At 31.7% G+C, this 144,179-nt stretch overlaps 7 protein-coding genes, 1 long non-coding RNA gene and 1 other non-coding gene across 11 annotated transcripts; 7 read left to right on the top strand and 2 right to left on the bottom strand.

Annotated features, from left to right (window-relative positions):
• The first annotated feature begins 17,474 nt into the window (after positions 1-17,474).
• LOC114178438 (polygalacturonase non-catalytic subunit AroGP2-like) lies at positions 17,475-19,767 on the top strand. Its single transcript, XM_028064342.2, has 2 exons — positions 17,475-17,658; positions 17,752-19,767. The coding sequence occupies exons 1-2, from the start codon at positions 17,617-17,619 to the stop codon at positions 19,567-19,569; spliced, it is 1,860 nt and encodes a 619-aa protein (XP_027920143.1). The 5' UTR covers positions 17,475-17,616; the 3' UTR covers positions 19,570-19,767.
• A 21,502-nt stretch (positions 19,768-41,269) lies between these two features.
• Positions 41,270-43,586, top strand: LOC114178532 (polygalacturonase non-catalytic subunit AroGP2-like). Its single transcript, XM_028064501.2, has 2 exons — positions 41,270-41,462; positions 41,552-43,586. Exons 1-2 carry the CDS (start codon positions 41,397-41,399, stop codon positions 43,370-43,372), a joined length of 1,887 nt encoding a protein of 628 aa, XP_027920302.2. The 5' UTR covers positions 41,270-41,396; the 3' UTR covers positions 43,373-43,586.
• A 4,445-nt stretch (positions 43,587-48,031) lies between these two features.
• LOC114175372 (Radical SAM superfamily protein) lies at positions 48,032-58,207 on the top strand. Its single transcript, XM_028060147.2, has 9 exons — positions 48,032-48,257; positions 48,371-48,447; positions 49,528-49,630; positions 49,842-49,939; positions 50,132-50,262; positions 50,349-50,457; positions 56,683-56,874; positions 56,994-57,130; positions 57,714-58,207. Exons 1-9 carry the CDS (start codon positions 48,086-48,088, stop codon positions 58,000-58,002), a joined length of 1,308 nt encoding a protein of 435 aa, XP_027915948.1. The 5' UTR covers positions 48,032-48,085; the 3' UTR covers positions 58,003-58,207.
• Positions 58,208-60,522: 2,315 nt separating this feature from the next.
• Positions 60,523-78,682, bottom strand: OTS2 (Cysteine proteinases superfamily protein). Of its 3 annotated transcripts, none has more exons than XM_028064471.2 (14): positions 78,220-78,682; positions 77,988-78,051; positions 74,885-74,979; positions 74,470-74,795; positions 73,590-73,668; positions 73,370-73,452; positions 73,232-73,264; positions 73,039-73,134; positions 69,538-69,628; positions 64,947-65,044; positions 62,374-62,496; positions 61,476-61,590; positions 61,102-61,209; positions 60,523-61,020 (listed from the first exon to the last, which is right to left on the bottom strand). In XM_028064471.2, the coding sequence occupies exons 1-14, from the start codon at positions 78,511-78,513 to the stop codon at positions 60,838-60,840; spliced, it is 1,788 nt and encodes a 595-aa protein (XP_027920272.1). In that variant the 5' UTR covers positions 78,514-78,682; the 3' UTR covers positions 60,523-60,837. The 3 variants fall into 3 exon arrangements, with proteins under 3 accessions (XP_027920272.1, XP_027920273.1, XP_027920274.1); XM_028064472.2 differs by having other exon boundaries at positions 73,590-73,638; XM_028064473.2 differs by having other exon boundaries at positions 77,988-78,056; positions 78,220-78,335.
• Positions 78,683-87,529: 8,847 nt separating this feature from the next.
• On the top strand, positions 87,530-90,856 carry LOC114179941 (putative receptor-like protein kinase At5g59700). Its single transcript, XM_085670323.1, has 8 exons — positions 87,530-88,241; positions 88,639-88,689; positions 88,785-88,889; positions 88,976-89,071; positions 89,501-89,719; positions 89,803-89,918; positions 90,008-90,268; positions 90,523-90,856. Exons 1-8 carry the CDS (start codon positions 87,581-87,583, stop codon positions 90,709-90,711), a joined length of 1,698 nt encoding a protein of 565 aa, XP_085526449.1. The 5' UTR covers positions 87,530-87,580; the 3' UTR covers positions 90,712-90,856.
• A 7,556-nt stretch (positions 90,857-98,412) lies between these two features.
• Positions 98,413-100,021, top strand: XTH33 (xyloglucan:xyloglucosyl transferase 33). Its single transcript, XM_028061302.2, has 4 exons — positions 98,413-98,689; positions 98,789-98,889; positions 99,040-99,248; positions 99,373-100,021. Exons 1-4 carry the CDS (start codon positions 98,461-98,463, stop codon positions 99,767-99,769), a joined length of 936 nt encoding a protein of 311 aa, XP_027917103.2. The 5' UTR covers positions 98,413-98,460; the 3' UTR covers positions 99,770-100,021.
• A 25,265-nt stretch (positions 100,022-125,286) lies between these two features.
• LOC146887861 (uncharacterized) lies at positions 125,287-128,145 on the bottom strand. Its single transcript, XM_085670440.1, has one exon. It carries the CDS (start codon positions 128,143-128,145, stop codon positions 125,287-125,289), a length of 2,859 nt encoding a protein of 952 aa, XP_085526566.1.
• LOC114170896 (small nucleolar RNA R71) lies at positions 127,508-127,614 on the top strand. Its single transcript, XR_003601251.2, has one exon. It is a non-coding gene; the product is annotated as a small nucleolar RNA R71 (small nucleolar RNA).
• Positions 128,146-136,610: 8,465 nt separating the features above from the next.
• LOC114181759 (uncharacterized) lies at positions 136,611-141,341 on the top strand. The gene is made up of 8 exons (XR_014993664.1): positions 136,611-136,784; positions 136,879-137,014; positions 139,452-139,563; positions 139,670-139,762; positions 139,845-139,947; positions 140,030-140,248; positions 140,956-141,066; positions 141,148-141,341. It is a non-coding gene; the product is annotated as an uncharacterized LOC114181759 (long non-coding RNA).
• The last annotated feature ends 2,838 nt before the right edge of the window (positions 141,342-144,179 follow it).

The following is a 144,179-nucleotide window of genomic DNA, read 5'->3' as shown; positions in this document are numbered from 1 at the left end:
CAATTCATAATAAAAACTATTTTAATTATCAAATTAGAGATCAATTATAATTTTTTGGAATTATTTTAGTTGCCAATAATTTTTAGTTTTTAAATTGATACCTCAATTTGTCACAAAATAATGACTAATTATTTTTTGTTACTAAAATTAATCATTATTCAAAGATTTTCTTGTAATGTACTACAACTTTATAAATTAGATAATTCACTAATAAGTATCGATCAAGTATTCTAAGGTATCAAACCCATATACATGTCGGACACATATACGTTACCCAAATTAAATATGCATCATAAATTATATAAATACAAACTTATTTATTGTCACAATAAAATTTATAATGAAAGAGAATTGTCTCCATAAACTTCATAGCTAATCTTTGATTAGTTGAACTTAAAGTTATTATTGGAATAAGAATTATATGAAAATTTTCATTTCGAATGAAAATATAACATTAAATAATAATTAACATGAATTTTCCATCTCCTCACACTAGTTTTAGTTCTCCATTGCATAGACTATCGATTTATTAATATTATGTAGTAGTATTATAGGAGGAGCTCCTAATGTGAATACAATCTTAAGCCGTTGATTGAATGAAACATTTAACATAAAACAAGTTGATGTGGATACAATCTTAAACCATTGATTGAAGGAAACATTTCAACATAAAATTACATTTATATCAACCACAAAATATCCCTCTCATGTATACAGAGAATTTAAATTTAAATATATTTTTTTATAATTTATTTATGTTATGATATATTTGTTTTTGTTTTTCTAATAAGAGGACTTGAATACACAATATATCTTACTCTACATTCTAAATTCACCAAAACAATCTTACATCTCCAAATTGTTAGGAGTGAGATCAAACCTACGTAACATATCAAACGATCAAACTCAGAACCTTTTTATCTCTCCTATTTTATCTAATCACCAAGTCATTTTATCTTCATGATATATTTATTTATTCATAAATCAATATCTGAAGTAAGAGTTAAAATGATTTTTTTTCGTTAAAATAAAAGAATATTGATCAAGTTTTAAACAATATTAAAATAGTTATTAATAAGCGGGATTAAAAGTTAATTCTTTTGCATGACAAATCAATTAAGGAATTAACATCGGCAAGTAATTTTTTAAACTTCTAACAGAATTCTTCTGTTTTATTTACATTTCTTAAGATTGCTCAAGCAAAATTTAAAAATCTAAAAGGTTAATCGAAAAGAATAAAAAAATGAAAAAAAAAATCATTTAAAAGACAACTTGAAGTCCATATAACATGTTGTTTGAAAAAAAAATAGAAAACAACAATGCGTTAACAAAAGAATCAGTGATGTATCTCATGAATTACATTAATAAATTCTCTATGATCATAAATGATTTTATTAATATCTTAAAAATTCTACACCAATAAATTCTCTATCCTCATAAATCATATTAAAAAAATATTTATCATCCCACAATAAAAACTGCGTTATTATTGAAAATTCTAACAAATCTAAAAGTAATAAGTGATAGTCTTTATTATTATGACAAAAACATGAAATACTCTACCAATAGAAAAAAAATATTGTTTCTAAGGTTGCTGATAACTCTACTGAAAATGATTGTTTGACAAATATTTTGTTGATAAAATTATTAAATAGAATAATTTCTTTTATTTTTTTATAGAAATTATATAAATAAAGTAATAAAGTTTTAGGATTTTTTTTTTACCAAAAAAGATTGTTTGTCAAAATTTGTTAAACAAAACTTTTTCAAAACATCAATTTTCTTCTTAACTCTACGTGTTTAACATTAATTTATTTTAGATAAATGGTGTAAACATTTTTAAAATAACATATAAAAAATATTAAAATGAATATTAATATTTCATACCTCTAAAATAAAATGGATCAATTAAGTTGTCTTCTAACAGAATAATCAAATATATTTTGAGATATTAGGAATAGACTTATTTTTATGGATATATTTAAATTCATCTCTATTTTAACATAATTTTTGTATTAATCGGATATGGATATAAATATTTATTATTTGATCTTTTTAACTTGAATCAATATTTATTTTTTTTTATTATTAATTAGTGTAAACATAGGTGTAAAGTGTTATTATGTTTGTCACGTCTGTGTACGTATTTTTTTAAATATATAAAATAAAATTATATTTATTAAAAATAAAGTAAAATATATAAAAAAAATGAAAAAAATAATGATTGATAAGAAAAATAGAAATAAATAATTTTATAGAAATTTATAAAAATAACGGTTAACTTTTAAAAATATAAAATAATTATATTTTAAAAGATAAAATTAAAATTTTAAAATGTAAAAAAAAAAGAAATTCTTCTTTGTATATAATTAATATATAAATAAACGAATGACATTTGGGATCTCATCTCATCTCGTATGGTTGAAATTACCAAATATTCATAAATAAGTCTTCAAGTCAATCGTGTATCAGATAAGAAAATCAATCAAATAGTTATAAACATATTCAAAACTGGGAAGTAGAGAATATGATAAGGAAAATTCAACTTCATCAGTAATAGTTGAAAAATAGAAATAGTGGACTAAAAATTAGAAGTTAAGCCTAAAGTAAAAATGACATTAACAAAAATACGTTAACAAAGTCTGATAACAAAATGATAAGTTTAAAAAAAAAATCTTAAAATCAAGAATTGGATTCTGCAATCATTTCTTTTTTCATGTTTGATAATCTTCCTAATATATGTCCACATCTTAACATCTTTTCACAGGTGATTTTAATATCTAAACAAAAAGTAAAGGAATGGTCTCATTATCCATAGCAGCAACTCGTGAATTTAGATCATATCACTCAATTATCAACATACTCCTATTTAGAGATAAGAAAATTCCCCTAAGAATATTCAATATTATCTATAAACATGTTTTTTTTCTGCAAAGATATTTTAAAATGTTAATTTTTTTTATCATGAATTATTATTATAAAATGATTTAGTATGAGAAATATGAAAGAATAGTATTTTTAACAATCTTGATCACATCATTTAATTTAAAAAAAAAATGAGTCAGGAGTGATAAATTAGGAGCACCAAAACAACCTACATGAAATAAGTAATATATTATGAAAACATGATAATTCATCTGCGAAGAAATTTATATAAAAACGTGATAATTTTAAACCACTATGACGTGATTTTTTTTTTTAAAGTACTTAATTAAAAATTCGTTTAATTCAAATTTACAACAATATATTTATAGTCTTTCTATTATGTTAAAATTTCCAATTCACCATTAAATATCTAACATACTATTTATTTGGCATTTTAAATATTAACAATATTAAAAAAAAAAAAAACTTTGGCATGTGTTGCTAGGTTTTCCGAAGACAATACAGATACCGGCAAGATTCCCTTCAACGAACAAAACAACTAAAACATGTTTATAAGTTTTTCTATTTATATGAGATTTATATTAATTTTAGATTTCTTCCAATTTTTACCTCAAGTGTAGGTTGTACTCTTCACCGAGATGAAGTGCACAATTATAATAGCATCCTTAGATTCTTCAAAAGAAGACACTCAGGTCATACACCAATAAGTAATGAATAAATTCATAAAAAATTAAATTATTATCTTTAATCCAAAATTTTAAAACAATAAATTTATAATATTATAAAAAAACTCTTAAATAATAATCAATTTTATTGATAAAAAGTTATTAGTCACTATAGTGACTAATTTAGATGCCAATTTATAAAATAAAAAATTATTAGTTACTAAAATAATCATTATTATGAATAAAAAATTATAATTAGAGGCTAAATTGGTCATATAGAGACTAGATTCATAAACTAATTTCTTTGGTAGCGAATGTTTAGTATCAATTTATAAACTAATTCATTCAGTAACCAAAACCTTATTAATTGCTAAATTTTATAAACCAATTATAATATTTTATTTATAATAGTTACTATTTTAGTGTAATCGATTATTTTTTGTTTTGTAATTTGGCATCTAAATTGATCGCTATAATAACCAACAATTTTTATAACTAAAATTTGTTGTTAATGAGATTTTCTAGTGGTGTAAGTACTTGTACTTACTTTTCTAAAGTGTCCTTTTACAATATTATATTATAATTTCATATTTATGAAAAACTAAATTGCTATTATTTATCAAGCATCAATATTCATTATATTATATTTTTGCAAGATTTATTTATACATAATTTTTCAAATAAGGTTATGTTAGAGATTACTATAAAGGTTGACATTTAAGTTATGTTGACACTCTAAAGCTCATCAATTATTTGTCATCATATAAAAATTTAAAAAAAAAATTGAAAAATACAAATCATAAAGGGACCACACCAAACTCATGATAAAAAGTATACTTCACAAAACATAGGCAAACTATTATACCTATTATGAAAAAAAAATCTAACTAAATACATGTAGGTAAAATATTAAATCATTTATATTGTTCTCTATGAATAAAACCTAAATTAGTTAACTTATCAACACAATAATTTTTTTCACGATAAAGATGGGAAACTTTGAATTGCATATGCGTACAAAATTGTAAGCATCAGCGCCACTCCATCTAAGACTCCAAGGAATTGCTCGTTGATCCATGAAATGATTACAAACTAAAGAAGAATCACTTTTCGACCAAAGCCTTTGAAAACCCTCATTTCCAAGCATGCTCCAACGCATAAATTGCTCCCATAAATTCAGTATAAATAAAAGTTTGTACCCCTGATAACGTCAATTTTAACCTATTTTGTATGTGTCTATTATCATGAATAAATCAACTCTTTCCTAACTTTAATCTTGTTTTATACTTAAGTTTAATATGTTTTTTATTAGTTTGCTTTTATTTACTTTATGCTTGTTTTACCTTTAATCTCTTTGTTTAAGTGTGTGAAATAAATGAATAGGGAGCAATTATAATGGAGCAAAACAAGCAAGAACTCAAAGGAGCATGTTTTGGACCAGAAAATATCAATTTAAAGAAAATACTCGCGTTGGGCACCACTAGGATCACACACATTGCTTTAATCACAAGATGTTGCCAAACTATTTGGGGCTGAGCATCGTATTTGTGGGGCTAAGCGCCTCAAGCCCCTACTTAGGTATCATTGAGTGGTGGAAAAGTGGCGTTGAGCACCAATTAGTACTAAAAACCCAAAAAGATCAATTTCTTTATATTTTTGTTATCATTGTGTCTAATTGAGTTGTGAATTGCAAGAGTTGTCATGTGTTGCACAAGTCCATGTGAAGAGAACAATATTTATTGCTTGCTATGTGCGACCGATGAATTTGTTGTTTTTCACTAACAACCCCTAAAAAAAACTGAAAAACTACCCATATATTCATCCCAACTTCCTCTAAATATATCAGCACATGAAGTCAAACCAGAACAACCCATAGTTGCACCATCACCTCAATCCAATTACCAGATGGAACTTTCCATGCTACGTTTCATATATGAAATCACCCTACCATCCCTAGTTTGAATATTGAAAAATGCCTTGACCAAAAAGTAAGAGACAATATTACTCATATGCTTCTTAGATTTATTCTCTGTCATACGCACTGACTCCTTAGTTTAAAAAGTAGCAGAAGAAAACATAATTGCATCTTGAAATCTACTATGAATTCTCATCCTACAAATCATCTAAATAATTGTAGTAATGACAATCACTTTAATCACTTTAAGTAGAGGACTACAAGGAGGCTTCATAAACTGAAAAATCAAATTCAAAGAAGAAAACTACAAATCATGAAAATTTTCTTTTAACCATTACCATAATCATATGACAATATAATAATGAAAGAACAAATGAGACACAAATTCAAAATTATTATCACACAAAGCATAAAACCACTTTTTTTAACCTCTGAATTAATAGGTAAACGAGCACACAATAATTTCCAAAGAACCAAAGTTTTAGCTAGTGACACCTCATTCAACCAAATCAAATTCTCCTAATTCACACATTCCATACTAGAAGAATAAAACTTTTTCACTACTTTTTGAGAAATGACATTAGTATCATCCAAAGTATAATTAGGCACATTCTCATCCTCATTAATCATTAAAGAAGAAAAATCACATAAAGTATCAACAAAAGAAGCAAAATGAGTACTTGTCTAGGCCGAACTTGTAACATCTCAAAATTTATATCAAAATGTTTTCAGTATGCTAACACCTAAAAAAAATATAATATATTGCTTTTATGTATGTTGTATCTAATCGAATAAACTATGAATATATAAATATAAAAATTATAAAAATTTATAGGATAAAAAAAATTTGGTTAAATAATTATAATAAGTTTGTTTCAGTTATAAGAATATATAAATTATATATATATATATATATATATATATATATATATATATATATATATATATATATATATCACTACAAGAATGTAGGTTTTTTTCGTCGGCCAAAATCGGACGTCACTAGTGCAAAACCGACGAAAAAATGATGATCTCGTCGGTCCAGCGACGGCAAGATGGACCACGCCCTTTTGCTGGATGCAAAGCTCATTTGCGTCGGCCAAATGGTGACGAACATTTGCTGCTTATTTATCGTCGGCTCAACCGAAGAAAACACATAAAAAATATAATAATAAGTTCGTATGCGTGGGTCAAGCCCACGAACACTTGAAAATTTTTCAAAATTTTGCGTGGGTTAAGCCCACGAATGATTCCCTATGCGTAGGCCAAGCCCACAAATGATTGAAATAAAATATCTAAAATAGAGGGTTTTGCGTGGGTTTAGCCGACGCAAACAATTTTCCTTATAATTGTTGGCGTGGGCTTAGCCCACGCAAATGTTTATTTCCAGGCACATCGCAAAATCTGCATCCAACAATACCAAAACCTGCATCCAGACACATTTCAAACAATAATTCAGGATATCATTTGATTCATTTAGAAGCGAAATTGCAAACACAAAATTAAGTAAATTGTGACTTTAATTAGATCAAATTACAGTCGCACAAAAATCTACAAGTCTAAAATCCACAGAAGACAGGTCCACCTAAAAAGCTTATTCTAAAAACCTAATTTGGATCTCATAACCAAAAAATTACTCAATCAATAGGAATTCAATCAACAATGTAGTGAAGTTCAATCAATAGGAGTACAATCACTAACCTGGATGCTTCAAAAATCTGTTGGGTTCGAACAAAAATCCCTAAACCGCGCTTACGAAAATCCCTAAATCTGCGAGGAAGCTCGTCAGCGCCCCTTTCTCGACCAAGCCTCCACGCTCGTCACGACATTCATCTTGCGAGAGCAGCTCGCAGCAGGTGGCGTCTTTGAAGAAGCTAGCCTCATTGGAGTATTGTTCTTGTCGCCCACTTGCCTCGATGGAGTTTCGCCACTCATGGAAGAAAACGCACGCGACAGAGAAGGAGGGAAATGTCGAGGCTGGCTCGAGGGAATGGGAAAGCGGAAGGGGGAAAAAGTGAAATCTGAAGTTTTCCCCCTATACTTTAACCTAAAGTTTATTTTTTTTATCTCAGCGGTGTATGCGTGGGCCAGCCGACGCAAACAATTTAATTTGTTATGCGTGGGCCATCCGACGCAACTTATTGGTTGATTTGCGTCGGCCAAACCGACGAGAATCTAAAATTAATATTTTTTTTCATTTTTACGAATAGATAATTTTTGTTTCTAAATAACATTTTGGTTACCGTCGGTTTTGCGTGGGTCTGGCCGTCGTATTTTACGTCCTACACTGATCCGACGCCATAATTTGGACGCTAAAACCGTGCATTCTTGTAGTGTGTATATATATATATATATATATATATATATATATATATATATATAAATGAATATGTGTTATGATACATATACGAGTTAGTTAATAATTAAATTAAATAAAAATAATATAAAATAACTATAAAATATATGTATATAATGAATATATGTTAATGGTGGAATCTCAAACGGATAACTATATTAATTATAGCAATCTGGATGATGTACTTAGATACATCTAAACCATTATTATTCTAAAATAATAATAATAATAATAATAATAATAATAATAATAATAACACATGATGTCAAAGATAAATTACTAAAGTGATAAGAGAAGATAAAATATCTTCTAAAAATAATCTATAACTAACGTAACTAGGAATTACACCATTAAATGTTTAGTCTAATTGAAACTAATAGCCATCATGACACCACCACTATAAATAGAAAAAAAAAAGATGTTGGAAGGCAGGAAGTGGAAAAGAGATAGGGGTCAAGGTGCAGTGAACAAAAAAGAGAAGAGAGGAAGACAAAAGAGAGTGAGAGCGTAGTAGCAAAGGAAAAAAAAAGCAAATTTACATATCACCTTGGTGCATTTTTTCACAATAATTAAGGTAAGGGAAGGAGACATTTATCATTCTATTTTTGACTTTTATCTTTCCTTTCTCTTCATAATTATTTTTATTTCTATATTTACTTTTAAGTGAGGTGTCCCTAACCTCATTCTAAATTATATTTAGTTATCATTCTCATTTATTTATTTATATTCATCTCTAGTTGTGCACTGGTCCTATTTACTCAATTTATATTTACTCTCATTTACTTATTTATATTTATCTCCAGTTACGTACTGGTCCTTTTTATTTATTTATATTTATTTTAATTATTCATTGATCCTATCTATTTATTTATTTATATAATTATATGGTTTAATATTGAAATAAAATTTATGATAAGTAAAGATTTGATTATTGTAGTTGGAGGTATGAACTTGGAAATTTAAACGAGTTAGTATTACTCAAGATGAGATGTCCTTAAGTTACTTTGTTGGCTATGAGCTCATTTATCCTAACTAGTCACTACAAAATTAATCAATGCCTTTATAAAGCATAATAAAATTCAGTTTTATGGATTTGGAGAGAATTTTCATTTCATTTTATCTTATTATGATATGATGTATTTTTTTTATGTGATATTTGTCTCACTTCCCTATTTTATGATTGTGAGTGAAAAACAAAATTTTATAACATTATCATAGATGGCTGCTTCCTAATATGCCTGATCCCTTCTTCGCTGACATTGTGACTGTTTTCCCAGGAAATGCATGGCAAACCAATGTAGTGAATAATTATGTAACATTTCGAGAAATGGGAAACTCTACTATTACTTTTCTCTCTGTTCCAAACGCGTCGATTGTCATCGAAGGACAAATCGGAATTACCTTCTATTTACCCCCAACAGTCCAAGTGAACCTTATCCATACCTTTTCCCTCCACCTGTTTGAAAACCAGTATATGAGGGGGAAACTGTAAATAAATAACACTTCTTCCTCTTCTAGTGTAGGAAATATAAGATGTAGTAAACGATGTAGATATAAGATGCATATTATATTGTAAATGTATATATATATATATATATATATATATATATATATATATATATATATATATATATATGTGTGTGTGTGTGTGTGTGTGTGTGTGTGTGTGTGTGTGTGAATCTTTTAAGTATAATTTTGCCTTTAAATTTTATAAGTATATTGTAGGAAATAATAATAATAATTAAATAAATAGAAAAAAAATTTATCATCACAAAACTAACAACATAGTATAATCTTACTCTGTCAAGATAAGGAAATTCTAGCAAATTTAGATATATAAATATCAAAACACCAATGATCATTCCAAAGATTAATACAATCATCCTTACCTAGTGTCCAAAAAGTATTTTCCAAAACAACATTATATGTATCCTTAAGAAATCGAACACACATGAGTTTAGTCCAAGTCATTTTGCCATAAGCATACTCCTAAGCAAAATGTGTAGATTGACTTTATTCTCCAATTGAATATTAGTAACCGACAAACCACAATTCAACTTAGAACCACACTAGATGGACCATTTAACAATGTGCAGTCCCCATTTCTCTGTATCTCCAATCCAAAATAAATTTTGAATCCATTGTTCCATCTCAAGAAGTTTTATAGGTCATTTGTAAATCTGGATGCTATAAGACAATAAGCCAAACAATTACCAAATTTATTAGTTGAATTCTTCCCATCATACCAAGCAACCATAGGAAGCATAAGCTTCTTAGAAATAAGGTCTGAAATGCCCTTACTTAAAACCTCCTCAGGAAACAAAACAACAAATGAGAGATAGGATACTATTGTCTAACCCTTCTACCACAAGTGAAATAATCAACCAAACCACCATTAAATCGAATAGAAAGATTAGCAGATTGCAAGATATGAAGAATCCACATTAAAAAGCCTTCGTGAAAACCAAAACAATGTAACACTTGATTTAAAAAATGCCAATTGATGGTATCAAAAGTCTTGGTTATGTCAATCTTGATGGCTACATTACCACTTTTGACCTTCTTAGATAGAGATTAATAGCTTCAAAAGCAATACAAATATAATCTTCCCCTCTCTTTAATCAAAGCATTTTGATTAGGAGAAATAATCATACTAGCAATCATCGTAAGTTTATCAGCTAAAATTTTTGTAATGATTTTGAAACAAAAATTAACTATTGTTATTGGACAAAAATCAGTTATACGTTCTATCTCGTAAACTTTAGGAATAGGAGAAACAACATTTGAATTCATACCAGGAAGAATCCAATCCTGTCGAAAGAATTGTTGGACAACTTTACAAACATCAATACCAACAATATCCCAAAAGGAGTGATAAAAACATCCACCAAAGCAATTTGGACCAGGGGCATTATCGCCATTAAGAGAAAAAAATTGTATGCTTCACCTCATCAAGATCAAGGCATTTAATCAAAAAATTATTTTCATCATCAATAACCAGAGAAGGAATATAAAAAGCAACAAATGACTACATAGAAGTAACAACAATAGCTTGATTATTAGGAGCAACACATAAATTAGTACAAAAAGACACAACAGAATCTTCAATCATTTAAGGATAAGAAATAACTTGATCATCATTATGCAACTTAAATATACTCGCCGCATTATGCCTCTTGCGAATCACAACATGAAAAAAATGCAGGATTCATATCTCCATCTTTAAACCAATTCATTTTAGCATTTCCCTTCTAATAAACAACTTGATAATCTAAAGCAAAATTTAAATAATCTTTTATCTTGATCTCATGAATTAGTAATACATCCAAATCGAATTGACAAACATTAAAAATTTGTTGTTGAATATTATAAAGAAGACCCTAATTATCCATCACCAACTTATATATATTCAAAGATATTTTTATTCCACTATTTTCGGACAACTTTAAGACGTTGCAATTTTTCCTGCAAAATCAACATGAACAACTAGAAGTAAGAGAATAAAGAATTATTGACGAGAAATGATAATCCATTCGAGACATCCATGTCTTTAAAAGCTTATCACTCGTATAGGAAGTCTTTCATATTATTGGCATCACACCAAACGTGGAATCATGCTTGATGTCGAATAACGTCGAAAGTGACTATCCTCGTATAAAGTTACATTTACTAGTTTTTTTCAATAATAAAAAAATAGCATTAGGAAATGTTTCATCAAACCTTACAGTAAGTTCATAAATATTTCAGTCAAAAATACATTGATTTTATGTTTAAGTTTTCTACTTAGAACATTCAGAATTTAATTTTTCTACTTTAAGATCAAATTTTATTTATTTTTTATCAACAAAAGAATAAAAACATATTTCTAAAAGAAAATGACTATAAAATATCACACCCTCGACCTTTGTTACATTTTCGAGGTAAAGTCTCCCAAAATCACATAGAAAACTCAATAAACTTACAAGGTATACACCCAGACAAATTTTAATGGATTCACAAAAAATCTCAACCTATAAACCCAGCCACACATAAAAAAAACTAGCATAGCATAATTATGCTTGTTGGAATCAATACCTAATCTACAGATATTATTTGATAAAAAAAAATTGTGTGTATGTGATTCATATTATAATGAAATTACGATTTGAATCACAAATTCCTTTTGTTGCGACGTGAGAAAGAAATAAAGTAGAATGCATACATTTGGATTTTAAATGTGAAAGATGAACGTGAAATGAATATCACAAAGTCTTGATTATTTATATATTAATGAAATAAAAAGTACTTTACTTACACGTGATTCAACTTGCAAAACAAATATATCCATTGTTCACTTAGAATAAAAAAGTGAAAGTGCTAATTATGGTTGATAGCATGTATAAGTATTACATTTGTTTACAATTAAATGTATGATAAATTTGTTGTCACATGTTTATTTAATTTTAAAATAATGATAATTTATGTCAAAGGACCTTAAAATAAAAGATGGTATATTATATATTTTTCATTTATAAGTTTATTGAGATTCATTATTACGAGGTTTTTGTAGATTACCTAAAGGTAAATTATTTGTTTTTATAATTAATAAATATAATTGTAGATACCACAATTAGTTTTATATATATACATGCAGGTAGCAATGAAAAAGCAAATTCACTATAAAACTTTGATAAGATAAAACAAATCCAAATTAATGGTCATAAAGATGATTCTCTCAAAACAGAAAGTGTGAGAGTATATAGATTTTGTAGGAGAACAGTTTAAAATAATGGAAGATACATTTACAACCATGTAGTTTGATTGATCATGTCTTATGTATGAACATGTTATTGAAATGAGAAATATTGCAATAAAACTTAAGACCTTTGAGAATGAATGTCAATGAAAACTTCTTTTTATAGTTTTTTATGTCGTTTGAGTATGACCCATTTCAAATTACCTATAATAACATGAATGATAAATTGTAAGTGCATCAATTGCGCACTAGTACGAGACTTATTATTTAGTCTTCATATTGAACATCATTTAGATTTATTATAAACTCTTTATGTACTAGTTTATCTAGGAATTTGATTTTATATTGTCTAAACTTAATATCATTGGATAATCTTATTTTAATTTTGGTGATGAATATTTCAGTTTGTTTGAGAACAATCATCTTATTGATGGTATTATTATTTGTGATAGTTTATATAAAATGAATTCAGGTGATTTATACATTGAAATACTTATGACTCTATATAAGGAATAACAATGGATCAGGACGGGAACAAGTTTATGTATCCTATACTTATTATTTGAATAAAAAATCATCCTCATCCCTATATCTAAACTTAATGGTTATCAAGTTTTTGTATTCTCATTCCCACCGGATAACAGGTATATAGTCGTACCTGTACGTTTTTTTACTATTTCAATACCAATTAATTAATTTCTATAAAATAATAAAAAATTATGGTAAACGAAATATAATATTATTAAATATTTAATATTAAAAGGAATGTTGTTTCTTCAATATCAAATATTTAGAAATAAATTAATTATAATTATATACATTTCAAATTAAAATACCAAATAAAATTTCATGAGAACTAAAACATTTATTAAATTTGCAAACATTAATGAAACCTAATAGATAAAATTTAAAAATATTTAAAAAATATATAAAAGGAAAATAAATATTTAAATTAAAAATTATTTTAAATGTCCATTTACTTCAATTTTTTAAATTCTAATGAAATATATTTTTTATATACTAATAAAAATTATATTACATCACGTAATTAAAATTATACAAAGAACAAAGATTAAACTAATAATAATATAATTTGTACCATAGATCTGTCACCTTTTGAACTTCAATATATGTTGGATGGTGATAAAAAAGATTCATGGGGATTACATTAAATTATTATATTATTGTAATTAAAATTTATTTATAAAATTATAGTGATAAAATTATACATATGATAATGAGTTAGAAAATAAAAATAATTATATAAAAAAATCAAAATAGTATTCTACATTATAAAAATAAACAACAAATAAAAAAAATTTAAAAATTATAATTGTGTGTCTTAGAAACAATTTGAGAGGTCATTGAATGAAATCACACAAAGAAAAACAAATATATATATATATATATATATATATATATATATATATATATATATATATATATATATATATATAATTAAGAGTATGATAAGATGAAAAATGCCTTAGTGATCTAAGAAAACTTTTCAAATATCAACTTAGTCGATGATTGATATATAACTAGGGATGTCAAAAAAATCCATACTCGTGGGTATTCGCTGATAAAACCCGCAACGGGTAGGAAATGAATATTGGAAATGGATATCCGCGAGTAACATCTACGAGTATTTTATTTAAACCTGCATGTTGACGGGACGGGTACGGGTATCATAGTATCCATACTCGTGGATACCCGTACCTATTATACTCTAATTTAAATTAAAAAAAATATTAAAACATTATCACATTGATTTTGATGGATTATGTTTTATCAATTGGTTTTAAAAAATCTTCATTTATTTTGTAAACTATCATACACCACTATTTAAATGAATTATTTTCACTTTGTTTAAAATTTATAAAAGTTATGCATTGTATTTGAATTTGAATTTATGGTTAAATTTTTTTTATTAAATATTAAATATTTATTTTATAAATATCTGCGCGTACCCGTGGATATCCATGGATATTAAAAAAATATGTGAGTATCCGCATAACGGATACCTGCATGGATATGGGTACGGGTAGGGGTACGGGGTGAATATTTATCCAACAGGTAGGGTACGGGAGAGCTACTACCCATACCCTACGCACCCCGTTGACATCCCTATAGATAACGAAAATGATTTTAGCGAAATAAAAGAGTTCTTCAAATGAAAAAAAAAATTAAAAATAATATTAAACATTCTCATGTGAAAAGAAAATATACAATAAATAAAAATATTAAAAAATAGTAAAAATATTCAAATGTGATACAAAAAATATTTAATTGACATATATCATTTGAACATAATTGCATAAAAGTTGGAATAATTCGAGAAATTTATTGGGGATAAGAATGAATTTCATCACAAACCAAATAATAAGAAGAAATAAAAAATGGATATAAGGTTAGTTAGTAAACAATGAGTATTTTAATAATTTAAACATGAACAGAGATATGGTGGGGACCGGTATTATGGCGGGTATAGGGACGGGGCAGATATATGTACATCTTTATCCTTATCTACATATTTATACCCAATTGAAAAAGTCAGATATTCTCCATATCCATACCCATACCTATACTCAGTCAATGTAGAGAATCTCCATCAAAATGAGGATGGGTTTGAGCAATACTTAGGGACATGTTTATTTGTCATCTATGGTTTACATCATTATGATCAATAAAGAATTCTTCCAGATATAGATTTTATTAATATAAATATTTGTGTGGATTGTATAAAAGAAAAACAAACAAAAACACGTAAAGAAATGAGCTACAAGAAGAAGTAATCAACTTCTTGAATGTGTGTACACTAACATTTGTGAGCCTTTTAATGTTTAATTCTTTTAGAAAAAGAAGGCATTGTTTCATCTTTATTGATGATTATTTAGGTTACTATTATATCTATTTATTGCATAAAAAATCTCAAGTAGTGGATACCTTAAAAAATTACTTTAATAATAGTCTCCGACACTATAAGAAAATGTCTCATTATAATAACTAATTTTAATGACCATAAGTTGTTAGTCACTATAATGACTAATTAAGATACCAATTTACAAAATAAAAAAATTATTGATTACTAAAATAATAATATTATAAATAAAAATATATAATTTGTCTCTAAATTGGTTTCTAAAATTTAGCTACCAATGTTTTAGCTATCAAAGGAAATTGGTCATTAAACATACCAAGGTTTTTGCTAAAAGGAATTTGTTTCTAAATTAGTGTCTAATTAATTAATGACCAATTTAGTCACCAATCATAATTTTTTATTTTAGTAACCAATAATTTTTTATTTTGTAAATTGATATCTAAATTGATCACTATAATGACTAACAATTTTTTGTCACTAAAGTTTGATTGTTAGTGAGACATTTTCTTCCACTACAAAATTTATCTCAGGAAAGGATTCTTGTAAAAATAGCCTACAACTAGTAACCTATTATGACTTGAAACTATATTAAAGGGATGTACAAATTATCTTTCTTAATTGGAGATAAATAGATGTCTCTTACTTTTAGGACTCTATGGTAATTCAATTTACAAATGAGTTCAAATATGAGATGAAAGTATGCATTCAGTAGAAATACAAAAGTTGAATGACATATAAGAAAATAAAGAATCACAAATGTTGAGCCTTAAGATTTTATGTTAGAAGTAGTGTCAAATATCTTATACGAACAAATCATACCTTAGAGGTAGTTAATCTTCCTAGTCTATCACAGGTAAAATTTTTAACAATGGTATCGAAGTTAATGATTTGTCCTAGTGTTCATCTTAAGCAGAGACTAATATGTCTCGTTGTGGTAAGACCTAACCGCACTTGAAATATGTGAAATATGTTGAAATAAATGGGTGGGATAAATGAAGATAACTCACACTTGTGGTAAAAACAATTAAGAATACAAGTATAAGTTGAAAATTCAACATTGAATAGAAAAAAAAAAGTTAAGTTATGGATAAAAAAAACAATGAACATAAATTTTGAGCCTTTAACCTTTTATGTTAAAGATAATATCAAATCTTTTACATGTACAATTCATATCTCATTGATAATGAATTTTCTCAATCTATTCAAATAAAAAGTTCCAATATTCCTTCTAAGTAAATATCATAAATATGAATGATTTTGGAAAAAAATTATCCAAACTCCACTTCTGTATTGATAGTTGCTTTACCTCTTAAATACCGAGCAATATATAATCCATTTTTCTTTAAATGTACGTTCTTTGAACTTCATAGAGTAGCAAAATATTAGATTTAGTTTCAATAATCATAAATATTAGGAAAGGTGAGGTTATCCAAATATCCCAACGTGTACAGTTATAAATCTATACGTTTCTAGGAAGTGTCATAAATAATAGTACCATATTGTAGTATCGAGATTTTTTTTTTCTATTTCAAATGTGTCCAATAAACGGGTCACATGTACCCATCATGGTGATCAATAAATTTTTGTCATTGATTTAAAATATTTAATTACATTTCTTGTGTTTCTTCTATTGTCCTAAAAAATATCTGTTTCCTTCTTTTATTCATTTTTATTTTAAAATTAAAAAGTTCAAAAACGATTATTTTATTTTAGAATCTCATATTTTGACAACTTCTTCAAATTATACCATCTTCTAACAACTCTATAATAACATCTTCTAACATCCTCACATTTGCCAAATAATTTTATTTACAATACTTGGTGTCAAAATTTTTATTCAAACTAACATACGTCACAAAACATAAGTTTCAAGTTATACACATCAAATATTTTCATCCAAAACCATTTTACTGTATCATGGTTTTTTTAATTAAAAAAAATTATGAAAAGATTATTTTATGATATAATTTTCCCTCCTTGAAGTACTATAGCATTAAACATGGCATCAACGGCATAATCAAAGCAACGATGGAAGGCCCAACCCCATCATCATACATGTTTTCCACGTTCAACACATTCTCGCTCTCTTCATCTAGCTCATAGCAGCTCCACACTCACTACTATATATATTTCTGCAAAAACCCCTTCTCTCTCGCGCTTCAACCACTGAGAAGAACCATGAGTACCCTCTTTCTCGTTTTACTTCTCTCACTACTCACTGTAATCACACTTTCCCTTAACTCTCATCGCTTCAAAACAATTTTTCCTCTTCTATTATGCTATCATGCTTACGTATAACATATGTGCCTGCAGGTTGGTTCCGGTGGTCGCCACATAGCCGATAAAAACCCCTTTACTCCAAAGGCTTCAGTGGCACGTTACTGGGACAAACACGTTCGCAACACCTTGCCAAGGCCTTCATTCCTCCTTTCCAAGGCCTCCCCAATGACCGCCGCCCAAGCCGCCTCTTTCACAAAGCTTGCCGACACCAACACCCTCTCTACACGGTTGCCGGAGTTCTGCTCCGCCGCGCACCTTCTCTGCTTCCCGGAGGTACGTCCAAGCCTCCAGAAACACACCAAAGATGAGAATTTTCAAACCTACATCGACGGCCAGAACTTCACCAACTACGGAGACGGTAGAGTAAACGGAATCGACACCTTCAAGAACTACTCCAACGACATCTTCAGCACTCCGGTTAACGCTTTCCGTGGATACAGCCGCGGATCCATTGACCACAAAGAAAGCTTCACCGGCTATGCCAGCGGCACCAACGTCGCCGACCAGAGCTTCAACACCTACGGCTCCAAGAGCGGCGGAGAAGGCTCCGGCGACTTCAAAAATTACTCCAGCAATTCGAACGTCGCTGAACTGCGATTCGCCACCTACTCCGACAACACCGTCAATAGGAAGCAGTCGTTCTCCAGCTACAATGAGGACTCAAACGCAGGCGATCAGTCATTCCAGAGCTATGGCAAGAACTCCTTTGCAGCGAAAAACGAATTCACAGGCTATGGAACAGAGTCCAACGTCGCCTCCTCTGGCTTCACCAACTACGGCAAGAAAGGCACAGGTGGCAATAGTACGTTCACCAACTACGGCGTTAACATGAACGATCCCCAAGAGAAATTCCAAAGCTATGGCGATGGAACCGTTGGTGCGACGCACAGCTTTGCCAACTATAGGGACCAAGCTAATGTAGGAGACGATTCGTTCCAATCCTACGAGAAGAACACGTTTGGGTCCACAGTGAATTTCAAAAACTACGGCAACTCCGCCAACCCTGGTTCCGACACTTTCAAAGGTTACGCTAAAGGAGCAGAACGTAACACGGTTGGCTTCACCGGCTACAGCGCTAACACCAACGCAACCTTTAAGGATTACGCCAAAGAGGGTGTTTCCTTCGCTTCTTACAACACCTCTTCCTCTTCTTCCACTGTTGGTGTTAGTTTGGTGAAAAGGTGGGTCGAACCGGGTAAGTTCTTTCGCGAGAGCATGCTGAAGGAAGGAAGCGTGATGGCCATGCCTGACATAAGAGATAAAATGCCCCAAAGATCATTTCTGCCTCGCTCTATTCTGGTGAAATTGCCCTTCTCTTCTTCAAAGATTGAGGAGCTGAAGAGCGTGTTCAAGGTGTCTGATAACTCCTCCATGGAAAAGATGATGATGGATTCTTTGGGTGAGTGCGAGAGAGCACCCAGCGTCGGAGAGATCAAACGTTGTGTGGGCTCTGTCGAGGACATGATTGATTTTGCAACCTCTGTTTTGGGCCGTAATGTCGGGGTTTGGACAACTGAGAACGTAAACGGGTTCAGTAAGAATGTAATTGTGGGTCGGGTCAAAGGGATGAACGGTGGCAAGGTAACCAAATCCGTTTCCTGTCACCAGAGCTGGTTCCCTTATCTGCTTTACTACTGTCACTCGGTTCCTAAGGTTCGGGTCTACGAAGCGGATCTCTTGGATTCGGAAACGAAGGCGAAGATTAACCACGGTGTTGCCATATGTCACTTGGACACCAGTGCATGGAGCCCCACCCACGGCGCATTCGTGGCTCTTGGGTCGGGTCCGGGTCGGATTGAAGTATGCCATTGGATCTTCGAGAATGACATGACTTGGACCGTTGCAGATTGATTGAGGAAAGAAGTGATAGTGATTAGAGTCGGTTTGCGCCAGCTAGCTGCTAATAAAAGTGAACGCTGTCTCCACCGCATGTTAATGTGTTTTTTCATTTTTAGTTTGTTATTTAAAATAACTAAATGGTTTCTGGAAGAATCCTCGTGTTTATGTAACCTGTCAATTAATTTAAATGTTTGCGACTGTTTGTAATTATATATGTTGTATCATATGGCTTCCTTCCTTTTATGATTTAAATGTCTGGAAATTTTATTTACCTTACATTACAAAACTTTAAACTCATTTAATCGAAATCACACTAAAAATATATTTTATTAATAATAAATTTCAATATCTCATTAGTGATTAATTTTAATATTTAAAAAGTTAATACTCATTATAATAAAAATTGGTTACTAAATATTAGTTATCAAAATTTTTATTATTAAATAAATTAATTTCTAAATTAGTCTCAAATTAATTAGTAATCAATTTAGCGACCACACAATTAAAAATTTGGTTAAATTATTCTATTAGTCTTCATTTTCGTAGGAAAATATTAAGTAGGTCCTTTTTTTTATCTCAATTAGCTTCTTATTTTGAAAAATATGTTTTAATTATGTCATTTTCGTTAGTATATTAATGTTAACTATATGCCACGTGTTATTAACACATTATTTTTTTAAATTTTCTTTTTAATTTTAATTTTTTCTTTTTATAATTTTAAAAATAGTAATAATTGTTACATGTTAAACTGATGTTGTGCCATGTAGTAGAGGCAGTGTGATTTGAAAGTGGTAGTGCCCTGTGTGAAAATTCTCAATTTAGTTCATGTATTTGTTATTTTGTTTCAATTTGGTCCTAATTTCGTCCTAATTTTTTTAAAACGGAAACAATTTCATCCCTATTGCGATTCAAACAAAATTTAACCTTTATATAAATGTCACAATGATATTTCTAACAAGATTATGTTTTTATTCTACATTGTACTTTATATTTGAATTTATAAAGTTGTTATTAAAGTAGCTTTAACATTTATCTATAAATTATAGATGTATAAATATTTTAAAAAAATTATAAAGTTCAATGAAAAATATACATTTAAATAAACTTAATTTTGTTAAAAATATCAATTATAATGAAAATACCATTGCAAAAATTTTATAAAAATTAAATTTGGTATTGGGATGAAATTGATTTAGTTTTAAAGAAATTGGACCAAATTGAGACAAATAACAAATACAAGGACTACACTTAGACTTTTCCCATCTAATAGTGACAAGTGCCACTATCACTGTCACAACACACTGTGACTAGGGATGTCAAAAAAATCCGTACCCGCGGATATCCGCGGATAAAACCCGCAACGGATAGAAAATGGATATTAAAAATGGATACCCGCTACCCGCGAGTACGGGTATTTTTGATACCCACATGTTAACGAGGCGGGTATGGGTATCATAGTATCCGTACCCGTGGATACCCGTACCCGCTAAACTTACACCCCTTGACATTTTTCTTTTTTCTTTCTTTGAAATTGGGCATATACATCAAACCTTATATAGACAATGACGTTTATGGTATGCTTGTTGCCAAATGATGAAATCAAAATAAGAATACTTGACACGTGACAATTGAGGTTTATTATTTGTTTATTTTTTAGAATCAATCAGAGAGAGTGGATTTGTTGATCAAAACATTAATTAAAGAATTTCCATTGTGTTGAACATCATTTTATATTTACTTCTACAATTATTTGGACTTGTATCAAATTGAGTTTATCTGAACTTTATTTAAAATTTATGGCAATGATGTATTTTATTTTATTTTATTTGAATTTATGATTAAATATTTATTTTTAAATAATTTTGCAAACACCCGCGGGTACCCGTGGATACCCGCCCGCGGATATGAAAAAAATAGGCGGATACCTGCATAACGGATACCCGACGGATATGGGTACGGGTACGAGGCAGATATTTATCCAGCGCGTAGGGTACGGAGGAGCTACTACCCGTACCCTACCTTTGACATCCCTAACTGTGACACAACGTCAACTTAACATGTGACAATTTTATTTTTATTTTTTTTTAAATTAAAAAAATCAAAAAACCACGTGCTGACATGTGACACATCGTTAACACCGTTAGTATACTACTAAGGAAAAGTACCTAATTGCAATGAATTTTCCAAAATAGAGATCTAATTGAGTCAAAAAAAAACGGGACCTATTTCAGATTTTTCTAAGAAAATAGGGACCAATGGAATGATTTAACTTAAAAATTCTCGTATTACATGAGATTTTTCTTACAAATTTGTTAAAAAAAATTACAAGAGTTTTTTCTTTGCCATTTTTTCTATGAATTTTAATTAACAGGTAATTTTTTCATAAATAATTATTTCTCAAAAAAATTATTAAATTCACAAGTCTTTCCTACAAAATCATTTTGCGAAAAGTGTTTTATACAAAATATTTTGCAAAAAAGTTGACAGCAATTTTTTACAATTTTTTTTAATAACAAAATTTGTAAATATTTTTTATTAAAAAAATTTCAAAACAAAATTAATAAGAAATATGAATTTTTTAATAATATTAATTATAATTTTTATTATTTTAATAATTAGTAACTATTTATTTTATAAATTTATATAAATTCATCGTCATTATTCAGTGACGAACATTTTTATTCCTTAAAATTGGTTGAATTTAATTTTCATGTAATGTCAAGTCAATAATTAGACAATGAAACCAATACGTAATTTAGATAAATGTTTACCTCAAGGTAATATTTAAACAATAACCATTGCCTATTCTTAAAGCAACTAATAACTGATAATAAAGTTTAAGAACAATTTTGTATTAATAATGATTATTACTTTAGTAAAATTTCATTGTATATTTTTAAACAACAACCATTTTTAGGTTAGTCAATATAATTTTTAAATTTAAGTAAAGTATTTAAATTTATTAGAGACTAAATTAAAAATACAATAAATTTTCCACTAAATAACAAAATAATGACTTAAAATAACCTTTATTTTTTGTTGAAAATAAAAAAGGTATATGACCAAATACATTGTAACATCCACACTTAATCTTGAAATAGGAGTGTCAAGCAAATGTGGAATATATCATGAAGGTAACACATGAAAGTATATGATGTAAAGATGGCGAGAAAAAATTTCTTTGACTTAATATGAACATTTTAGAATGCAACTAAAAGAAATAATTTTAAATGTGAAAAAAAAAGATACAAATATCACAAATCATTTGTTGTGCTTGATAAAACTTTTGAGAAGGAGTTGAATGTAAGAAATATAAATGCTTTGATAGATCTCAACAACCAAAGGTTACTCCAATATCTTAATCAAAAGATTTTTTTTTCACTATATATGTGTCTTGGATCTTTGTTTGACGAGTTATAAGAGATTATGAATTAGAAATTAATAGACTACCTAAGTGAGAATTCAATGATAAAAAGAAGAAAGGGTGGACATTGAAAGTAATAATACAACAAGAACAATAAAGTGAAAATTAACTAATGGAAGAGAGTGATGTAAAAAATATCACTAGTGCAACAAAAGCTTTTATTATTGGTTCAAAAAGGGCTTTTTATGTCATTTCTGGAATAGATAAAGATACAATCAACATAGAAAGTTCAATTCTATGTTAGTTTTAGACACAACCGACATATAAAGTTACTGAGAGCAAGAATGTATTGACCCTTATTTCTTCCATCACTCATGCGTGGCTAACACTTTCTTCCATAAACCTTCACCTAACCTTTCATTACTAGTATTAGGCCATTGTAGTGCCACCATTGATGTAGTTTGTCGTTGCACCACTTCGTTAGAGTCGGTGCCACCAATGTTTTTCATCTTCCTCTCCGTCCAAGGGTTTCTACTTCTCCTCCCACATTAATACCCTAAATCACAAGAACATCAGCTCTCGACCTCTAGCAAACCTCCAAGTGTCACCATTGTCACAAAGTTGACCAGAATTGAAAAATGTCACCGCTTGCGATCGGAGCAACCGTTCTCCTCCTCGTGTGAGGATTCTTTCTACCAAATCTAGTATTGGTACCCCTACAACCGTTCTCCTCCTCGTGTGAGGGTTTATACTTCTCCTCCCATATTCTCTCCCCAAATCACAAGACCACCATGTTCTTAACCTCCGACAAACCTCCAAGCGCCACCACCGTTGCAAAGACTGTGATCGAAATCGAAAATGTCACTACTTGCGACCGAAGCAACCCTTCCTCCTCCTTGTGTGCTCCCTCTTATTTTGGGTGTTTTGAAAGTTGTTTGTGCAAATTTTGGATGTTCTGAAAACCATTTATGCAAAGTGCGGGAGGGTGAATTGTAGAGAAGTGAAAAAAGTAAATATGATTAGGGTGAAGTGAAGGATTAGAGTGAAATACAGTTGAAGTGCATTGAGTGTGAATTGAATGTTGCACGAAGGAGGGAAGAGAAAAAAGTTAAGATATTATGTCGGTTATAGTTTAGTAAGAAAACCAAAGGAGAGGAAAGGTATCGGTATGGGTGTGAAAGTGGGAAAGAGATTCGTGAGTTTAATAATTTCATAGATAAGACTAATGTTAAGGACATACCAGTAGTAGGGCGAAAGTACACTTGATATAGGCCTAACAAAACTGTAAAAAGTCGGCTTGATAGAATCTTAGTAACAGATGAGTGGTTAGAGCAGTGGCCAAGAAGTAAACAACACATTTTAGATAGGGTGATATTTGTTCACTGTGCACTCGTACTTAAACGGGAATAAATTGACTAGGTCCACAAACCTTTTAGAAGTCTAAACGTTTGGCATAATGTTAATGGTTTTAAAAAGTATGTGGAAACAAAGTGGGGAACCTATAATGTGTATAGTGATGATCTATTTGAACTAAAAGAGAAATTCAAGGAAATGAAAAGGGATCTCAAGTTATGGAATAGAGATGTGTTTGGATATGTTAATCTACAAAAGAAAAACATTGTCAATAAAATACGGGAGTTGGACAAGTTGGATGATGAGAGCACTTTAGAGGATGACCAAAGAGTAGAGAGAAGGGAGCTTTTCAATGAACTTAGTGTAATGAGTCATAAGCAAGAAGCGGTTTGTAAACAAAAGTCAAGAGCCAAATGGATAGGAAAAGGCGATTCTAATTTTAAGTATTTTCACTCTATAATGAAGTGGAGAAGAAAGAAAAATGAGATCAAAGACATGGATATCCTAGGGCAATGGTGTGAGAAACCAGATGTGGTAAAAGTGATTGTAAATGATTACTTTAAACAAAGGCTTATAGATTCAACATTATTACAAATTAGGTTGGAAAAAATGGAGTTTCATACTATAACATAGCAGGATAATGAAAAGCTAACTAGGATGATTACAAAGGATGAAATTACTCTATGGTAGTGTGATGACACTACGAGTCCTGAACCAGATGGGTTTAATCTTGGATTTATTAAAAAGCATTGGGAAATTGTAATAAGGGATGTTGAATAAGTTATAACTGAATTTCAGGTAAATAATTTCATACAAAAAGGGTGCAATGTTTCTTTCATATCCTTGGTGGGCTGCTTATATAAAATAATAGCTAAAATCTTATCTAATAGACTTGATCTTGTTTTGCCGAGTATAATCTATAGAAATCAATTCGCTTTTATTGAGGGCAAGGGTTTATTGGATAGTGTTATTGTGGCTAATGAAGTAATTGAGGAAGCACGCAATAATAGGAAGCAATGCTTGATAGTAAAGTTGGATTTTGAAAAGCCATATGACTTAGTTTGTTGGGATTTCTTATACTTTATGTTGGGCATATTGGGGTTTGGAACTAAATGGGTAAGTTGGATAAAGGCATGCCTTGAGTCATCCACAATTTTTGTCCTTGTGAATGATAGCCCAACTCAAGAGTTCACTCCAACAAAAGGACTAAGGCAAGGGGACCTTCTAGCACCTCTCTTATTCCTCTTAAAGGTTGTCGGCCTTAGTTAGACAAGTCGATAACATGAATTTGCTTGAAGGCATAAGGGTAGGGAGAAACAAGCTTAAAGTTAATATGTTGCAATTTGTAGATGATGCTTTGTTCTTTTGCAAGCGAAGTACTAATGATCTAGTGGTTATTAAAAATAAATAAAAAATCAACTTGATGGAAAGGAAGGTTCTTACCTTTTGTAGGGAGAGTGTGCTTACTTAAATCGATTTTGACATTTGTACCATTGTATTATATGTCCTTATTCAAAATACTGATTGTTGTTAGCGAGGATATACGAAGAATAAAAAGAAAATTCTTATGGGGTTGGGGTGCAAAATGGAGAAAAATAGCATGGGTGAAGTGGACAACATTATGTAAACCAAAGAGGAAGGGTGGTCTAGGTATCAAAAATATAAAACTATTCAATGAAGCTCTCTTGGCTAAGTGGAAGTGGAGATTAGGTATTGATGAAAAAGGTTTATGAAAATATGTGTGGCTGGTTAGTCTAAATGGAGTGCCAACAATGATTAACTTAAAGCATAGAAGGGTCTTTTAAAACAATGTTAGTTGTGTTATGTGCGGTGAGTAGGACGAAACCATAAGTCATCTTTTGTTTACTTGTAAAGTGGTTACCAAAATATGGAATATGTGTAACAAATGGACTAGGAACTTGAGGGTAAGCCATAACCAAATTCAAGCACATTTTGATCATTTTCATCTATTAGAGCTAAACCTCAAAGGTAATATGATATGGAAGGGGGTGTGGATTGCTATAGTGTGAACTTTATGGAATCATAGGAACAATATTGTCTCTAGGAAGGGTGTACTAGACCCAAAAGAGATTTTTAGTTTGGCCCAAGTGAGGGTATGAGCATGGTTGAAAAATAAAATGACAAATGTAAATTTTTCATTTTCTGATTGGTGCCTATGTTCTATATTGTGTTTAAGGTCCATAGCTTAGAAACTCATTATCCTTTTTGCGTTACTGTGCTAGGGGCAGTAATAGGCTACCTTATAGCCTATACTTTACAGTCTAGAGTGCTTGTTTTTTCCTTGCAAGTGTGGTCTTCAACTTTATATCTATGAAATAATCACTCTATATTATGCTTTGATGAACTCTTTATAAAGTAGGTGTAGGGAGATGTTTACTTGGGAATTAATTGGAACCACTTTCTCTACATGCATGTTCAATATGCAAGAGGAGTGTTTGTAACTTATGACAGGTTGATATAATGTGCTTGATGGCTGAAAAGAACATGAATGAGTAAAAAAATACGGATAGAGGACTATTCTTGGAGTTCATATAAGAAGAACTTGAAGATGAATCTTTACAATTCAAAGGACCTATGACAAGGGCAAGAAGCAAGATATTGGAAGATCAAATCTATTCAAGGATCTTAATGCTATAAGCAATTGGAAATTCAAAGGATTTGAAGATCATGACTTTTAGCACATTTGAAGGATAGTTTTTAGGAAAATGAGTTTATGTTTTTGGACTTTGAATTTTCTTTTAGAAATTAGTTATGTTTCTATGTTTTTGGGCTTTGGATTTTCTTTTATAAATTAATTTATGTTTTTATGTTTTTGGGCTCGACCCTTCTTGTAGGGTTCTCAGGGTTTCTTAAACTTATGTGCTTATATATAGAGGCACCAAAAACTAATATAGACACTTTTGAGTCATATTATATGCATTTTTATTATTTGAGAGATGATTGTCTTATTTCTTAGATTATAACTCTGATTCTTATTAAAGATTAACATCTTTGTGGCGAATCTTCACTTGACTTATCAATTTGTGGTGCCCTCCATCTTTGTCTTATTTTGTGTTCTTCTCTGATTTAATTTTATTGTGCCTTTGGAAGATTCAAATTCAGAAAAGATCAGACTCTTTCTCGGATACGATCGTATCATCTGGTATCTAGAGTAAGGTTTTGATTTGAATTTTAGTTCTATCTTATTTTTTTTCATAAAAAAAAACAACTAAAATTTTTGAATGTTTGTGTGTTTTGTGTTTTGTTTTGAAATTTTGTTTGTTTCATTATTCTTAAAATTTTGTAAGGAGTAAAACTCCTAAGGTTTTTTCCAATTCGGTTGAGTTTTTCTTTTTTCTATTCTCCGTTTAAATTGTATATTTTTACATTTGATTCGTGGAAATTATTTGTTTGTGTTTAGGGGTTTGCAAGTGCAATTACATTGATTAACATGAATTTAGGGATTTTAAGGATAATTTCCTTCGTTTGTTTGTGTGTTGAACAACAAAATTTAAAAAAAAAATATGGATCAAAGTCAAAAGGAAACAAATATATATTCAAAGAAAAAAAAAGGAGTTCAACATAAATTTTTGTTGCAATTTTATTTATGGTTTATTGATATATTTAGTTAGAATGGGTCTTTTTCTTATAGTCTTTGTGTTGTCTCCTTTAGCTCTCTTTAGTACTTTTCTAATTTTGTTGTTTTGTGTTTTTCAAATTCCTTGAAGTTTTGTCTAGAGTAGGGATGTCAACGGGGCGGGTAGGGTACGGGTAGTAGCTCCCCCATACCCTACCCGCTAGATAAATATATGCCCCGTACCCGTATCCATATCCGTCGGGTATCCGCCTATTTTTTTCATATCCGCGGGTATCCACGGATACCCGCGGGTATTTACAAAATTATTTAAAAAATAAATATTTAATCATAAATTTAAATAAAATAAAATACATCACTGTCATAAATTTTAAATAAAGTTCAAATAAACTCAAGTTCATACAAGTCCAAATAATTATAAAAGCAAACATAAAATGACGTTCAACAAAATGAAAATTCTTTAATTAGTGTTTACATAAAAAAGTCCAATTTTTCCAATTGATTCCTAAAAAATAAACAAAATAAACAAATAATAAACCTCATTTACCACGTGCTAAGTATTCTTATTTTGATTCCATCATTTGACAACAAGCATACCATAAATGTCATTGTCCATTGTCTATATTGGATTTGATGTATATGCCCCATTTCAAATAAAGGAAAGAGAAGAATGTCAAGGGTGTACTTGGAAAAAGACAACCTACCAATACTTAGAAAAATGAAGACAAAATACTTTTTACTAATATATATATATATATATATATATATATATATATATATATATAAATAAGGGTACTTTTGTGAATTAAAGTTTAGCGAGTACGGGTATCCACGGGTACGGATACTATGATACCCGTACCCGCCCCGTTAACATGCGGGTATCAAAAATACTCGTACCCACGGGTAGCGGGTATCCATTTTTAATATCCATTTCCTATTCGTTGCGGGTTTTATCTGCGGATACCCGCGGGTACGGATTTTTTGACATCTCTAGTCTAGAGTTTTGTATTTTCTTTGACCTCTTAAGTCAAGATTTAGATCTCGCAACGCTTTTCACATTGTTTGTTCACTTTTTGCTTAAGCTATTGCAATCTTTGCCAAACCCTAAAGAGGGGATTTTAGTGGTAAAAGGCAAGAAAGCACATTCAAGAAAGAACCTATAAGTGAGATACACGAGTGAAAAATTGAGTGAAACACTTAGAAGAGTGATGAGGTCCAAAAAAAATTATTATTACTAACATTTTCTTGTAGGACCTAGCTTCTTCCTAGAATAATGGTCCTCCATCACTTAAGATTGCAACAATTATGTTGCACTTGATAAGCTCACATTACAAATGAATCAAATGCAACAACACAATCAACAACAGTTCGAAAGGCTCCAAAAATCTAATGAAGATGTGAGTGTGAGATTATAGGGGGTGGAGAGAAGAAGAAGGAGACATGATTATTTAGATCATTCTTAGAGGAGCCACATTTTTAGACCAAGTAGTAGAGGTCAAAGACGATAGGCGTTTGGGAACCACACGCCTAGGAGGGATAATGATCTCTTTCCTGGATAGGATCGTATCAAATACCCTCATGTATTCACTTTACTTGTGTGTATAGGATAATATACATAACTCTGTGAAAATTTATAGGAAGATAAAAAATGATCTTGGTAGTTGATAAACTAGTTTTTTCTCTGTAAAAGGGTTAAAGCACTCCAAGTGCTTTATCACTAATATATCTTTCATTTACCGATAAAAAAATCACAATGTTATAAGATAAAATCGAGCACTCTTCCTTTGTGGGGTTTACTAATGTCTAAAGTGAGCTGGAAGAAAAAGACCAAACTATTAAAGCGAGTATTCAAGATTTATAACTTAGACATGTTTTGCATGCATCAATATTTATGGACAGTTCAGAACAAATATAACAACAAATCACAATGCTATAAGATAAAATCGAGCACTCTTCCTATGTGGGGTTTACTAATGTATAAAGTGAGCTGGAAGAAAAAGACCAAACTATTAAAGCAGGTATTCAAGATTTATAACTTAAACATGTTTTGCATTCATCAATATTTATGGACAGTTCAGAACAAATATAACAAAAAATCACAATGTTATAAGATAAAATCGAACGCTCTTCTTATGTGGGGTTTACAAATGTTTAAAGTGAGCTGGAAGAAAAAGAACAAACTATTAAAGCGAGTATTCAAGATTTATAACTTAAATATGTTTATGCATCAATATTTATGGACAGTTCAGAATAAATATAACAAAAAATCATAACATTATAAAATAAAATCGAATTATAAAATAAAATAGAGTACTCTTCCTATTAGAATTTACTAATGTCTAAACTAAATCGAAAGAAAAAAACTAAATTATTAAAATAAATATTCAAGATTTATAACTTAAATATTGATGGACTTGTCAGAACAAATATAACGTTGATCAATTTGAAACAAATAATAAAGTATGTGGGGACTACAAAATGTAGAACCGCTTTTCAACAGGTGAAATGTAATAACTCATTAAGTGAAAAAGTTATTTCACCAAAAAAATAAGTATATATTATAAAAAATGATGGTATCAGCATTAATGTGAAATTGCATACATTTGGGACCACAAAAAATTGGTGGTATCAAAACATTAAAGTTATTGACATCCGTTACTAATATTTTGACAATCCTTCATGGTCTTAGCAAAAAAGTAAATTTTTATACTTTAAAAAAAAAGAAAAAAAATAGTAAAAAATTATGCCAAATAGATGAAAAAAATTTGGTTCTAAAGTTACATTGTCCAAAATTATGATATCAAAGTCAGGTCCACAATTGCGCTTGAGAATAGTCCTTTTGTGTTTCCTTTGGGTGGAACCTATAAAGGGTAATTGACCACAATTTCAGTGCTCTTTTCCATCTATTAATGTTTCATCTATTATCATGCATTTTAAAATAATTATGGTACCTGTCTTGTATGTCCCATCGGTCTATCGGCCAGGGCCAGTCCTCAGGTCCATCGGACAAGGCTGGAAAAGCTAATGTATAAAACATATCCACCGGTCGAACGACCTCACGAATGAACTGTATAAGACCATCGGTCAATCGGTTCTACAAATAAATCACGTATTTACGTCGTAAGAAAACATCAGTCGATCGGTCTCGCAATCGAACCATGTTAAGGGCCATCGGTCCATCGATAACACAAACGAGTGACATTCTGAGACGGTCGATCGACCTGCATATCAATCACGCTTTAATCTGCGACGGGACACCGATCCCTCGGTCCTACACGAACAACACCTTAACTTAATAAAGGACAATCATTTGATCAATTGTCCATCGGTCGGTCAATCTCCTGAGGATCGTGTAGCGCTTTATATACGTCCATCGGTCGATCGGCTATAAACGAATTATTCACTTGTTAAAATCAGGATATAACTAGCCTAGTCAGGCGGCCATCGGTCGCACGGCCAAACAACACCAGTCGATCAGATTAATTAACATTAAACAAGTCAGTAATTTTGATTAAAGGATCATTGGGCCGTGATTAAGGAACCCTGATCACAGGCCCACACCGGAAACTATAAATAGGGCCCAAAGGTAGGTTGGTGAGGATCTTTAATTCGCATTTATTACGGCAGTTACACTGATACACCGATCGGCCCTTTAACTGACTTAAGCATCGGAGCCTTTTAGACAGGTACCCCCGATCGTCAGCCCTGCCGATCGAGCGAAGGAGTGGATTTCTTGGAGAAGAAGTTATTGCAGTAGTGAGAAAAGGAGATTTGGAGAGAAGGAGTAAGATCGAAGAGGCTTTTAGTAGACTCTTGGTCCCTATACCCGAAACAGTACCAAACCTATAAATGTTGAATATTTGTTTATGTTCATACCCGTTATAGAGATAATTACCAATTTACAAACTACTTGTGTATTGACTTCTAAGCACATTTATAATGGTGATACCTTAAGTGGGTATCTTACACAATAATATTATAAACAGTTTTTTTCGTTTCCACAATACTCATATAAAAGTTTTCTGTCAAGAAACTTGCATTTTTAACTAGAAACTGTATCATATCTTGTTATTGATGGCGGTATGGTTGTTAAGAAACTTCATTAATACATATCTAATGCATAATTCTTTAATGATAGGGCTACTTGTTTTGTTAAGAGACAACAATAATAAAATTTATCTATAAAGAATTGACATCATTTTTACCTAAAAATCTTAAAATAATAGATTTATGATCTTTATTATTGAAAAACACTCCCAAAATCACTTTATTAATATAGAAATAAAATAAACACAAAGAAACACATACACAACACACCATGCTCTTTGGTTCCAAGTACATCCATACTCTCCAAAGTAGTAATTTAACCAAAAGCTCACAACGCTTTTATTACAAGAGTATTAAAAAATAAGAAGAGTCAAATATAAGCTTGAAGTATCTTTGACTCAGGACAAAAAACATCATAGACTTAGAGTCCATTATATAGTCACTAACAATCATTTCCTTAATTGTCCTAGGATATGTGAGACTTTTCAAAACATTATTTTCATCGGCCCAACATTATATAAATGTTAACATTCTTATTTTTATTGAACATGAGACTAAGACTCATTCTTCAATTTTCAAAAGAGTTGAAATTAAAAAAACAGTTGGAGATTCTGAACTATGTTAACTTAGTTAATTGAGGGAAGTTTCCCTCGTTCAAAAATCATTAGTTTATGGAGGATAAGAAGGATTGTTGGAATGCCATGAGATGCTACTTTTAGCAAAGTTTATATTTAAAAACTTATAAAAAGTCTGAAAAAAATAAAGTTTGTCCTTGGATAAAGCTATATATATTATGGATAAAGGTGAAATTTGGAATGAGTTTTCATGCTTACGTTGTATAGAAAACACATATTTAATAAATCACAGTCCCGTTTCTGAATTGGATGTAACTAAAGAAGAAATTATTAGTACGTATAGTAGTAAAGAAAAAGCAGAGAGTGTGATAAAAGAGAGAAAAGGAAAAGTACGTACAGTTTCTATAACCCAATCTTTTGTCATAGAAGAGCTCCAAAATTTTTTGTGCTCTTTCATTGAGCAACACCAGAAACAGAAAGCTGTTATATATAGTCAATTTTGTGAGAATTTTTACTTTGGTGTCAGCTTTGACTAAAGTTGCAGCTACCTCATGCCATAATCATTAATTACTATGTAACTATTTCTATAAACAAAAAGAAGTATATTAATGTTGAGTATGAGAAATATTCAGCTCAAAGGTAACAACTATAAACTCAAAACACAACTAACCAAACCCTTCACATTTATTTTCTTACATGCAAAACAACATATCTGGTTGGGGAATTCTAGTATGGGGACAGTCACAATTTCTCCATTACAACCATAGAATAACCTTAAAAAAACTTAAGTGTTTAAATCTAATAATTATATATATATATATATATATATATATATATATATATATATATATATATATATATATATATATATTTCAAGTGAGAAAGAAGAAGGAAGGAAAATGAAAATAAGAGAGGGACACAGACGTTGACATAAACGTGTAAACACGTGGACAAACACATCAAACAATATTTAATACCATTTGTTGATAAAGAATAAATTTATTTTTATTTTTAAAGTTTAAAAATCAAACTAATTCAGAGTTTAAAACAGAGAAAAAATTTAATTAACTTTTGCGTGATAGTTTAAGTACAGAAAACAGAATTTATTATCATTCTTCTGTTATTGTAATGATTTCATCTTAATTATTCCAAAAGACTAAATTATTAAAAGAATATATCACACTAAATTATTATATTAATGTAATTTTTTATAGAATTTATGTTAAACATTAATTAGTATGAACTTATGACACTGAAGTTAAACTAATATTCCAATTCAACAAAATCATTAATTTAGTTTTCAAAAACCGAATTATTTTTAAATAATTTAAGAAGACTATCTAAATCATTATATAGTTTAATTTTTAATTATTTAAAATCAATAAAATTTAATTCAATTTATTTTCTCCATCAATAACTGACATATATCTAGCGTCATGTCCATCAAATTCAAATCTAAGTTGTGGAATTTAATTAGTTATATTGTTACAATGAGTAACAGAAGCTAAAAAGTCAACTCCACACATAGACAAGTGTTTTCGAAAAAAACATTCTGTAGTGATAGCTTTTAATTAATTACCAATAGATATAATTATTATTAAAATAATTAATAATATATATATATATATATATATATATATATATATATATATATATATACACTAAACATGTTATAATTAATAACATGGGAGCCTCCACTACATGGTTCTCAACAATATCATCATCACCATGCTGAGTCCAAGAACAAATCATAACTCAAACATTTGCACATACTTTTTACTACCAAGTGGCTTCATGAATCACAGATCAGTGGAACATGGGGTGGCTATGATGTCATGCATATACATATTGTCTTTGTTTAAGTCACACTCAACTCCCATAATCATGTATTGGATTAGTTAATTATGCTTTAAACACATAATTACGATATTTATTGTAAAGTGAATTTTGTAAGCGAAAGTAAAGTGAAAAGAGAGAATTACATATTTGAAAAAGAGAGGTTCAAAGATTACTATTGATAAACGTCGTCAGAATTATTATACGTATTAAAAGTTGGTATAGTGTCGGTGAGATATTGTTATTAGAACTTAGAATTGGTATAACTTTCTTAAAGTTCGCAACTTTTTATGCTTCATTAATTAGTGACAAACAGGATAAAACATAAGTAGTTTTACTATTTATGGCTTAGATCTAACATCGAATGCTGTGGAACTCACTAGGACCGACAAATAATGAAAAAGCTTTTAAATTTAAGAGGTTTTCTTGTTCATTTTGATTTTTATTTTAAATCTAATTAATGTTTTGTAGTGATGATATATATAATAATAACGTAAAGAGAAATTGTATTTTTTTATTTAATGTTTTATTTATAATTTTGAAACTTATAATAAAATTAGCTGAGAACAAAAGAATGTATTTTAAGGAAATATGATTAAGTGTGTTAAATAATCCTAATGCAAAAGCCAGGATTTCTCCTAACGAAAATCCATATTTAACTCTGAGTGCAATTTTTCTACTGAATTTTTAATTATTTTGTTGAATTTTGTTGTATTATTTTCTGTTGAGTATTAAAAACATATTTTTTTTATACTTTAAAGATAATTTTAATATATTTTAAAATTTTAAAATCATGATCATCGATGTGTATTTTAAAGAGACATAAGAAAAACAACAGAAAAAAATTAATAGAAAATTCAAACTCATTTATCTCCCGGCTATCAAGCTAAATTGAAGATTAATTCTTCGTGAATGTCTTTTAGACTACTTAGAAAAAGAAAATAAAAAACGAATTAATAAATTCAATTTTGTTTGTAATGAAAATATAAAACTCTCCCCTTTAACCGATTCAAGAGTTTGTTTTTAGGTTATAATAAGATAACTTTAATTTGTTGAAGAAACTTAATTTCTTTTCTTTTCTTGGAATGCTTATTGAAATATTTATCAACATATAGATAACACATAGTTACCACAAAATTTATTAACTAGTTACTCATACTGATATAAGTGCTTATGAAACGAATCTGCATTCATATAACTAGCTATTTATTCAAATAAACAATTATATAATTTGTGGTTTGAATACTCCAAATATTCTACTTTCAATGATTTTTTTTTTTTGCTAATTAAACCAGAAAATATGCTACAGTTTTATATCAGTATTTTTCATTATGCATCACTGCAGTACTATATAATTAAGGGAAGATATAACTTGTTATTATGAAATCATAAGTTTTACAATATATATACAAATTAAAATACAGAATATTTTAACCAGCATATCAAATATTAAGTAACAAAGCAGGGAGTAAATAACCCTCCTCGTCTCTATCCACTTTTTCTTTTTCTTTCTTTTCTTTTCCTTTTTCTTTTTCTTTTTGAAATGGTCACTCATCAATTATGTTTATCGTGCTTGAATTAGTACCCGCGAGATCATGATGCATCTACTTTATGAGTGGAGCATGAAATTTTCTTTTTGTTTTCTCTATTATCCTTATAAATGTGAATGTTAATTTTACCACTAAATTTGACCAATAAAAGAACTTTTAAATCATCTAATAAAGATTTTTAATGACCATTAGCTCAAAGTTATTTTTTTAATAACATTTATTTATTTTGAACATCGGAGACGAATATAATGCTAAAGCTCTGAATTTACCGTGATTCACGAAGTATAGAGGAGTCTAAAAATGGTTCAATTGCTATTTTCATGTAATATTTAGAAAGTGCTTACTTATAAACCAATTAATTAAATAATTAATTATTAAACGAATACATAACTAAAAGCACTATTTTGGATGACTTTTGTACAAAACTAGATTCAAAATATTTTAATATCTCCGATCAAGCAGTTTTTTCTATATTATGTGACTTCATTCTTAAGATTTTCTTTTACAACATTTATTCAAATACAAGAATTTTGTAATACTCACGTCATTAATATTTTATTTAGTTATTGGCAGAAACATATATTTTTAAGATAAAAAATAATTATTTATTTATTTTTATAATCTGACTTTGAACCTTATTTTTGTATATTATGTTAGCATGTTCCAATTAAAAAGGTATCGTAAGACTCACATCTTAATGTCATTACTATTATATATATCTTTTGCCATATAGATGCTGAAAAGTTGTTAGTATGAAAACCCTAGTACCAAAAGATTTAGTCTCAAATCTCTACACCTACTAAATCAAGACAAAAGAAGCATTTGTGGTTTATACTTCTAATGTCAGTATTTTAAAGATTATGTTGTGATAAAAACAAATGAAAATCAAGTTTAAAGAATATATTTATTCTTACACCTTTCTTTTACGTGCAAGACACTACCAGCTACTATTCCAGTATGCTTGTAACGGAAAAAGAAAAATATTAAAAGTATAAAATGGTAGTAGATTTTTATTTTTTTATTGACAAAAATATTAGTTATTAGTATGTGAATTAAAACTATAACTTTTCTCGCCCTTATTTTTAAATTTAACAAATCAACTTTATAATTCTTGAATGTTAGTAACCTCCTCTTTCATCTTTCCTTCAATTTTTTTTTTATGTGATCTGTTTTCGAAATACACGTGCGAATTCTTATATTTCAAAATATATTAAAAATTTTATTATATTAAAATTAAGTATTGTGAAAATATAAAATCAACAAGAGACCCTGAATTGAGAATTGAGTGTACAGTATTTCTGCTTTCATTCGATGAAATAATTATTTGAATTTTTTTTTCTCTGATGCCATATTTCAATTTCTTCCCGTCACTGAAAACATAAAAGGAGTGATAAATAATGTGAAAGAAATAACTGCACATTTGATAGTTAAAAATAGATCTATGATCAACATAGAAGTTACTTTTCAGTAAGGGATAAATCATTTGATTCCTATTATTCCCCACCTCTGCCATGCCACGTTCATACAAATAACAGGTGTTTCTTCATAATTTAGTTTCTACTGATATCTTATTATTATTTAGAACTAAATCAACTCGATGCAAATTTTTTCTTAATGTAAATTTTTTTATTTTAGTGGACGATTGTTTTTCGATCTAACTATAGTATCTTGTGTTTAAGTGTCGACGAAAAAAAATTAATTTAATGTAAAAATTAATAATTTCCTGAACTAATCTCATCCACACACACAACGAATTCGATATTTTTTTACTTGGACCTTAATGAGAATTTCTTGCACAATACAATCTATATTTTTATTTCTTTTTTGTTTTTTGGTAAAATGGAAATGGGAACATACTAACAATGGATGAAGTGTAATGTAAAGATAGTAAAATCTAAAATGGTATGTGTGGTGGTATGAGGAGAATTACACAAGTTGCAATCAAATGGAAAGAACAACAAAATAAATTGTCAAGGAAAGTAAAGAAATGAGAGTAGTGACCCAAATTACAACGACCAACATTGAATTATTCCACAATTTGTCACTTTTGTAAAATACAAAATAAATCTATTTATATTTTCTAGCATTTATCAGACAGTTACAAAATTTTGAATTTGAAATTTAAAAAAGTTACATACCAACTCTTTCTATAATTATCCTATAAACTACCATTAAGGGTTTGAAGTCCACATATCTTAACGGTTAGTACCCATCACACTTGCATAACGGTTGTTGTTTTGCTCTCATTCTAAATTTGCTTCGACCCTTTATTTCTATTATTTTTTTCTCGGTCGATGTTTTAATAGGGGTAAATAATCTGCTTAGATCACCTGATCGAGGTTAAATAGTCGGTTTCTAACGAGTCACAGGTGTCTTATGGCATTATTCACTTACACTATTTCAGTAAAATATTATGCATTGTGATTCTTTTTCATAAAATTTGGCTTTCGATCGATTGAACGACATAAAACTTGACGAATGATCTGCAAAACATACTTCTATTAGCACTCAATCCCACATCGACTCTCGATATTTTCAATAATTTTTCTTACTTCTCTAGTCCTCAACCATAGACAAATAAACTTGATTTTTATTTGCAAATTTGCTTGGTTAGTAATAAGTTAAAAAAATGATATTAACTTAACCTTACAAAATTAATTAACAAGAAAATATTTACACTATTAGTGAAAGTGATAATGCAACATTGGATCAGAAAAGTTGATAGAAACTGGTTGTGTTGAATTTTAACCAAAAGAATAACATATGCATGTGCAGCAGATGAAGACGTACTGCTTCATCATAGCCAAAAGAAAAGGCCAAGAAAGGTTAGAAAACAACCAATCCTTCCAAAGAGTATCCCTTTTGTTTCCTCTAATCGATCATTACTTAGGGAACTAAATTCATCACTCTATGCTATGCAGCCATGTTATGTGGTCCAACGCACTATCATGCAAAATCCTTTGCCATTGCGTTATGACAAAACAAAGTTTTCTTTCTCGTCGGGTTTTCTACTCTAAACTGGAGGGAAGGAATTTTTGATGGAGGAGGTAAGTTGCATAAACCTTCATCTTTTTCTTTCATCAGGAAAACACAAACGCATTCATCTGCATCGTAACTTTATTTTACCCTAACTTCTTTGTCTGGATGCATGCATCGTCATAATTTCATAATCAAAAATGCCATAATTGAAGAGAGACGTAGCAGAAAATGCTGAGAAAATACATAACAGTGGGGAGCATTTTCTGACCTCACTTCCAACCAGATACTCATATTTAAGGTTGTTTCTAAGCTAAATGGGGACCTTCCATTTATTTAATATGAATTCAATTTTTATGATACGGATATTTATCGTGCTTAACTGTTGAGAGTACGTTCTCCTATTATGTCCTGCGCATGCGAATAATTTTCTGCTCCAAAGCATATTGGGGACCTTGCACTCATGGCTTGCTTTTAATTAGCTCAAATTTAAGAGGTACACTCAATAAAACTTTTTATTTAAATACATATAAAAGTATATTTTTTAATACATTTCATATATTATATAAGTGAGTCTTAATTAATAGTACAAGAAAAGTAGATCATGAAAATGAAAATAAGTGATACTAGTAGGACTCACCTAATTTCCTCAATCTTACCTAATTCACTCCCGCATCATTAATAGGTCAATCGATCTTTAATGTGAATGCATGCATAAGGGTTATATGATATTTGATCTAACATCCGGACAAGATATATCTTAATGTGATCTGATAATAAATTGGAATTGTAGGGTGATGCGATTTGGATTGGACGAACCGTTTACTTACAAGACATTTTTTTGATTAATTGAGTGATGTTTCTTGGTTCTTTTATGATATTTTGAAAGATTAAGAAACAATTAATGATCTATACTCTTTTGTAGAGACTGAATATCACTCTATGAGGATGAATACATAAGTTAAAATGGCTCAAATAATTATTTAGTGATTTGAGGTTATTGATTTTAAAGGAATATGATTGTATTGTAATAGTTAATCAATATATAAATATATAAAACTCAAAATCTTATTTTTCATAAAAGATTTGAAATTGATTGTTATTTTAACGTAATGATATAACAACTGACATCATTTATCCCTTGTACGTCCCTACCATATATAATACAACTAAGAGATATTTTTACAAAGGCTCTGGGAAAAACAATTCGAATTTTTTATTTACAAATTAAGCATAGATTTTTATGTTCGAGTTTCTTATTATTGATTAAGGGATATATTATCAACCTATTTATGAGTATAGCTATGATCATGTTTATGGAGATTAGTTGAGAGACAATTTTTGTAGTTCTAATTTTGCCTTATTTTGGGTAACAAAGTCCTATATTATAGCTTCTGCAAAAATTATGAATTTTTTTCTGTAAAACTTACCGGATGATTTAAGAACAACTATATTATTACACTGCACTAAAAAATCGTATAAACATTGTTTTATGTAGTTTCAAGAATGTTTGTTAATAAACTTGGTTTTATTGTTGAAAATAAATCATGTTTTATAATTTTATTTTAGTTGTTAAGAGCTGAAGAAACAACCCTAAAATTTTCCCAGGACAAAGATTACAGACAATGAGTGAGGTTGTGAAAGCCTCAAACCAATGAAAGATAAAAGAAAAAGATAGAGAAATTAATCTAATATCATACTATTACTGAAAAATTAAAATGTTGTATATTATTCTTCAATAAATTATTTAAGTATAAACAAGAATTTATCTAGTAAAAAAAAACTTATCAAACTAAATTTATATAACAAAATAACTAATTTTATTTACTAATAAAAGAGGTACTCTTTGCTGAAAAAGTAAACACATCTAAAATTAATTCCTGGATAAATAATAAGTGAAATTCAGGTTAATATTGTTAAAATACTTAATAATAATAGTTTTACTATAATTATTTTGCTGTTTTTTGTCCACTGAGGACAATTTGGATTCTCAGGATTAACCGTGTCGAACGGAATGTTTCAGTTCTCCACATTGAATTGAACGTGCAATGGAATAACGTTTGCATTATTTGTCATGTATCTCTGTAGCCCCACAGGGGACTTTTGGTTGCTGCACTCAGAGTTTAAGAAACTTCACCAAAATAATTAAGGTTATCCAAATATTCTTACAACACCAATCACAAAATCTTATTGTGCTCAGTAAAGTTGGCTACGTAATAAAACTGCCTTAAAAATCAAATCACTTTTAAAGTCCAAATCTCACCACAAAATTCTTACAATAAATAAATAAAGGTAATATTCTCCTTGTTGTTCCCGTTAAAGCTAGTAGGATGGGCTGGGCCGTTAGGCGCTCCTAGTTTTCTCGGCCCATCCAAAATAATAAAAGACAGTTTTCAGAGCCTATAAATCGTAAAGAAAACCGCTTTGTTCATGCAGAAGCAAGCATTGACGACAAATTGGTCGGGTGAGAATGTGATAGCATTAATCTTCACATCTTTCTTCCTTCTTCATTCAACTGTATCCTTCAAATTGTAGCAACGATTATGAAGAAGAAGCAGAGTGATAACATGAGTACTCTCTTTCTCTTCATCCTCCTTTCAACGCTCACTGTAAGAATATATACTTCTCCTTCACTCTCACTGCTTCATCCCATCACCATCATGATCATCATCTTTAACGTCTAACACCGCAAATGCAGGTTGCTTATGGTGGGGGGAACTCAGCAGATCAAAACCCCTTCACGCCAAAGGCTTACGTCTCACGTTATTGGGACAGACACGTTCGCAACACCCTCCCAAAACCATCCTTCCTTCTCTCCAAAGCCTCTCCACTCACCGCCACCGACACTGCCTCCTTCACCAACCTCGCCGCCACCAACACCCTCTCCACTCGCTTGCCGGACTTCTGCTCCGCCGCGCACCTTCTCTGCTTCCCGGAGGTCCGTCCAAGCCTCGAGAAACACACCAAAGACGAGAATTTTCAAACTTACGACGACGGCCAGAATTTCACTAACTACGGAACGAATAGAGCAGGTGGAATCGACACGTTCAAAAACTACTCCAACGATCTCTTCAGCACTCCGGTCAACGATTTCCGCCGATACAGCCGCGGAGCCGCTGGCCGCCAAGAAACCTTCACCGCCTACGCCAGTGGCACCAACGTCGCCGACCAGAGCTTCAGCACGTACGGCACCAGCACCGCCGGAGGCTCCGGCGAGTTCAAAAATTACTCCAGCAATTCAAACGTCCCCAACCTGCGATTCACCACCTACTCCGACTTCACCGCTGGGAGGACACAGTCGTTCTCTAGATACAGCGAAGACGGAAACACGGGCGGGCAGACATTCCAGAGCTATGGCAAGAATTCCGCCGGCGCTGGGAACGACTTTACTGGCTACGGAACAAACTCCAACACTGCCTCGTCTGGTTTCACGAACTACGGCAAGGGAGGCGCCATTCCCAACGACACCTTCACCAACTATGGCGTGGATATGAACGTCCCTGAAATAACCTTCAAGAGTTATGCAGACGGAACGCACGGTGGCAGTGAGAGTTTTGCCAACTACAGGGACCAGTCCAACGTTGGTGATGACTCCTTCCAATCCTATGCTAAGAACACCAAAGAAGGGACCCAAGTGGACTTCAAAAACTACGGCAACTCCGCCAACCCAGGTTCCGACACTTTCAAAGGCTACGCCAAAGGAGCAGAAGGCGATCACAAGGTTGGCTTCACCGGCTACGGCGTTAACACCAACGCTACGTTTAAGGATTACGCCAAAGAGGGTGTTTCCTTCGCTTCTTACAACACCTCTTCCTCTCCTTCCACTGTTGGTGGCAGTTTGGTGAAAAGGTGGGTTGAACCGGGTAAGTTCTTTCGCGAGAGCATGCTGAAGGAAGGAACCGTAATGGCCATGCCAGACATAAGAGATAAAATGCCCCAAAGGTCATTTCTTCCCCGTTCTATTCTGGTGAAATTGCCCTTCTCTTCTTCAAAGATTGAGGAGCTGAAGAGCGTGTTCAAGGTGTCTGATAACTCCTCCATGGAGAAGATGATGATGGATTCTTTGGGTGAGTGCGAGAGAGCACCCAGCGTCGGAGAGATCAAACGTTGTGTGGGCTCTGTCGAGGATATGATTGATTTTGCAACCTCTGTTTTGGGCCATAATGTCGGGGTTTGGACCACTCAGAACGTAAACGGGTTCAGTAAGAATGTAATGGTGGGTCGGGTCAAAGGAATGAACGGTGGCAAGGTAACCAAATCCGTCTCCTGTCACCAGAGCTTGTTCCCTTATCTACTTTACTACTGTCACTCCGTTCCTAAGGTTCGGGTCTACGAAGCGGATCTCTTGGATCCGGAATCGAAGGCGAAAATTAACCACGGTGTTGCTATATGTCACCTGGACACCAGTGCATGGAGCCCCACCCACGGTGCATTCACGGCTCTTGGGTCGGGTCCGGGTCAGATTGAAGTATGTCACTGGATCTTTGAGAATGACATGACTTGGACCATTGCTGACTGATTGGGAAAAGTTGTGTTAGTTAGCAGCGGTGGGCAATGGATATAAAAGTCATTAAGTTTGTATTTAATAATTAATAATCACTAAGGAGCTTGTGTTTGTTTGTAACGGTAAATTATGGCTTCCGAGTACAAGCCAAAGTGTTATTTTATTTAAAAAAACAAGTATTGTGATGGCTGCATAATCCATTTATTTATATGACTACGAGTGTTTTCCACCTGGTCGTGCATTGCAACTTCAATCATTTGAAAAATAATACCGTGGCTTTCCTCTAAACAAATACATTCACAACCCATTCTAATATATAATAATATATATTGAAATTTCAAGTTAAAAGTAAAATAAATGTAACTAAAATATCTTTATTTTGAATTATTAAGGAGTTATTTTATATTTGGTGGGTATTTAAATATCATCGCTCTTACAATTTTATTTTCCTGGATTTTAGGATTTGCCTATTTTATGTGTCTAATCTAGTTTGTTAATATTGTTGTAAATTATATTAATTATTCCGTATCAAAGATCAAGTGAGTTAAGTCATTATTAAATCGTGACGTTTGAATTGTTATATTCTTAAATAAAAAAAGTTGTATCCCGACTAATAACTATAACTTTTAAATTAGTAATAAGCGTTATCATAACAATTGACGTCAGAGTCAAAATCATGAATTTAAATTTTAATGGACAATTATGAGGAGATTATTGCGATAGGATCCTAAAAAATAATACTATCATTTGGAAAAAAGAAAAAGTTTTAAACATTATAAAACAATGTGCTGGAAGAGGATATTATTATTATTATAGCTAGTTCATTTCATCTCTTTATTTACTTTAATGATTGTTGTTATTAAATTTGTTAAAACGTATAGAGTGCTAAATAATGTTATTTATTAAAATTGATGTATTCTTTGATTTATCTTCAACATTGGGGATTAAGATATAATTAATGTTTTAACATTAGTTAGTCCAAAGAAGAAAATTACAAAGAAAAGATAGTGGTTAACATACTTTACTATATGAATTGTCATTATTTTTCGAGAAGCAAGATATTGACACTCCAGGTTGTTTAGACAGTTGGTTAGTACAGGTGTAAAAGAAATAAAAAGAAATATAATATCTTTGTATTGCTTTTATGTTAAGTACATAACCTTTTATTGACTGTAAGTTGATGTTTCTTTTCAGATATATAATAATTTGATTTTGTTTTTATCACTAAGAATAAATAGAATTTATTATTAAATATTAAATATTCGAATCAATTAATATATGAATATTTAATACATGACCTCGAGGTTGAATATAAACATAGTTAAACATAGAAGAAATTATATTTCATAATAAACTTGTGTAGCTCAAAAATAATTATTTGATGTTGTTGGTTTCCACTTTACTTCTCCTCAAGGTCTGCAACTTGACCTTCTTGTTCTTGTCTCCATCTCCATACGTTTTCACTAAAATCTCCTACCATTCCTTTGCAATTGTAGCTTTCGAAATTTTGTTCAAGATTTTCGACCCAAGACATTGATAGATGAGGAATTTGGCTCTGCTGTCCAGTTTTTGCATGTTCTTGAAATTTTTCTTGCCTTCAATAGTAGCTTTGCTTCCAAAAAATCACTACATTACCAATTATTTTCAAATTTCTACAACTCACACATATTGTTTTTATCGTAATTAAAATTTTGAGCTTTTAAATTAGTTTTATTTTTCAGGGTTATCCTATTAATTAATCACGTACAAGCCGTTTTGTTCAATGGAGAAAGTTATAATAGTTTGAGGTCACTCTCTCAAAATGGTTCCTTTTTTTTTTTTTTAAATTTACTTATTAACAATAAACAAAGATTTTAAATTGTTTTAGGACTGTCCATTTAACTTTTATTTAATTCTCTTTCACTCTTTCTATCTAACGCAAATCCTATCTAATTAAAATTATATTTGCTACTGATATTCCTAAATCTAAATTTAGTAGCTATTTGTAGTTATTCTAAAATACTATGTAATCAACTTTTGATATTTATAATCTAAATGAATCATTTATGCATAATTGCACAAGTATAATACTCAACGTTATTAAAATGCGACCATGAATTCTCTAAGTATGAAAACAGTACATTACAAAAAAAATCTTAATTAATAATCTGTAGTGACAAAAAATAAGTATTATATTGTTTAATTTAGATATCAATTTATTAACTAAAAGTAAAATTATTGGTAACTAAAATAATTGTAAGAAATTATAATTAATTTCTAAATCGGTAACTGTCACGTCCCATCTAAATAGAATAAATCTACTCAATAAAACATCACATAATTATAATAATAAAAGAGCAACTAGATGAATAGTATACATATAAGGATCCACTATTACAGTCATCCATAAATACACTTAGAAAGGAAACTTAGACATACCACAATGCCATAAACAAAACATAAATAAAGAATTTTCACAATTTTGCAAAAGAGATGCTCCTACAACCAAGAATTACATAGGTCTAGGGGCCTTACGATTGCTCATAAGAGCCACAACTAATAGATCCAAACTAAGCAGCTGCATCACCACCATCAGATCTATCATCAGGAATTCTCCCATCTGCTCCCACCATTAAGGTGATCATCGCAAAAGAGAAACCAAAGCCCGGAAACAGACAAAAAGGAAAGGGTAAGCCAGTATAAAATAATTTTCAACATGTTATAGCAAATAGGTACTTAAAACAGTTCTCAAGCATACAAGGTAGGCACAAAATCATGTTATAGCAAACAAGCACGACACTATGACTCAATCATCTCGGATACATATAATAAGATCGAATTCATTGGATGCTTGCACTTGTGGTGGCCTCTACTACTCTGCAGAGCCATTGCCAATGGGTTTCACCCTACCACACACAAGGTTAGCCTTCAAGCATCTAAGGCCATTATCCTGCCAAAGACTAGGGTCTCCCGCTACTCTCACCACTTGGATCAGTTTGCTCTACGTGAGACAAACTGATCCTTTAGAGTTTCGGGATGCGATCTTTACTTGAATCCTTTTCTTAATTATATACACTACACACCATCATGAGATCTCCCCACGAGACTCATGGAATTACATCTATCTCATACCAAATTCATGTTCCTCATATCATAACCACAACTTTTATCTCAAACATCCAATTCTCGTGCCAAAACACCACCAACCAACAATTCCATCCCTCAATTCATTCCAAGCATACCAATTTTAGTTCTCACCAACCAAATAACACATGCATATTCATATACTTCACGCATTTTCAAGATAAACAACCAGCCACAATTTAATTGAGAAAGTAAACCACAAAATTTGCACTGTTTTTGCTTAGGCTAGAAGTCTTCACCCAAGCGACAAGGACTGTCTCGCTTAAGCTAGGCTCTCTCGCTAGAGCGAGCGTGTTACAGTGGCACTCTATGAGCTCTCTCTTGGGCGAGACCTTCTTGCCTATGCGAGATTGTCACTCGCCCAAAACTAAAGTCCCTCGCCTGAACAAGGATTCGCGCAGAGGACGCAACTGGTTTCCTCAAGTGCTAGCAGAGCCGTTCTCGCCTGATCGAGATGATGCATCGCTCAAAACAAAAACTCTCCGCCTAAGTAAGATGCTTGAGCAAAACCAGGGCGAGCTTCTATTACTCTCGCCTAGGCGAAATGAGCTCGCTTGGACGAGAATATCAATTCACGCCACTATTCTCACGTGCAGGGCAGAAACACAACTCAAAGCAACATCCAAAATGCAAGCAAGCTAGTTTCACACGATCAAAAATATTATTCAAGCACCAAAGACATAGAACAGACCGAAAACATGCAGAAATAACTTTAAAACGTTAAAACCTAGCTTCCCTTACCTGGAAAATGCTAGCAAATAGAATGGTAACCCAAGGAAGAGCAACAGGGCATTGAAGCAAGCTAAGGAACTGAAAGCAAACACACAGAGTCGAGAATGAGGTACTAGGGAGAACCAAGACAAAATTAGAGCCTCTGAACCGGAAAAGAGTGCGAGGGAGAGGAACAATTCTGGAAAAGAGCATAATGAAAAGGTTTGGGGCGGGAAAGGGGATATTAGGGGTCCCCTAATGGGCTGGCATTGAGCTCAAGAAAAAGGCCAGGTCCAAACACTTATAAGCTAAAAAATGGGACTTACAATCACTAAAATAGTTTCAATTATAAATTGATTTTTAAATTAGTCACTAATATTAGCTATCTATGTTTTAAATTCAAAAGATATTGGTCTCTAAATTATTCTCTAATTAATAAATTAGTTATTTGATAGTTTTTTTTAGTGATACTAATTTTGATGTGGTGAACATATTTTTTTTTAGAAATTTATCCTTACTGTTTTTTAATACTCTTTTATCCTTACATATATATGCAATAGCACTTATATTTCATTAGTTATGACGTTAGTATTTTGAATTTTTCATATTTATTAGCCTTTGCAAAAAGTCTTATATTTTAATAATAATCAATGTTATTATCAGCAAAATTATAATTTTATCTTATGCAATTTAAATAATTCCCGGGGTAACAAAATTGAAACTAGCTAAACTGATAATATAAAATTGGTCTGAACCAATTATTTTTTAAAAATATATTTTATTTTAATTTTTGAAAATGATTTCAAAATAATTTTCAGTAAAATAGTACTGAAAGAACAAATAACTAAGAGGGAAAGATTGTATTGGAGGAGGAGTTTGAGCGTGAGGTGCGTGATGGCTATAGGAGCAGTTGCAAATTCCACTCTTCTCCTATCTTCTAAACCCAATCACTTCTCCTTCTCCCTCACCAAAACGTCGCCGTTTCTTTCTCTTCTCTCTCCTCGCCTACGCCGCTTCCTTTCTGTTTCTTCTCTAACCGCCGACCACCACAACCTCTCTGATTTCGGTCACTACTCTTTCCCTAATTTTAAATAAATGCATAAATCCTTCTCTTGCTTTGTGTACTTTATTTTTTTTTTTCTTTTTGTCTCTTTAGTTCATTACGTGTGTTTGATGCAGGAGATGGTGATGGCGTTGGAATTTCAAGTCAAGGTTCGAAGACCCTTCTCAAAGGGATGACTTACCCTGATCTTGAAGTATGTTTTTCTTTTTAACTATTTAAAAAGTCTGTGCATGTTTATAGCGTAAATGGTAATGAAATTTAAAATGTAATTTAGTATGTCATTTACCTCTGCGTCTGCATCACCACGTTTGTTCTCTTTTGGTTCTGAAATTTAACCTTTCTACATTCATTTTAATTTGTCATTTTAGTCTCTAGTTCCAACTGTCATTTGAGTGACTTAATTAAAAATTCAGAGGTACTGTTGTACACTAAAACATCTGGAAGTAAGTTGTTGAGTTCAGAGACTAAAATAACAGTAGGTCCTTAAATTCAAGGATCAAAGTAATAAAAAAATATGTGATATAGACACACATATTAACTTTAAGGAAGATTTTCTAGCGGCAAGACTAAAGTGACACACAAATTACACTTCCTGAAAGCATTTTAATTTTAGTACTCTCAGCCAGCCCAGTGAGGTTAAATTACACACTAAAATGACTGTTCTCCCTTAATATTATGATACAATACATGTATGTATATAATCGTTACTAAATCATGATGTTGATAAAATTCCAGCAGTTAATTTTCTAATCAGTCTTCAGATTTAGCTTTTATCTCTCAAAGTGTACTTTATTTTAGAGGATTTAAATTATTTTACTTTTGGTTTCTCTTATGTTTGTGACAGGATAAGTAACATTGAATACGTTTTACTAATTATTTTTAAAAATTCTACATTATGTCTATGCTACACGTTGAAAAATGTTGTGCTCTTTAACATCTGAATAAAATGTGATAAATATGATGTTTATTGCTATGGATGTGTATTAGGTTAGAGATGAGAGTGGAAGCGGAGTAAATATTTGTATGCAACATTTAACTAAAATAACGTTTAATCATTCATATATGATTAAGATTAACTCTTACTTCTCACGTTCTAACTAGATACACCCGCAATTAGTTATTTCTTACGGAAGTCACCAGGATTTGAACTTGTTTTAGTTCCCTTGTCGGATTCCCTGTTTTTGGTTCATCAGTTTCATTCTGAATAGCTCATGAACAAAAAGTTTCCGCATGTGACTCCAAATTTTATGGCTAATGGTTTATCATTGGACAGAAATGGGTTTACTCACATGGATACAGGCCTGGGCAGGCCATGATGTTATGGAAGCGAATGTATGGAAACAACATTTGGGCCCAACATGTTGATGAGTTGGAAGGTTATTTCTTCTTCATTTAATGCTGTATGTATTTGGGAGGGGGTTAAAAACTATTGTTTTATAATGTTTGTACTTGGTACGTCAGAAAATAATGTTTGTAAGCATAGTTCTTCAGACCCTCCTGGTGAAAAGTGAAGTTTTGCTTATGAATTTTGAGTTGAATAATTTGAATTGACTAGTAATTCTAGTAACTTTATTATATCTTATTCAGGATTGAATAAAGATTTCAAGAAAATGTTGAATGAAAATGCCGCGTTCAAGGCACTTGCTCTGAAAGAAATTCACACAGCATCTGATGGAACAAGAAAGGTTAAATTGATCTTTCTCTGTTTTATTTTCATAATTTTCATCATTCAATCAATCTAGCTAGAAAATGATATGAAACCTGGATGCTATTTATGTTTATGTTTATAGCTTCATAGTTACTTGCATACCTTGCTTATATCTGGTTGTGTTTCTGTAGAGTATTCTTGTTGACTTTAAACTCACAGGATATTGCAGATTTTATTCACATTGGATGATGGGCTGGTCATAGAAACAGTTGTCATACCTTGTGACCGAGGTAGGACTACTGTATGTGTTTCAAGTCAAGTTGGGTGTGCCATGAATTGTCAGTTTTGCTATACTGGAAGGTAAGTCTTATTTTTCCCTGAAGATGGCTATTTGATGGTTATGGTTTACTTTTCATGCACTTTATTATGCTTTATTATTTTTGCAGAATGGGTCTTAGGAGACATCTTACTGCTGCAGAAATAGCAGAGCAGGCTGTTTCTGCCAGACGCTTGCTCACAGATGAAGTTGGCTCCATCACAAATGTTGTCTTTATGGTAGGTCTGTCAGATCTTTGACCGCATTTAATGTGCATTTTGTTTATTGCCATGCTGACAACTCAGTATAACGATACCTATGTCTCTTATCCTTGAAATTAAAGCATGGTTTCTATTTCAATGTGCAAGTGGACTTTTTTTATATATTCATGTTATAGTGCAAGCAATGTGCTCCTTTCTTTTTTAATTGTCTTTGCGTATCCATAATAATGTTGTAGATAGGCCTTCACTTTTCCAAATGGTTTCCAAAGTACTTCTGTGTATGGTTTCTTATGTGTCAGCAATATAGAGCATGTTAGTGAACCTGTTTGTATTATTGTAAATGGATGTTCATAGGTCCATTACATGAAATGGAGAGGTAAGAATTTGTTTCTGGTGTTTAAACATGGATTTAAAAGTCTGGATAACCAAACATGCTCTTAGCTGTACTATTCTAATCTTCTAGTTAAAAGTTTGGATACCCTTCTTCAGATTCTTTATGAAACTGGTACCTAGAAAATAAGAGAATTCACGCAGTATGCAGAGAGGTAGAGATAGAAAGAGAATTTCTGTGTTGTCATATTGAGATTTCGAGTCTCAGCACCCAACACTATATTGAGTTTCCAGAAACTGCTTCTGAAGTATTGATAAGAACCTTGGGTGTATCACACAACAAGAGCTGGCAAGACTGGTTGGAGAACCCAAGACCTTATGATTTCCACACTGAAATTCTGCACTTCTAATATAAGACAAAATTCTCATTCCTAGCAATTGGATATTAACATGCACCACACGTTGCACCCTTGGCACTCATGCAGGATGGCTGTGTGCACTAGTCTGCAGTGAACATTGCAATTTTGGTGTCACCACCTATACTGTTCTTTTGCAGCTAAGAGATAAATGGAATGCTCTAGTACCAGTTTCTATCTCTATGAATTTCCGAAAAACTGACTGTCTTATTGATAAGTCCAGACTAAGACAGATATGTACAATCCCTGTATGATCTTATTATGGCTATTGTTCTTTCACTTGAACAAGAACAGTAACAACAAACGTTTACAACTTTAAAGGTCTTTCGAGAGGACCCCCTTCTCTCCTAATCTCCCACACTCCAAAACAATTCAAAAACTCCCCACCAATCCTAAAACACAGACTATTTATATTAGTCTTGTCTGCAGGAGGTTATAACTGCAGGAGGTTATAACTGCCCCTCTGCTTTATTTCTCCCAGTGTAGACCTTGCCACTAAACCTATCAGTACCCCCTCCATGAAGATTCACCTTGTCCTCAAGGTGAAATTCAGGGAACTCCTTGATGATGGTTGCTGCTGTTTCCCAACTATTTTCACTGTTTGGAAGATGCTACCATTGGATTAAAACTTCCATGTCGCCTTGGCTATTAATTCGTGTATCCAACAGTGTTGTAGGGTAAACTTCTAATATCAACTCTTTTGTAAGCGCTGTGGGTAATGCCTGGACATGACTGGCCGGTTGGACCGCGCGTTTGAGCAAGGAGACATGAAAATCTGGGTGGATTCTGCTGTGATCAGGTAAAGCTAGCTTGTATGCAACCGTCCCCATGCGTTCAACAATTTGGAAAGGTCCGTAGAACCTAGGACTGAGCTTTTCATTTGGTCTGCGTGCTAAAGATTTCAATCTATAAGGCTGCAGTTTAAGATAAACCCAATCACCTATTTGATAATCCACATCACGTCTATGTTTGTTAGCCTGCACCCGATTTTGCTCTTGAGCTTTGCATAGGTTCCTTTTTAACTCCTGTAATAGGTCATCACGTTCTTGTTGGAGTTGATTAATACTTTCGATTTTAGATGGAATGGTGGTGCCCTTTAAAAGTAACGGAGGGTCTCGTCCATACAGAGCTTTGAAAGGAGACATTTTTGTAGAGGCACTGTAATTTGTATTAAACCAAAATTCAGCCCAGGGCAACCATTGTGGCCACTTCCGTGGTTGAGAACCTGTCATACAACGGAGGTAGGTCTCTAAACAGCGATTAACAACCTCTGTTTGGCCATCGGATTGGGGATGGTAAATTGTACTGTATTTAAGTTTGGTGCCTGCGTGTCTAAACAATTCTTGCCAGAAATTACTCAAGAATAATTTGTCTCGATCGGAAACTATGGTGGAAGGAAATCCATGTAGTTTGACAACTTCGTTAATGAATAATTGAGCTACCTCAACTGCTGTGAAAGGGTGAGCCAAGGCAAAGAAATGAGCATATTTGGTGAATCTGTCCACCACCACCAGAATAGTATCTTTGTGCTGGACTTTGGGTAACCCTCCAATAAAGTCCATAGAGATGTCAGACCAAACTTGGGTGGGAATTGGTAATGGCTGTAAAAGTCCAGCTGGCGCTAATGTTTCTGTTTTGTTGCGTTGACATATCTCACATTGCATTACAAACTCCTTAATGTCTCTTCTCATCCCTTCCCAATAGACTACACCTGCTATCCTCTTAAAAGTGCGAAAGTACCCGCTGTGGGCCCCTAAAGGAGATTCATGCAGCTCCTTAATGAGGCAAGGTATGCGAGAATACTTCTTAGGTAGCACCAATTTCCCCTGATAGAATAATCTCCCTTTCCTTAACTCATAACCTTCCTGAGCTTTAGAATTCACCAACAATTCTTGGATTAAAGAAATCAACTTAACGTCCTGCTGAATTTCTTCCTCCCAAGTCTCCCATTCATCAGTTTGGAACATAGACACAACCCTAAAATATTCTCTTCTAGATAATGCATCAGCCACTTGATTTTCTTTGCTTGGTCGGAAACGAATTTCGAAATCACACCCAATGAGTTTGGAAGCCCATTTAAACTGTTCTTCTGTCAATAACCTCTGCTCAGTGAGAAACTTTAAACTTTTTTGGTCTGTAATGATAATAAAATGGCTACCCATTAGGTAGTGTTTCCATTTTTGGACTGCTTGAACTATTTCCATCAACTCCCTTTCATACACAGACTTTCGTTGACCTTTGTATGACAAAGCTTGGCTCCAAAAAGCAAGGGGTCTACCCTCCTGTAACAACACAGCCCCCAAACCTTTGCTAGAGGCATCTGTCTCCAAGGTGAAGGATTTAGAAAAATCCGGTACTGCCAATACGGGCAACTGGGAAACCGCACCTTTAAGACTGTTAAACGCCTGTTGAGCTGTTGCAGACCATAGAAATCACTCCTTAGTCAATAATTGTGTAAGAGGTTTGGCAGTCTTACCATACCCTTGCTCAAATCTTCTATAATAGCCGGTTAACCCCAAAAATCCTCTCAAAGCCTTAGCATCCTTAGGAACAGGCCAATTCCACATAGCTTCAACCTTCTTTGGATCTGCAGCCACACCTTCCTTGGAAATTATATGGCCTAGATATTCCAAACTCTGCTGTCCAAAACTGCACTTCTTTTGGTTGAGTTTCAATTTATGCTGCTGCAATACTTGTAGGATTTCCTGTAAATGTTCCACATGCTTGGCCATAGTAGGGCTGTATATCAAAATGTCATCAAAGAAGACGAGCACAAACATCCTTAAAAATGGTTTAAGGATATGGTTCATTAAGGACTGAAAGGTGGCTGGAGCGTTAGTTAGCCCAAAGGGCATGACTAGAAACTCATAATGGCTATCATGAGTGCGAAAGGCCGTCTTCTCAATGTCACCTTTTCGCATGAGAATTTGATGATATCCGGATTTTAAATCCAATTTGGAGAAAGTAGTTGCCCCAGCCAATTCATCTAGCAATTCTTCTATAACAGGAATAGGGAATTTGTTTGGAATAGTGATTTTATTGAGAGCCCTATAGTCCACACAAAACCTCCACCCTCCATCTTTCTTCTTGACCAATATGATTGGGCTTGAATAAGGACTGATACTGGGTCTGATGATTCCAGCTTGCAACATCTGTTGCACTAGTCTCTCGATCTCATTCTTTTGGTGGTGCGAGGACTTGTAGGGCCTGAGGTTAGGAATAGAACCACCTTCTTGAATATGGATGGCATGATCATAGGTGCGGCTAGGAGGTAGGCCAACTGGATCATGGAAAACTTCTTCATTCCCTTTCAATATTTCCACTATTTCTGTAGGAACCTTGATGCTTGATGCCTCTTGGGCCTAGTCCCATGTAATGAAATAACATGCTTCTTCATTTTTCAAATCATGCAACATGGATTTGAAGGAAGATTCTGATTTAGACAGTGTGGGATCACCCACCAGAAGTTTCTCCTTCTCACCCTTACCAATTGTCAACCTCAAATTCCTGAAATCAGCTCGCACCTCGCCAAGAGATGCTAACCATTCCAGTCCTAAAACCAGATCAGCACCACCTACTGTGAAAACAAAAAAATCTTGTTGAATTTTCAGGCCCTGTAAATCCAAAATGAACCTTGTACACTTCCCTTGGTACTGTACCTTGTGCCCATCTCCCACCTGGACCACGTAAGGCCGAGTCTGCTCCTGTTGTAATCCACATTTAGATATCAATTCGTGTGAAATGAAATTATGGGAAGCACCACAGTCTAATAAAACCACCATGTCCTCTTTCCCAATTGATCCCCACAGTTTCCAAGACTTCTTAGTAGTAAGGCCAGCCATGGTACACATTGATAATTGCAAGGTCTGGCCTTCGTCCTCCAATTCTTGCGCCTGATTGGAATTCTTGTCTGGCAAGGCATCCAATCCTGATAATTCCTCTTCCGACATAAGCAACATGTGTAATTGTTTATTTTTGCACATATGGTTGGGGCCGAATTTTTCATCGCAACGAAAACATAACCCTTTTTTGATTTTATCTTGCAACTCTTCTTGGGTTAATTTTCGAAAAGGAGCCCCTCTTGGCCGTTGCATTCCCGAGGTACTGCTACCTGTACTCGCAACTTCACTGCCCTCCCCTCTTCCTTTATTGGAGCCATCCAGAACTACTGAATTTCCTCCTTCCTTGGAATAACTTCTGGTTACCGAGAAAGGTTTGTAAGTGTTGTTGGTTTTGTTAACCACTGGTGGTATTGTTTTTGCTGTCACCCTTATCTTTTCTTCCACCATTTGGGCCTTCATCATTAACTCAGCCAGATTTGCAGGTTCATACAGTTTGACCTCTGCCTTGACCTCTTCCTTTAATCCATTCAAGAAAATACCGACCAAGTAATCTTGGTTAATTCCTTTCAAGAAACCGGCATATTGTTCGAATTTCTCAATATAATCCTCCACACAGCCTGTTTGTCTCAATCCAATCAGAATTTCAAAAGGGTTTTTTAACATATTCGGTTGGAATCTACGCACCACAGCTACCTTGAATGCATACCACTTTGGATTGGGGTTGCATGTTTCCGACCATTGGAACCAATTCAATGCTTTTCCTTCTAAAGCAATCATAACAACACTCAATTCTTGCCCTGATCTTGAACCAAATCTTGAATCATCCTTTCCAGCCCATCAATTCTTGACTCCATTCTGGTATTCACCATACCCTGTCCGTCGTGCTCCACAGAACCAAGATCGCCGCTCTTGATACCAATTGATAAGTCCAGACTAAGACAGATATGTACAATCCTTGTATGATCTTATTATGGCTATTGTTCTTTCACTTGAACAAGAACAGTAACAACAAACGTTTACAACTTTAAAGGTCTTTCGAGAGGACCCCCTTCTCTCCTAATCTCCCACACTCCAAAACAATTCAAAAACTCCCCACCAATCCTAAAACATAGACTATTTATATTAGTCTTGTCTGCAGGAGGTTATAACTGCAGGAGGTTATAACTGCCTCTCTGCTTTATTTCTCCTAGTGTAGACCTTGCCACTAAACCTATCACTTATCTGCATGGCTATTTGTTGCAAACGAACCTCTAACTGCATGACTGACCGATTTAACTGCTTATATAACTGACTTTATGAGTCTGTTGGATCTGTTATCTTCCTTTTCTTCCTAGAATACCGTTCGGAAATTTGGATCATTATTGCTAACAATTATCCCTCAGTCTTGCTCTTTGTTTAGCCAAATGGAACCCAAAGCTCCCTGATATTCTATTTCTGTAACCATTTAGTATTGTGAAAAATGAAATATATTTTTGGTTTTAAAAATTGTGTCGTTATGGACATCTGCTTCTAGTACACCACTATAAATTCTTTGATGCTTATTAATGTTGTGTTGTGGGTTGTAGAGACGGGAAGGGGAAGAATATGCTAAATAGAACTCCTGATCCTATGTCTTATTATTGATAGGATGCTAATAACTGCTATACATATTTTAGGGCATGGGGGAACCATTTCATAACATCGATAATGTCATTAAAGCTGCAAATATAATGGTGGATGAGCAAGGGCTTCAGTTCAGTCCTCGCAAAGTCACTGTCTCAACCAGTGGGCTTGTTCCACAGCTCAAACGTTTCCTCCATGAATCTAACTGTGCATTAGCTGTTAGTTTGAATGCAACTACCGATGAGGTGAATTTCTTAATACTTTGCTGTTATTGGTTGCTGGATCACCCTTAAAATTAGATATGAAAAGGCAAGTACAGCAATACAATAGAGGAATGAATGGTCACATTTGAATCTAATGTCAGGTAAGAAACTGGATCATGCCTATAAATCGAAAGTATAAACTGGACTTGCTTCTTCAGACACTTCGAGAGGAGCTTCGTCTCAAAAAGAACTACAAAGTCCTGTTTGAGTATGTGATGCTTGAAGGAATTAATGACAGGTTAGACACTTTTTGCAAATAAAACTTACGACAGTGAACTATTTTGAAATGGATCATATTCATACTTGTAACTGTGCATAAAGGACTTTGTATGTTAGCACTGCGTCTTGTCATATGCACATATGTTATGTATTAATTGCGTTGACAATCATAGGTGTTTGAGTTGGAATGTTATAATGAATTTTAGATTGCACGATGTTCTGTACAATATTTGTAGAGAAACCTTAAAATTGTATTGTTTTCAGACGTTCTCAGTTTCCTTTGCGTTTTCATCCTATTCAGGGTAGCATTTGCCCTTTCATCCTCTGCATTCATTGCCCTCATCAACCATACCATGCATATGTAGTGTTATTAATATAATCACCGCATTCATTGCATTCATTAATATTGTGATTGTTTGATATGTTCCATCTCCTTGTTCCTTTTTTATTTGTAGCTGTTAATTTTCATTATGAATCATGAAGATAAACTGCTATGGTTGAAGAAGTCTTGGTTGACATTTAACTTTTCTGGTTTCCCCACTGTACACCTTTATTATATGTTAAAAGTAATTTTGTTGGCTGATTTACATATTTTACGGCAGTGATGGAGATGCAGAGAGGCTTATCGAGCTTGTGAAGGGCATTCCTTGCAAGATTAACCTAATCTCATTCAATCCTCACAGTGGATCATTGTTCAGACCAACCAAAGAGGAAAGGATGATTGAATTCCGTAACACAATTGCTAGGGCAGGATTGACAGTCTTTTTAAGACTTAGTAGAGGTGATGATCAAATGGCTGCTTGCGGTCAACTGGGTAAGCCTGGCACCATTCAAGCTCCACTGCTTCGTGTTCCACAGCAATTTCAAATGGCAATTGGAGGTTCATCTTGATTCATTGTGGAAGATACTGTTAACAGAATTCTTCCGTACGATCCTTGTGGTGGTGGTAGCTATGCTCACTTCATATTGAGAATGCAAAAGACAAAGAGCTAAACAAGGGGGGTGTCTGTCTCCATATTGCTTAATTCCTATTTTACAGTTAATTGACATTATTTTTTATAAATGTGAAAGATCCAAATTCTTTACTGACTAAAAACAGGATATAATAATATAAAAAAAAAAGAGATAGAAATAAGAGACATATATAACAATGTAGAAAAAAATATAGTTAGTATTTAATGGTATGTATTTTTCTTAAATTACTAGTAACATGCAATTTAAAGGCCTTTTAAATACAACATTATATATTTTTTAATATTATTATTTGATTATAAATTATGTCTTATAAAGAATTATAGTTTTTTGCATGATAAGATTATTTGCTCTTTTGTTACTTTAAAAGTTATAGCCATTGTGATTCTAATTAGTTGACATTGTGTAATTTGTTACGCTAATAATTTATAGAAGTTAAACTCTAGTTTAAGTCCTTTAGGATTTTCAATTTTTTAGTTTTGTAAGTCATAGCGTTAAAGAAATTAGTTCAACATCAAAAAATGTTCAACTTGACATTATTTATAACAAAATATAACGAGATTTTCTAATTACCTTTAATTATTTTTTAAAATTAAAATAAATAAATACAATTTATTTATTTAGTATATGATGAGATTTTTTGTATGATAAAAAATCCATTGTTCACATTAACAACACAATTCACTGATTTCTGAAGAGTATAACATAATACAGACTTACTACTTGTTCTTTATGTAATTATCATTTATTTTACTTTTGTAAAGGAAACGTAGACATGGAGTAGATACTAATCACGGAGTGTCTCTCGTCACTAAAAATTAATTACAAAAATAAGTAGTACAAAAATATTGATATTATTATTGTGAATATTTTTCACGCTAATAATTACTTTTTAATATGTTATTAAGTCAAAATGTTTAATTTTTTTTCTTAAGTTTATGAGACAGCGTATATTATATTATTTTTTAGTATTTTTTTACAAATTAAATTTCAGAATTTAGAAAATTGAAATTGTAAAAAAAAAAAACACGAGAAAATGCAAAAGATTAAAACAATGATTAATTCATAAATTCAAAATTTATGACTTTTTTATTATAATATTTAGAAAATTATATTTAAATTTGAATAATTAACGGATTCAATTGACAAACATTAAACCAAATATACAAGTGTAATTAAAATATCAAATCAAAATTGAATTGATAAAGTTAGACACGCATAATGTAATCATAAAGTTTAAATCTTAATTTAGATAAAAGAACAAACTCGGAGCACCGATGCTAACCACAATTTGACCGGTATAATATTGATTTTCTGAATTGAATCTCAATGTTTAGTTTTATGTTGATCAAGAACAATAAAATACAAATAGAAAGAAGGTGAAAAGACAATTGGGAAATAGAGAGAGAAAGAAAGGGAGATACAATTTCTAAAATTAAAATCCTAAATAAATTATTTCTATCTATGTGATTAAAACTCATTTAGCAATTGATTTCTATCTAAATGACTATATATAAGCAATTGTGTTGAGCCATGGATGAACTCAAGAAAGAAAGTGTTTTAAATTCTGTAATTTAAAAGTTATTTTTAACTTTTGAATTGTACAATTTTGAAGTAAAAAAACTTTCAATCCAAAAGTAATTTTTAAGAACAAAGTTGAAAATTTTGTATTTATAAGATTGTAGAAGAAAAATGTAAGTGCCAGAAGAAATGATCTTGAAACTTATTCTTTCTTCTATACGTAGAATGTTCATTACATCATTTCGGCTTGATCCACCAATGTACCGAGAAGCAGAACGTGAAGATTTTCTCCATACATAAACAAGATATTCTCCTTTAAATTCTCGACACATTCTGAAAAATATAGATCGAATGCATTATTACTCTTTCAATATTAGGTCACAAATAAACGAGTGAGGATGTTTCTTTAATAAAAAACTAATTACATATTATATTTTGATATCTCAATTATGTTGATAGTCCAATAACATCTATTATTTGTTATCATATATAAAAAGATATTAAAAGAAAAAAAATAATAAATCCTAAGGAAACTAGACCTAACACATGATAAAATAATAGAAGCCAAGCTTCAAAAGGAAATAAATACTCATATACATAAGAAATTAGTGCCAATTATAAAAAAAAAAAAAAAACTAAAATTAGGAACATAAAAAAATACAACTTAAACTGTTTCCTATTTACCAAGCTCAAATTAACGAATTCATCAACAAAATGGTTCCCTTGCCTAAAACATGTAAAACTTAAATTTCATATCACTGTAAGCCTTAAGAAGTTTCTTTCAATCTGAGGACAAAACTTGTTAAAAACACAACTGGCCTTCAAAAGTAAGAAGAGGATGAGGATAACATAGTTTTAAAATTAATGGTTAAGATTATACCAAACTATCGTGCAGTTCAGAAACTAGAAAGCAAAGTCTGGATAAGTTGCATGGAAATAATAATATGAAAAAATTATTAAAGTATAAATAAGGGGTGGATACGAAAGCTATTAACTCTAATAGACAGCTCTGTGCCGTTTCCTGCTATACATTTGGAAAGACGAGGTAACCCACAAGAAATGGTTGATTGTTATTTGTTCATACCAAAGGGTGACCCATTCTTTCTTGTATTAACCACTGCTGCAGTAACCATCCAAAAATTATCAGCTCAATGGCTGATGTCTGTACAAACAAAAAAAATATCAACAGATTGTTGGTTCAAGGAAATCAGAATTGCAATTCATGATTGCATGTTACGCCATAGAATCCTTCGCGGACTCAACACACTCAGTTGCAAGGCCACCAGATGATGAAGGTGAAGAAGATTCTAAGTCACAATTATCCATCATTGAATTCTCTAATTTTTCTACAAGCAATTTACGGATTTTCACTCTCAAATTGGAAGCCTCTTCGGGTTTGAACCATCGTTTTCCAAACTGTGAGTTGATAAGTATAAGTAAACAAGCAAAACTAATTTTTTGAAAAAACTTATCTTTATAAAGAAGCGTAGCTATTACCATTGCCAAATCTTTCTTTTTCAGTCTCTCAGGTGCCTCCTCCATGAAACGCTCAATGAAGTACAATACAAAAAGACCACAGTCATACTCGTTCTTCTGTTGGGGAACCTGGTGCAATGTGTAAATGCAACACGATGAAAATTATTTTCAGGAAAAAAAAAAAGAATAGGACTATAATTGTTGAAACAACTGCAAAAAAGTTTTGCTGCTTTCCTTTTCATCATCAATTTTAAAAATCTAACTTCAATAAGAGGTCAAACATTCATTTCACCAAGAAAATATGGTGAAAGATATGCTTATCTTCAAGTTCAAACTATCATAAATAGTATCACCAAGTTAGCACAGTACTCTAGATGTACAGCTTGCAAATTTACCGCAATGATCTGACATTCAATTCTACGAGGAAGGCACTTCCATATTCTGTCTGCAATTGAAACATTTGAAGACACATCTTCCTGATCCATATAGTTCTTTTCTTCAATCAAATAGCTACAATACATAATTTCACATCATTAAGTCTTGATGTTTGAATTAAGAAAAAATGCCTATAGCATATACAGAATTGGTTTGCACCGTTCAAACCATCAATTTTACTGAGCTCACGAGGTTTGAGAGAAAATTATCATGCACTTTAAAGGTGCTAACTAAGTGTGCCTAGGTCAGTCACTTTCTCAGAAACAGTGACAACAACGTTACAAAGCCACATAACTAAAGCATGTATTGACGAGAATAAAGTGACCACATTTGGTTGCAGCTGGGAATGCATATAGAATATAAAGTAAAAAAGTCATCAAAAGAATTCCAGTCAAGATTCTGAAATCTGAAGATATTTAGATGCATAAAGGTTGAGAAAAAAAAATGATTGCTAACTAAAAGTTTACAAATACATAGATGTGAAGTTGAAATAGAATTTGGATTGCGGCAAAAACATTCATTTCCATTAGCAAATAATATACTGATATCTATTCCAATACTTCCCATGAAAATGGTAAATCAAAACACGTGATTTTTTTAAAATAAGACTTCATCTTTGTACGTTACAAAAACTTGATCAAATAATATTTGCTGACTACAAGAAAACCTCATCACAATTTAATAAAAAAAAGAATATATATATATATATATATATATATCATGCCAACTTTACAAGCACCTTAAAATTTATAGCAGAGTAGAAGTGGCAAGATGTGTGTTTGAGCAAATTATCATTTGTATCGATGAAATGTTAATGTAACATGAGATACAATCATACATACAATTCTTTAATCTCACCTTTTAATATTATCAAAAACTGATTTACTAGAGTGAAGACCCAAAGAATCCAAATGAAGTATGATTGGCCCCGATTCATCTTCTTTGTCTGGGATACAAATAATGATCAAGCTCCAGTGAAGGCTGGATATATCAAACATCATGAGTAACAAACCCAGAAATGAGTAAAGGGAGAAGGTCAGACTAAGATTTGACAATATGCTCTTGTCAACTAAAAAATTTGGCAGGAAAGGCATAATAGAATAAAGCATGGACATGAGTATAACAGTAGCCAGTGTTAGTTAATCATATGAAAATAATGTTAAGGCAGAAGAAGAGATGCTTAGAAAAGTTATACCAAAGAAAACCAACAAAGCATGAAAATCGCCGGAGCATCCAAAATGGTAAACCAAAAACAAGAAAAAGAAAATCCAAAATAAATTAGAATCCAATTGTTAGATATATTTCATTTTATGTTAATTAGGGAAATACGGTGTATATTATTTATTAGGAAAACATAGACATTGTTTGATATTAGTAAACATTGTTAATATTGTTTGTAACAATATCTTCTATTTACCATATTTATGTTTGATTGCCATATATACTTGTATCACTCTTTATTATAAATATATTCACCCTATGTATTTTAGACACATGGGAGATTCATCCTTTACAGTTTTTCTCGATATTTAACACAAATATTTGAATGAAATAGAGATTTTGGCTACCTTACTATGATATTTTATTACCGTGCCCCGTATCAAATTTAGATCAACTTTTGCAGTTCCTTTCCCTATTTCGGCAAACTCCAATTTAATTTGCACTTTCCAACTTGTGCTTATATCAATTTATATATACCATTATATCAAATTAGCAACAATACCATATTTATCTCTTCGATTCCTTCTTACTCCTCTTTCCATCTTGGCATTACTTTCCAGTCATTGGGCACTTTAAAGAAAAAAACTCCCTATGCTATTTTTAGTTTGCATCTTATTCCTCCATATTACCAAAATTTGCTCCCAAAAGCATTCAGTATCCTAAGGAGGACCTACTGTCTGCAATTGATTCTGAATTACGCATTTGTCTATACCTCCAAGAACAGCTCTTCAAATATTGAAGAATTTTGTTTACTGCCTCTAAATATGTGAATCATACATAAATTGACTAACCATAATAATGCCACAACCATGAGTCTGAAATTTCCCACAAGCACTGAAAACAATGGTCAAGATAATGATGTGTAAATTACACACTTCAGAGACGGACCCTGCGAGTGCAATGCATGGAGGTCTTTCTGGCTCATATGTTCCGGGAATTGGCCAGTCTGGTGGTGGCAACTCTGTCAGGGGTGCTCAAAGTCAAATAACGGTCTACTCCAATTATGGGTATTCCACTGCAAACAAGGAGATGCAGTGTGTATACTACTATAGAAATTATCAGAGTGCTGCAGTCCAGGGAACAAATGAGGAAACAGAGCCGCCAAGATCAAGCACTCTAATACAAATTTGGAAAAAATTTACATTTTCACTTACTTCACATTGCAGCAACAAAACAACTATATATAGGATCCATAAAGCTCTTCCATCGCGGTGGGTAGTTAGAATTAAATCAGGAAGCCCACAATCCTAGCCAACATTATTTGTGAACTGATGATTTGCACTAAAACAACTTCAAGATTGAAGTTTGGTGACACCGGATGATATTATGCTGTGATCATCAGCCTTCACAAACCTTTCAATTCAGTGGTTCATGAAAGAACTGAATATATAATGAAATTGGCTGTCATTTTTGTTCAAGAGAAAGTTCTTTTGAAGGAAGTGAACACTGAATCTACTGGTTCCAATGATCAACTATCAAACAATTTCATAGTTTCTCGAATTTCAATATTTTTGTGTCAAGGTTGGAGCATTTGGTTTATATGACCAACCTTGCAGGGAGAGTGTTGGAAATACGAGCGTGAATTGGTTCAGATTCATGTATTATGTAATTTGTGCACTTAGAATTAAGAATTCACAAGCATAGGAAGTAGCACTCTAGTTACTTCCCACTCGCCATAAAGTATAATTATTTCAAAGTGTGTATGTATGTCGATCTTAACTAGTATTCAATCTCTACTATAAAATAATCTACATATTTTATGTTTTAACTTATAAATGAATATTTTTCAGATATTATAAGTCATAACCCAGTCCAAAGCTTTGCATGACCAGCCCCAAATGTTTACGGGACAAGGAAAATGCCAGAAGTACACCAAAGTAAATGGATGGACACTTTAATTGGCTAGCAATTACATAACAGTAGGGATATATATATACACGAAGTATAGGATGTTTCACTTACGAATTTCCACCTGTAACATGCCCACTACTTATAATCAAATATATTCATCATTTAATTTCATGGAACCCAATGTGTTTTTATCAAATTTTAGTAAATGTCAAAATATAAAATAAGGCCTTTCCGTCTCGTGAACAGTCATTTCTTCAGAAAATAGAACATAATTCCAAGAAAAGCACAAAAAGAACTTCTAAACATTCACAAGATCATCATTTACAAACAAAAGTTCAATGATAATGAAGAAAACTTACTCCTCGTGTATTGGAATCAAAACATATGCCTTCTGAAAAATATTTACACCCTTCCACCATCTTCTGAACTTTGCAAAGATCACATCTCGATCACTTTGCTAGATATTTAACAATAAATAATAAATTAGAACATGTATAGAAAAAAGTATAAATTGAAAGGAATTTAAGGAATGCAAATATAGAAGTTAATTACAAACAAAAGCATCTTTGCAACAAATAGAGAATCAAACTAACAGATTCTCATTATGTTCTGACCCAAAAGACTCTACACTCTTGTTTATTTAAACGTTCATTATTTTACATTTAAATTAGTTAAGTTAGCAGGCCTCTGAATTATTTGAGGACTTCTTTATAAAAATAAGTCTTATACTTTAGAAGTTTGTAATTATATCCTTAAACTTAAAAATAATTTTTGATTCGGTCCCTGGTCCCCATTTCTATTATGCAACAGAACCTAGTTAAAAAAATTTGAAAATTTAGGGGAGCCAATGAGTAATTTAAACTACTAACTTGGTCCATGAACATTTTCAATTAGATCCATGTACTTAACGGAAGTACGGAACCCAGATGCAAATATGCTATGACCACAATGAAAAATTATTTAAAAGTTCAGGGACCTAATTATCAACATCCAAAATACGGCTAGTAGGGATAAATATAAAAATCCTCAAATAAGTCAAGGGCGCAGAGATAATTTTTCCTTTACGGAATAGTGTTATAAGAAACAATTTCAATCTCATAGCTCCATCCATTTTCTATTTATAGAAAGGACTTATTTATGATAAAAGATAAAATAATAGGGAACAAAATTAATTAATTAATTAATAACTATAATGAGGACTAACTACTAAGATATTTTCCAATTTAATGTAATCAAACCAAAACTTTAAAACTCCACCTCATGATGGATCATATATGTCATAAGAGCCAACCTTGTTGCATATGATGTCAATAAGAGAGCCCTTAAGGGATTTAGTGAACAAGACTGTGATGGTCACCAATGTTAATAATGTCGGTGATGATTTCTTCTGAGAGTACTTTCTCTCTCATAAAATGACAATCAATTTTTATGTGTTTGGTTTGCTCATGGAAAACTGGATTTGACATCATGTATATGAATTTAGTATCATGTTGCTCCTCCAAGAGATCAAATTTACTTCAATAATAACACTATCCAAAGTTGGACTTCTGTTATCTTGTACAATTCACACCAAAGTAACCAATGATTTGGAATTACCTTCATATTGATATATTAATTTGTGAATGGTGCATTTTTTGTGTATAGAAGGATGTGCATTACAGCTTTCCAATCACATAGATCATTCACGAAGTGGCTAACCATGTTAGTTGCAAATGTGATGTTTGACCTAGAGACAGTGAGGTAATTAAGTCTCCCTACTAAACAATGATATCTTGCAGCGACTTTCACTGGCCCCACCTAACCTGAATGAAGTTTCACACTAGGATACTTAGGAGTGTCACTTAGGCAACAACCAAGCGTACCAGTTTTATCAAGATGTTTAAGGCATATATTCGATAGGAAATGACAAAGCCAATGGATGATTAAGCAACTTCAATGTCGAGGAGGTACCTAAAGTCCTAGGTTTGACTTTGACTACGAAAATGAGACTTGAGACAGGACTTCCTCAAAATCATTGGCATTGATGATGGTGTCATCGACATATTCAGTAAGATATATGCATAGTCCACATGGAGAACGAAGGTGAAAGACTAAGTGATTAGCTTAAAAGAGTCATATCAAACTCAAGCAAAGCATTGTGGAAATGACCATACCATGCCCAAGGAGATTGTTTGAACTCATTGAGGGAGTGGAAAATCCCACAGACAAGATGTGAGTCACTTCAAAATGTATACTTAGGTGGCTGATACTATACATCTCTTCTAGCAACTCACCATGAAAGAAGGCATTTTTTATGTATAATTAATGAAAGAGGTCAATGAAGAAGAATTATGGCTAGAGAAAGGTTATGGTGATTTTGGCCACCAAAGGGAAAAATGTCATCGTAATCAAGTCCAAAAAATTGAGTATAGCACCTTAACCACCTAGCAAGCTTTGTAGAAACCAATAGTGCTACTATTTAGTCTGATCTTCACATAATGGCTTTGTTAGGAGGCAAGGGGATAAGGTCTCTGTGTTGCTAGTTTCTAATACGATTGCTTCTACTAGCTTTGCTTGTTGGCAATTGTGATTACCATGGTGTGTCATCCATGGACTTAGGAATAGATACAAAGTCCAAAGAAATAAACAAGTAACAACAGGGAAACAGACAATTATAATTTAGAGTAAAAACATATTTAGGATTAGGATTACAAGTGGACTATATACATTTGCAAAGTTCTAAGGTAAGTTCAGGTGCAGGCAAAGATAGTAGAATGGCATTTGAAGCATGAGAAGATGTTGGAGGATTTATTAAGGTAATAAATCCAATGGAGCCTATATCCATTGGTGGTATGTGAGTAGTGGAGCTGGTGTAAACAATAAGTGGTGGTGGAACAGGAGGAACAAATGGGAGTTGAAAAACAAGTGGATCCTCTAGAGAAACATCTCCATTGGTGGAAGCAAAGAAAGGAATAGATTCAAAGAATGTAAAGTTGGTAAAGCTCAAAACTATTGAAGTTGTGGAGAGAAACATCGATAACCCTTAGGGAGGCGCGAGTAACCAAAACATATATTGTAGTAATGAAAGAGACGTGAGTAACCAAGAAAAATATATTATAGGGACTAGCCATACAATTTTTTAACTAGTCAGATATGGTCAAAATGTGTACTTCCAAAAACACATAGGAGAAAAGGATGAAGGTCCTATTTATTATGCAAGATAGAATAAGGAATTTGACTGTTTACAACTAATGAAGGAATGTGGTTAATAAGATGACATGCAATAGGAACAACATCCCCCCAAAACCAAAGTGGGATATTGGTGAGGAAGAGTATGAGTTATTTCCACCAAGTGATGGTTTTTATATTCAACAAATATTGTCTTGTTGTGGTATATGACGTCTGATGAAGAATCCCCTAAATATATAAATAAATAAATAAACATTAAAATTGAGAAGACAAATATTTTTAAATTGTCAGTCCTTAGAACTTTGATTGACGAACCAAACAAATTTTGAATTTCAGTAAAAAAAAAATAAAAAATAGTCAAAACATCATAACAAATCTTCACTACTAACAAGTAGCAATTAAGTGATATGAGGATTTTAAGTGAGGGTAACATCACTGGTGTAACATCAAGCAGTATAGGATGTCTACGGAGTACTTCAATTGACTTGGTATCCCCTACTAACAAGTAGCTTTTAAGTGAGGGCTCCCAAGCACTTGGGTGTTTATCGAGTAATATTTGAGTTGGTTAGATGTTTTTCAAAAAGACTACCTACAAAGAAGTTGAATACAAAGGTCGAGTGAAGGACTAGAGTCTCTTTTCGAGACATCGGCTCTCAAAGGCAGTGTTGAGATATGGACTTGGGTACTACTATGGGGTGCCAAAGTTTCACCTTAGTCTGAGATGCTCAGTAGAGTACTTAGGTGACATGGTTCTACTCCTGGCTTTTAAGGACAGGTTCCCCAAGTGCTTGGGTGTTTATCAATTTCACGAACTTCAATCTGCAATGTTAGTTTTCCTATGCACCTACAGTCATGGTTGTCAAACTCGCCAATTCAATAAACTCACAAGATTGCCATGGGTAAAAAATGTTACTTATCACAATCTTTTCTTTGCATAGACTAGGGAAAACATGGTCAAACTCAATCAGACTTCAATAAAATTTGACAGTCTGATGAGCCCAAGTGAAGAAGACTGCGAATTACAATGAGACTCTGACAACCCTGATTGACGTGTAACAAGCCTGAACAAGCTTGCAACAATATGTCAAGCTACACAGTGGAGCATGATCTGCCTCTAACAACCCGCAGAATGGTGTGCAACCAAGGCACCAAAATCTAACTGAAACATTATATCGTGTATGTGAAAAAGGTACCAATTAGACAGTATCAATGACAGATTCATTATTTTATAGTACCAAGGTAGTTAAAATCAAAATTATGGTTAGAATTCTAAAGGGTTTACACAACTGTAAATCATAACATAAATGGAAATTTACTTTGAATTTTGTACGGAGGAGAGACACATGCTAGGTGAACCAGTGCCAAATCTAAATTTCTTAATTATACATTTAATTGGATTTGGGTGAAGAAATGCATTTGCACCAATGCAAGTTACGTGAAGAAGAGAGATACCAGACTCTTGGGTTCTTTGCAAAGTTGTTTCTAGAAAATCTTGCCTACGGCAAAAAAAATGTAACATGAAGTTTCTAGAAAACTACAAAATGTATAAGTTACTAATTTCTGCTGTTCAAGGTTATCGGGTCATCAATTCACATTTTACACATTGCTGACGTTACCTAAATCCCAAATTTATACATTCAAAACTATCAAGAAAAACAGAATTTTAATAACTCAATCAAACAATCAATTATGCATTATATAATAATGATTAAGAATGTACTTCCCGAAGAAAAATAATCTGTTCACGCAGATACAGCAATGAATTAGAAGATAATTAATCACCTTGTATGAAACAGCTTCTTTAAGCTTCTTGTAGAAATATGTATTGAAAAAATGGTAGTCAGTTGTCAACAATACTTGCTGCTGCAAATATCTATATCCAATTGAAAATGCCATAAGTAGAGAATTCAGAAACTAAACAGGGAAAATGAGTCCCAAGGACTATTACTGTGCTGCAGTATGTAATTCATGTGTTGACCATAACTAAACCTTAATAGAGAAAAAAAGAAGTCATAACATATAAACATAATCAGTTTAATAGGTAATAACACAGTAGTAACAAGTAGGGTTGTAAATGAGCTAATCTATTCCTAAATATTCAAGCTTCATTCTGTAAATGTTTAGTCAAACTCATTGGTATTACTAAACAATCAGCCTCAAGCTTTGCTTTAAGCTTAATTAAACAGACGAGGAATGCACAAGTTTACAAACTTGGCATTTAAAGCTTTCGAATAATTTACTCCTTAAGGTACTAAACAACCAACCTCTAGCTTGGCTTTAGGTTCATTATATAGAAAAGGGAACAAATTAGCAAACTTGACAATAATCGCTCCTGAAAAGTTTCCTCTCTTTGTTACTGTGTTTAATTAGTTGCATTCAAATTTCCTCTCCAATGCCTTCTACCTGCAAATTATCAATCTTGACTTTTGTTAAGAAGTGGACTTAACTCCACAAAACTGACTTGTCAGGTGAGGATTACACTCACTTATATAATATAAATTAACCTTATTTCTAGTTGATGTGAGACTTCAAACAGACCCCCTCACATCGAGGCATATACATCTCAAGCGTGGAACTAGACATTAATAAGTGGTCTGATAGCGACGATAACAAATGGAATAATAAAGCCAACAAACAACAAAATTTGCTAGGATAAACTCTAACCAGGATATGAGACCATGTTAAGAAATAGACTTTAAGCCTAACTCAACCTTACAAAATTGGCTTCTAAGGTGAGGTTTGCACCCACTTGACCTTATCTCTAACCGATCTAGTACTTTCAACAACTTTCATCATGGTCAAGTTGACAATTACTATTCATGGAATTTCCAATGGTTCTAGGGTGTCAGTAGAAAGAGCACTTACCCTTGACTCAAATGATTAGAATTCTTCTTGCATCAGGTAAGTTTGCTTTTGTTGCCTCTAGTATTGTATACTGAAAAGATTCTTCGGATGGTTAGTTTTTTAGTTGGCCCTGACTAGGAAACAGAAGTGCCCTTGTTAGAAGCAACTTTAGAAACATCCATTAGAAACATCCATACGAGAAATGTTTGGAGAAGTATCAAGAATACTAAGAGTAGTATCAAAACGAGATGTTTCCTGCATAAAAGGAAGAAAAGATGACTCAAGAGATTCAAAAGACTTGGCTTCAAAAAAAATCTCCCTTTGAAGTTAAGGACACATGTAAAAGGATTTAGTTTCATCAAAGAACATCCATGGAGGTAAAAAAATTTCAAATCAGAGGATGGTAACAATGATATCCCTTTTTATTAGATGCATAACCAATGAATATGCATTTAACAATTCTAGGATCTAACTTTCTACGGAATTGACTATGAATATGGACAAGTACACACACCCAAACAGTTGACTATGAAAACTAGAGAGAAAAGGAATAGATGGAAAGAAGGAGGACATGGACTCAATGGGACTTAAGGCATCTAAAACCCGAAAGGGTAATCATTTAATAAGATAGGCAACAATGAGGAAAATCTCGCACAAATAAGATTTAGGGACATATATTTGGAAAAGAAGTGCCCTTGTCACCTAAAAAAGATGCATATTTTTCTTTCAGAATGTCATTTTGTTGTGGTGTGTCCACACATGAATTCATGAACAACAACATTATGGGAAAGGAATTTAGACAAGTCAATGATTATATATTCCCTTCCACTCTCAAAATGCAAACGTTTAATTGACTTTCCAAATTGTGGTTTTTAGCATACGAAGGAATCTAACGAACAAGTTAAAACTTTAGATTTTTCTTTCACGAGAAAAATCCATGTAACATGGGACAATCATCAACAAAAAGTAACAATCCATTTAGCACTAGATACACTAGAGTTTGATGTAGGCCCCAAATGTTAGAATGAACCAAATCAAAAGAATGAACACTCTTTGTATTACTAGAAGGATATGTGGCACGATGGTGCCTTGGAATTTGACATACATCACATTTGCTGATGCAAGGCTCCCAAGATCGGGGCTCTAATTCCAACTTGAAAGGATTAATCTAAAAGAATGAATATAGAAAACTCCCATGATTAATTTGAAGTAGTACATCAACCTCTATATATAGAAAACTCTAACCCTAAAGTAATAATTACAAAGAGATCTCTAAAATCTTCTAACAACTTCTAGGAATGACTTAACATCCTACTAACAAAACTATATATATATATACATATATATATATATATATATAGTATTTACACACTATTTGAAATTTAAGAGTATTCAAATGGGCCTTAAAATCTGTGAAATGTGTAATTTGATGTTTTTGCCATTGAAATGGGCTTGAAATCTAATCACATTGGTCCTTGAAGGACCAAACTTGTGGCATTAATCATCAAAGGACCAATTTAATCAATAAATGAGCAATGTGAAGTTTCTTATCTCACTAGAGGTTCCGAGTGAGCGTTTGTCAAAATTAAAACATGAAGAGACTAAATAACTCAAGCAGAAATTAAAAAATAAACATAGAAAATCCCCTATAATTTATTCAAGAATAAAAAATGTTCAATCCTCTTCTTCAATGCCCTATCAACCAAGCATGCATTGATTTATGTGTTTTTCCATCAACTATAATGCATAAATACTTCAATTTGGGTCACGTATCCGTGTCCGATACTTTAGGATATTTTATCAATACTTATCAATGAAGTATCTAATTTATGAAGTCATAATAAACTACAAGAAAATCTTTGAATAATGACCAATTTTAGTGACAAAAAATAATTAGTCACTATAGTAACTAAGTTAGGTACCAATTTATAAACTAAACATTATTGACAACTAAAATAGTTCAAAAATTATAATTGGTCTCTAAATTGATAACTAAAATAATTTCTATTATAAATTGATTTCTAACTTGATCACTAACATTAGCTACAAAGGTTTTAATTTAGATTCACACAATAACAATCATATATTTATCATGTTTTTAAGAATTATTTTACACTTCTCAATATTCATATATCACGTATCTATCATGTATCGTATCCTATTATTTTCAAAATAAACATATCGACATATCTTCATATATCACATATCTATCACGTATCGTATCTTATCTTATTATTTTCAAAATAAATATATCGACGTATCATATACGTGTCGTATCCGATACATGTGCATCATAGTCCATCAATACTCCTTAAAAATTAAATACAATGAGTTCAGGTTAATAAAAGAAAGAAGATAACATCTACGTCCTCATCACAAAATGAAATTCTTTTAGAAGGACCAGCAAATGAAAAACTAGAGAAAGCTAACTAGACTTACTGAATGTAGAAGTTCATTATTGTTGATGTTAAATAGCCTTCAGGGGCAAGGCAATCTGTATCTTTGTAACAAATTTCTACGCACTCTGGATCATCTCTGAGCCATCACAAGGAAATTCGACAGGTCAGGCAAAGCAAATAAGAAAAAATTTATAGTCGAATGACCATTTTATTGTATTATTCTTTAGAATTACCTTGATGGAAAATAGATCTTAGCGTCTTTCAGGCTGAAAAGAAATGGAATCAAATCAAATAATACAAAGGATTTTCTGGGAATATCACAGAAGATGAAATAAATAAACAAAAAATTAAAGCAAACCATATTCACTTACTATTCAGGAAATTGATTTTCAGTTTTCTCCACAATATGAGCCTCATCGTCATCATCGTCAACATCAAGAACAATGGGCTGACCCTGTTTAAAACATGTCAAATCATCAATAAACTACTGATTAAATTAGGATTTGGGACTTTTGTGACCAACAACTATAAGAACCATGTGTCCTAAGCTAAGTATAATTTCAATGGATATATAGGAAAAAATAGACACACCTTCTTGGACCTTGAGCCATCTAATTGAATTGCCTCAGAAACGTCCTTCCTACCATGTGGGTAACGAGTAAATAAGGATCTAACAATATGAACTTATTCATTCAGAAAACCTAGCTAGAACCAAAACTAACAAGCCATATTGCCATCATCTTCAGCATAAATAGAAAAGGGTGCAGAAGAGGAAATCATATGAATAATTTTCTATAGCAAATGATGATGATGTAATGACCTTTGAACACAAACTTTGTACAGAACATGAGTGAAACATAATTGCAATACACAGCAAAATTAACATTCATATTTTATTGTAAAAATCATAGATGCACTAATTTAAGCATGAAAGATCATAAGTTACACTAATCTTTTCCTGTGACATCAGAATAGCTCAGATAGATATTTAATAAACCATCCTCTAGCAATCCAAAGTGACACTTCAACACAATGGAATACTTGGAATAGCATGGCAGAATTCCTCTCAGCCCCTAAGAATTTATAATAAATAAAGAATTACAATTCAAATCCCTGATCAAAGTACCATTGAAAATACATTGGAATCACATGGAGGGAATGAAAAATAACCCTTTGTGCATATGGATGAAATGGACTAGCCTTTATTGTGGATCCTTAAATATCCATAGATACCACACCAAATTTAAAAGCATACACAACCCCATAAACCAATGGATACCCCAGAGCATATATCTAATTGGCATACAGTCCAAAATGCACTACATCAGTTTTATAAACCACAACAAATACATTTCAAGCAAAATGACGATGGCAAAACAACTAAATAAAGTAACTAAATACATCAACACCAAAATCACAGAATAATGTTAAAAAGCATTGGAATGAAAAACCACGAGACGTTTTCACTTACACTTTTGGGTAGCATCTTGACAGATTTCTCCCAATATTCCGCAGAGAAAAAGTGGAAGTTGCTCTACAAGTTTTATCATCACTAAAAGTATCATGTTTAGAAAGTTTACTAGGACACTGAAACGGCAATTGTCTTGATGATGAACGATGTCTCTTTCTTCTTCTAGGGGTTCCACGGTTTGTTATTTTTCGGTTGTCAGAGTGATTGACATGTGACGTCTCTTTTCCAAATGCATCAGAAGCTGCATTTTCTTGTATTTTCTGGTTCTCACAATGTTTGAATTGTGACTTCTCTTTTTTAAATGCTTCGGCAGCTGTACAACTAGTCTGCTCAACAAATTAAAGTCAGGTAAGGGATTATCAGATGAGTTAGAAGGAAAAAATTGAGTAATTTAAAATTATGCAAAGGACCTTACACTATCTTCCATTTTTTTAAAAAAGCAAGATGTAAAAGTGGATAGTGGTTGAACTTGAGATGACAAAGCCTCTTCTCTCATGTCATTAGACACACCTACAAAAAACAATCATTTCTTAGAATACAAAAGTTAGGTATTTTAATTGTTCAAAATCATTAATTCTATATTTATGGCAATAATAGTGGCTTATAGCATATAATCTTTTGATTTAGAGGAAACAAAATATCCTCTATTTGTGAATAGCTAATGTAATAATTTTATACCACTCGCAACCACCATGTAATGTAATAACTTGAATTGTTTACCTCATTAGGTTTACTTGTATATGGTATACCAATGCTGTCTTCAAAATGATAATGCACATGAATATTTACCTCAACAATTAACAGTGTCAAAGGGCATTCTCCATCAAATATCTTGTGCCCACACACCTCAATAAAATGGGCTAATTAAGGGGGGAAATAGACATCTCTCAAAACCACTTTGACTCTTTCCGTCCACGGTTATGCTACCCCCTACTTTTGGAGAAACATTGAACTTTCAGTCTTCTACCTCATCAATCACATGTCATCCTTTGTCCTAAATGACAAGTTCCTGATTATGTCCCATTTCCTTATTCACCTCTTCATACACTTCCTCCTCATGTCTTTGACTCCGCTTGCTTTGTTCATAATTTGAATCTAGGCCTTGACAAAGCTCCCAATGTGATCTATCAAATGCACCTTCTTAAGATATATGATCATATAAAGATTATCAGTGTTTCTCTCCTAGCCTTTAAAATGTATTATTTCATTTCAATTAATATCTCCTACCCTTATTACGAGTCCGTTCACTCTTCTTTGACATGTGGAATTAGTACCCCCTCTCTTGCCCCCACTTTCTTTTGTTTCCCATGATGAGTATGCGGTTCACCACGATGTTCCTCCAATGAATCTCCCAATTATGAGACCCCTTCAAACATCAGCAACAACCTATTAGTAATATTGCACCATCCTCTACAACAATTTGTGAAAACATAGCAAAGGCCATGTCATACACTTCATCATTGCCATCTTCTTTACTAATCTAAGCCTACCACCAGACATTGATGAGCGCAATGCTCCATAAAAAGATATTCGTTCCACTTGCAATGCACTTCCTCACTATGTTAGTATTAGCTATCATTGTCTTTCTTCTTTGCATTATCATACTCTCCTCTCTTCTTAGTCTTCTATGTCTATCCCTAACTCTCCAAGTGAAGCATATCTCACCCAAAATGGAAGCAAACAATGATTAAGAAGAATCGGGCACCACAAAGTAGTGGCATATGGGATTTGGTTCTTCTTTCCCATGGCATGTTCATTTTTGGGCGTCATTGGTTTTACACCCCTAAAGTTGGTAGTAAGGGAAACATTGATCATTTCAAGGTTATCCGGTGGCAAAGGTTACACCCATATATATCGGCAAGACTATATACGTAAAATTGTTTTTATCATACCATTCTCCATGGTTGTCATTTGCTATTAGTCTATACCAATTTAATATTAAAAATCATTTCTTGCACTTAAATCTTAACGAAGAAGTCTACATGAAGCAGCAACCTCCAAGTTTTATTACTAAGTCCTCTCCTATGGTCTATCAACTTCACAAGTCCTTATATACACATTAATTTCTCGGGCTATTTTATTATTATTATTATTATTATTATTATTATTATTATTATTTTCAGCCTTCAAGAAAAAAAATGTCCCCAACATATAACATCAACCTCTACAACAGATTCTCCCATCTTTTCTAATCATATTGTTAGTATTGAGAAGATGGACGAGTCTAACTATTCCACTTGGGCTTCCAAAACCAAGTTATGGTTAAGTAGGTTTAATGGCAAATCCCATCTCACTACCACTGTTGAATCCATTCCAACAGAAAATTGAGAACAATGGATAAAGATCGATGTTCAACTCCATAGTATTATTGAATCCACTATTCACACCTCACACAGACCTATTTTTTGTCCCCATGAGTCGTGTGCATCAATTTGGATTGAGGTTCGTACCCTTTATACCAATGGCACACAACGTTTTTATGTTGTGTGCCAAGATCTCTTAATGCTTCTTGCTCCATGACATTTTGATGGCCTTATGTTTGCTTATCTTAGACGGCTTCATGCTGTCTTACATGATTTTAATGAGCTCCTTCCACTAGTTTCCTTACATTGGGCTCAAGTTTAGATACAAGCTAAAGCGCTAGAGATGCTAGAGAATACAAACAAGGAATGGCTAAATGTGGTTGCACAGGTCAGCAATAGATGGAAACTATTGAGAACAGACATTCAAAATAGAGCTCGAATGCCATGCAAGTCAAGGATGGCTAGAAGAAAGAGTTACCCAAGAAGGGCGAGTGTTCATGACAGAGAATGCGGACAAGTGTGGGAAAAGTACGCTTTCACTTGAAACCTCTAATTGAATAAAAGAGGGGGGCAGGGGAAATTCACATAATTACTCCCTAAAAAGCCCTACCAAATGTCACAATTACCCAGCTGAATTAAAGTTTTTGCTGCTAGACAGAGTTGCGATTGCTCCAGCCACCCGATATCGTACTTTCTCAACTACTCAAAATCAAAACTCCATTTGAGTTCCAAATTGCCGAAAAGCATATCTGCGACGCAATCCCACTATAGCACACAATTAAAAACAATTACAGGTATATAATGCCAAAACATCAGGTTCCCAATGTTGATATTTGTAATCTCAAAGGACAACAATTTCTTCTTCCTTTTCCAAGAATGAACAAAAACGACACTCGGTGGACTTAAAACAAGATATTTTTCCCATCTTTTCACCATAGAATCAATAATAGCAGGACCCAAATACTACGCCATTGCCATTGCACACCACAAGAGCATTGCATTAAAATACATATATATACATCAGTCTCAACAGTCACTTTGTTGGAGTTTTCATAAAATATCATTATATTCCCTACCAATACCAAGCTTGACTTTCAAGTTTCAACCATATTATGCTTTCCATTTAACTACCATTGCCATGTAAGCAAATAAAATCCTACATACTCCAGCGTTGAATCTTCACAGAAATCGCAATACAAAGGGGGGAAAACCTACCCTTGGTAATAGCACTTGAGCTTGTAGTTTGTTCGGGCTGCGGCTTCTGGTCCCCATCAACTTCCTGTTCTACAAAGGAAAACCAAAACACAAACAAAACATAAGTAATCAAAATAAACAGAAACAAATAACAAAACAAATAACACAAATTGCACAAACAAATAAATGGAAAAACCCTAGAAAATAAATGCCTCAATGAAACACCACATGACAAAAACCGAGGAAGCGGAACCTTGCTAAGACGCATCGATTCCCGGCGACTAAGTTCCTGCTGGTACCGGTCGATGGTAGCGCGAAGCTTGGCGCCATTGTCGGGCAAATTCTTGCCAGTAACGTCGAGTGTTCTCTTCTTGCTCTGAATCGACTCCTTCAGCTTGTGATCGGGAATAGCGCTGAGGTCGTCCTGATCAGAGGCCATGGTGGAGGACGGCACGATGACGACCTCCCTCGGCGGCGAGTCCTGTTGAAATTGTCGGTTCCAGTCAATGGAAAGAGGAGCCTGCGGTTGCTGTCGTTGCTCCTCCATGCATTTGAGGAGAGTGAGTGAAACTGTCTGTTACTGTTACCTTACCTGTAAATTGTTCAGGGCGGAAATAGAAGATGGGATTGGTGGCGGTGAGTGGCGCGCCACCACTTGTGGGTTAGCTCTTCCTCTCTTCTGTCCCCCCGTCTCTCTGGCAAATTATTTTATACGTTATACGTAACGCTCTTCACTTTGATAATGTATATTCTAACTATTTTTTATATTTATTTTGTTTTTATTTTTTAATTAAATAATTCTATTATGTAATAAACAGCAATAATTACTCTAATAATTATACAATTTCTTCATTACAAAATATTAACATGGCTTATTTATTTAAAAATAATTAGTATTCTTTTAAAATTATTTTGTTCATAAATTTTTACTATTTGGTTTAATTACTCGGATCATATCCATTTTGGTTCGAAAATTTCAAAATGGTATCCACTTTGAACTTTGTCTCAATTTAGTACCCAATTTTAATTATTGCATCAATGTAGTACCCTCCGTTAAATTTTCACAAACGGCGTTAAGTACCTTGCCACGTGTCAGCCTCTGGATTTTTTAATTTTTTTAATTTTTTTTTTCTTTTGAATTTAAAAAAAAAAAAATTGACACGTGTCAAATCTTTGATGTGACACGTGGCATTGTCAGTGACACGTGGCAAGGTATCGCCACGTGTCAAGGTACTTGGCAAGTGTCATTGTCTTCATTTCAACTTAGTCCCTGCATGTGTCTATTTGTTTCAATTTAGTAGCCATGTATGTTTATTTGTTTCAATTTAGTACCCAATTTATTTGTCTGAATTTTATTCAAATATTTTTTTTTAAATGGAGAAATATTGTATCTCTTTTAAGACAAAATTTATTATTTATATAAATGTTATATTGATATTTGTTACTAAAAATGAGTTATAAAATTAAGTATTGAAATTTATATTAAAGTTAATGGTAAAAGTCATGAATAACATATTTGTAAGTCATTTTTAATAACAAATATAAATATAACATTTATATAAATAATAAATTTGGTCTTAAGAGAAATACAATATTTCTCTATTTTGTAAAAAAATATTAAGACAAAATTAAAACAAATAAATTGGGTACTAAATTGAAACCAATAAATATATATGGGTACTAAATTGAAACAAATAGACACATGTGAGGACTAAGTTAAAATGAAGACAATGACACTTGTCAGGTACCTTGACACGTGGCGATACCTTGCCACGTGTCACATCAAGGATTTGACACGTGACACAAATTTAAAAAAAAAATTCAAAAAAAAAAATTCAAAAAATTAAAAAATCCAGATGTTGACACATGGCAAGGTCGTTAACGCCATTTGTAAAGACTTAACGGTACTACATTGATGCAATAATTAAAATTTGGTACTAAATTGAGACAAAGTTCAAAGTGAGTACCATTTTGAAATTTTCGAATCAAAATGGGTATGATCCGAGTAATTAAGCCTTACTATTTTAATATAATAAAAATATAAACAAATATACAAATAAAATAAGCCATCCATTTAATGAATCGAAATCTAATAATTATAACAAATTTTGCTTTTTTTTTAACATATGAAGAGTCATTATAATAAGATATAAGAAAAAATAGTTTTTCAATAATTACATATGATATTTCCCTAACTTAAAAGAATAATAAAGTATAGATGAATTGCGTGAGTATTTCATTTGATATTAATCTTCAATACTATGGATAGCTAACAATATATATATATATATATATATATATATATATATATATATATATATATATATATATATATATATTTTGGATTATTAATATGTAATATCAACTCTCAATTCCAAATTCAATATTAGATTGTTCAAGTTATTGAACAATGAGCAATTATATCCAGATACATGTAATATATGTTAATCCAAGAAATAAAGGTGTGTAAGTATACAAGTCCCCCAAATTTAAAATCCACATAATGATTTTTAAATAAGCACGTGGGCAACCATTTTAAGGATGAACCAGTTCAATGAGATTTAACTCTTGTAACTTTTTTAATGAGGTCGGTATTCTACAATCATTTCAATGAGACAAATATTTTATAAGCAATGAGATCAACCTTTTACCATTGTTTCAATTTTGTTTTCATGAGAAATTACTGTACACTACCTTCAATGTTTGCCTTTATAGATAATCATTTGGAAGAAGATACTATTATAAGCATTAATTAAGGGTTTTTAAATGTTTCAACATTTGTTTGACTAGTTTCGTATTTAGCCGAGCATTATCTTAAAAGTGATGTTTGAAAAATAAAGTATCACTTTATTTCATGTAAAACCTTTTTTTTTAAAAAAAAAAAACACATCTTCAATTTTCATAACACAAAGTATCTTCTTTCTCTTAACATCAGTTCATTTTTTCCTTTCACTCAATCTTGATCTTTCACTTTTCTCACATTGTTTTCATTTGAATGTGAATTAGAGACTAGTGCTAGGATCGTGTCAGAATCCTCTTCGAATTGGGGTGTAAGTTGAAAATCCAACATGTGTCTTTTTTTTTTTTTCAATTTAGGGGTTTTAAAATCTGCTTTGATCATGATTATGACTTTTCCTCTTTACATTCCTTCATTCTGGTTTTTTCTAGATTGAATTAGGGTTTTGATACTCAAATCACCTTAGGGTTTTCTTCATTTCAATCCTGGTCTACATTTGAGATAAGGGAAGCTAATTCATCATTGGACCTATCTAGGTTGATGAGCTCATCTGGCCCATCCGAGACAGCGGGCACATCCAGGTCGTCAGGTCTGATCAGGTCCTTTAGACCATTTGGGTTGTCAGGCCCTTTCGGGTTGTCAGGCTCGTCCGGGTCGTTGGGCCTGTCCAGGTCGTTGAGCTCGTTCGGTTCGTCGAGCCCGTCTGGGTCGTCAGGCCCTTCCGGGTCGTTGGGCCTGTCAGGATCGTCTAAGTCTTCTGGATCGTCGGCCCTGTCCGGGTCATCGTGCTTGTCCGGGTCGTCAGGCCAGTCAATGTCATCAAGCACGTCTAGGTCTTCAGACCCATCCAATTTGTGGGGCAGATTTGGGTCTTCGGGCCTTAGGGCCCGTCCGGACTTGTCTGGGTGATTGGACATGTTTAGCTCGTCGGGCTTGTTTGGGTCTTCGGACATGTCCGGCTTGCTCGACTTGATCTTTGACTCTGGCTTAATGTAGTATTATTTGGGGGACCTAACCCACCTTAACCCTAGCCCTAACCCACTAGAGAGAGGGCTTTAGGGCCTGGGGCTTTTTTTTGGCCCCCTCATTTGGGGCCCCTTTAAAAGGGGGCTTTATGAATACGTTCTTAAACTTGAGATTTTACAACATTTTTGGTTCGTTAGAGAGCTTTGATGTGATGATCATTCATTCTTAATGTTTTATGTTTGATGATCATGAATGAGTACATCTAATTAGTCTCGTAGACCTTGAAGTTCAATTTGATGTTGTTATCGAACGATATTTGAGTCTTTGGTGAGTTGTGCATGGAGTTGTTTGGACTCCTTGATTTTCCTAAGTCTGTTTTTTATTGATTTTATTTTGAATGGTTTTCTCATTCTTTTGGAAGATGATTTCCATGTGTGATTTTAGGTTATTCATTACCGCCATCTAAGGAAGATGAGAAAACTAAAACAAATTGTAAAAGGAAAGATAAAATGGATTGAAGAAAAGAAAGGGAATAAGAGCATATCATTTTCATGATGATTATCAAAGGATAAGTGCAAGAGAATTCAATTAGTTTTATAATAGGGGCCTATGCTCCTTTATATAAAAATTGTCATGACCAAAAAGGATGAAAAGACACCTGACACATGTCTAGAAAAACAAGAAACCTAAATGTAAATATAAGATTTCTTAAGTTAAAGTTAACTCAACAAAATTATGATTTGATATGAGTTATATCTAGTAGTTTGGAAGGTGTGTACCTTTTTGCAGTCCTTTATGCTCCTTTATATAAAAAATGCCATGACCAAAGAAGAGGAAAAGACATTTGGCACATGTTTAGAAAAATAAGAAACTTAATTGTAAATATAAGATTGCTTAAATTAAAGTTAACTCAACAAATTTGCGATCCAATATGTGTTATGTCTAATAGTTTGGAAGGAAACGACACAACCAAACAATTGTCCGAGAGCTACAACAACAATAGAGCTACAACGACAATAGAGCCACAACGAAGCAAGGAACCCACAACGCGAGCAAAATCCAAGAAATCAAAACACAAACAATGGAGTGAAATGAAAAAGGGTTTCATATTTTAGTATTTGCTTCGTCACGCCAAATTTTGGATTCCAACGTGGCCAAAAAGGCTTTGTCACCACCTGAATAAAAAAATAGAAAATTGATTTTAAAAACGTAACATGGGCTATATATGTCAAAATTGTGTCAAAAAAGTATGTGAAAATATTGTTTTCTTACAAAATTTAGGAACTAACACTTTTGGGAAGCAACCACATTGATGTCCTTTAGTTTCAAATCTCTTTAGGTAAATATGAAAATGCAGGTATATTATTACATACTTTTGGAAATTGCAAAGGTTACGACATAAGTATAATGCCATTAATGATATTTAATGATATAAGTGCTTAATGAGAAAAATCATTTGAACATATGGAGAGAGAAAAGTTACATGTGTCAAGTTAATTAATTACCTAAAGACAAAAAAACTCAAGCATTGACTAGAGAAGGCATATAAATCCGCTTCAATGGGCATTACTTGAATCCGTTCCCGTTTTGACAGAGATTTTCTGTATTTACTGGATATGAGTTTGCCTATAGGGAATACCTTACTTTTTCAATTGGATATGAGGATAAAGATGAGGATGTGGATGTACATATCCGCCCCATCCTCGTCCTCATGCCCACTATAATACTCATCCCTATTATATCCCCATCTCCGTTTAAATTATTAAAATACTCATAATCTATTAAGTCACCTACATATATATATATATATATATATATACATATATATATATATATATATATATGTATATATATATATATATATACATATATATATATATATATATATGTATATATATATATATACACACACACACATAAAGTACACATTTTTTATTTTTTATTTGTTCTTATTTTTTGGTTTGTCATAAAATTTATTCACATCTACAATATATTTATATTCTTATCACAACCTTTATGCAATTATATTCAAATAATGTATATCAACTAAATATTTTTTATGACTTTTTTTTAATCATTTTATTTGTTGTATATTTTTTTTTTCACATGAAAATGTTTAACACTATCAATTTAAGTGTTCAATAGTATAAACCTTTCATTTACTAGGTAATATAAAAAATTTATCTTCATTATTCTATTGTTATTAATTTTTGTTTCATTTGAGTAACTCTTTTATTTCGCTAAAACAAGTTTCTTTATCTATCAATCATTGACTATGTTATTTGAAAAGTTTTCTTAAATATCTAAAGTATTTTTTATCTTATCTTCGCCTTAACTGTTCATTTGTTTTCCTTTGTACGATTTCATGAAATGATTTCTCAAATTGTTTCTAAGACACACATTTCATAATTATTTTTTAATCTTTTTATTTATTGTTTATTTTTATAATATAAAATACTATTTTTATTTTTTTATATAATTACTTTTATTTTCTAACTCATTATAATTTGTGTAATTTTATCACTGTAATTGTATAAATAAATTTTATTTATTATAATATAATAACATAATGCGATCATCATGAATATTTTTTATCACCATCCAACATATATTGAAGTTCAAAAGATAAATGATCTATGTTATTTTTTTATTATTATTATTATTAGTTTAATTTTTGTTTTTTGTGTGATTTTGATAAAGTGATGTAATATAACTTTTATAAGTATAAAAAGTTATTTCATTATAATTTAAAATTTGAAGTAAATAGACATTTAAAATAATTTTTAATTTGAATATTTATTTTCCTTTTAATTTTTTAAAAATATTTTAAAATTTTATCAACTAGATTTTATTAATGTTTGCAAATTTAATAAATTGTTTGGTTCTCATCAAATTTTATTTTGTATTCTAATTTGAATTGTATATAACTATAATATAATATAGAATTAAATATGTTTCTAGTTCTATAACTTTTATTGAAAATTGTAATTAGTCAATCTTCGAAACAAAAATTTGATACCAATTAAGTATGAGAATAAGGATAAAATATTTCTCTAAAAATGAGTATGTAATGGTGAAAGGCGTCTCAGTCCCAACTCATTCCATTTTCTAGTACCAACCATTTATAAAAGAGCATGAAAAACCTTTAAGTAGATCATAGAGCCTTATGTGGAAAAAGATTTTTAAATTTTGTATTTTCTTTTCATGATAATAAAGTAGTAGACACGTTATTTATTACCGATAAATACTAATAATATAATTTCTAATAATACTAATTAATATACCAATAATATTAATAATTAATAGTAATACATATAAATATTCAATACTTTTTTTTATCAGCAAATATTCAATATAATATAGTCATTGATTTTTTAATTCATTCATATTATAAACTATAAATCGATATGAAATAACATTTTTTAGAGTTATCTTATTAATTTTATTTAGTGAAACAATAATGTTGTGTATTAAGCTTTTAAATTAAAAAAATGAAATAATGAAAGTAATACAAATATTTAATGGTCTACGTGTAAAAAATAGGTCTTCATCTACAATTCATCGTTAAAATCTTCAACCTAGCAATTTCGTGGACGTGAGATTCTCATAATTCAATTTTAGTCATAACATCATAATTAAATTATTACCATTAAAAACAAATTGATACTATTAAATGAAAATAAAACATTAGGGTAGGTTTACATTCAATAATTTATTAAAATTGTTTGAATGTTTACAAGTTGAAATCAAACATATCTTAAGACTCAATTGAAAAAGAAAAACTAAAATTGAGATTCCATTTAAACAAAATATTAAGTAAAAATTGACTTGAAACTACGTATAAAAGTGTTTTAATATATATTCTTATATAATACTACAATTAATTATTTCTTTTATATGATTTATCTTTTTATTTCTATAATATATTAATATATTATGAATAATTATAATAGTTAAATATGTATTTCTTAAATTTATTTAAAAAATACAATAATAATTATATTATTTTAAAAAAAGTAAAAATAAATAAATAAAAAAAACCTGTACGGACTGGTTAGAGACTAGTTATTAAAAGAAAATGTAAAATATCTATGAAGGAAATTTGAAAAGTCATAACCTCCACCCGTACCCAAATTTGAAAGGAATATTTTTATTTTTTATTTTTTACCTACTTATCCTAAAATTGAATAATTAGTGATATAAAATGAGTTTATGATAGTTCGACAAATTTATTCATATAATCTAGCAAAATTGATTGAGTTGAATTACATTATTCAATTCTTTGACTCTCGTAACTTAATCCATATGACTTTTTTACCTATGTTAAAGACGTTATTGCCTTTTGCACCTCCACAATTATTAACTATATCTCCATAATAATATTCAAAATCTTCTTATCATTGCATTTGCACCGCATCATCATTGTTGTTGTTACTAACATCGCGGAAAAAGAAGAGAGAACACTGCAAATGAAAAGAAAAAAAAAACACCGAAAAATAAAATTTTGGAAAGCATTTTGAACCTATGTTTTTTTTTATAATCATACTTCAAAATATCAATTTTATTTTTAAATATAATTATTTATTAAATTTTTGATGTATTTTATTTTATTTATGAATTATTATTATTTTTTTTAATATATTTTATTTTATTTTTAATAAATATAATTTTATTTTATATATTAATTTAATAATACTATGATATTATTATCTATTAATATAATATAATATTATGTATATTTAAAAAATATATATACACAGACACTATCGCATATTTACGGAATTTTTCTAAAACATATTTCATTCAAGTATATTTGGAAAAGCTAATTCCGAAAGACAATATATGCATTCTGAAAAATCTGTTTCAAAAATCTTGTTCCGAAATACATTTCATGTGCTCTGTTTTAGAAATTTCATTCCGGAAATTTTGTTATAAAGATCCCATTCCAAAAAATTTCAGAAAACCTATTCCAGAATATATAATCCAAAAATCACTTTAATAGAAGGTAAAGTGATCTTTTAAAATTTGAAAGGGTGGTAAAGAAATTGTAGGGGTGTAGGGGGTAAAAGCATCCAATTGAGTTTTTTTTGTTGTTAATGTTTTTACACATTATTTTATTTTAAACAATATTTATACACCATTACTTCGTTGTTTTAGTCTAATCTACCCATATATATACTTTTTTGCACTAAGATAATTTAGCAAAATAATATTATTGTAATTGTTATGTTACAACAATTAGGGAAAAAGGATGCATTTTGTATCTCTACATTTTTATATGACATAAGCTTGAAGCAAATGGCTGAAATGTGACTGCTACACAGTTTCTCTCATTCTTCTTCTCCTTTTTTAGATAAACAACAAGAACAAGGTGCTTTCACTCTGCCGTATCAGACAAATGGCCGAACCTTAGGAATATATCACACGCATGTCACCTTTTACAAGGGCCGGTTTGAACCCTGAATCCAAATAAAATAATAGATTGTTCAAACTACCACAAAGTGTCACATTTCAAACAAATTGTACATGATACCTTTCTCTTATTCTTTCTCTTATTATTTTTTATGGGGTATTTAGAGAGCAAATCAGAAAAATTACAAAACTAATTAGACATAATCCAACTTATATATAAAAACGGTCGACATTTCTTCAGAATTCAAACCTTAAAACAATAAATTTATGCATTTTTATTTTTATGTATGTAAGATGTTTAACTTTTTTATTTTTATTTAAATTTAGACTCATTTTTAAATTTTCAACAATTTCATCATCTTTTACTACTTTTTCTGAATTTTCTTCTGGGCGACGAGAATAAAATCTAAAAGTGGTGTTATGCTGATGCAGGGACATTCCATACTAATCATTTGTGTCAACACCACCTGCAACCATTGTGAACAATTTGTTGAATAGCATGTTATGTGTTTTCTCTTGTTCTATTTCAATGAAATTTCAAGTGTTGCTTCTCCTGCATTCCATCACCCTTTGTCTTGGATCTTCTCAAACTTCTGTTCATAATTGTGTCCTTGATATTCAATCTTCTTCAGCCCTGGTTAGTTCGAACTGCGAATTGTACAATTGGGGAGGGTTTATCAATGGCTGTTGTGGACCATATTTTGGTGATTACCTCTATGCCTTGGGGGTGAGGGCAAACGAAACTGGAAAAGTATTCTTGAATCCCTCAGAGCAGAAAAACTGTACTGCATCAATGGAAGCTTTTGACAACAAATTTACTTGTTCTGGAATGGAGAAGCTAACTAGTGGAACTGGTGGTTGCTCTGATTACACCATCATAGATGTTGTTAATCAGCTTGGAAACAACCTTAGGAGATTGGAGGAAGAATGCATGCCTTTGAGCACAAATGGTAGGCCAAATGAAACTTGCATTGAATGTTTCAAAGCATGGGAGGATATCAGTGCAAAACCAGACACTACAAGAGGGTCAGAATCAGCAAATATCAGTTCTTATCTTTGTAGGTTTGCTGTTCTTGTCTCACTGACAAGCACAAGAATTTATGATGAGGAATCAATTCTAGAAGTTTATAGATGCCTTGGAGATCATGCCCTTTCTGGAGGTGAGATCTAAAACTAAGATTTTTTTTACATATGAAGTAAATTTGCCTAGATATTAAGAAAATAGACAACTCAAAAAATTATTATTGTTCATGGAGTAAGTTGTGTAAACTCACGACTTCAAAAACAAAATCATGAGGACTCTCCACGACTTATCCTATGATCAATAATACTTTATGACTTGTATATTTTTGTTGTGAACAAGTTTGTCCGAGATATGTAAAAAAAAAACCTAAAACTAGAGTTACTTTACTTTTTATTTTGATAGGCAACAACAACAGTTAATATTACCCTTTCTCCTTTCAATCCACCGGTTTTACTTTCAACTTTTATTCATGAAAAATCATTTTTATAATCTGAGTGATTTTGAATTTGGCATTCTCAATGAATTAGGATTAGCTTCAGGTAATGAAGAAGTGAAGGCTAGTAGAAATGCTAGTATCAACTCAGGTACATGTATATGTTCAGGTTGCTACCAGATATGATTCATGATGATTTTGTGAAACAATACATGACAATTTTGTTGAAAAACATAATGGCAACAGGTCTCTGGATTGCATTTGGCATAACAGGAATTATAGTATTGGTGGTTCTTGCCGCACTAGCATTATTTGTCACAAGAATGAGAAGTGCTCCATCAGTACAACATGGTACTCAATACCCAAAGGCTTTTGTTCATTTTTATGGTACTGAAACACCTATTTCTCTTTCTAATGTAACACCATCTACTATCCAGAATCTGATTCACCTTCACTGAAGATAACTTTGAAGGATGTTTATGTAGCAACAGACAATCTCAGTGCTTCAAATTTCATAGGCCAAGGCATAGCCGGTAAGAATATAACTTTTACTTCTGGAATTGTGTTTTCTATCCTCCAATTTGTCCAAACAATGCCCAACTAAATCATGAAAAGAGAAGCATCATAAGGAGAATATTTAAAAGGGTTACATGTCTCAAATATTATACCATTTAAGTTGTTTACACAATTTGATATGTTATCGCTTGAATGTCAGCTGAAAAATGTATTTAACATATCAAAAAGAATATATAACGTAATTGGATTAAAATGATTATATTTCTTCATTTTTAAAGTTTCAACATCAAAATATATCGAAGTTTGTAACATAGACAAATTCCAATTTTAAGTCAAAGTTTAGGGACTAAAATTATATTTAACCTTATTTAAAAGGAGATAGCATGAAGTATGGGAAAGATAAAAACTGAAATTCTATTTTTAACTTTTGATTTGGGTGACTGAAGGGAAAGTGTACAAAGGTGTACTCTCCAACAATCAATCTGTTGCAGTGAAGCATATCACCAATGAATGTTACATGGAGACATTTGTCAGAGAAGTGAGAAGCCTTTCTCATGTTAGGCATCACAACCTAGTAGCTTTACTGGGATACTGTGAAAGTGAATCTGAATGTTTTCTGGTGTATGAGTTATGCCACAATGGAAACCTCTCAGAATGGCTATTCGGTGTGCTTCTTCCCCTCTCTTTTATTCATTCAAAATTTCCTAAGCTTTTTTCATTATAAAAGTTCTTGAACACAAAACAACAGGCAATGGTAAAGTTCTTTCATGGATTCAAAGACTAGAGATTGCCATTGATAGTGCAAGAGGCCTTGAGTTTCTCCACACCTACCCAAATGGCTGCATCGTTCACCGTGATATAAAGGTATACATACATATATATACACATAGTATCTTTCTAGTATTCACATTCATTCATTCATTAACTCATGTTATTTCATGATGTGTTGTCAGCCATCAAACATTCTTATTGATGCTAACTTCCAAGCAAAGCTTTCAGACTTTGGGTTGTCCAGGGTTATGGAGTTGGGTCAATCCTATGTGAGCTCAGAAGTAAGAGGAACATTTGGTTATATTGATCCTGAATATAGGACAAATCACCATGTAAAAGCCTCAGCAGATGTCTACAGCTTTGGAATAGTGTTGCTGCAACTTCTATCAGGACAAAGGATCCTCAACATTGATTTCCAGAGACCAATGTCTCTGGGTAAAATGGTGGGTGATTACATTCTAAGAACTTAAGGGTGTGATATCTTTTAAATCATAATAATATGTTAATAAAAATTTCCTAAAAGCCTTCGACCGAAATTCTGGATCCAATAACTTTATCGTATCTTCAAAACTCTTAGATAAGTCTAAAGTAAGTATTATATCAGAATTGTTCCATGATCACAGACGACCAGGATTGTATAATAAGAAAAGAAAATGAAAGTCTTTATTATTATTCACAAACTTGTTCCATGTTTCAGGCCAGAGATGTTGTTAGAGGTGGTGATATTTCAGAATTTGCTGATCCTAAACTGAAAGGGGAGTACTCTGTTGAAGCATTTGACATAGTACTAAAGCTAGCTTTGTCTTGCATAGGGCTCAAGCGCCACAGGCCCTCTATAGATGAAGTGTTATATAGCTTAGAAAAGACACTCCATATTTCTTTATAAGCTAAACCTTCTAATCCTCAAGAGTTTATACATAAGGCTAAAAAGGTAACAAATTCAAGTATTTTATAACCATTTACTTGTATAATTCGATAAGTAGAAAAAGCACTGAATGACTCATTTCAAGTAAAATATTGTGTATTCTGAAGATTATAAAGGACTAGAAAATGTTAAAAGAAGAATATGGTCATAAATTACTTTGAATTACAAGGCAACATGTTCTATTTGATAACTACAGATAAATGAATTTAAGTACTCTATACAAAGTTGTATCATAATAACAGAAGCTTACACGACCTAGTTAATACAAGGTAAACTCATGCTACGTTATACAACATAGTCAACAATTTCTCTTATTTTAGCATGGATAATGTTTTTAAAATTAAAATTGATAAACATGATCAAATAGTATTGGTATTTCTCAAATAACTTGATTTTCTTATCAATGGAGATATATTAATTTAAAATAATTAGTATAATTTAATAAGGATTAAATATGTTTTTAGTTCCTAAATTTAGATGCAAAACTGAAAATTGTGATTGTGATATCAAATTTTAATATATTTTGATCCCTAAATTTTAAAAATGAATGAATATCATCTTCTTAATTTAACATCATCAATTTTTTTTTCCATGTGGTAAACAATGTTTCTGCTCTTGAATTAGAAAGATTTTATATATATATATATATATATATATATATATATATATTTTAAATATTAGGGACCAAAATATATTAAAATTTGAGACCAGAATAAATTTTAATTTTACATCTAAGTTTATAGACTATGAACATATTTGTCTCTTCAATAAACATTTCTATATATCTTTAGAAGATTCAAAATATATTTTAAAATAAAATTATAATAATAATAACACATTATTTTTACTTATTTAAAAAAATCGATCTTAAAATTCATAGATGTTAGTAGGATTAAATTGGGAGAAGAATTAGAAATGATGAAACGACTTGAGTGAAGAACTATTGCTTTAGAGTTAGAGAATTCAATCAACTAATTCACATAATATTTGCCCGAAAACTGGATCTAAATCTGCTAGTTCGTTGAGTTTTTTATTCTTAAAAAAATATTTGAAAGTAAAGAAGGGACTTAAGTATAGCAATACAAGTAAATATATTGTATAGAAATTGCCTAATTTAATAATGAAACTTTGCTAAAAAAATTTAGTTTCCAATCTTCTATTATTTTCATTTGTTCTATTTCTTTGTTTCTTTTTATTTTCCATCTTATACCAACTCACTTTATTATCTCAATCGGAAACAAAATACATAATATGGACAAGGAGGAGTAAATCCATTTCAAAGTAAAGGTGGCAAAACAAATTATTCAATCTCATAGAGATTCAAACAGCTCATCTTGATAAAAATTTTAGAAGAAACAAAAATAATATACTCAAATTTTATATATTTAATTATTGTCACTAATATAACAAAAGTATATATAATTTATTATTGAAATATCTTTATATATTTTCTCTTATAAAGAAATGATAGTTTTAAAGTTGTATTTGATATGAAACTCATTTTAAATAAATTTTTCTAATTTCATCTCTTTCACGGAATATTCCCATATTTGATAATAAGTTTCAAAAGAATTAATATGAAAATTTCCACTTATAATTCCAAAGAATTAATATGAAACTTTTCACCTATAATTCATTCATTGTTGAATCTTTAAGGAATGGTTCATCTAATTTAGCAATTGAGTCCTTAATATCATTGTTGAAAATAGGTGAAGAAGTAGATTTGTATTGTTTTTATCTTCACTATTCTATCATTTGAAAAATAATTTATTATTTAATTCTTCATCAATATACATATTTAAACAAAAAAAAATAAAGACTAAATTTTTTTATCAAAATCTAATAAAAAATTGAGAGATGTAATTACTAACAAAAATCTATGTTAATCAAGTTACATCTAAAAAATGGTTATGAAAAAACATGTAATACATAACTTTTATTTCTTCATCAAAAAATAAATATACAAAAAATTCATAAGATGAAAAAAATACTAAATATCAAACTAAAATTTCACTGTCAAGAGACATAAGAAACTTACCTTTTTTTTTTATCTTAGAGAATGAAAGAGAATCGATGAGAAATCAGAGCGAAGAATGAATTTGTCTCTAACTTTTTTTTAAACAAAAAACAAAATGAAGATATATAAGACCAATAAATAAATACAATATGTGTAAAACTTAAAATGAGAAAGAACAAGAAAAATATTTCAATAAATTTTATTATTTTTTATTGTATTAATTTTATATTTTATTATTTATTAACATTAAATATTATATTTTATAAAATAAATAAAAATCAATCTAAAAAAATTAGTTTAAACAAATTTTTGGGGCTATGCCCCTTAAAAGCCTTCTAAGATCCACCGTTGGATTCAAGTCATGAGCGATAACAAGTGAAGAAAAAAAATCATCAAATTTATTGACTCCATCCATATGCAGGGTTGCAAGCTTTCAGCTTTGGGAAGAAATTTTAATTTTTTTTTCTTCATTTAGTTAATGTTTTGCATATGTTAAAAAAAATCAAGATAGATAATTATTGTAATAATTATTTTTATTGTCATATTTGTTTTAGTATATGTTCTTGTAAGTATAAAACCATGTTATCTCTTGCTCATCCATCTTCATCTTCAGGTGCTTGAAAGTTTTCGGTGTTATTGTAGTCTTAGTATGGGAGGGATGGTGACATTGTGTCATATCAAGATGTTTTCAGTTTGTGAAGTGTGCAATGCAAAAACTACTAAACTCAAATAAAGAAATTTGGAAATTTTGGGATTAATTAGTATAATATAATTTATTTGTGTAAGTCTTATTTAAGATATTATAATTTATTTCAACACTAAAATATTTTTAATAAGTATTTCATTCTTATTTAGCAAGTAATTAATTTAATTTGGTTTAATGAAGACATATTTAGGTTTAGGAGGCCTATGAAACTATAATTTCTTTAGGTTAAATATGTTGTTGGTTTCTTAACTTTTAGTGAAAATTAAAATTAGTTTCTTTTTGAAATTTTAGACTAATTTAGTCTTTTATCTTAAAAAAATTGATGAATTTAGTCTTTTTAACTAAATTTTGTTAAATTTATTTGACGTTTTAAACGTATTTATCAGCTAACACTGAAGCGGAAATAAATTTAACAATGTAAACAATTAAAATACTATCATGATATGTATTTGAAATATCAAATAAACTTAAAAAAGTCGTTAAAAAGAATAAATACACATATTTTTAAAGTTGGAGCATTATATATAAATTTGAATATATTATTTTAGTTTCTCAAAATTATGATAAAATTAACCAAAAGTCTAGATAAAGTATTATGATTAGTTGATAAAAGAAAGTATTATGACTAAATACGACCAAACTAAAGTCAAGGATGATCATTTCCAACCGTCCATGGAGGTAAAAACATATTAAAAAAGAATATAATTAGATAATTATCCCAAAGTATGAACTACTATAACTTCTAAAAGATCGAAGAGTTTCAAAGACATCTTAACAAATCAGCAAAAAGATCATGTGATTTTACAAAAATCATCTCATATTGTAAGAATAATTTTCATAAGTATTCATTTATTTTTACACGCGAAAAATAAATATAGAAATTATATTAATAATATTTTGTTAATATTTACTTTGAATAATTATTATAATTATATGACAAATATTAATATTTATGTACGTTTGTGTTATGTAACTTAGACATAATTGTTTGTAGGATAAATATTATAATAAAAATATTACATGTTATGTGTTATAATAACATTAAATAATTAAAAAGTAATATAAAATAATATTATAATAAATAAATAAATTTACTCATTTCAACTTATTTTGTGCTCTCCTAACTTAATGGACTCAAAATTAATTTTACTTATTTTAATTATATTTGTTTATTTTTACTACCAACTGAAGTTAATTTTTCCATTTAGTAGATGAACAATATTTATTATTTTGATTTGTAAGGTCTTATTTTTTCTGTATAAATCTCATGAACATATTCAAATATATAAGTGTATGTAAAATTTTAATATAAATTTGACATTTATCATGATTTAATTGATCATATTTTATAAGTAAACAACCCATTTTAATTTATAATTACAGAATGAATGAGGTACTAAAAGAAGAAAAATATGAAATTGATGAATTTTTTATGATTTTGCAGTAATTTCTCGAAGGGTTAAAGATGATGCAGTTGAGCCCGAAATCCACGACTGAGTTCTAGTAAGATAAGATCTAGAATGTGACTTTTGGAGCTGAGCCACAACAAAATGGTGCTCAACACTTAAGACGGTGCATGATTGAGTCATAAGAAGGTGGTGTTGGGCTCTAGAGGCGGCATAGACAGAAGAAACCCCTCCAGAGAAGGAAACCTCTGTGGCTAAGTGCCAAAAGTTAGGTTAAGCACTGCCTAAAAATTTCTATGAATGAAGACCTTAAGTCCTCATTAGAAGCATTAAGTAAAGAGTTAGGAATGTAGCAGTAGAGTAGGAATATGTATGTGAGGCTCGAGAGAAATGCGCTGATTGGAAATCCTATGTGTAAATGCTATTGAAATTGCATTGTAACATTTATGAGTAGTTGAACTTTCTCATATTGAGGTTTGATGTAATCAATTCTAATTTTATGTACTTCTATTTCTTGGATATTTATCAATGCTTTCATTCAATAGTTTGTAGTTTGATTTATACTTAATGATAAATTGACAACTCATCTTGAAGAAATCACATTGGGTTTGAAGTCCTTAGGTTGTAGGCTACAAACATGGGCCTAGATTTACATAGAAAGAGTTCTACAAAGACATTGAATGATTTGCATATTAAATGGACAAAATAATAGTAATGCAGTAGAAGAAGATGAGATGAAATCCAATCATGACCCTACTTCACTAAATATATATATATATATATATTATTACTATTATCTATATTTACATATACTCTTTATTCAAAAATTCAAAAATTACCTATGAATACACTTGCTTTTGCTAAATTCATGTCGATATAATAACCCCATTCGACTATTTTACAACTGGTTTGGTGCACTTGCCAATAGGTTACATAGATAACTCTTTTGAAATTTGATCATTTGTGATGTTGGGACTTAAGCCAAATGAACTAAAAGATGTTGTGGCTTTTGTGGTTCAAGTCCAATGAACAAAAAATTGTTGTGACTTTTGTGACTCAAACCTAATGTACTAAAATTCTTAACAAAATTTTACCACGTCACCTAAGATGAAATTCTTCTCCTAATAGGTTCCTATTTCCCCCCTTCAAAATATCATTGCACTTCCGGTATGTAAATGTGACAGGTAATTCAAATTGGGGAAACATGGCAATAAAGGGTAAATTAGTACAATTTTCATGAGAAACTACCTTTTGACAAAAAAAAGAAAAGAAGAAAAAGTAATTAGTAACAGGTTTAATCAATTTTTTATCCATAAATTCGTAACTAACTTCATAATGACTACACTAGTGACATTGATATGGGTGCATTTTCTGTATATATACTATAATTTATCCTATGAAAACTGTTAACGTCACACTCTTTGAAGTTTCCATTACCAGGTGAATTTCACATGGATCTCACTAAATAGAGTAAAGTCCACTTTTCTAGTGAAATATTCCCAAAATTCAATTAATAATAGAAAGTGGCTTGCAGCATTCATATCTGCAATATACCATTCTAAGAAAAGGAGAAAAAAGTGGCAACATGTTGGCAAATAAAGCACCTTATTACAGTAGCAGCTTTCTGTTTTATATTCCCCTCCAAGCAAGTGGAGCTGTATCGCAAAATCTGATCGAAAATGAAGTTTATAATTAGAAAACAGTAAAAACTCTTCCAAGATTAAACCTAAATAACATTTTTGTTGGAAATTCAAATATGATTTAAGTTACACATGAGATAGAAATGAAAGAGTTGAGGAACAATATAAATAATTTAGAAAACTCATAAATATTTAGACGAGGTAATTTACAACAATAATTTATTTATTTGAAAAATTTAAAGTTCTTTAAATTAAAATGACTTATTTGAATAAAGTAATTGAAAGTAAATTTAAATTTAAAGAAATTTGGAAAATATTTTGAATGATTAAAATATAAAAATTTAAAATATTTTCAAAAGTATAAAAAATTTGAAATTTCACTCATTTTCATTCTATTTAAGAAGGTCGAGTCGATCTAAACTGAAAGTCAAATCAAATTGAATTGAGCCAAAAAACAAGTTAAGTTGATCTAAATTGAAGGTTGAAATTACTCGATCATAGTTGATGGTTCGAATCTTTTAGAGTCAATTTGGACCGAAAGTCGAAACGAATCATTCTAAATGAAAGGACTAATTTCAAATTTCATTGAAACTTAAAGGACAAAAAATATATTTAATCCTTTAAAAAGTATTAAGATAATTGAATTATCCTACTAGAGGTGGGGTCAACCAATGAGGAAATTTAGTGGAAGAAAAAATTTGCGTGAATTCTATCCATTAATAAATTTTGAATCCCTTTTTGGTAGATGCACGCAAATTGGCCCTACCTGCATATTTGTCCATGCTAATTGCTATCTATCATAATCTCTACCTTGTTTTCATTCGCCTATTTAAGATTGAGTAAGTAATTGAGTGCTGCAGGAAAATGTAATTCTGTGCCATAACTCTCACTGTGACAACTACCACCTACACGTCCTTTTTCTTTCAATGCGATCCCTGCAACCTTTTCATGCTACTACTTCACTACAAAAGAAAATTACAAAAGCAACGTCAACGTGCATAGTCTGAGATGTACCAAGTTATTTTTCTGTCGCATCAGATTCCTCTGCATGCCAGCTAAGTCACCTCTGTCACATTTACTCAATTGCTATATCATAATTTAGTCAGCTTCATTATCTTTATTATATGCTAATCCAAGCTTATACATTCATTGATTCTCCTGATTAGTACATTTCACAGTGATTTTTACCCACCACCGCACCATTTTCAGCTTAGCAATTTAAGTAGAAACCAGACATGCATTAAGACATTGCTAGATCTGGGAACTCAGACCAAATTTCTTGCCAATTCAACCAAACTCAACCATCCTAGTTTTGTTCCTTACTTTATCTTATTTGGTAAACCCCTTTTTTTACCTTCTTCCAATAGCATTATCATTTAGAGCCTCCAAATTGGATCATGTAATGTTAAACAGTAAAAGTATTTAGAAGTCTCATGCTGGTTAAAATAAACCACTTGAATTTAAGAGGGTAAATGAAATACTAATACTTGAGTGAAGGAAAAGTGTAGGTCTTCATCATTGTGCAAATTGGAAGACAAATCCAATCAAAGTTTACGCGTTTTTATGAACATTAGTTGCTCCCAATTGGATCACAGCTACAATTACAAATTTAGAAGAATAAGACATGTAACAGATGCTACAGCCATCAAACATTAACTTAAACTCCATTCCCATTTCATGCTCCCAATATTAGGCCAACCCCACAACACAAGCCATGCCAAACCTAAACAAATCATCCCCACATGACTCTTTGGATCTTTGCCTTTATGATCCAAGACACCTACCAAAAAAGATACTGTGAAATGACTAAAGGAAAAAGGCAATTAGCAACTGGCCAGCTAGAAAACAACTAAGCAAAGATTATGAGTCCCATTCATTAAACCACACCCAATATATACCCAATCAATCTGACATGTTTTCTCCTCACATGTCCACAAAAACATGGCACCTTTGCAACAAAAGCTACCCTTCTCATATCTACTCATCCTTTGCTTAGCCACTGTGGTTTCTTCACACAACAGACCTTTTACAGTTCCAAGTGTCACACGCTTGACGGATTCTTTTCCCACTGTCCCAGTTGATCAAGCTTTTTCTAAGGCCTTTGGGGCCTCCAATGTCCAGTTTCTCAGCAATGGGTCCACGGCCACACTGGCTCTCGACAAAGTCTCAGGTTAATATGAACAACCTCTTCATTTAGTCAAGTTATAGAAATTTTCCAAGTTCCTTGTTTTGTTTTAATCATTTCATAACAAATGCTGTTATTCTATAGGCTCAGGATTGGTATCACAAAGAAGATACAACTATGGATTCTTCAGTGCTGCAATCAAATTGCCCTCTGGTTTGTCACCTGGAGTTGTTGTTGCCTTTTATGTAAGCTCACTTCTGTGCTTAAGAGTCTTCTGTTATCATATATAGATGGTAGCACAGACACTTACTTCATTGACAAGATTTTTTTTTCTTACTATTATGTACCATTAAGTTCATGAATTTGCTCAAGAAATTAACTTGAGAAAAATTCAGCTGTCAAATGCAGATAAATTCCCTCACAACCATGATGAAATAGACATTGAAATTCTGGGTCATGATAAAAGAAATGACTGGGTTATTCAAACAAATGTGTATGCCAATGGAAGTGTCAGCACAGGGAGAGAAGAGAAATTCTATTTCTGGTTCGACCCAACACAGCAGTATCATCTCTACAGCATCTTGTGGAACAGTTATCACACAGTGTATGTTAGATAAGTCTTGTTTCAGTCTTGAAATTGAAGGAATATCACAATGGAAAAACTATACATGATTAGTATTTGATTTCTTATCTTCCTTTTCTGTAATGAAAAATTGTGGATTTTGTAGGTTCTTAGTGGACAATATTCCAGTGAGGGAATTCATACATAGCAACACATATCCTTCTGTTTATCCATCAAAACCAATGTCGGTGTATGCCACAATATGGGATGGTTCAGAATGGGCTACTCATGGAGGCAAATACCCAGTTAACTACAAGTATGCACCATTTGTTGCTTCATTTGCACAAGTAAAACTGAGTGGCTGCATATCTGACCCCACTGCCCCAGTTTCTGCATGTGCTAAGGTCAATCCTTCAGCTCAAGACCCAATCAATGGACCAGAGTTTACTAAGCTATCACAGCAGCAAGTAGCAGCTATGGATTGGGCAAGGAGGAAACTCATGTTTTACTCTTACTGCAATGACAGACCCAGATTCAAAGTCATGCCACCAGAATGCCACTAATACAAATTTATTGACACAGATTAAGGAAAGAGAATTTCTGAAAACAATTTATCAGTAATCATGAAGGAAGCTGTATCAAAGTCATATTTTTTATATTTTTTTTTCACCTGAGTGGAGAATAATACTATTGTTGGAAGTTAAATTCTTTGCCTCAGTATCAGAAGAAGATGGATAAATTAATTGTTATAATATATTTTTGTATGTATCTATACAAATTTTAAGTCTATAAACTCTATATATAATTTAGTGATATCTAAGGTATGATTTCTGTATCCAAATGTGGGATATGAATTGTGAGACAATGAGTAATTGAGAAAACAATATAGTTGTAAGTTGTTGCTTCTGAAATGGTTTAATTATGGTTTGTGTTAAAAGGGCAAGAAGTGACTATTTGGGCATGTACGAAATAAGAACATTGACCTAAAATAGAAGAGATGAAACAATATAATTAGGCCATCCAAAGGCATGGCTTTTGAAAAGGGTTATAAGTAACATAAGTAGCTTCCTTCATTAATGGATATTAGGGTTTAGTTGGAACCTCAGCAGACAGCAAACAGGGTAGACAAACTACATAAGGTTAGTTGTGTATACACTGGAAAATCACTGATGAATTTAGAATTTAGAATTTAGATTTAGTATTTATAAAATAATAACAATAAAACTTTACATAATACAATATCGATAATACAGCTAAAGTGAACATTACAATTAAAAATAAGATACCTATAAAAGGGATCCTTACAAAAGTTTATTAAATCATTTTTTGTTCTTTATTTTGTAATTTTCTGATCACTACAGTACCATTTGGTTTTTCTTAAAAAATACGTACCTGGTTTTGTTTCAATATTAAAGGATTTCAAGAATTTTGAGAAAGTCGTATTTTTATATATTTTTTTATTTTTATTTAATTACATTTCAAAAAAAAAAAATTAACTTGATAACTTTACTTTTAAATTGCTCTAACCAAATCAATAGGTTAAAAAGACAATTGTTTTCCTCACCTCCTTGGTTTCTTCATGTACCTCTATGAAGCAGTGTAAAAGATCGAAATATCTTTCAATTAAATGTATAAAATTTTTCATACTCACCAAAGCCCACAAGATAAAACAAAAACCTCTCATGAGCTTTTCTTTCTACACCCCAATTTTCTTATTGCACCCCTTTAACTTTTAAAATCCCAAATTTATCCTCAGTTCACTAAAAACCCTAAATCTTAAAAGGAGGTCTTTTCAAAGATGGGCTAGGACTGACTCGTGGATCAAGTTGACAACTCTATCTTCCACACACCCCATCTCCTCCTTCGCTTAATGTTTCCTACTCCATTGTCATCGTGGTTGTATTCTTGGAACCATTGTGTGTAGTTGTGCAAAATAAAATGAGTTTTTGTTCATATATGAATTTTTCAAATTGTAGAATTTGAAAAGTCATTATAGATCTTGGAATTTGTAAGCATTTAAAGTGTCAGATTTTCCAAAAATTGTAATCTATGGTACATGTCAATGGTTAGAAATGTATTTCACTACAACTAAAATTACTTTACACAATAACATAAAATTATGATCTAAATTATAAAAATCGTGGTCTAAAGATTAGATCACCGTTTTTTAGGTGTGGTATAGATAAATGTAGTTATAGGTAATAAATAACGATTTTTAGTACGACAATACTTTTCAGGTTAATTTTAGACTTTACTTATATTTTTAGATTACATTTTTACTGGTTTTGCCTACATAGTTTAAAACAAAAATTATATAATCATGGACTTTCATGATATTTATACAACATTTAAAAAATTGTTGTTTATTATATGTTAAGGTCATATTTATTTAGCCGTCTAATTTAGTGTGGTTTAAACTATAAAATATTGTAGTAATTGTGCAATGCATGATGTGCTTTTGAATTTATAAATGTGTTATGTTCTTACCGAGTTTGGGATCCGGAGTCCACAAGACAGGTGGCAAAATGCTGAAAGTATTTTTGCAAGATAGTTCGATCTTGACATTAGGAGATTTACCCGGAAAAACTCTCATGTTTAGGTAAGTAATAGTTTATGGATCAGATTGTATGTGTAAGAAAATCTAATTAGTTTTAGTGGGTAATGTTCCCTGGTTGAGCTCCTTAAATTAAACTGAATGAGAGTGATGATAAATAAATATCACACAAAGAGAAGACACAACGGTTGGGAGTCATAGATTATCTTTATGAGTGAAACTGTCGAGCTTGAAGTGTGCATTAAAGTTATCTTTTAGATTAGGTACGTACATATTCTAAGTTCTAAATTGTACAATTTAAAATATTATTTATTTATGAAAATTATACATTATAGACTGTGATGGATTCCGCAATCTAAAAAGTATATTAATAAATAAAATATATTTTGGATAAATAATTAATTCAGTATAACAAATATTTATATATTTCATTTTTATTATAAGAAAAAGATACAGTTTTAATAAAAAAAATAGTTTAATTTTGTTAATTTATTTAAACGCCTTCAATAATTAATGTAATGAAATACATATTTGATCTTATTTGTCTTTAGTTATTAAAGTGAAAATTAACGTTAACATACAAACTTTAAACGAACTATTAAATATTTTAAATTTGAAAAGGAAAAATGTAACGATCCTTTAATGTTAATTAGATTAATTTTTCTTTAATAAACACACGTTATAATCACAAAAGACTAAATATGCATTTATTGGCTTAATTATTAACAAAATTTAAATAAAATTTAACATAATGAATCTATTTTTTACTAAGATTAATTTTTTTAATAATACTAAAAATAAAACATATCAATATTTATTAATAAACCAACTATTAACTATAGATTTTGGTCATAAAATTTAGAACATAATCTATCATAAAAGAACCCAATTTGGCGGGATATTACCCTAATACCCATATTTAAATTGTCAACAATTGTTCATTATGCTGGTTTTTTTGACCTTTTACAGTTGCATTTTGAATTTGTTTTTTCACGTACCACTGCACTGCCGCCAAATACTGCAGCTAATTGAAAGCTTTCTTTTTGAAGTGAGATAAGCTTTTCAGCAAGCTTTTACTACACTCCATTGAATTAAAGGGTTGTTCTCCTTTCCACTTTTTTTTATTCTTCTTCCCCAAGACTGGTTCTTATTTTTCTTTTCTTTTTTGATGAATCAATGTTGTTCATTATATGTATAACAAGTTCATGTTGTTTCTTCAAGCTTGAAGATTAGGTTCTTCTTCTACTTCTTTCCAGTTACCATAAGCTTGAAGTTTAGTTTTTTTTTGTTTGTCTCTTTTGTATCTTAGTATGTTTGTTATTATAATGTGATATATTACTTTTGATCTGATTTAGTTTTTGTATCTTAGTATGTTTGTTATTATAATGTGATATATTACTTTTGATCTGATTTAGTTTTTGTATCTTGCTATGTTTCTTTTTCACAATCCACTTTGTATCAGTAATTCTTTTTCCTCATGTCGCTGCCAAATAACCCTTGAAACCCTCTTCCACCCTTCTCCATTCCCAACCCTAAAAAACTCTCCTTTCTATCAATGACATTGTTTTATCCCACCTTTTTCATTGCGTTTTGTTCCAATAATGTTGTTGTTGAGCCTGTTCTTTTGGAATCTTTATTGATGCTTGGTTCAATATCTTTTATAACCTTTACTGATGTAGCTGATTTAGAAATCAAGGATCATGAGCTAAAAACTTAAGAGATATTTTGTTTAAATTATCTGAGATGTGATTAAATTATCTGAGATGTGATAATGCATTTTTTGTAATCATTGAAGAATTAGACTAAATCAATATTGTTAATTTTAATGCTTTTAATGTGGTTGTTTTGGAGGTCAAATCTATCTAAAATGATTTTAAGTATTTGGGGAAGTAAGATTTCAAGCATCTTTTAAAGTAAGTACATGATTTGAATTTCACTGTGATATTTGATTGATTTTATAAAAAAAGATCCAATACTATTTTCCCCGTTATGTGTGTGGGGTTTGATGTTGTTCTTTATCACATGTAGGTAGAGGATTAACATTAGAAAAACTCTTTCACTAACTCAAAAGCATGATCCCACCACTACAGAACAGACAAAAAATGAGCAGAAGGTGATGAAGAAGATAGATTACTCAATGAAATGGAGGAACTAACTAATGTTCAAAGAAGCTTTTTTGCTAAAAGAAGAGCCAAGGTTGTTAGCTATTAAATTTCATTGTTTTTCGTTGTGATTGGATGTGCACATGAATGACTTTTGGAATCTATGTTGTTAGATATGCAAGTGCAGCCATGTAGTATCTTCCCAGTGTTTGATCAACAGTGACAAAGACATTGGTAGGTAGTTACAAAAGAAGTTTCATATTCTTAGACAACAATGAAGTCAACAACTTTGATTTAGGTACCAAAAGCAAAGCTTCTTCATCTAAGTCAATAGTTTTTATTCACTACATAACTAGATAAATCATTATTAACGATAAATTGTTCTGATTTTTTTCTTCATTATTAGTTGTAATTTTAAGTTAAGCCCAACTTTTGCCTTCAAGTGTTTTTCACCTTGTGGATATGACCTTTCTGTATTCTTCCAGAAGCAATTGTCCCTTTTATCATGGACTACAAGAATGATTATCTTAAACTCATCCATCTTCTCACAATTAGTGCAAAGGAATGTTCTATTATATTTAATGTTTTTAGAGCTTGAGTTGTTTTTGTAATTGAATGGTGTTATTTGTGGTTAATAATATCTATTAATGTTAAGTTGGCTATAATGTCCTTATACTCTAAGCATTCTTGCATCTTCTGGTGATAATTCATTGTCAATTGGATTGTTTGTTTAATATGTGATTGTAAAGCTTCATTATGACTGCATGAATTGCATGAAACATACTACTAATTCCATGTCAATTATGTGACTGAATATTGAAAAGCATCATGCTGACAATGTTATGTGATTGTTGGATTAGTTGCACAAGGCATTTGCAATCTTTATCATCGACTCCTTTGTATGATTGCATGAAACATATTGCTATAAAAATAGGTGTATTGAAGATGCTATCAGATTTGAGGTATCCCAACAAAAGAAATAGTTGGTTGGTATGGAAAGCTAAGTAGGCTTGGTGATATTTGTGAAGATATCTTAATGGTAGCCTTATAGGGAAATTCAATTTCAAATACCTTTGTTTGACTTCGTTGTTTCTTTCTCTTTAAGACTAAAAAAATGGAGATTTTGGGTTTCCTTCTCGCAATGATTAATTCTCTTTTTTCTGATACATTGTTCCAGGCTGGTGTATCAACAACATGATGATCTTCTAGAGAAGCAACCAGTACCTAAATATAGGTCAAACATGCTTTTATCTTTTGGTTATGCATATTCATTGTTATGACTATTTGTGTATATATCAACCGTGCTTCTATCATTGTAGTTATTGTGATTATGTTTTGGAACTTTGAAATCATTTTAAAATTTTTGTTCTTCTGGCATTATGCTTTTGGGAAGAATGTGAAAGTCTTACTACATACTGGTAATTGAGGATAAGAAAATGTTGCATGGACTAGAGATGAGTTTCACAGGTTTGAATATAAATTATTGCATTATGATTTAAGTGAAGATTATTACATTATGATTCAAGAGATATTTTACTTCAGGAATTGTATTTTTTTTCTTTTGCAAAGCTGCATGAACCATTTCTGTTATCCAATACCAAAGCTTTCAATACACATGTGGTACGTGGGACAAAGCGAGTTTTATCTTTTTTACTATTTGATTTGGTTTGAGTGATTGCATTGCATTTTTTTTTTTTTACTTTATTTGATATGAGAGTAATACATTCATTTTCTCTGGTGGAGATTCCAGAATTTGATTTCAGTGCAAAATGCAGGTAAATTTTTTGCCGTTTTCATTTTCTTTTATGAACTATTAGTTCTTTGTTGACTATTTTGTTGTTTCTAAAGATTTTTTATTAATTGACCAATTAATTTCATTAATTACTTTTAATTTTCTAATTATGAATGAATTGTTTTTTATTTCATACGTTTTGAAATTTTTTAAATTTATACGGTTACAACTAATAATTATATAATTAATTTGTAAATATTTTTTTAACAATGGACTGATTTCATTAATTATTTTAAATTTTTTTTAATTATGAATGAACCCGTTGATATATGTTAATTGAATTGTTGCTCCTTGCAGGTACAAGCTCTTCTTTAGCAAATGGTAAGTTGTTGGGTCTAATTGTGGAATTTTCCTTGACAAATAAATGAATTGGAGATTGCAGTTAAGATGGAGGTGGTGTTTGAAATATTCTTAAGATGCTTTGTAATTTTAAGATAAGTTGGAGTTTAATTCTGACAAAAGGCACTTATCAAGTGTAAGGTAGCCATGGGATGGAATAAATGGTTTAGTATCTAAAGTCCCCTTTAATTTTGAGATACTCCTTCCAAAAAATATAGAATGGAGTATAAAGAGGAAATTGATGGAGATGATTAATGTATAGTTTCTTCTTATAGATTTGGCTCATTATATTTATTGTATATTTTTCTTTGGATTGCAATGCTAATTGTCAAAGATAACCCATCTAAAGTATATGATATGTGCTTAATTTATTATTTATTTTCTTACTTTTATGAAATGTGGTTGTTATGAACTTTCATCTGAACTCATAGAAATTTGTGGAGTTTGAGAACAGGATGAAGATCATAGAATATGATTGTAAAAGTATCACCACAAAATAATTTTGCCTTCTATCAATTTGATTTCTATTGACATTTCTTTGTCTTTTATTACTCTGCTCTTGGCTTTTGTCTCTATTGGTTTGAAGGGAAAAAAAATTCAGATTTCTCATACAACAGAAGAATTTTTTTTCTACAAAATCAATTTCAGCAAAAAATTTGGATTACTCATAGAGAACATATTTGGCTCTTGAGAAGAGTACTACTTACATTGTGATATTAGTGTTATATATAGTCAAGTTTTTTTTTTCTGAAATTGATTTTTCTGAAAAGAAGTTCTTCTTTTCTTATATGTTGTTATTGCAAGGATTAAAAAATCTTTCAGTTGGATGAAAGAATAAGGCAATGTATTTAAATTTTGAAATTTGGTAGAGTTTGATATGAAGTTGATTTGATCAAACTAAATAGATGTCATTATTTTAAACATGTGTTATTGTTGATTTAGAGAACGGTCCAAAATATTGTAGTAATTATCGATGTGTTGAACCTTGCTTCTCAAAATATTTTGAGAGATTGCAATATTTTAAATTGCGTTGTATTTTTAGCTCAGTTAGAAAAAAATCTCGCTTTATTTATTCAACTAAAGTTATTTCTTTATTTCAATTTATCATTTTATAATTAAAATAATATTATTTATAAAAAAATCATAATAAGTTATTTATACAAATATTAAAAAACCAAACAAAAAAGTAACGACCACAATCCCAATAATAGATCCAATAACATTAAATAACTTCAAATACTATAACACCATACTATTCGTACAAACTTAAACAATTATATCATATAATATGAATATAAAAAATTAAAAAACTAAATATTAAAATACATACTTAAACATAATTATTTTTTCTGCTTTTAAAAATATTTTATTAAATTTTAGGTTAAAATATTCCGTTGGTCCTCGTTTTTGTCGTAGAACTCAATTAGGTCCTCATTTTTGTAAATTAGTATCAATTAGGTCATTTCCGTTAGTAGAGAACTAACATCGTTAAGTAGGTACCACGTGTCAGTTCCTCGTTTTTTTTTAATTTTTTTAATTTTTTTTAATTTTTTTTAATTTTTTTAAAAATATTTATGCCACGTGTCACGTCCGTTGTGTGCCACATGTTAATCTAATATGGTGACACGTGTCAAATTAATGTATGAATCTCAATTTGGTCCTTATATTTGTTAAATTGATTTGATTTGAGTCCCAATTTTTTTAAAAATTTTCAATATCAGGCACTCCAAATTTAGACAAAAATTTACTTTTATATAATGTTATGATTACTTTTATTAAAATTGATATTTTTATTAAATATTTTAATAATATTAATTATATTTAATATTAAAATTTTAAATATATTTATTTTAATTTGTTATAAAATTATTTTAAAATTTTACATTTGAATTTATAAAATTGTTATTTTTAAGCCAACTCTAAAATCTTGTTGATATTGAATATTATACAAATATTTCGAATATAAATTTATTAATCTATATATTTATAATTTTAAAATAAATTTTAATGTAAAATATAAATTTAAATAAAATAAATATTGTTAAAAGTATGTAATAGAAATATCACTTGTAATAAAAGTATCATCATTACATTTATAAAAAAATTAAATTTGTTCTAAATTTGGAGCACATGAAATAAAAAAATTTTAAAAAAAATTTGAGACTGAAATCAAATCAAATTAACAAATATGAGGACCAAATTGAGATTCATACAATAACACGTGTAACCATATTAGATTGACACGTGGCACACTACAAATTTGACATGTGGCATAAATATTTTTTAAATTTTTTTTAAAAATTTAAAAAAAATTCAAAAAAACGAGGAACTGACACGTGGCACCTACCTAACGGTGTTAGTTCTCTACTAACGGAAATAACCTAATTGATACTAATTTAGAAAAATGAGGACCTAATTGAGACTAATAAAAATACGATGACCAAATTGAGATTTTACTATAAAAACGAGGACCAACGGAGTATTTTAACCTTTTTTATCCTTATCATTATTATAAGTAATACTTTGATATTATTAATTATACTTTTTTATACTTTTATAATTCCTTATAATTATACACCATATACCACTTCAATTTAATTATAAAGATATCACTTATTTAAACATAATTACTAACATAAATAAAAAAAATAAGCAGTATAAATCGAGAGATATAGTAAAAAAAAAGTTAATAATCTATAATAATGTATAAAGTGAATTTCCTCTTATATGTCCATATTTTAAAATTTTAATTTTACTCTTTAAAATATAATTATTTATTAAACTTTTAAAAATTGACAGTTATTTTTACAAAATTGTCTATTTCTATTTTTTTATCTATTTATTAATAGTTATTCTCTCATTATTTTTATATATTTTACTTTATTTTTAATAAATATAATTTTATTTTATATATTAATTTAATAACATTACAATATCATCATATACTAATACTGTATCATGAAAAATGCGTATACAAGACCTGTGTGTGAGGCTTTTAACAATCAAGCATTTGATTGAGTTATTTTTTTTTTTATGTCAGAGTATTATCACAACATGTTCATTTCTTATTATTTACGAGACAAGTTATCATTGTAGTTAAACTTTTTATATTCAAAATCAAAATGTCGGAAGAGTATTTTTATAACTAAGTTAACATTTTAATTACACTTCCTAATACTGAAACCTTCCATTTTATTATTATACGTAATATTATAATTAGTATTTAATATTCATTACATATATACATATATAATGAACAATTTTTATAATATTTATTTCATTAAATTATCAAAGAAAATTATCTAAAATCATAACATTTATGAAAAAAAAAAAACTCATGCATACGCGCATCATATTCACCATTTGTGTAATCAATAATCAATAATCCAATCCAATTATTTGTTATGTATGAATAATTATTTATTATAAACTCAATAATATTTATATTAATAATAATATTTGCATGTATTTCTATTCAAAAAATTTAATCACAATTTCATTTTATTGTAAGTTATTTTAATAGGAGTTACATTTTTTAATGTGTTTGTATTTTAATTTAAATTAATTATTTATATCTCCATTTACTTTTGTTTACAATATTTTAAAATATTTTAAGTTTTAACTTATTTATTTGTGTAACTGCATATCTCAATACATATTTAATATTTCTCTCTCTCTCTCTCTCTATATATATATATATATATATGTAAATGTAATTTTATTAGAAACTTTAACAACAATTTGATGTTACATGTTTTGTATACGAGATTATAATACAGATTATACTGCTACGTTTTGCTTGGCAGAAAATATCTATATATATATATATATATATATATATATATATATATATATATATACTTTCAAATGTCATTATTTTACTTTAATACTCAATCGAGGTTGAATTTATATTTATTGAAAATTATAAATATTTATTACACTTTATTATTTCTATTTAAAAGGTTAATATAAATTAATATTATTATTTTTTAATTGTTACAAAAAGTATTTTTGCTTAATTATTGAAATGTTGTAACCGATATCGCGACGAGAAGGCTAACCAAAAAGAAAACGGGTTTAAAAAAAGATTTGGGAGTCGCCACCATAGTTATTATGGAAAACTATGGAAAACCATAAAAATAAAACAAGTTTGCGGAAAATCAGATTTTAGATCCGGGAGTCGGTTACGTGTAGGGAAGGTGTTAGCACCCTAAAACGTCTGCCCGATGACGGTACCTTTAATTAAAAATGCAAAGTCGATGTGATTTTAAAGATGTTAATTTTCTCCAAAAATAATAAGACAAAAATGCTAAAAAGAAACAAAAAAATATTTTTTTTTTAATTTTTTGGGTCTGACAAGAATTGACATTGGTCTTACGTATTTTCATTAAAAATGAGAAATCAAGGCCTTGCTCCTACATATCTCACGGTGGATAATCAAGGATAACGTAGTTCATAAGAAAGATGTAGCTGTTTGAAAATGTTAATATTTTTGTATTTTTTAAAATTTTATATATTTTTGGTATTTTTGAAGTACATGAAAATATGTGTCACACGGCGCGAGCGGTCGAACAGAAACTAAAAGGGAAAGAAAAATATTTTAGTATTTTTTAAATTATTTGGAAGAAAGTGTCAAACTACGCGAACGGCTAGATAGACACGTTAAAAAAGAAAGAGAACTTTTTTGATTTTTTTCTATATTTTAATTTTTATGATTTTCAAATATATATATTTTTTTAAAGTAAAAAATAAATTTATAAAAGGATTAAATTATTTAAGAAGGATAAAAGTGGAAAACAAAAATATCGGGGTACATGAGTGATTAGTGGGGGTGCACAAAGTAAACACAACAACAGACCCAAAAACAAATAGACAAAGACATAGGGTGCAAGACCATCACATATGGGAGATGCGCGAAGTAAATAGGTGGGGTGCGTAAAGTGAGACAAAGGTGTAAGAAATAAAATAATGTGGGGTATGTGCAGTAAACAAGGAGGTGCGTTGTGTAAACCTAAATAGATCCAAAACATAAATTGGGAGGGGGTGCAAAGATTGAAAGTGGGGGTGCACAGAGCAAAAGCGTTTAGCCCAATTTCCACTCAAAACCTAATTGAAAAATGGGTTAAGTATGTTTTTAGTCTCTGAACTTTGACCCAAAATTGAAATTCGTTCTTGATCGAAACTTTAATCAATTTCAATCCTTAAACTTTAAAAATGAATAAATACATTCCTAAAAACATACTTAACCCTCCAAAAATTAAAGCTTCTTCTCTCTACCTACGACAGCTCCTTCTTCTCGACACCAACCACGTCTCCAGGCCCTTGAGACATGCGTCAGCACAAACTGGATCACCGACAATGACGCCGCCAACGCCGGTCACCACCGAAGGTGTTGTCAGCGATAACAAGCCTCCCGAATTGCTTCTTTTCTTCTTTCTCCTTCCCGCACGCGAGGCAGGGGTCGTTTCTCCTTGAAGATGTCGCTGACGCAGCGTCTGCGATCACCACCGTGAACGTCGTTGCCGCCGCGTGTGACACCCCGACTATTATACTAAATAATTATCATTTGATAAAAAGATATGGAATTAATTTTTTTTCATAAGATTATCCTTGAGAGAACATTAATAATAACATAACTTCATATTCATATATGTAGTTTACATCTATGTAATTGTTCATGAAATATTACAAAAATATATATTTGTATAATATTAAGAGTCTTACATCAAAATAGAATATTTATCTATATTTTTAATATCTCCTAAAGATATTAATAGAAATTATCCATGAGTCAATCTTCAGAAGATCCACCAACAATATCCCGAATAACTCTCACTGAGCAGGTTCATCTTCTGTTCATGCAACAGGTACATATGAAAGAAAAATATGAAAGGAGTGAGGTCTTTATAAGCCTTAAATATCAATCTTAATAAACTCAACAAACAATGCAGACACTGGGGGCCTAGATTTGGACCTATAACCACCAAACTTGATCTTGTTTTACCAGACATATGGATCCATATTCTACTTCTGATGATCCAATATGAACATCAAAAGTTACTTTGGGAAGTGATTAGGTAGTTGAGTATTTCTCATAAAATATTGGTACAATCATAATTATTTCTTTCTCGAGAATATTAGTCATTCATCGTCTCACAAAAGAGATATATACTCACTACCTAACCTTGGCGATGCCGAGCAGGTATCGGATAGTCCCAAGTTTGGCCTATGAATATCCTAGTCCAGTGCACTATTCTGAACTATCCAGATATTCACCTACTTGGTAAAACTTCCTTAGACCCCACCATGGTCCCTGCCTTTCATCCCGCAGTGTACCAAACTGTGACTTCCCAAATACAACCACTCTGACACTAGTTTAATCTCAACTTATTGAAACCAGACTTAACTCTTACTTAACTGACATACTCTTGGATATTTTCGAAGTTCATAAAATGTGATGACTATCAATTCATGTCATTGTATAAACTATACATAAAGAATATAAAACAACGATAAAATGTACATGCAATTTTCTTCTATCTAAGCTCACCGAATAAAATAATATTTACTTTCACTTCACATTTATTTATTTTTAATTATAAAATAATAATAAAATAAGAATCAAAGCAAGAACTTTAAATAAATAATTAGACAAGGATTAGAACGTTATAAATAAATATAATAACAAAATATAAATTAAACAGGACCAGTGCGTAACTGGAGATAAAAAATAAAATAAAATAAAATAAATAGGATCAATGCATAACTAGAGATTAATTAATAAAATAAATAAATAGGATCAATGCATAATTGGAGATAAAATAAAATAAATAAATAGGACCAGTGCGTAACTGGAGATAAATAAAATAAAATAAATAAATAAATAGGACCAGTGCGTAACTGGAGATAAATAAAATAAAATAAATAAATAGGACTAGTGCGTAACTGGAGATAAATAAAATAAAATAAATAGATAGGACCAGTGCGTAACTGGAGATAAATAAAATAAAATAAATAAATAGGATCAGTGCGTAACTAAAGATTAAATAAAATAAATAAACAGGATCAATACATATTTGGAGATTAAATAAAATAAATAAATAAACAGGATCAATATATAATTGGAGATTAAATAAAATAAATATAAGAGGATAATAAATGAAAATAAGTTAAATGAAAGTAAATAGAATAATATATGAGTCAAAATAAATAAAAGATTAATATAAAACTCATGAGCTTATCAAGATTAATATATAAGAGCTTAACCTCACTCCCCCTTACCTTATTGAATTAAGAGCACACTAATAATAGTTGTAGAAGACTAGGATCTCTTTGAATCTTTGCTCTAAATTTTCTTTCCTATTTTTCTCTTTCCCTCTCTTCTTTCTCTTTCTCTTTCTCTCTCTTCTTTCTCTCTCTCCTTTCTTTCTCTTTCTTCCTTCCTTCCTTCCTTTCTTTCTTTCTTTCTTTCTCACTTTCTCACCTCCCGTAACCTTCATTCCATATGTATATATAAGCAAACCACGTGCTTATCAAAATCATGATTACTTAATTAATGAAGAGATAATCTTTATCTCTTCACCTTATCCTCTCTTTTTTTTTTCTTTTATTCTTATCTTTTCTTCTTTTCTTCTTATCTTCTTATCCTTTCTTCTTCTTCTTTTTTTTCTTTTCTATATTATTTTTTTTTATCTCTTTTAGAAAATTCTTCATATATATTTTTTTTTACACACACCTATTTAATAATATTTTTAATGCTTAAACTACATTATAATAAAATACAAAACGTTAGTAAAAATAGAATATTTTCTAAATGTTTTATTTAAAATAAATAATATAGTTTATTAAAAATAGGGATGTTACATTTCTCCCCTCCTTTTAGGAATTTCGTCCTCGAAATTCACGTGGTTGTAAAAAGATGGGGATACATCTCTCTCATATTGCTTTCTAATTCCCAAGTTGCATCACCTTCATCTTGTTGATTCCACAATACCTTTACCAAAGGTATGTCCTTTCCCCGAAGTTGTTTAATCCTTCGATCTCCAATCCTCATAGGAAGTACATCATAAGTAAGGTTTTCTCGTATTTGTACTACATCAGGTTCTATCACATGAAAAGGGTCATGAATATATTTATGAAGTTGAGACACATGAAAAACATTATGAAGTTTTGAAAGGTTTGGAGGTAAAGCAATTTGGTATGCGACTGAACCAATTCTTTTAAGGATTTGATAAAGACCTATGAATTTTGGTGTAAGTTTTCTAGATTTGAGAGCTCTACCAACCCCAGTTACAGGTGTAACTTTCAAGAAAACATGATCTCCTTCTTCAAACTTAATGGGTTTCCTTCGTTTGTCATAGTAACTTTTTCTGCCTATCTTGAGAAGTTTTCATCTTTTCCCTGATCATTTTAATCTTCTCAGTTGCTTGTTGAATTACCTCTGGACCCAAAATTAAGGAATTTCCATTCTCAAACCAACACAACGGGGTTCTACATCTTCTCCCATATAGAGCCTCATATGGAGCCATTCCTATGCTTGAGTGGAAACTGTTGTTATAAGTGAACTCTATAAGTGGTAGAAATTGATCCCAACTTTTCGTTTGTTCTAAAACACAGGCTCTCAACAAGTCTTCTAAACATTGGATAGTCCTTTCCGACTGTCCATCAGTTTGAGGGTGATAAGCTGAACTGAGCCTAACTTTTGTTCCCAAGGCTTTTTGTAAGCTATCCCAAAATCTAGAGGTGAAACGGGGGTCTCTATCAGAAATTATACTAGAAGGTACTCCATGTAATTTGATAATTTCTTTTATGTACAAATGAGTTAACTTTTCTAAAGAAAATCTAATATTAATAGGTAGAAAGTGAGCAGATTTTGTTAACCTATCCACAATGACCCAAATTGCATCATGACCAGACACAACTTTTGGTAAACCTGTCACAAAATCCATGGATATGCTTTCCCATTTCCATTCTGGGACATTTAAGGATTGTAGTTCCCCATAAGGATTTCTATGTTCAACTTTTGTTTTTTGACACACTAGACAACGTGCGACGAACTCCACCACTTCTTTCTTCATCCCAGACCGCGAAAACATTTTCTTCAAGTCTTGATACATCTTTGTAGTACCCGGATGAATACTTAAGCTACTCTTATGAGCTTCCTCCATTATCAACTTTCTCAACTCTTCTTTTGCAGGTATGCAAATTCTATCTCTAAACTTGATGATTCCATTTGAATCCTTGTGGAATTCAGATTCCTTTCCTTCAACTTTTGCTATCAACTTTTCTTGCAAAAATTGATCTCTTTCTTGAGCTCTCTTTATTTCTTCTAAGAATTCACTTGATATTTTTAACATTCCTAAGCATATGCTATTGGGTCTAAGTTTTACAGCTAAGTTCAAGTCTCTGAATGATTCTATCAAATCCAATTCTTTCACCATCATCATGGATGCATGTATAGACTTTCGACTCAAAGTATCTACAACAACATTTGCTTTCCCAGGGTGGTATTGCAGTTCAAAGTCGTAATCCTTAAGAAATTTCATCCATCTATGTTGTCTCATGTTTAGTTCTTTTTTATCAAAAAGGTATTTTAAACTCTTATGGTCACTGAAAACTTCAAACCTTGCTCCATACAAGTATTGTCTCCATATTTTCAATGCAAACACCACTGCAGCTAATTCCAAATCATGTGTAGGATAATTAAGCTCATGTTGCTTGAGTTGTCGTGAAGCATAAGCTGCAACTTTTCTTTCTTGCATCAACACACATCCTAATCCTTGTCCGCATGCATCACAATATACCTCAAAATTTTTTGTAGGGTCAGGAAGGATTAAAACAGGTGCAGATGTTAATTTTTTCTTCAACTCTTGAAAACTAAACTCACATGTTTCATTCCATTTGAAAGGTTGTCCCTTACGTGTTAACTTAGTCAAAGGCAATGCTAATTTAGAAAATCCTTCAATGAATTTTCTATAGTAGCCTGCCAATCCTAAGAAACTACGTATTTCTGTTATATTCTTTGGTTGTTCCCAAAGCAATACCGCTTGAACCTTTGAGGGGTCAACTGCAATGCCATTTTGTGATATCACATGTCCCAAAAATTGAACTTCTCTCAACCAGAATTCACACTTTGACCATTTTCCATACAATTGTCTCTCTCTTAGAATTTGGAACACAATCCTCAAATGCCTCTCATGTTCTTCATGATTTTTGGAATAAATTAAAATGTCGTCAATGAAAACAACCACAAATTTATCCAAAAATTCATGAAAAATACAGTTCATATAATCCATAAAAATGGCAGGAGCATTGGTCACACCAAAAGGCATTACCAAGTACTCATAATGACCGTATCTTGTCCTAAAAGCTGTCTTTTGAATATCTTCCGCCTTGACTCGAATTTGATGATAACCAGATTTTAAGTCAATTTTGGAATATACCACAGCACCTCTCAATTGATCCATCAAATCATCAATCCTTGGTAGAGGGTATTTGTTCTTAATGGTGATTTTGTTAAGCTGACGATAATCCACACACAACCTCATAATGCCATCCTTTTTCTTAACTAACAATACTGGCGCACCCAAGGGAGAAACACTAGGTCTGATGAATTGTTTATCCAACAATTCTTCTATTTGTTTTTTCAACTCTGCTAACTCTAGAGGTGACATCCTATAAGGGGCTATAGACACAGGTCTTGATCCTGGTACCAAGTCTATAGTGAATTCTATTTCTCTTTGTGGAGGTAACCCAGGAACATCCTCAGGGAAAACATCAAGATACTCACAAACAACAGGAAACTTAATAATGTCTGGAATTTCCTTGACTTTTAAAGAAGTTAAGATCATGTATACTTGAGATCCTTTTGGGATTTCGTTGTGATTGGCAATACTCTCTTTTAATTCTTCTGAGTCAAAAACTTCACCTATGTGTGATTCAAAAATTAAAGTCTTATCATGACAATTTAGGAGAACATGGTTGGAAGATAACCAGTCCATTCCAAGAACAATATCCAAATGAGACAAGGGTAGACATATAAGATTTATAGAAAATTTTCTATTCCCTATAGAAATATGACAATTTGTGCATGTAAGTGAAGTGGTGACTGGAACATTGGTAGGAGTAGACACAGTTAAATCATATGGTAATAAAGAGACATGTAACTTTAAATGTTTGACACATTCATGTGATATGAAAGAATGAGTAGCACCTGAATCATATAGTACATTAACGAGGTGACCATTTATGATGCATTTACCTTGGATTAGATCTTCAGATTGAACAGCTTCAGTACCATTCATCGTGAAGACTCTCCCGATTGTCTTTGGTCTTCCAAGTTGATTATTTCCTTTGTTGCTGCTTCCCCCACTTCCTTGCTCCTTAATTAACTCTTTGCATTCATTACGATAATGACCCAACTTCCCACAATTGAAGCAAGTTATAGTCCTTGTGGTGCAATTTCTTAACAGATGAGGTCCTCCACAGTGGAAACATTTGATAAGGTTGGTTATGCCTGAATTATTGGCAGCAGAGGAATGTCTTTGTCATGAAGAATTCCACGAAGTATGAGATGGACGTTGGTAGGGTTTCTTATTATTAAAGTCATTTCTTTTGTGCCTCAAAGGCCCTCCTTGCCTCCATTGAGTTTGTCTTGCCTTAGTATCATCCTCATAAATCCTACAACGGTTTACAAGAGTGGGAAAGGAAGAAATCTCTAAATAACCAACTGCTTGTTTAATATCAGGTCTCAGTCCACTTTCAAACTTGGAACAACGGGAACGTTCATCAACTCTATCATGAAAGTAAGGACAAAACTTTGACAACTCGTCAAACTTTGCTGCATATTCTCCTACAAACATGATTCCTTGACGAAGATTAAGGAATTCAACTTCTTTCCTCCTCCGAAGATCCTCTGGAAAATATTTTTCCAGAAACTTTTGTTTGAAGGCTTCCCAAGTAATTTGTCTCCCTTCATCCTCCAATTGTTGTTTTGTAAATCTCCACCAGTTTTCAGCTTCTTCAACGAGCATAAATGTAGCAAATGTGACTCTATTTGCATCTGCACACGTCATTGCGATGAAAATTTTCTCAATTTCTGCTATCCATGATTGAGCACCTTCAGGATTAAATCCCCTTTTAAATTTTTGTGGATTATTCCTGCGAAAGGTTTCTAATCCTTGATTTTCCATGGGTTCAACATTTTGTTTTTGGCTCATATTTTCCAGGACAATTGTCATTCTTTCCAACAATTCATTGGTAATGTTTGGTCCGTTATCCATCTTTTCCTGAAAGAATGAACAATTTCCTTAGTTTTCTTTAGATTTTTTTTAACTATTGTTAAAACCTATCCTTACTACAAGTATTAATTGTTGTTATTACTTACTTTTATTAGTCTACTTATCTTGCATTTCTCTTTTACAAGAAAAATGTATAAACAAACAACTTGCACCTCTACTTACTAGTAGAGACTACAAACATGGAAGACACCATACCCAAGGTCTTGACAGAAGGAACTGCTCTTATACCACTAAATGTGACACCCCGACTATTATACTAAATAATTATTATTTGATAAAAAGATATGGAATTAATTTTTTTTTCATAAGATTATCCTTGAGAGAACATTAATAATAACATAACTTCATATTCATATATGTAGTTTACATCTATGTAATTGTTCATGAAATATTACAAAAATATATATTTGTATAATATTAAGAGTCTTACATCAAAATAGAATATTTATCTATATTTTTAATATCTCCTAAAGATATTAATAGAAATTATCCATGAGTCAATCTTCAGAAGATCCACCAACAATATCCCGAATAACTCTCACTGAGCAAGTTCATCTTCTGTTCATGCAACAGGTACATATGAAAGAAAAATATGAAAGGAGTGAGGTCTTTATAAGCCTTAAATATCAATCTTAATAAACTCAACAAACAATGCAGACACTGGGGGCCTAGATTTGGACCTATAACCACCAAACTTGATCTTGTTTTACCAGACATATGGATCCATATTCTACTTCTGATGATCCAATATGAACATCAAAAGTTACTTTGGGAAGTGATTAGGTAGTTGAGTATTTCTCATAAAATATTGGTACAATCATAATTATTTCTTTCTCGAGAATATTAGCCATTCATCGGCTCACAAAAGAGATATATACTCACTACCTAACCTTGGCGATGCCGAGCAGGTATCGGATAGTCCCAAGTTTGGCCTATGAATATCCTAGTCCAGTGCACTATTCTGAACTATCCAGATATTCACCTACTTGGTAAAACTTCCTTAGACCCCACCATGGTCCCTGCCTTTCATCCCGCAGTGTACCAAACTGTGACTTCCCAAATACAACCACTATGACACTAGTTTAATCTCAACTTATTGAAACCAGACTTAACTCTTACTTAACTAACATACTCTTGGATATTTTCGAAGTTCATAAAATGTGATGACTATCAATTCATGTCATTGTATAAACTATACATAAAGAATATAAAACAACGATAAAATGTACATGCAATTTTCTTCTATCCAAGCTCACCGAATAAAATAATATTTACTTTCACTTCACATTTATTTATTTTTAATTATAAAATAATAATAAAATAAGAATCAAAGCAAGAACTTTAAATAAATAATTAGACAAGGATTAGAACGTTATAAATAAATATAATAACAAAATATAAATTAAACAGGACCAGTGCGTAACTGGAGATAAAAATAAAATAAAATAAATAAATAGAACGCACGGGAGATAAAAAAATAAAATAAAATAAAATAAATAGGATCAATGCATAACTAGAGATTAATTAATAAAATAAATAAATAGGATCAATGCATAATTGGAGATAAAATAAAATAAATAAATAGGACCAGTGCGTAACTGGAGATAAATAAAATAAAATAAATAAATAAATAGGACCAGTGCGTAACTGGAGATAAATAAAATAAAATAAATAAATAGGACCAGTGCGTAACTGGAGATAAATAAAATAAAATAAATAGATAGGACCAGTGCGTAACTGGAGATAAATAAAATAAAATAAATAAATAGGATCAGTGCGTAACTAAAGATTAAATAAAATAAATAAACAGGATCAATACATATTTAGAGATTAAATAAAATAAATAAATAAACAGGATCAATATATAATTGGAGATTAAATAAAATAAATATAAGAGGATAATAAATGAAAATAAGTTAAATGAAAGTAAATAGAATAATATATGAGTCAAAATAAATAAAAGATTAATATAAAACTCATGAGCTTATCAAGATTAATATATAAGAGCTTAACCTCACTCCCCCTTACCTTATTGAATTAAGAGCACACTAATAATAGTTGTAGAAGACTAAGATCTCTTTGAATCTTTGCTCTAAATTTTCTTTCCTATTTTTCTCTTTCCCTCTCTTCTTTCTCTTTCTCTTTCTCTCTCTTCTTTCTCTCTCTCCTTTCTTTCTCTTTCTTCCTTCCTTCCTTCCTTTCTTTCTTTCTTTCTCACTTTCTCACCTCCCGTAACCTTCATTCCATATGTATATATAAGCAAACCACGTGCTTATCAAAATCATGATTACTTAATTAATGAAGAGATAATCTTTATCTCTTCACCTTATCCTCTCTTTTTTTTTTCTTTTCTTCTTTTCTTCTTAACATCACAATAATAGGGATGTTACACCGCGACCAGAGCGTGTCGCCGGTGCTGCCAAGCTTCCCGAATCACTTCTTTTTTTCTTGTTTCTTCTTCCCGTGAGAGAGACAGGTGTCATAACCTCTGCGACTCGCCACCACCGTGCCAGCCACCACATTTGGGCCCGCAACCGTTGTGACTGCACTTTACAGTTTAAAGCTCTGACCCGCCGCCGGCTCTGTTCCTCTGTTTCGATTGGATGTATGTGATTGGGAAAAATGTGAGGGTTTGTGTGCTGCTTGGGATTTAACAGAATATGAAGAGTGGTGATGAAGTGCATATGCTTGATCTTCTGAGTGCAGGTTGAAGGTGATGGTTAAGGAAATAGGTTAAGGATGAAGGTTGGAGGTTGTTGATGGTGGACAATATGTGTGCTTCGTTTTTGAATATTCCAGCAACAACAATGATCACATACAAACATAACGAGGTCCAAATAAAGTTAAAGCATGAGGAGGCTTACCTCCTATCTTTGTTCAGTGTTTTTGGCCTCGCATGGCCTCACATTGATTCCTTCCTCCACCTTGGCTGGCTTCCTTTCTGTATCATTTTTTCTCTTTCATAAAATAAAAACAAAACAAAATAAAAATGAAACCAAATAAAGAGAAATAATAAAATAAAAAAGAAATAAAATAAAATAAGACAAAAATTCAAAATAAAAAAGAGAGGTTAAAATGGATATAAAAATACTCTAAGATAATAACAATAATAATAGTTATAAAATAAAATAAAGTAAAATAAAGTAAAATAAAATCCATAAAATAAAAGTAAAACGAATTTAAAACAAAAATAAAACAAAAACAAGATGAAAATAAAGTTGAAATAAGATAAAAAGTAAAAATAGAAATATATATTTATGCTCAATTAAATATTATTTTTTTTGTATTTTTTTAAAACTTTCTTCCTAATTATTATCTAGGTCAAAATTTATTTTTTATTTTTTATTTTTTACCTGGATGAAATTGGATGTTGACACTATTATTATTGTTATTTTGTACGAGATCATAGTCCTCAATATATCTACCTATTTATATATATATATATATATATATATATGTTAAAATACTTCGTTGGTCCTCGATTTGGTTCAGAAATCTCAAATTGGTCATCGTATTTTTATTGATTTTAATTTCATCCTCATTTTTGTAAACATGTATTAAATCAGTCCTTTCCGTTATCAATTGGCAAACAACATTTATACGTGATGATGTGGTTGTAATGTGTATTCTTACGTGTCATTGAGTTGTGGTTTGGCACTACAAACAATCGTTCTTGCTTTCCCTTTTAAGAAGAGATGATGTTCCCCTAACATGTGAAGGTAAGGGTTTGAAAGAGGGTGCTGAAGTTGTCTCCTTCGTTTTGCTTTGTTTGCACAGATAATGTCTCCTTCTCATTCTTGCTCGTCCTGCACTTGCAATGGTTGGAGAATGAAAAATTCTAACATTTCTTCGCATGAGGGTGTGAGGAGGAGGTTTGATTTAACACCTGTTTGTGATTGCGGTGAGAAGGCAATCACGAGAACTAATAGAACTGCTAAGAACAAGGGGAGAAAATTTTGGGGATGCCCAAAGTTCAAGGTATGATATATGGAACTGAATTTAGTTCTGTTTTTTGGTGGATGTTGTTTTTGTATTTTGGTTTTGGAAAACCTAATTTTGAAATTGGTGGTGTTGTTTTTTCTTTGGACAGGATGGAAGTGAAGAAGTATTTGGCTACAACTTTTTTTCATGGTGTAGTGAAAATGTAATTGAAGAAAGATGTGGTCCTAGTACGAAGAATGATGATGATAGTGATGATATTGCGACGAAGATGGTTGAAAGGGATGGGGAAAGCAAATTAATAAATATCGAGAAATCTATTATGAGTTTGGAAAAATGGGTCAAAGTGTTGTTTGTAATGGTTTGTTTGTTGTATGTATTAAACATATTCCTATTCATAATGTATTAAACTTGTTGATGTAATGATTCAAAATGAATGTGAAAGTTTCAGCATTGTGTTTGGAATGTAATGAGTTTTGTCAAGCATTTTGATTTTGGTAGTGAAATGTGGAATGGATATATTGGAATATACTGTGTTGACTCATGATATGAAGTGAACCTAACTGAAAAGGAAATCACACCAAATGTGATATAAAACATTAATATGGGGGCATCAATTAAATGGTACAGAACATGAATTATCACACAGATCCATCCATTGATGACTTAAACACCATTAACATGGCAGGGAAGAAGAACAAAGTTGAAAGAAATGATAATTTATATACACTGTCAAAGTTTATCACAACAAAAGTTGATCACGACCAAAGCTGAAATTGTTCAAAATACATTAAAGTGGACTGCCCAAAAAGACTACATAACTATTCCTATCAAACACCTAAAAATACTACATAACTACAAGTCTTAAACTAACAAAAGTTTCAACAACATCTACAAATCAGATTGAAATCTGTTTAATAGAAATGATCAGGGCTTCCAAACACATCCCCTTCTAGCCTGGAGTTTGTTCCTCATTGGTTGGACAAATTGGTTGCTTGATGCACGTTGAGATTGACCTTGAGATGGTTGGGACTGATTGGTTGCAGGGCCAGTTTGTGTGGTTGCTGCTGGTTGGCCAGTTTACTATGATGGGGCTGATGCTGCAGTTGGGCCAGTTTGCTGTGATAGACCTAATGCTACTGCTGGGCCAGTTTGCTGTGATGGGTGTTGTTGTTGTGATGGACCTGATGCTGTTGTTGGTTAGTGGTGAACGTTTGGCAAGTGAACCAATCGTTAATGTAGTAATAAAATATCGTCCTCTGGGATTGACTTGTTGAATACTAGATTCCTAACTTACGTAATTTTGAGAAATTGTGAATCAATATAATTGTAAGCATAAAATTTATAACAAAGACTTTAATCAAGAGAAGAATCGTTAGAGGATTGATTTCGTACTTTTTCCTATAAAATTCTACTCCTTTTCAATTGATGCAAGTAATGTAATCATCCACTCGAGTTTACTGAGAGCTGTTTTACCCCTAATCCCTTAGCGAGTAAAATCTATTTATTGAATTCGAACCCCCAATTCCTTATGCCAGTTTACAAAAATTCAATAAAATCATGAAAAATCATTAATCGTCTCTATTGCAAACTAATTAGATACGCCCAATTTCCCAATTGTGACATAATCTAACCTGTCTTGTTTATAATCGCAAGCAATCCCCAATTTCCCCATTGTGAAATTGCTCATAAATAAACGATAAAACCATAAACAGAGCACTGAGATGAAGAGCATTAACAAAACATCAAATGTAAAGAGTAGAACCTATAATCCAAAGTCTTACATCAATCCTCCAACAAAAAGAAATTAATTCTGCATAATGAAAAGAAAAACCCAAGCGGTAGCCAAAACAGATGAAAAATCAAGAGCAGGAAGAAGAAGTTTTTCTTTGTGAACGCTCCCCTTTTATATTTCCTCCACGTTCCTCATTGCTAAGATCCCTTTCTCTCTCCTCCAACCGTTTCCCCATATCTCTCCTCTTATATTTTCTTTTTCTTTTAAATCTTTTTGAGTCCACGTAATCTACAGTTTTTCTCGCTAGAAAAACCACAGGTCGTGGAAAAATCCACCAGGCACCTGTGGAACAAACTGTTTTGAAACTTGCATCTTCTGAAGCCACATCCACAAGTCGTGGAAGACTCCACCAGGCACTTGTGGAACATACTGTTTTGCGTCTAACTTACTCCTTTCATACCTGTTTACACAAACAACACACCAATCCCAATGTATGATCCGAAACTAGATAATGCATGATGAAATGAGTCTAATAATGCACAAATGAATAAAAATGTCCTAAACTAATGCATGAATATATCTATATATGATATGCTCATCAATTTCTCCCAAGCTTAAACATTTGCTTGTCCTCAAGCAAAGAACATGTAATGAAACAACAGAACTAATGCAAACAGAATGATGATGAGTTGGTATCTAAACTCAAATCTAAATTCATCCAAAAATATTCTAGATACACACATTCCACATATGTTGGGTCCCTAAGTGCAATTCAATCAATGAGTAAAGACACAAGACACTAAGGAGGAGAATATTTGATGTGGTTTTAAAGTTCTATGCAAAAAGATATCTTCTTAGGTTTCTAGCCTAGAAAACACTTACCTGCTAACTAAGCATGGATCCTCCACTCAAATGCTTTGCACTTACCACACCAGTCTCAAAGGAGTGTCTTTTTTCCCAGTAACTAACAGTCTCAAAGGGATGTCCATTTCACTTATTATTATTAATTATACTCTCCTTTTTTTTCTTTTCTTTTTCTTTTTTTTATATTGTGAAATTGACAGACATTTCTCCAGTGACCAAATGCAGTGAGTGTCACCTTAGAAACCCAAAAAGAACCTCTTAAAGTCTATCACTCAAAAATTATCTTCCTTACATGTCAAGTGTCAAACCCTCTTCTTGTGTAGTGTGTGAGTTCCCCAACAATTATCTAATGTGCTTCTCCAAATATAATTGAATAAACTTAGATTTGAGTTAGATTTATTTTTATGCTATGCAAATGAAATGCAACAACTAACATGCAAGTGACCCCTCCCAAGCTTAGATGTTTAAGTTGTCCCCAACATAAACAAAATAATTAATAATAGAAGGGGTAAAACTCACAAAATTACTGGTGGTGGAACCGGTGCATTGTTGCCGACGTTGAAAGTAGCTTTGCTTGTGAATTGACGAGGTTGTTGATACTTTAAAATTTCCAAAGTCTGCAACCCATGGCAAAGTATTAATAACTAGCAACTCCTCATCTAGAAACACCACTAAAATAGGTTGAACATCTTGTTCATTCTCATTAAACTTCAGTCTTGAAAGGTAATCAGTTATCAAATAATGTTTCCCTTGCTTATCTCGGATTTCCATGTCAAACTCTTGCATTAAGAGAATCCAATGGATTGATCGTGGCTTGACATCCTTGGATGTCCCTTCACCGCCACCTTCACTCTTGTTTTGGTCTATTCTTCTTGTAGTACTGAACAATGGCTTGAGAACTTCTAGTTGATGTGCGCATTGAACCACCTCTTCATCACTCACTTCGGCAAGTGACTCATTTGCTTGCCTACCTGACAACAAAGTGAACTCTAATGGACTCTTTCTCCCATAATTATCCATTTCTTTAAACACCAGAGACTCAATAGTTTCAGCTCGGAAACAATCCTCCTTTTCCACCTTGTGTTTCATTGTTTCATTTATGGAAAATGTGACTTTATCATCAGCCACTCTTAACATCAATTTGCCTTGTTGTACATCTATCAATGCTCTTGCCGTGGCTAAGAATGGTCTTCCCAATATAATTGGAACTTTAGTATCTTCTTCCATATCAAGGACCACAAAATCAACTGGAAAGATAAATTTATCCACCTTTACTAAGACGTCCTCCACTACTCCATATGGATAAGTCACTGAACGGTCCGCCAATTGGAGAGTTATCATAGTAGGCTTCACCTCTCCAATACCCAACCTTTTAAAAATGGACAAAGGCATCAAATTGATGCTTGCTCCAAGATCACACAATGCCTGGCTCACCATTATATTTCCAATCTCACATGGAATCACAAAGCTTCCTGGATCCTTCAACTTGGGAGGTAATTTTTGTTGAATTATTGCACTGCACTCCTCTGTGAGCATTATGGTTTCATCTTCTTGCAGCTTCCTCTTCCTAGACAACAAATCCTTCATAAATTTCGCATAGCTTGGGATTTGTTCCAATGCCTCTACAAATGGGATATTTATATGGAGCTTCTTAAAGACATCAAGAAATCTTGCAAATTGTTTCTCTTTATCTTTCTTCTTCAACCTTTGAGGAAATGGAATTGTAGGAACATATTCTCTCGTTTTACCTTTTTCACTCTCTTCATTTTTTTCTCTCTCACTCTTCTCCTCACACTTCTCCTCACAATTTTTCCGCTCGTTTTTTTCATTCTCTTTTACAATGCCATCTCCTTGTGCATTTTTCTCGCTACTCACCTCACTCTTTTTCTCATTTTCAACCAACCTCCCACTCCTCAATTGAATTGCCTTACATTGCTCCTTTGGGTTTGGAACGGTGTCACTGGGAAACGTTCCAGGAGGCCGCTCCGAAATTTGTCGTGAAAGTTGACCAATTTGATTCTCCAACTTCCGGATCGAAGCTTCCTGATTCTTGAAATTAGTCCTTGTCTCATTCATAAAATTAGAAGTTTGCTCCACAAATGTTGAGGTTTGCACAGTTAATTTCTCCACAGCACTCTCCAACGTAGAAATCTTGTTTCCTTGGTTACTAGATTGTGCTTGATATTGATAAGGAGGCCTTGGTTGATTGGGTTGATTTGAACCACTCCAAGGTTTATTTGGTGGGCTCCTCCAATTTGAGAAATTAGAAGAAAACTGATTTTGTTGTTGTCCCATTGCATTCACTTGCGCCTCTTGTTGAGTTACTTGACACTCACCATTTTGATGCATTCCTCCACAAAAATCACATAGTAGAGACGTTGTATTAACTTCTTTTGCTTGCATATTCCCCAACTTCTGCGTCAACTCGGTAATTTGTTGTGTTAACAACTTGTTTTGGGCAAGGATAGCATCCAAGGTATTAACCTCTAACACTCCAGCTTTTCTATTTTGTCGGTCAAACTGCATATTCATTGTATTACTTGCCATTAACTCCAAAGTCTCCAAAGCTTCCTCTGGTGTTTTCAAATTGAACGATCCTCCACTTGCTGCATCCAGAATTGCTTTAAAAGATGGTACAAGACCATTATAGAATATTTGGACTTGCAACCAATCTGGTAAAGCATGATGTGGACATTTCCTCAGTAACTCCTTGTACCTTTCCCAAGCCTCGTACAACGATTCAGTTTCTTGTTGCACAAAAGTAGTGATTTCATTCCTCATTCTCGCTGACTTGGATGGAGGAAAGTATTTGGTTACAAATTTTGTAGCCATATCTTCCCATGTACAAATACTACCTTGAGGTTGTGTATGAAGCCAGCTTTTAGCTTTATCCCTTAACGAGAAAGGAAAAAGCCTCAAGCGGATTGCATCATCTGAAACTCCATTAATCTTCAAGGTGTCACAAATGGCCAGAAAATTCTCCAAATGAGAATTAGGATCCTCTGAACCTGCACCTCCAAATTGATTCTGCTGGATGACTTGTAATAGTGCCGGCTTGATTTCAAAATTGTTGGCTTGAATAGGAGGTCTCACGATGCTCCCTTGGTAATTATTTGTATTTGGCATCGAGTAGTCAAGCAAAGTCCTCCTCGTAGGTTGTTCCTCAGCCATTGTTGATATGTGCTCCTTCTTATCAATTGATGGCCCTGCTTTTCTTTCTTGCTTCTTCTTTTTTGCGATACTCCTATTGTGTCTAGCAGTACGTTCAATTTCTGGGTCAAAAAGCAAGATTTTTTCTGCAACTGTACCTCGCATAAACACTTAAAGACACAAGATTCTAACAACAAAATCACGTGAAAACAACTAACAACACACAAGATAATTAAAACAGAAAAAAAAAACTGAAAACACAAACAATTTTAAATAACTAAAAATTAAAACTCAAATCTCAAGAAAATTAGATCACTAATATCAACAAAAAAATCAATCCCCGGCAACGGCGCCAAAAACTTGGTGAACGTTTGGCAAGTGAACCAATCGTTAATGTAGTAATAAAATATCGTCCTTTGGGATTGACTTGTTGAATACTAGATTCCTAACTTACGTAATTTTGAGAAATTGTGAATCAATATAATTGTAAGCATAAAATTTATAACAAAGACTTTAATCAAGAGAAGAATCGTTAGAGGATTGATTTCATACTTTTTCCTATAAAATTCTACTCCTTTTCAATTGATGCAAGTAATGTAATCATCCACTCGAGTTTACTGAGAGCTGTTTTACCCCTAATCCCTTAGCGAGTAAAATCTATTTATTGAATTCGAACCCCCAATTCCTTAGGCCAGTTTACAAAAATTCAATAAAATCATGAAAAATCATTAATCGTCTCTATTGCAAACTAATTAGATACGCCCAATTTCCCAATTGTGACATAATCTAACCTGTCTTGTTTATAATCGCAAGCAATCCCCAATTTCCCAATTGTGAAATTGCTCATAAATAAACGATAAAACCATAAACAGAGCACTGAGATGAAGAGCATTAACAAAACATCAAATGTAAAGAGTAGAACCTATAATCCAAAGTCTTACATCAATCCTCCAACAAAAAGAAATTAATTCTGCATAATGAAAAGAAAAACCCAAGCGGTAGCCAAAACAGATGAAAAATCAAGAGCAGGAAGAAGAAGTTTTTCTTTGTGAACGCTCCCCTTTTATATTTCCTCCACGTTCCTCATTGCTAAGATCCCTTTCTCTCTCCTCCAACCGTTTCCCCATATCTCTCCTCTTATATTTTCTTTTTCTTTTAAATCTTTTTGAGTCCACGTAATCTACAGTTTTTCTCGCTAGAAAAACCACAGGTCGTGGAAAAATCCACCAGGCACCTGTGGAACACCCTGTTTGTATCCTCCAATTCACTGCACCAAACCACAGGTCGTGGAAAAATCCACCAGGCACCTGTGGAACAAACTGTTTTGAAACTTGCATCTTCTGAAGCCACATCCACAAGTCGTGGAAGACTCTACCAGGCACTTGTGGAACATACTGTTTTGCATCTAACTTACTCCTTTCATACCTGTTTACACAAACAACACACCAATCCCAATGTATGATCCGAAACTAGATAATGCATGATGAAATGAGTCTAATAATGCACAAATGAATAAAAATGTCCTAAACTAATGCATGAATATATCTATATATGATATGCTCATCAGTTAGTTTGCTGTGATGGGCCTGATGTTGCTGCTGTGCTAGTTTGTTGTGATAGGTGTTGTTGTTGTTGTGATGTGCCTGATGTTGTTGCTGGCACAATTGATTGACTTAGTGGTGGCACAAGTTTTTTAGGACAAACAGTTCTACTGTTACCAATTTCCCTGCACGCAGCACACCTTTTGCGAATTCCTCCTTTTCGTAATGTGGTGTCATCCTTTTTCAGCTCCCAAGGTTCCAATCTTCTTTTCTTTTTAGGTCATCCAGGCATAATTCTTTTGGTTGGGGGCAAGACATCATGATATGTTGTAACTTCCCATACCTGCTGGTGATTAATAGGGTAAACTACTGAGTTATACGTCTCCTCATAGGTTGACATCCTGAACCAATAGGCTATGAAATCCTCTCCTTTCAGATTCAAAAATTTCATGGCAGAAAGTGCGTGGCAACAAGGAAGTCCACTTATGCTCCATTTCTTGTATGTGCACTCCATCTTGTCAATATTCACCACAAATTGTTCCCCTAGATTTGAAGCATGCCTCACTTCAAACAACTTCTCGGCTGACCATCTGTGTGTAATACAACAAAAATATAATTATGAAATCTCAAATCTGTTAAGCTTGCTGACATAAATATATATAAACTTCTTACGTTGGTATCCAATGTCTAGTTAAGCTTGATTCCTTCTTAAGCCTGTCAACAATTCTGGGACAAACTGAGCCTTTAAATGATTTCACCTTAGATCTGTTTGTGGCCTACCTCTTCATGATATAAACATGAATGTCCTCCAGCATACTTATGATTGGCTTTGTTCGAGTCTTCACTAGCACATTGTTGAATGCCTCACACATATTATTAACCAAGGTGTCACACTAGGCTCTTACAATGAATCTAGATCTTGACCAAAACCTAGTATCACATAAAAAAATAATTACTTTTTAATCATGCAGTAAATATGATGTAAGAATTCAGGATGTTGTCGCAACCGGAATCGTGACGGGACAACGAACCGAAAAGGAAAACGGGTTTGAAAAAGAGAATTTGAGTCGCCACCATAGTTATTTTTGGAAAACTATGGAAAACCATAAAAATAAAGCAAGTCTGCGAAAAACCAGATTTTTGGATTCGAGAGTCGGTTACGCGTAGGGAAGGTGTTAGCACCCTACAGCGCCCACCTGAAGGCGGTACCTTTAATTAAATATGAAAAGTTGATGTGGTTTTCGAAATATTAATTTCCCCTAAAAAGAAAGAATAAGACAAAAATGCTAAAAAGAAACAAAAATATTTTTTTAATTTTTTGGGTCCGACAAGGATTGACCTTGGTCCTACGTATTCTCATTAAAGATGAGAAATCAGGGTTACGTAGTTCTTTAAAAGATATTTGAAAAACAATTGAGAAAAAGATTTGATTTTTTTAGAGGTGAACTTGACAAGGACTGACCTTGCTCCTACGTATCTCACGGTGGAGAATCAAGGATCACGTAGTTCTTAAAAAGATATCTTGTTTAAAAACGTTGATGTTTTTATATTTTGAAATTTTATATTTTTTTTTGTGTTTTTGAATTATTTGAAAACATGTGTCATACGATGCGAGCGATCCGACATACACTAAAATATAAAGAAAACTATTTTGGTATTTTAAAAATGAGTCACACAGTGTGGGCGACCAGACAAACACAATAAAGCAAAAGAGAACATTTTTCATTTTTAGATTTTCCTATTTTTTCTTTGTAATTTTTATAATTTAAAACATTTTTGCTTTCTCTTTTTTTTTGAGAAAAAAAATGATAAATAAAAAAAAGGATAAAAGAAAATTTAATAACAAAAAGGACAAAAGTGAAAGAAAGAAAAAAAAATTAATAATGATAATAATAGGGTGCATGAGTAATGTGTAAGGTGCATGAAGTAAACATAAAACACAGGCCCAAAATAGGATAAACATAAACAGGGGTGCAAAGTTATCAATTATGGTGGTGCACGAAGTAAAACATGAAACAAAGGTGGCAGGGGTGCGAGATTAGTAAATATCAAGGGGTACTCGCAGATAAAATTAAAACAGGGGTACGAGATAAAGGAAAAAAGGGGTGCATAGAGTAAAACATGAAACAATACACAAAAGGGTGAGAATATTAAAAGTGGTGGTGCAGGAAGTTAATGGGAGCATATTTAAACCCAAACCCAAAAATAACTCTAATAATATGAAAACCCTAAAGAGGTTTCTTCCTTATCTACGCTCACGGCACCAACCATCACCTACCAATGGCCGGCCAATGCCAATGTCTACGACGCCGACCACCGTCGACGGCCGCAACACTCCCATCGTCGTTTCTCATTCTTTCTTCTATGTATGCACGCTTCTTCAATCGCAACCTCACTTCCAAACACGAGCCACCACCTCCAGCCCCAAGGTGATGACATCGCTAGCTTCCTGGCCCGCCAGATCCACCGGCGACGGCTTCAAACGTTACCAGGTCGCCGACCACCATGACACCCCAAACGTCCCACTTCCTTCTTCCGCGAGCCACATAAGGTCTGGAACTCGCGCCGTTGTGCTTTACTGTTGCGCCCTCAACTATGCCGCACCCCTATCACCCAGCCTGTTCGAACTCCGACTCGTCGACGGCATTGTCGCTGACAACTTTTTGTTCTTCTCTGCCTTACCGTTCTGTGTTAAACGCATGTGATTGTGGTAACTGTTAGAAGTGGGGGATGATAGTGAAGATGATGGTGAAAGGAATGGAGGGTGAAGGATGATGGTATGAATCTGTTATGTTGGTTTTGTGTAGGTTCAAGATGAAAGTGATAATGGAGGGATTGGGAGGAGGTGAATCTGTTGAGTGAATCAAGGGGCAACAATGGGTTATGGTGTTTTAGTTGGAATCCTGAGGACGAAGGTGTTGTTTTTTGTTTTGCAGAGAACAAAATGAGAAAAAGCCCCCATGAGTGAAGAAGGTGAATCCTCTGAATGAAGTGTCTCTGATGATATTTGTTGTGTCTCTGCTTTGTTCCCTTCCCACCTCGAGACGTGGGATAAGGCTGAAAGCAGATGTTGCTTCCTACTCCTTCCTTCTTCAACCATCATGACCATGGCCAGCTAGCTACCACCTCTAACTATTAGAGACCTTACATTAACCTCTTGGTCTTCTCTTTTTTTTTCATTTCATTTTTTTATATACATATTTTTTGAAAAAGGAACAAAATAAAATAATAAAAAAAGTAAACAAAATATGATTAAAATCAAAATTTAAAATTAAAAAACAAAAATTTAAAATTAAAATAAAATAAAAAGATAAAATAACATAAAATAAACAAGTTAAAGAAACCAAGATTAAATAAAATAAACAAGATTAAACTAAATTTAAAATGAGATGAAAATAGTAGGAATATCCATCCATGTTCACTGTTTTTTTTTATTTCCTCCATTTCCTAATTATTTTCTGAAGAAAAAAAATATTATTTTTTACCCGGACGAAATTGGGTGTTGACAGACGTCATATCTTGGAGGAATACTAATCAAGTGTTTAAAGGCATCTTCATTGACCTCTTTAATGTCCCTCATTATCTTCTCCCAAGCATACGGATGTGTGGCTCCTGCAGCCTTCCACATGAGACGTTTTAGATTTTTGCCAGGGAATTTCTTTTTGAAATTAGCATACAAGTGCCTAGCACAAAATCTTTGGTCTACTCCAGGGAGAAGTTCTTGCATAGCTGGGAGAAGACCCTATGTTTATATATGAAAAACAGACTCTAAAATTAGCATACTGCATGATGTTAAAATACAAATTAATTGAAATAATAAAGCTAATGTTTTAGGAATAACCTTTTGTTGGTATGATATAAAAGTGCATGACGCAAAAACTGAATCCTCACCAAGATCATTAATCAAAAGCTCTAAGAACCATTTCCACGAATCCTTATTTTCCACTTCTACAACAATATATGCTAGAGGTAAAATATGCTCATTCCCATCTCTTCCAATTGCAATTAATAACTCACCACCATACTTGCCTTTGAGAAAGCAGTCATCCAATCCAATGAAGGGTCTACAACACGTGAAACTATCTTTGCATGCCTTCAAGCATGCATAAAATCTCTTAAATATGAATTCACCTTCTATGTTCTCAACATTCACCTTTACTGTATTGTTTTCAGCAACTCGTGTGCATAATCATATATTCTCTTGAACTGTTCTGAAAAAGACCCATCCACATGGTCTCTAGCAATAGCTCTAGCCCAAAAAGCCATGTGTCAAGAGATACCTACGTTCCATTTTCTACTAACCTTGTCACGAATGTCCATGACCTTTATATTAGGGTTTTCTCTAACTGTCTTTTCCATCTTCTTGCTTAGCCACTTTGCATTCATTAATTTCACGTTAAAATCTCTAGAACACGTATGCTGATCTATTATTTTCCTAAGTTGGCATGACTTCATTGCACCCATATAACCACAATAAGCATACCATTTGCATTCTCCATTTGCTCCCAAACATTTTACTGAAACCCTCTGATTGTCATTTTTTACAAATTTTAAACTTTTTCTGTTTGCAAGTGCATAGGTTCTAATTCTTCAATGAATTCATGTTTCTCTGTGAAATAAGTTCCTATTTCCTATCTATATTTGTCCATCTTTTTTGGCATTGAAAATGTAGGAAATGACCCATAACCCTCAATATCATCATTGACCTCATCAATGTCTGAATCACTAACCAATTCATCTGAATGTCACTCAAAATCTGACCCTCCACCCTCAGTCCGTCATCATAATCTGAATTAGTTGACTCTTGTGTTGTGTACCAACCTTCTCCACTGGATGCACTTTCAATATCACATTCCAAATTACCATCCCAATCTGAATCACTATGTCCATCACGGTTAATGTTAACATCAACAAGACCTTCCTCATTGAATGATTCAGCCTCACCTTATACCCTCTCTTTGCTACATTTTCTTCTACTCCGTGACCTTCAGGATCCTCCCCTGCCACTGTATCAGTACCAACATGAACTTTACCTTCAGGATCCTCCCCTACCACTGCATTAACCCCTTCCTTTTCGCCTTCAACTTCATCAACATCCACATTACCTACCACTACTTCACCTGCAACATCTTATTCACCCTCACCACCCTCCTTTTCCAGTACTTCACCTGCACTATGCTCATGACCCTCATTCACACAATTAACTACACCATTAACCTTAGAAGGACCAACATCCCCCATACCAACACCCTCTATCATGTTGATTATTTCAGGTTCTGTCATTTCGTGAACCACATACAAATGAACTGCACCATTTAACCTTGCTAAGTTTTTCGTATGAGTGGCACCTTTATCATTACAAAGAAGCTCCAATTTATCTTCTAATACAGTCCCACCTCCTAAACAATACCACAACTCCTTCAAAGATACGTTTCCTATCTCTTTTAATCCAACAATAACCTCAAAATATCCCCACGTATCAGGATCACAGAACCACGTGGTTATTTCCCCATCATATTCCAATTTCCCATAACTAATAAAGTGGCCACTATGGTGGACCACCACTTCAAAACGGTCAACAAACATTCTATATCTACACCTGTATACATTGCCCCCAAACAAATTCAAATATTACAATTCATACCAACACAAACAACACATAACCAAGCATTCAAAAAAGGGACCACAACATTAAAAAACACATACTACAATGCATATACGATCACCGATTAAAAAACACATTCGAATAGGGGACCACCAATAAAAAACAATTTCAATGTCGAAAATAGGGGGACTAGCAACATTAAATCACATAATAAAAGCAATACAACATCATACCCAGCCAACAAAACACCACAACCCCAAAACGCGAAAAAACCCTACACCTATTCAACTACAACATCCAGTGATCAACCCATACTCACCTTTAGGACTGGCGCTCAAGCACGACCACGAAGAACGAGAGTAACGCTCTGAAATCCACCTCTGAAATGCTCGATCTCACCTATGACCACGCTCGATCTCACCTTCGACCACGCTCACGGCATTCGCATTCGCTCACTTCCATTGACTTTTCCAAATCCAATCCCTAATTACTTAATTTAGGGTTTCAAGCACAATCAATTTTTTAATTCTCAGTCCACGCACACAATTTCCAATACTGAAAATAACACACAAAGCCACGTCACAAATTCAAAACAAAGTTAACATTAATAAATTTAACATTGTTAACGATTGTGCTGATTTAATACTCATTTACAAAAATGAGGACGAAATTAAGATCAATTAAAATACGAAGACCAATTTAAGATTTCTGAACCAAAACAAGGACCAACAAATTATTTTAACCATATAATATATATATATATATATATATATATATATATATATATATATTATTGTCATTATTGTTGTTGTTATTATCTTATTATTATTATTTTGTACATGATCCTTAATGCATGCATTTTACCTTGGGAATGACCCACATTTTACCTTAGGAATGATCCATACATACGTATTTCATGTTACTCTAACTTTTTTAATATATATTACTTTTGTTTATAATATTTCAAATTTAATTTTTTTATTTATTTTATATGGATAAATTATTTTACAATATATTGTTTTAAGTTGTTTGTATCTATGTGTGTTTTTATTAATAAATTTTAAGCTCAACTTCAACTTTGTATTTATTTTGTACGGGATCCGTAATATAAAACCTACCTACATTTTACATTAAGAATGATTGTGCATAACCATTTTGTTTAGATATGGTATAAATTTTAATTATACAAAAATATTGTTTTACTTTACATAATTAATACTAATAATATATTACTACTGTTAGTATCAATATGGTTAGTATTAATATATTAATGATCATTTAGTCATGGTTAGTATTAATGATCATTTAGTAGTGTTAATATTATTCTGTTAGTACCAGGGGTTTTATGATAAACCCCAGAAAATTTTTATTTCCCTCCAATTTTTTTTAGACCCCTTTTATATATATATTTTTTAAAATATTTTTATCACTTTTTGTTTGTATGTTAGAAAAAACATACACAGTGCCAACGTTTGAATAACTCACCTAAGACACAGTATATTTCACTTTCGTCAAACTTTACCTTTCTCTCGTCAAACTTCACCTAAGACATAATTACGTTTTTCCTCAATCTCACTCTCAATCTCAATCTCACTAAAACCATTTGCATGCAGTTGTAGCTCGCGATTTCGTTCAAATTTTCACCGATCTTCCAAACGGTAATGATTTCCCCTTTCTTTTTTTTAGGTTTTCAAATTTTTTCGTTTTGTCATTCAATTCTGACTTTGAAACTGCATTTTTTGCAATCTACAGTGCATCTTTGTTGCTCATTCAATGGCTTTTCATCTCCATTGCGGGTTTGGTTGATTGTGGTCTCGGACGTGGACTGGTTGGACATAGCGAAACTTGGAGCAGAATGTTGGGGCAAAGAAAAAAGGGAAAGTGGAAGGTGAAGCAAACCATTACCATATAAATGAGTTATAAGTTGAAATCAAACTTAACCTAAAATTTTAGAACAATAATATTATAATTTTATTTTCTGTATTTCACGTAAAATCTGAAGTCACCTTTACAGTAACAATTACCGAAGTAGAACCAATAAATGATAAAAGAAAAGTTTGAAATATGCCTACTCTGTTTATTAATAGTTTTATTTTTCTGTTCCTTTTGATTGGTTTTGTACATGTCATGAAGACTTAAAACTATTCAGGTTGCTTTGTACTTTAGGATGTTTATGGGATTGTCTTTTATAGAGAAAAAAGAAGAAGAAAAAAATGAGAGTGATAGTTGTTGGTATGAAAAGAGTAAATGGATAAGCTGTGACAGAAAAAGAGGGTGAAGAGAGTGATAGTTGTTGGATCAGCTTTTCCCATTATTAATTTTTTTTCAACCTTTTAGGGACCCTTGCATTATTTCAATTAGTACATTAGATTAATCATTTATGCATTGTATTTTGCCACTTCTTCATTGGAGTTTTACAAATTTAGGATTTTACAATTACATGTAATTACAAATTTTGGTGGTTTAAAATAATTCTTTTTCATTAAGTCAACTTTGTTCTTTGTTTTGTGTTAAGCATGTGTTTGATTCATGTAATTGAATAAAATTTTCATTTTCTTGAAATTTAGTTTTGGCTCAGAGTCTTATTCGAACACTTTCCTTCCCTGTGTCTGATTGCATAGTTTAATTGAATGAATTTAAGACATTGTTCATATCTCCATTTTCGTAGTTCCCAAAGTTCAATGGGTAGGGACTTGCTATGTGTGTCGTTCTTCACCATGTTTATGGAGTTTAGCAGTATTCGAGTTTTTAGAATCTAAACTTACAACCAAATTAGAAAAACTGTGTTAGCTTTGGATTTATATATATATATATATATATGGAGGATGATGCGATTAAGGGTATGCTAGCACCAGTACCACCCCTAACGACGGTGTTGCCTCTTTTCAGTTCTCCTATACTATTTCTTTTGTGTGTTTTTTCTTCTTCTTTATATTTAGGTTTTATCAAGTGAGACAGTAAAAAATAATTAATTTTATCACATATTGATTTAATGTTTATCCAAAATATATATATATATATATATATATATATATATATATATATATATATATATATATAATGGTAGCTGCATAAATGCTTCTTTAGTTCTTTTTCATTTGTCGTTCAAACCTTACTTGAATCTGTTTGCATACTAAAGAACTTAAAATAGTTAAGTGTGATAAATGAGATTAATTAAAAAGGTGGGAGTAACTAAATCATATAAGGTATAGTGAAATGATCCCACAGCTATTCAAAATTAATATGCACGTTTAATTTAAGAAAATTTTATTTTTATGATCGATTATGTATGATTATGTATGACTTTTTTTTTCTTTTATAACGTTTTAGTGTTTGAGAGAAGAATCATGATAATTTCTTTTTGAAGGTTTTTTTAGTAGTTACTTTTTTCTACTTTCAAGAGAGGGTGTTATTATTTTAGTAATAAGTTCCATTTTTTTATTAGTAATAATATATAAATAAAAGAATGTGACATTAGATGTCTCAACTCATATATAATACCAATAAAAAGTAGTAAGTTCTCATGTTGTTACGTTGACACCTAATAATGATATTAGAGTTTGGTTAGTATTTTGTTGCAATTGATAGCAGAAAGTATTGTATGAAACTTTTAGTATGTTATGTGATTGTAACTGGTTTCTAGTGTCATTTTTATTTTTGGATGTAGAGTGTAGTTGTGTGAAATACATGTCTAAGAAAGTTCTATTAAAAGAAAGATTCGGTAATTAAATGTGTTTATTAGTGATTGAACTTTAATTCTTAGGAACTTACTTTGTGTACTAGTCACAATTTGTCGTGATTGTTCTAAATAGACAATATTATTTATTGTCAAAAGTACACAAGTTGTTTTTATAAGCCATCATGAGATATAAAAGTTCAATTATAATATAAAAAAAGCACCAATACCAGTAATCACTTTTTCTTTTCAGTTAATTTTAATTTTGCTCTTATTATTAAGTTTTTACTATTTTTTTTGCTTTAACACTTTTGTTTTCCATTCAGAGCAGCACTTATTTTTGAAGTTGAGTTACTTTTCTTTGACTAAGGAAGAACTCTAGTTTGAAAATTTTGTCAAAGGAGAAGGCAAGGCTTGAGTAGTAACATATGTGTTGCCCTGAATTGGTGGCTTAATTAAGTGTATCAACAATGTAGATTTTCCTTTATTACTTTATTGCTGATAATCTGAAACTAGAGTTTGTGTTATCACCTTGTGTGATATAAGATTAATAGTTTAATGTGTCTGCATTACATGCATGACAAAAAAGAAAATTGTGTGTATGTTATTGTTGTCTTGAAATGACGTATCAATTTCTTGACTTGAACAGACCCTATTCTAAATGGACAAATCTTGGATAGAGATGCCTAGAAATACACCTCAATATATGGAAGGATTGAACATATTTTTGGACTTTTCATTTGCCAATAGCAGTGTGAGGGGTAAGATAGTATGTCCGTGTCCGAAATGCAATTTTTTGGACTATAATTGAAACTTTTTTTCATCAACCTTATTCATTATTATTAATTTTTATACTTTGGTGATTAGGACCATGCCCTCAAAAATAAAAACAATAGGGCAAAGCAAACCATTGCTCACACAGGTGGATCTAAGAGCTTTGCAAGGAAAAGAGATGAAATGGTGATAATATTACATATCTCCAAATTAAATTTATGTTTTAATTTTTTGAATTGTGTCATAAAATTTTTCTTCAAATCTATAGGAAAAAGAGTGTGGCCAAAAGGTCAGTAGAGGAGAGGTATGGATAGCCACCCACAAGCATGCTAATGGAACATTTGTTAGTGATGAAGCAAAGGAAAATTGGTGTAAGTTTGATTCTAATAAACTCTATAATTATCATCCACAATTCACATTATTTTAATTAGTTTCTTCTTGTGTTCCGTATAGTAAAAAATTCAATCATATGAATCAAAATTATCAACATCCCAATCAAAAGATGTATCTAGCACCGATTCCTTAGCTTTTGCTTTCGGAAGTCAAGAACATTGCGGACGTGTTAGGGGCTTAGGTTTGGGACCTTGTCCATCTAAAGTGTTTGGCTTCAATGCACATTCATATAGTGGGGCGTCTTCGAGTTGTCCTTCTTATACACAGTTACAAAATCAGGTTAATAATTTCTTATTTTCAATTATTGCTTTTTTTAGTTTATCTCTTCTGTATAATGATATTTTATTGCCATGAATATAGTCTTTTTTGTTGTCATATTGGGAATATAGAACCCCACTTTTAAGCTGCACAGTAGCATCCCACATGGTTTCCAAAAATGTGGTGAAAGGCATGCTTTCTATTGTTGTTAAATCACCTTAAATTTCTATTGTTGTCATTGTTATTATTGCTATTATTATTAAGACATCATTATCCTTATTTGGGTGTATGTATCACATTGTGAATGTGAATCAACTTTTAGATTCTACACTACTTGATTATCCGGATATCCATATACATGTATCAGAAAAACCTGATGAACGTCTAGTGATAATAAAAGCCTCCTACTAAATGTTAGTTCTCTCTCCCTTGTGCATATTTAATGTGAATGTTAAATAAATTTGAAATTTCAACCTTCTACACAATGATTGAAAATAATATATGGTTTATTATCTCTCACAAAAAGCATACAGGCGCACTAGAATTTATTTAATTTTGATATGTACATGATGTATTGGATCACACACTACAAACAAAAGAAGATATGAACATGATGTAATATGTTTCATTATTGATGATTTTGAGTTTGATTTAAGTTTGTATTATTGTTAGGCATGTTGTAAAATGCAGACAGTTTGATTAATTTGATTAGTTATGTTCTCAAACAGGTTTCTTCATTAACATTGCAAGTCAATGAAATGAAGGCAATGATGACTTTCTTTGTACAAAACTATCATGGAGAATTGCCTCATGACTTTCCTGTGTTTCATTCATCATCGGTAATATTTAAATTTTAAGTATATTAATATATATTTTATATTGTGAAGAATGTTACCAATTATTATTATTTTTAATGTTAGGTATCTGATCAGGGGAGTGTTCCCAATGGAGAAACAAATGACTCAGATCAAGATTGATACAAAAGAGTCTAATTAGACTTTCATTTTATTTGACTTTATAACAAGTATAACAAAGATATTGTAATATTTCACTAGTTTGAACGTTTAAACTTTATTATTTATTTTGAACTTATAGACTACGTTTCTTGTTTTTATGAATGCTATATCTAGTTATAAAAAAATATCTAAATGTTAGAATTTTTTCATATCATATGTTTTATGAATTATATGCGCTCAAAAAGTATAATAAATAAAATTAAGGGAATTTGAAAAGTAAAAACATTAATAAATAATGAATTGCATTGTAGGGGTAAAAAATGAACTTTCAGTACTATTATACGGTATAAAGGATTTAAAACTGTTATATATTTATAATAATATTGCAAAAATAATAGCGTTGCAGTTGTTGCAACGTGAGCAAGCCTCCCTCCTTTTTAGGATGGTTTGTAGCGAGATCTCCTCCATATGTTGATCCCCCACATCCACTTTTTATGGGATATTATTTTCCACACTAGGCTTCTGTTACATGAATTTTTTAAATCCATTCATCACACAACCATTTTCTGATCTCTTTTTCTTATTTTTCTTCCTTTTCTCTCTTCTCTTATATCCTGGGTTACTTACTCTTTAAAGTGTTTATCTTGCTAGTTTCTGTTATCCTCAGGATATATATGAGATGTTCCTGTTGTATCCTGGAGAATTTGCGCATATCCTGCGAATAAATCCTTAAGGACCGTGTTTCCAACACGCCTCAAAAATTCCTTTTATTTATGTTTTTATCTTTTTTATGCATATTTGCTAATAATCTTAAGGATTTATCTTGTTTAATAGTTGACAAGAGATAACATATGGAATGTTATTTTGTTTATAAATTAACTTGCTGAAGAAAAAAAATAACTATGATTCTTCCCATTGTACGAGACTCGTCCCTGTTTGATTCTGAAACACCAGGACTTCTTCTGCAACAACACTCTGTTAGAGTTCCAAGGTGAGAGTCGAATGATGTGGTGAGGTGGATAAGAAGATCTCCGACGAGCGTCAAACAGCGGTTGCGACTTTCGTAGGTGGTGGCGATGGGAAGAAGATGTTCTCTACTGGCTGGCACGTTCAAATCGAGGAGGGAGAAGCCTCCGATGACGGGAAGCTCCGCGGTGGTGACGCGTCTGACGGTTTCAGCATTGCCGGCGAAGGCACTGGCATGGCGTGGCGGTTGCGCGATCTGTAACGGAGAGTATCAGAGCGTCTTTTGTTGAAGAAGGTAAGAGGTATGGTGTTCAACGTTACCGGCAACAGCTCAGGTGGCGGCCGGTGTCGCTTTGACCATGACTCTGGTGGCTCAGGCGAGGGCTGGGCCAGTTATGCAGCTGTGAAAACCATCTCACTGACATGAAGAAGGCACTAGATAGGATGAAGACACTGACAGTGCCGGCGTCGCTGGCGTGGTGATCGTGCGAATGACGACGGTAGTCGACGGAGGCGCATTGCGGTGGTCGTCATGTTGTTTGAGGGAAGGGAAGCAATGATACGGAACCCACACCACGAACACAGCGTTAAAAGGAGAGGAGAATGTTTCTGGAAATGGAAAAAAAAAAAGAAAAAAAAACCCTTTAGGGTTTCTTTTATTCCTACTTGACAAAAAAAAATAGAGGAGAAGATTACGGAATAAAGAAGAAGTGGCTCTTTAATGATTTGGGATAAACTTTTAAAATCATTGCTGCATTTGGTTTCACTGCAGGGAGGTCACATGGCTATTCACGTAAAACCTCATATATGCATATGTTGGTTGGTCCCACGATATTTTGAGATCAAAGTGGGCTTTTTTATTGCACTTTTGGAATTCATCAGGTATTTATTTGCATGTGCCAATCATAATATTTAAGATCGTGGGGTTAGATAATTTTACTCAATTATTTAAAATAAAATGTGTGAATGAATTTAACCTATTTTTAATGGAAAATAAAATAATTATTTGGGATATGGCTTTTTTTACCTGATGATTGATATATGCAATTCTAAAATATAAGTTGTTTCTAGATGAAGTCATGTGATGTTTTTTAAGATAGAATCATAAGGAATGGTGATAGTATTACTATCCCAAAAGTGTTCTTGAGAAACTTCTTAGGAAGTTTAAAATTTATAAATGAGTGAATATCCCTTATGATACTAATTAGAGGAAAATAGAGGAGAATTATTTTCTCAATCTTAGTATGCCCAGATAATTAGGAGCTCACTACCTGTAATGGTCTTTTTTAGACTAGGTGTTGTTTATGTAGTAAGTAGACTGAGAATATACACTTAATATTCTAATTAAGAATATTGAGACTTATGAGATGCTTACGAGATTCAATGGAATATGTCATTGAATATAGTGGATTTTCCCATTGTACTAGAAGGGTGCAATGGTGCTAACTGAATCTCTAATTCAAACGAGACAAATCCATTAGTGGTAATATGTTCACACTTGGGGGTAGTGTGATTCCTTGGAGATCAGCCAGACAAATGGTATTGCTAGATCAACAAGAAATATGAGTATGTTGTTCTGAGAAGGACTGATAGTGAAGCTGAGTAGTTGACGAACTTCTTAGCTAACATTCCACTAGGAATGAAAATACATTGTGATTGCCAATCGGTAGTAGCTACTGAAGAGTGAAACAATCTCCATTAAGAATGTGAAGTCAGAATGGAATCTAGTAGATCCTCTGACAAAATACTACCACAAAATATGATTATAGAAACATCGAGGGGAATGAGACTTGAGCCACTTGAAACAAACAAGTGATGGTAACCCAAATTGCAGATCCCATGAATAAGGTTCATATGGGTAAGAACAAGTCACTTGTTAGTTCTGATAACACTAAATTAATTGATTAATTTTAAATCAATTATGTCCATTCCTATGGTGTGTGTGAAAGTGCTAGAGACTGCACTGTTGAGAGGTTAAACTTTGTAATTAAAATTCTCTGAGGTGTAAGAATTTTAACTTAAACAAAGTT

Source organism: Vigna unguiculata, chromosome 3 (assembly GCF_037176805.1).
Source record: "Vigna unguiculata cultivar grain cowpea cultivar isolate G323 ecotype 2 chromosome 3, ASM3717680v1, whole genome shotgun sequence".
Taxonomy (NCBI): Eukaryota; Viridiplantae; Streptophyta; class Magnoliopsida; order Fabales; family Fabaceae; genus Vigna; species Vigna unguiculata.
The sequence above is the reverse complement of the archived record's forward strand: the minus strand, read 5'-3'. Positions and strand labels throughout refer to the sequence as shown.

What these genes read in the sequence shown, in the direction of transcription:
- LOC114178438 (XM_028064342.2), top strand. Translation starts at nt 17,617, where the DNA reads ATGAGTACCCTCTTTCTCGTTTTACTTCTCTCACTACTCACT. An exon ending in TACTTCTCTCACTACTCACT is followed by an intron (nt 17,659 to 17,751) that starts GTAATCACACTT and finishes ATGTGCCTGCAG; the next exon opens with GTTGGTTCCGGTGGTCGCCA.
- LOC114178532 (XM_028064501.2), top strand. Translation starts at nt 41,397, where the DNA reads ATGAAGAAGAAGCAGAGTGATAACATGAGTACTCTCTTTCTCTTCATC. An exon ending in TCCTCCTTTCAACGCTCACT is followed by an intron (nt 41,463 to 41,551) that starts GTAAGAATATAT and finishes CCGCAAATGCAG; the next exon opens with GTTGCTTATGGTGGGGGGAA.
- LOC114175372 (XM_028060147.2), top strand. Translation starts at nt 48,086, where the DNA reads ATGGCTATAGGAGCAGTTGCAAATTCCACTCTTCTCCTATCTTCTAAA. An exon ending in TGACTTACCCTGATCTTGAA is followed by an intron (nt 48,448 to 49,527) that starts GTATGTTTTTCT and finishes ATCATTGGACAG; the next exon opens with AAATGGGTTTACTCACATGG. An exon ending in CATCTGATGGAACAAGAAAG is followed by an intron (nt 49,940 to 50,131) that starts GTTAAATTGATC and finishes AGGATATTGCAG; the next exon opens with ATTTTATTCACATTGGATGA.
- OTS2 (XM_028064471.2), bottom strand. Translation starts at nt 78,513, where the DNA reads ATGGAGGAGCAACGACAGCAACCGCAGGCTCCTCTTTCCATTGACTGG. An exon ending in AAGATCTATTTTCCATCAAG is followed by an intron (nt 73,135 to 73,231) that starts GTAATTCTAAAG and finishes GTGATGGCTCAG; the next exon opens with AGATGATCCAGAGTGCGTAG. An exon ending in AAAAGAAAGATTTGGCAATG is followed by an intron (nt 61,021 to 61,101) that starts GTAATAGCTACG and finishes ATCAACTCACAG; the next exon opens with TTTGGAAAACGATGGTTCAA.
- LOC114179941 (XM_085670323.1), top strand. Translation starts at nt 87,581, where the DNA reads ATGTTATGTGTTTTCTCTTGTTCTATTTCAATGAAATTTCAAGTGTTG. An exon ending in AGATCATGCCCTTTCTGGAG is followed by an intron (nt 88,242 to 88,638) that starts GTGAGATCTAAA and finishes AATTAGGATTAG; the next exon opens with CTTCAGGTAATGAAGAAGTG. An exon ending in CATAGGCCAAGGCATAGCCG is followed by an intron (nt 89,072 to 89,500) that starts GTAAGAATATAA and finishes GGGTGACTGAAG; the next exon opens with GGAAAGTGTACAAAGGTGTA.
- XTH33 (XM_028061302.2), top strand. Translation starts at nt 98,461, where the DNA reads ATGGCACCTTTGCAACAAAAGCTACCCTTCTCATATCTACTCATCCTT. An exon ending in GGCTCTCGACAAAGTCTCAG is followed by an intron (nt 98,690 to 98,788) that starts GTTAATATGAAC and finishes GTTATTCTATAG; the next exon opens with GCTCAGGATTGGTATCACAA. An exon ending in GAGTTGTTGTTGCCTTTTAT is followed by an intron (nt 98,890 to 99,039) that starts GTAAGCTCACTT and finishes AGAAAAATTCAG; the next exon opens with CTGTCAAATGCAGATAAATT.
- LOC146887861 (XM_085670440.1), bottom strand. Translation starts at nt 128,145, where the DNA reads ATGCGAGGTACAGTTGCAGAAAAAATCTTGCTTTTTGACCCAGAAATT.